Genomic DNA, 144,179 nt, shown 5'->3' with positions numbered 1-144,179 from the left:
AAATAAAGAAATCCATTTATTTGATAAAAAAAATTAAACGTGTCACGGCTGGCCTTCGAACCCCCACCCATAACCGTGTTCCTTCTTTCAAACTACATGGGTACGGTACCATAAACAGTTAACCTATAAATAATCCGGTAGTAGCTTGCTATTTAAACAAAAAAGTAGCTTATCCATTTCTAGACAAACTTCTGGTTCTTTCAGAAGCTTTCAAATAATGACCCTTTTAAGTGTTCTCGTGTTGTCAGTTAATATTATTAAGTCAATATGTACTCGGATAAGTTGTTGTATAGTCGCTATAGCCCATGATATAAAAATAGGTATTTTTACACAAATACTTATCTAACTAGTTATCCGTTGATAAATGTTTAGATGTTACTGTGAACATACATATCACTGTCAAAGAAGACGTCTTTGAATACTGAAAATCAATAGCGTACATTTCGGAAAATATACCGTTAGGAATGGCCCGCCATGTTCAAATCATTTAATTTTGTCGATTTTCACATTGATCTTTTGTTGTGAGGTCGCTCCTGTCATTGACATAGCAATTCATGTAACGTTATAATAAATCATTGGAAACACCGTTTAAACTAGCTACTATGATGTTCACTGGCTAGAAAAGTTATTCAGGTTGTCTTGGGCGAAAAGAAGTGTAATTCCCACACACAAACACACACATATATATATTACGTGTTGTTATAGCTTAACTCTTTTTTGCAAGTCTCAAACGTGGATATATTGTTGTGGATGTCTTCGTCTTTTCCACAGATATTAGAATCTGCCTGTAATGAGAATATTATGATAAGATGGGGGGAAAATAAAAAGCAAAAAAATTAAAAAAAAAAAAAAAAAAAAAAAGAAAAGATAAATAAATGAATAAATAAAACGTTTTGCGGACTTAAGTTGTCACGAAAAATTTCACCATTTGACGTCAAATCCAAACTCTCTATTTAATCCTTGTTAGGAAGGATGACATGTGTTATCGAAATATAACCTAAAGATATGTTAAAAATCAGCTAAGTAGCTCATAGTTTCAGCCTCTGTCTTTCCTTGGTGGTATATCCATAATGCGATCTTTAGTTGGCAAATGCGAGTCAATAACACTTCCAGACATAAAATGGTATTTATGTCCCAGAAATAGGAAATGGAAGAGTAGGGTATGTTTTTGCTCCTAGTCTTCATGTTATTTTTATGACATGCTTACAATCAAAAAGTGTTTACATATCTCTGTATATATAATGACAGTATTTCCCAATACTGGCGAATCTTATCAAATCCAGATATTTTTTTTTAATCGTTGTTATTAAGCCACCCATCTCAGTCATTAACATTAAAAATCGGATAAATTATATTTAATAAGTTTTTTATTTACATAATGGTGTATTTGAAATGCAGCTGTATCTTAGAAATGATAACTGTTTAAATTATACTTCTATCTGTCATGGAGTCTGATAATAAATAATATAATGTTCGTGGTAAAACACACAATAATAATAATAATAATAATAATAATAATGATAATAAAAAGCAATACAGTAGAAAAGAGTTTTGTACTAAAATTATTTGATATTCACCAGTTTCATAGAAGTATTCAAAAGAATAAGCAAATAAAACTCAAATGAAATAAAAATAACATAAAGAAAATAAAAATATAAATAAATAAATCCATTTATTTGATAAAAAAAATTAAACGTGTCACGGCTGGCCTTCGAACCCCCACCCATAACCGTGTTCCTTCTTTCAAACTACATGGGTACGGTACCATAAACAGTTAACCTATAAATAATCCGGTAGTAGCTTGCTATTTAAACAAAAAAGTAGCTTATCCATTTCTAGACAAACTTCTGGTTCTTTCAGAAGCTTTCAAATAATGACCCTTTTAAGTGTTCTCGTGTTGTCAGTTAATATTATTAAGTCAATATGTACTCGGATAAGTTGTTGTATAGTCGCTATAGCCCATGATATAAAAATAGGTATTTTTACACAAATACTTATCTAACTAGTTATCCGTTGATAAATGTTTAGATGTTACTGTGAACATACATATCACTGTCAAAGAAGACGTCTTTGAATACTGAAAATCAATAGCGTACATTTCGGAAAATATACCGTTAGGAATGGCCCGCCATGTTCAAATCATTTAATTTTATCGATTTTCACATTGATCTTTTGTTGTGAGGTCGCTCCTGTCATTGACATAGCAATTCATGTAACGTTATAATAAATCATTGGAAACACCGTTTAAACTAGCTACTATGATGTTCACTGGCTAGAAAAGTTATTCAGGTTGTCTTGGGCGAAAAGAAGTGTAATTCCCACACACAAACACACACATATATATATTACGTGTTGTTATAGCTTAACTCTTTTTTGCAAGTCTCAAACGTGGATATATTGTTGTGGATGTCTTCGTCTTTTCCACAGATATTAGAATCTGCCTGTAATGAGAATATTATGATAAGATGGGGGGAAAATAAAAAGCAAAAAAATTAAAAAAAAAAAAAAAAAAAAAGAAAAGATAAATAAATGAATAAATAAAACGTTTTGCGGACTTAAGTTGTCACGAAAAATTTCACCATTTGACGTCAAATCCAAACTCTCTATTTAATCCTTGTTAGGAAGGATGACATGTGTTATCGAAATATAACCTAAAGATATGTTAAAAATCAGCTAAGTAGCTCATAGTTTCAGCCTCTGTCTTTCCTTGGTGGTATATCCATAATGCGATCTTTAGTTGGCAAATGCGAGTCAATAACACTTCCAGACATAAAATGGTATTTATGTCCCAGAAATAGGAAATGGAAGAGTAGGGTATGTTTTAGCTCCTAGTCTTCATGTTATTTTTATGACATGCTTACAATCAAAAAGTGTTTACATATCTCTGTATATATAATGACAGTATTTCCCAATACTGGCGAATCTTATCAAATCCAGATATTTTTTTTTAATCGTTGTTATTAAGCCACCCATCTCAGTCATTAACATTAAAAATCGGATAAATTATATTTAATAAGTTTTTTATTTACATAATGGTGTATTTGAAATGCAGCTGTATCTTAGAAATGATAACTGTTTAAATTATACTTCTATCTGTCATGGAGTCTGATAATAAATAATATAATGTTCGTGGTAAAACACAATAATAATAATAATAATAATAATAATAATAATGATAATAAAAAGCAATACAGTAGAAAAGAGTTTTGTACTAAAATTATTTGATATTCACCAGTTTCATAGAAGTATTCAAAAGAATAAGCAAATAAAACTCAAATGAAATAAAAATAACATAAAGAAAATAAAAATATAAATAAATAAATCCATTTATTTGATAAAAAAAATTAAACGTGTCACGGCTGGCCTTCGAACCCCCACCCATAACCGTGTTCCTTCTTTCAAACTACATGGGTACGGTACCATAAACAGTTAACCTATAAATAATCCGGTAGTAGCTTGCTATTTAAACAAAAAAGTAGCTTATCCATTTCTAGACAAACTTCTGGTTCTTTCAGAAGCTTTCAAATAATGACCCTTTTAAGTGTTCTCGTGTTGTCAGTTAATATTATTAAGTCAATATGTACTCGGATAAGTTGTTGTATAGTCGCTATAGCCCATGATATAAAAATAGGTATTTTTACACAAATACTTATCTAACTAGTTATCCGTTGATAAATGTTTAGATGTTACTGTGAACATACATATCACTGTCAAAGAAGACGTCTTTGAATACTGAAAATCAATAGCGTACATTTCGGAAAATATACCGTTAGGAATGGCCCGCCATGTTCAAATCATTTAATTTTATCGATTTTCACATTGATCTTTTGTTGTGAGGTCGCTCCTGTCATTGACATAGCAATTCATGTAACGTTATAATAAATCATTGGAAACACCGTTTAAACTAGCTACTATGATGTTCACTGGCTAGAAAAGTTATTCAGGTTGTCTTGGGCGAAAAGAAGTGTAATTCCCACACACAAACACACACATATATATATTACGTGTTGTTATAGCTTAACTCTTTTTTGCAAGTCTCAAACGTGGATATATTGTTGTGGATGTCTTCGTCTTTTCCACAGATATTAGAATCTGCCTGTAATGAGAATATTATGATAAGATGGGGGGAAAATAAAAAGCAAAAAAATTAAAAAAAAAAAAAAAAGAAAAGAAAAGATAAATAAATGAATAAATAAAACGTTTTGCGGACTTAAGTTGTCACGAAAAATTTCACCATTTGACGTCAAATCCAAACTCTCTATTTAATCCTTGTTAGGAAGGATGACATGTGTTATCGAAATATAACCTAAAGATATGTTAAAAATCAGCTAAGTAGCTCATAGTTTCAGCCTCTGTCTTTCCTTGGTGGTATATCCATAATGCGATCTTTAGTTGGCAAATGCGAGTCAATAACACTTCCAGACATAAAATGGTATTTATGTCCCAGAAATAGGAAATGGAAGAGTAGGGTATGTTTTAGCTCCTAGTCTTCATGTTATTTTTATGACATGCTTACAATCAAAAAGTGTTTACATATCTCTGTATATATAATGACAGTATTTCCCAATACTGGCGAATCTTATCAAATCCAGATATTTTTTTTTAATCGTTGTTATTAAGCCACCCATCTCAGTCATTAACATTAAAAATCGGATAAATTATATTTAATAAGTTTTTTATTTACATAATGGTGTATTTGAAATGCAGCTGTATCTTAGAAATGATAACTGTTTAAATTATACTTCTATCTGTCATGGAGTCTGATAATAAATAATATAATGTTCGTGGTAAAACACAATAATAATAATAATAATAATAATAATAATAATAATGATAATAAAAAGCAATACAGTAGAAAAGAGTTTTGTACTAAAATTATTTGATATTCACCAGTTTCATAGAAGTATTCAAAAGAATAAGCAAATAAAACTCAAATGAAATAAAAATAACATAAAGAAAATAAAAATATAAATAAATAAATCCATTTATTTGATAAAAAAAATTAAACGTGTCACGGCTGGCCTTCGAACCCCCACCCATAACCGTGTTCCTTCTTTCAAACTACATGGGTACGGTACCATAAACAGTTAACCTATAAATAATCCGGTAGTAGCTTGCTATTTAAACAAAAAAGTAGCTTATCCATTTCTAGACAAACTTCTGGTTCTTTCAGAAGCTTTCAAATAATGACCCTTTTAAGTGTTCTCGTGTTGTCAGTTAATATTATTAAGTCAATATGTACTCGGATAAGTTGTTGTATAGTCGCTATAGCCCATGATATAAAAATAGGTATTTTTACACAAATACTTATCTAACTAGTTATCCGTTGATAAATGTTTAGATGTTACTGTGAACATACATATCACTGTCAAAGAAGACGTCTTTGAATACTGAAAATCAATAGCGTACATTTCGGAAAATATACCGTTAGGAATGGCCCGCCATGTTCAAATCATTTAATTTTATCGATTTTCACATTGATCTTTTGTTGTGAGGTCGCTCCTGTCATTGACATAGCAATTCATGTAACGTTATAATAAATCATTGGAAACACCGTTTAAACTAGCTACTATGATGTTCACTGGCTAGAAAAGTTATTCAGGTTGTCTTGGGCGAAAAGAAGTGTAATTCCCACACACAAACACACACATATATATATTACGTGTTGTTATAGCTTAACTCTTTTTTGCAAGTCTCAAACGTGGATATATTGTTGTGGATGTCTTCGTCTTTTCCACAGATATTAGAATCTGCCTGTAATGAGAATATTATGATAAGATGGGGGGAAAATAAAAAGCAAAAAAATTAAAAAAAAAAAAAAAAAGAAAAAAAGATAAATAAATGAATAAATAAAACGTTTTGCGGACTTAAGTTGTCACGAAAAATTTCACCATTTGACGTCAAATCCAAACTCTCTATTTAATCCTTGTTAGGAAGGATGACATGTGTTATCGAAATATAACCTAAAGATATGTTAAAAATCAGCTAAGTAGCTCATAGTTTCAGCCTCTGTCTTTCCTTGGTGGTATATCCATAATGCGATCTTTAGTTGGCAAATGCGAGTCAATAACACTTCCAGACATAAAATGGTATTTATGTCCCAGAAATAGGAAATGGAAGAGTAGGGTATGTTTTAGCTCCTAGTCTTCATGTTATTTTTATGACATGCTTACAATCAAAAAGTGTTTACATATCTCTGTATATATAATGACAGTATTTCCCAATACTGGCGAATCTTATCAAATCCAGATATTTTTTTTTAATCGTTGTTATTAAGCCACCCATCTCAGTCATTAACATTAAAAATCGGATAAATTATGTAAATACTTTTTTTTCAAAAAGCTGATATTTAATAAGTTTTTTATTTACATAATGGTGTATTTGAAATGCAGCTGTATCTTAGAAATGATAACTGTTTAAATTATACTTCTATCTGTCATGGAGTCTGATAATAAATAATATAATGTTCGTGGTAAAACACAATAATAATAATAATAATAATAATGATAATAATAATAATGATAATAAAAAGCAATACAGTAGAAAAGAGTTTTGTACTAAAATTATTTGATATTCACCAGTTTCATAGAAGTATTCAAAAGAATAAGCAAATGAAACTCAAATGAAATAAAAATAACATAAAGAAAATAAAAATATAAATAAATAAATCCATTTATTTGATAAAAAAAATTAAACGTGCCACGGTTGGCCTTCGAACCCCCACCCATCACCGTGTTCCTTCTTTCAAACTACATGGGTACGGTACCATAAACAGTTAACCTATAAATAATCCGGTAGTAGCTTGCTATTTAAACAAAAAAGTAGCTTATCCATTTCTAGACAAACTTCTGGTTCTTTCAGAAGCTTTCAAATAATGACCCTTTTAAGTGTTCTCGTGTTGTCAGTTAATATTATTAAGTCAATATGTACTCGGATAAGTTGTTGTATAGTCGCTATAGCCCATGATATAAAAATAGGTATTTTTACACAAATACTTATCTAACTAGTTATCCGTTGATAAATGTTTAGATGTTACTGTGAACATACATATCACTGTCAAAGAAGACGTCTTTGAATACTGAAAATCAATAGCGTACATTTCGGAAAATATACCGTTAGGAATGGCCCGCCATGTTCAAATCATTTAATTTTGTCGATTTTCACATTGATCTTTTGTTGTGAGGTCGCTCCTGTCATTGACATAGCAATTCATGTAACGTTATAATAAATCATTGGAAACACCGTTTAAACTAGCTACTATGATGTTCACTGGCTAGAAAAGTTATTCAGGTTGTCTTGGGCGAAAAGAAGTGTAATTCCCACACACAAACACACACATATATATATTACGTGTTGTTATAGCTTAACTCTTTTTTGCAAGTCTCAAACGTGGATATATTGTTGTGGATGTCTTCGTCTTTTCCACAGATATTAGAATCTGCCTGTAATGAGAATATTATGATAAGATGGGGGGAAAATAAAAAACAAAAAAATTAAAAAAAAAAAAAAAAAGATAAATAAATGAATAAATAAAACGTTTTGCGGACTTAAGTTGTCACGAAAAATTTCACCATTTGACGTCAAATCCAAACTCTCTATTTAATCCTTGTTAGGAAGGATGACATGTGCTATCGAAATATAACCTAAAGATATGTTAGAAATCTGCTAAGTAGCTCATAGTTTCAGCCTCTGTCTTTCCATGGTAGTATGTTCATAATGCGATCTTCAGTTGGCATATGTCCATAACATTTCCAGTCTGATAAACGTAGAGACTAGTATGAGTCTCTGTTTACATCTGAAATGATGTTTATGTCCCAGAAAAAAATGGGAGTGTAGGGTATGTTTCTGCTCCGAGTCTTCATGTTATTTTCATGACAAGCTTACCATCAAAAAGTGTTAACATATCTCTGTATATATAATGAGAGTATTTCCATATACTGGCGAATCTCATCAAGTCCCGATATGTTGTTTTTCAAGTCTGTTGTTATTAAGCCACTTCAGTCATTAACATCAAAAATCGGATAAATTATGTAAATACTTTTTTTAAAAAGCTGGCATTTAATAAGTTTTTTATTTACATAATGGTGTATTTGAAATGCAGCTGTATCTAAGATATGATAATTGTTTAAAGTATACTGCTATCTGCCATGGGGTCTGATGAATAATAATATAATGTTCGTGGTAAAACACAATAAAAAATAATAATGATAATAAAAAACAATATAGTAAAACAGATTATTTTTATACTAAATTATTTGATATTCAACAGTTTCATATTAATAGTATTCAAGGGAAGAATAAGTAAATCAAACCCAAAAGAAATAAAAATAATATAACGAAAATAAAAAATAAAATAAGTAAATAAACCCATTTATTTGATAAAAAAATTAAACTTGTCCCGGCTGGCCTTCGAACCCCCACCCATAACCGTGTTCCTTCTTTCAAACTACATGGGTACGGTACCATAAACAGTTAACCTATAAATAATCCGGTAGTAGCTTGCTATTTAAACAAAAAAGTAGCTTATCCATTTCTAGACAAACTTCTGGTTCTTTCAGAAGCTTTCAAATAATGACCCTTTTAAGCGTTCTCGTGTTGTCAGTTACTATTATTTAGTCAATATGTACTCGGATAAGTGGGGTTGTATAGTCGCTATAGCCAATGATATAAATAGGTATTTTTATATAAATACTTATCTAACCAGTTATCCGCTAATAAGTATGTACAGTATATATTACTGTGTTTAAAATGTCACAATGTACAAATACTGGAGTCATGTGACAGTAGCGGTTGTAATTTGAAACATCCAGCAATAATTTTGTTCATGTCTGTGATTTTTCATAGACATGAAAATCTGCCTGGAATGAGAATGCTTGTGAGGTGAACAAAACAATTATGTCACGATGTGGTTTTTTTTAATTAGATGTTATTTAGTCACTTCGGTCATTTACGTAGAAAAAATAGATGATTATGTAGATACGTCTTTTAAAAGCTGACAGTTAAGTAGTTTTACATAATGATGCATTTAAAATGCAGCTGTGTCTAATAAATGCTACTTTTATCTGGGACTTGTATATATATTGCTGTCTATTCTTTGTATTCGATTTTATTTCAGCTGTTGGTATTATACAAATGTAAATGTAATTATTCAAGAAATCTGTATAAGTGTGGTAAGGTGATTGTGAGTATTGCTTGAAGGTCAAGAGTGTTTTAATTGTAATGTCGGTATGGATTTTATTATTAACACCTTGCAGGGATAATTGGAATCCCGTGAAAATAAACAATTGAAAAGTATCTGTTGAGTTATCATTACGGCAAAAGAACTTTGTAGACCACGCATGTATTGCACTTTTGTTTGTTTAGTCTTCATGAATGGTTCCAATCGGAGTCATAGTGTTTCTCAAACAAATCGTTATCAGCAAGACCTCTCTCTCTCTCTCTCTCTCTCTCTCTCTCTCTCTCTCTCTCTCTCTCTCTCTCTCTCTCTCTCTCTCTCTCTCTCTCTCTCTCTCTCTCTCTCTCTCTCTCTCTCTCTCTCTCTCTCTCTCTCTCTCTCTCTCTCTCTCTTTATTTCATATCAAGGCATACTATTAGTCTCATAATGTTCGGTTATACAGAACTTACATGAACGTTATTTAAAACTGACAATTTTCAGCTCTTTTAAGTATTGTCTTTGTATTGCATATCCTTAAGATTTAACGTTACTACATCTGTGTTACTGATAACATTAACACAATACATTCAGTGTTGCTAGCATTGCGCCTGTTAAATTTGATATACATTTGACGATTACAAAAGACAATCGGCCTACTTAATGTACACTGAGGCGATGGATATGTCTTTTACTGGTACACATTTGTTTTTAAACAGTCAGGAATTATTTTTGAAATAAAAAAAAACAAACATAACCTAACGTATGTTTGGATCGCTGTCATTCGACGAAGCATGACAAAACAAGGTTGCAGTAAAACAGCATAAACATTTTAATGTATTGTACATTGTTCACAAAAGAAATCAACAATGTTTGCCTTGTGGATCTGTCAGCATTTTAACATTAATCATTATCTTAGATTTTCACAGGGCCTTCATGCAATATCGCATCATCGAAACGTTTCTGTTTACGATTCTTCATCAAGCTTAGGATAACAAGGTGGATTTCAATATTCACGATGTTTTTGACTTTGAGCCGATTTTTTTAAATGATGGATTAGATTAGAATCTGGCGATCATCAAACCTATTAGCAAGCATCAGCGACATCTAACATGCTGTATCAGAGCCAACCCGTCTGTCCACTGTCCATCTATTTCCGTTTGGAAAATGATAGGCTCACTCCTCAATTAATTTCGAATAACTGAAAGTGACACGAAACAGGTGGCTTTTACAGCACGTCACACATGCTCTTTTGCATAGTGTTTTGTTGAAAAATATTCCTCATTAGATTATCATATCGTTACATTAATGTGTTGTTTTTGTTTTAAACGCACCAAAGATCATAACTTAGAAATTCATATTAATGCTTGTTTATTCATGAACTGGTATGGTTTTATTTAATTACCAACAATCCCTTGACCTTTGTGATTCAGTACATCGGGTACCAAATGTTCTCAATAAAAGTACTTAATTGTACATTGTAAGATCCTGATATTTCTTTACGAAAAAGGTTTTGTTATTCTCAGGTCTTTTGTACGTGGGACATATTACTTCTTTAAGATTTAAAAATTCATTAACTATAAAAATTTGGCGAGAACATTTTTTGAACAAGAATAATTATAAATATATATCCATGAATATCCTGATAACTCTATATAAGAAAAAAAATATACAAATTCCTTAGTCTTGTAAGTGAGACAGGTGTCAACTTTGAAATTATCAATTACTCTATTTGGCCACCAATACACAGTTATTGACTTTTTTTGGTTAATACGATGATTTTTTGACCCGAGATAGGCGATAAGGCATGTCTTTTTTCGACAAGTGCTCCCAAAAACGTAACTGCATAATCTTTGGAACGTTTAGCGCTTTTTTAATCTTTGTCGGGTACATCATTTATTTTCAAATATTTCTCAGAAATCGAGACAAATTGGCTTTCTTGACCATGTGCGCGACTCCAGCTGATTATGCTGCCTTCTAATTTGTCAACATTACATCATGTCATGGAAATTTCCTGCCACTATTTGAGACTATGTCATCAATTTCCGATGTGAGCCTCCCGTGCAAAAATTCTCTGGTTTCAGATTAACAGTTGGGAAACTCGGAGACAATCGCAAGAGGGAGTTACTCAGTCATATAACAACTAACAATAATAATTAGATATTTTGAATAACGATCCCGACATCGCTGTTATTCTGATCGGTTGGTCTTGTTTATGAGACAGGTGACAACTTTGAAATGATGAATTCCTTTAATACGGCACCAACTTAAAGTAAACCCCAAGGGGGTTAGATGCACTATTGGTATAAAACTCTTCACCAAAGATGCTTCCGATTCAATCAGGACAAAATTAAATCATTCCAACAGAAAAAGACTCTTTAAAAATTTGCTCTACATCTGCTATTTGACCCCGCCCCTCCTCCCCTTGGGGGCCGAAACCCACTGTTCATACAACAATCATGTTTCACCAGATTAAGACAGAATCCAGGAATTTCTACCTAAAAAAACCCAAGAAAATACCAACATGTTAACGTAATCATAATCTAAACTCAAAGTCAATCAAACTAACAAAAAATATTAGCAAAACAAAAGAGAAGATATATAAACAGAGATTTCCGAAATAAGCACAATTAGAATAAGGTAATGTGTTCAGGAAGCGTATGCGTCTTTCGCTTTATCGACGACACCCGCCATTTGAACCAATCCAAATAAGTAAAGTAATGTCCTCAAATGAGAACAAGGAATACATCAACGGAGCCAATAGGAACACTTAAAAATTTCGAACACAACCTGCTTCCTATCGCACGAATAAAAGAATGAGAGCAGGCCCTTGACTATCGCATCGAGTGTGACATGTGAACACCGTAGATTGAGGATTTAGGAATTTAGCTGTCCAAAACTGGGGAAAAAATCGGTATTGAGAAATTTAACCATCACGTTGTAGGAAAAAATCGATATAGGATGATGTCTGTTGTGTCCCTGACTTACAATTCTGGCAGGTGTATACACTGTACAATAGGCGTGGACTGCTTCAGAATCTAATTATTCTTGCAGGAGGATAGGATTTAAAGAATTTGCTTTGTTACCAGTATTGTGTCCGGTTCCTGCAGCCCCTGAGGGCTGATACCTACCATTTACAGAAAATTTGCTTACCCAGGAATGCTTCTGACCAAATTTTGTGGAAATCCGCTCAGTCGTTCATGACTGGTAGCGATTTGTGGAACATGACGACAGACACCTGCGGTATGGTATAATCTCATCACTCCTTCGGACTACACAAGCTAAAATATATATCCTGCTTGTATGGGTTATGATTAGCATTTCCATCGTTATAAATTTGATTTAGTTTCTAAACAGTTCAAGCTCAATCATAATTTTGACCCAACTTTAACATGCATGAAGATTGAAATCATTGTCCTGTATATATGTCTAATATAACGTTTTATTTGTGATAATTTTTCATGTTAAAAAATGTACTGGGAATAAAACCTAATAAATTGCAATCTTTTGGATAAATAATTTATATTTTGATGTTGCTCATAGTTAAAGTGGATGATTTATGTATAACCCAAGTTGCAAAACAAGATTTAAAGTTCAAAGATATTTTCCTCGAAATAATTGGTTGAAACATATGCTTAACATGGAGGTGCTGGCTGTAGAGACTGGAAATAAGTCATGTGTTAAGTATTTCATGAGTTATTTTTATCATTTTTACAATATTAAGGACCCGTCAACACAAAGATCATTGAGGCCATCAAAAACCTAAAAAGGTAAAAGCATATACGAAAAAATTTATATAGTCATATCATCACAACATATTAATATTGTAAGTCACATTCTATAATATATACCAACATCTGTCAGAAAAGCTAGAATTTTATACGTTAATGTTTTCTTCGAGTAGGCAATGCAGTCATTTTTAAATGTTTAATTCAAGAGTCAGGGTGGAATTTCTGTCGTTCCAAATGACTCAATTTGATCAATATCAATATTTGTATCAATATCAATATTTGTATCTTGCAAAAGGGCGGAAATTCGAATACTAAATGATGCAATGATGTTTGGTTTGATATGAAACAAGGTTTTATATTTCGGATCAAATACAAGTAAAAAAAAACAGGATTTAAAGGATTTGACTTCAGGTGAATGGTGTATTGCAAAGTCAATTTATTTCGCCGGCTATATAGTGTTGGTTCGTTAGCCTCTACATAGAGGCCTGCAGTAGGTTTGGTCTTAAATGATCCGAGAGCGAGTCTGAGACCATGGTGATGAAGTGTCTAACGATTTAAGATATAAAGGTCTAGCAGATCCATACACAATTTAACCGTAGTCTAATTTCAATCAAATACAAGCTCTATCAAGTTTTACCAAAACTTATCTTTCAGCTTCCCAACTAGTTAGTGTGGGACACTACATTTAACGTATTTAGTGTTTTAAGGTATTTGGCTTGAAGATATTTTATATGTGGAAGTAACGACAATTTCCTGTCGAATGTTAAACCTTCGAATTTGGTTTGCACAATAATTGGAATGGGTATACCAAAAAGAGATTTTACAGAAATGCATACAAACTATTTTTGGGTTTGAAATTTTAAATCCATTGTCATCTGCCCAAATTTGGAATCGATTCAAACCATTGTTGTAGTTGTCTTGCGATGGTATTCAAATGCTTAGATCAATAGCATATAGTTACATTATCGACATATGGAGCGCCCTCCACTGAAGGGGATTATTATACTGTCCAAAAGGTGTAACCGAGAGAATGCTGCCTGGTGGTACATCCATTTCCTGCTGATGAACATCAGATCGTTCCATTCCGGACTTGAAATATCTGATAGAAAATTTGAAATAGAAATTGGTAGATTACCGCTTATACCTATATCGCTGAAAACTAAGGACATAAAGGTTGACGACCCAGGGCTTGGCAATTGATCATTGAGGGCCGGAATGACCGCACGTCTTAATCAGATAGAGGTCAAAGTGATGTATTAGGGGAAGGCCATGCAAGATTGCTACAGAATAAAGCGCAAAACACATGACAGTCCCTCAACCACCAGGATCCTTTATCCCAGCGGGACACAACCCATGGCAGACAGGCTGCCCTTTTAGTTGCTTTAACCACATGCAGAAGGACACAGCGGATATATTTTAACTCCTATCCGCAGGGGATCTGTTTCTTGAGGTACCTTAGAAAAAGACCACTACCTTACTCAAAGGACGCCACTTAGTGTAATAATGATTCGAAGGTTACTTGCGATTCATTAAAGGAGACTGAGGATAATCCATATGACAATGAAACGAACCCAACACATCTACCTCTTCTTTGACAGAAGATTTGACGTACGCTTCCTCTTCACATCGGAAATGTTCTTTATATTCATTCCGACATTTATTTTTCTTATCCATAAATATTCACTTTGGTGCCCTCCTTATGCTCTGAGCATCTGATAGAAATCATTCTATATCTTGATCGAAATGTCAGTTTGAACAATTATTTTTTATTCCTCTGCAAAGTAAACTGTGTGGATTAATTTCCTCAGTTGTTATCAAAGATTTGCTTGAAACTGTATATCAAGTTTTCAAACGTGTGAATTCCCTAAAATTAATACTTGAAAGTTGATCAGATTCAGAAAGCCATGCATGGACTGGCTGGACCTTGGGTCAATAGGAATTAGTGAGACCGCCCTTCACTTCGGTCACTGGACTCTGTACTCTCTGTGTGTGAATTTATTTTGCTGGATTTACATAACACTTCGTAAATTATGGTAGACATTTTAATTTCAATTGAAAATAAACATAAAGTGACAAATCGTTTTCATATTTCATTTTGGTGCGATTACAGCGCCACTAGATTTTGACTTGGAATTTTACTGGTTGATTTAAATGGTATCCTAATGAGGAAGCGCTTTTGCCTAACCATTGATATACTAAATGAAAAAGAGATCGTTTTAAATACCATATGCCATACCTGTGAATTTATTTAGCATGATTTACATAACACTTGGAAAAGTTTGGTAGACATTAATACTTTTTCGTCAAATGCATGAATAGATTAAACCTTATTTTGAATGAATAATTCCCGAGCTGATTTGATGCTGCAAAATTTACATAATGCTCCAAAACAGATGAGAGACCGGGGCACCTTGATGTCAACTTGATCATAATTATTCACAAAAAAAATGTCTTAAGTCGCGAGTACAAACAGTGAAAGTGCTTTAAAACATTTCAATATTTCCTGTTTAAAATTACTACAAATATTAAAATATTAGAAGCTTTTTCCACCTTTACCCACTAAAATCATAGAAAAATGAAAATACGTTTCCTACCAAAGCATAATTACATTGAACATAAGTGAGCTAGTCTAAAAATAAAATTATGTCAAATTATGAATTCAGTTCTACATGGCAAGTATGTAATTGTGCATCCAATAACTTTATCCTTGTCTACAGACATTATTACATTTACTCCATACAACAAAGAACTTTAGCCCCTGGACCGTTAAAAAATGTTTGATAAATGGTTTAAAAATTAGTAAAAAGAAGTTTAAAAACAACAGGTGGTATCGATAAAGCTTCCCCTGCGGCACGATCTGCTTTTTCATCGCCTAGTATTCCCATGTGCCCAGGAACCCAGCAAAAAGCAATACGAAAGTTAAAGACAAGTTCATGATATAGTATTAGTGTATATCGAATTCAAATATTTTCGATAGTAGTTCTATTGCGAAGACTTAGAAGTATGGGAAGAGAGTCTGAATAGATAACAGCTCTCATTACTTTTGAATATATTCAAGAGCGAGGTAGATAGTTCGTTCTTCAGCCAAGAATACAAAGGCGTTGTTGGGTAACCGGCGTCCATAGGCTTCATCTTGTGAAACCATGGCCGCGGCAATCGTTTTAACCATCAGTATATGAATGTAGAAATGTTTTATATTTTAACTGCAATTTCTAGAAATATGTTGCTTGATAACGAAGATAACCCCATCTATACATAATGCATGGTCTGGATATGTGGATATATGGTCTAGTTATTCTTCAGTATTTCAATAATTAACGGACCTCTCCCATTTTTATTAGATCCCTAAACAAGGATACATAAAAAGTGCTTCCCTTGCTTGTATGCTTATACCTGACATTTTGTCTTTTTGTTTTGTTGCCCGCGAAAAAAAAAAACGCCAGGCTAAAAAGACGAGAACCCGCCAAGAGGCCGAACCGAAGTACCACGGTTCGGCATCTTCTCGTTATTTCCTCTTTTCGATATGTTACCTTCCGGTATTAAGACCTCTCCTTCCATAAACACACACACATTTTTTTTAATTTATTATGAAAAGTAAGTCTATTATATAGTAAAATGCTATTCTATGGTATTGTGTTGTATGTTGATAATTTCAAGATAATTCTAAGAATCATACTGTGAGCGACCAAACAAATGATACCGTTTTCCTGAATAAACAGACATATTTTACCTGATATACACGCTGCATGGATCGTTCTACTATGCCTTTAAAAAACTGTTTCTAATTAAGATAATTAAGTTGTTCAGTGGAAGTATTATTCGGATCCCGCTTAAAGTTACTATAGTTATAATTTGTGTTCGAATGTACCATATGTAGCTATACAGCGGTTAAGGGTGGATGATTTAAATAGATAGCGATAGATAATACAAAATAAAATAATAAAAATAAAAAAATAACCTGACAGGGAAATGTTTTTATGATACAGAAGGAAACGCTGGTTATGATTAAAATATATGTTATTGGATCATCAAAATAGAGCTATATCAACGCACATGATTTGGAGAAATCATATTTGATATCCTGTTTCACTTCTAAACTTATACTCGACACTTAAAAATAATTCTTGTAAGCTTAAGAATCAAGAATAATTAGGACGTGTCCATTGTAAATAAATCCAAATAGTTTTTGAAATTCAAACATATTTTTATGTTGTATATATTTTTCCAACTTTCAGTACAGTGCATTTGCATGAAATAATTGTATATCTTTCAATCGTCCTGCTTCTTTTGTTTGCGATTCATATTTAATAGGAGTCAGGCATGATGATTGTATTGCAAAAGACTTACCATACAAAGCTGGCATGTAATACATAAGGTCTGTATGGTGGAACACGGTTGTGGTTCCATTCCATTCGTACTCCACCTTTATCCTTCTAGAGAAGGTCCACGGTGGAAAACAGGGAGTACTCGGTATGAAAAATTAGCCATAAAATATCAGGTGTTATTCTTAATAAAGATGTTCACAACTACGAAAACTGAAAGAGGTGTCGAAAGCATTAGACGTAGATAATAGACCATTAGACTCCATGTCTTTAATGCATCCAATACTGGGCTCCGTCTTGCTTTCCAGACAGCCACTAGCATTCAACCCGCTAAAAGTGTTTTAGAACCCATGCACATGTTCATAATACATTTCAATTAAACTTAATTTTTTACTCTTGAATACATACATGTACTCCGTCTCATCCTTATGTATGCCAATAGGTTAAAATGATATAGACCATTATCATAAACAGAAAAAATAAGATTGAGATTGTATATAAATCAAAAAAGTTTCTCCTTGTCCTACGGGAGCAGTTGCATATAATTTTATCGTACAAACTGGTTATGTTCTTGCTGTTACTTACTTGGTTTGAATGGGAGCTACCTTTGATGACGGATCTTGATCCTGTCATATCATCGCCATGTTCCCATCTAAATGCTTTTTGCATATACTCCACCAATAAATTTTCAGTTCCAGAAAGGTGATAAATTAGTTAAAACAGAGTTGTTTCAACAGATGTGACGCATTTTGAAACGTGTAAGTTAATGACCAGTCTTATTCAAGAAATCAATCTTCCCTAACCAAATTATAATTATGATTATTTCTTTTTACAATGTCTTAGTGTTGTGGGTAATACTTTATCAACGTTAGGTTGTTCGTTTCAATGAATATTTTCTCATTCTAGGGCTGATGATAGCGAAACTAACATATATGATAACCACCGTTTATCTCGTTAACATAATGTATGAAGTATGATCCGAAGGCGTTAGAACTGTTGGTTTTACGCCCAACATTTCGCCATAGAACACATAGAGAAACTGTGAGTATGTGTGAAAATCCGAGTTACAGTAGTTAACACATTCTTCCATGTAGGGAATAAATCACGTGCACGTTAGGCTCAGATACTTGCATCATCATGGCAGGAATTCAAAATAAGGACAAGGTCGAATATGCAAAAATGTGAAATTTGCAAACAATTGTTTGAAGCTATTTGGGCACCCGAACAAAGCTCTATAACGGTATTACGAGAAATACCACATTTCGTTCGTATCCAGTATATCTGGAAATGAAAGAAATAGAATATAGGTGATCTGCACTTTATCCGGAGCTAATGTTTATTGCAAATACTATGAAAGTATTTTCGCTTTCTTGAATTTTGTTTGATTTTCATTTTTTTTTTTCTAAACGCAAACCACTACCATTATGACACTACATAAAATTAATAATTGCAAAGCCTTTTAGAGCGAGCGCAGTATGATGACTTATGCCATGTTTTACTGAACCAATTATAAATCATATATTTATAAATGTATGTATATTTGACAATGTAAATGTGTAACATCTCATTCGTCATTTAGGCATACATTCATGACAGGATCTCTGGTTAATGAGGGATTATAATAAACAAATCGATAGATTCCAATTCAAGCCTCAGGATAAATGCTTTACAAAAAAATCAAAAAGTTATGCATGTTATTTGACCAATAAATGTCGCTTTAAAGTCACCTACACTGCCACACATATTTGATATACGTATGTCAGATACGAAAATTTAAATAAGAAATCATCTTTCATTGTATATATGTTGATGGGTGCATAACGTTATAGAGTTAAGTTATGTACTTGTTTAATTTTAAGACTTAAAAGTGTTATTAGTCATTCTTTTTTTACCCCGCTGCTTTTGTTGTATAATGTTGAATATTTATATGCTATTTACAATAATAGCTACAAGTTTCAATTATAACATTTGTGTTTTGTCGTCGGTCACACGATTATTTGTTGACTTTTATGATATAGGTTGCAATCGAAATAATTTAATATCATGGTAAGGACATACCAACAAATCAATTTTATATACATGTACCATATCAGCGTATAGTAATCAACTATATCACAGTACATGTTATTTTGCCCGCATTCCAATTTATTCTTTATTGTGTGTTATTTGTAGTACCCCAATAAACTCATAAAATGTATGTTTTAAAAAATTCAAAAGTCACCTATTGCTTTGATATAACTTTTTTTTTTATTATCTTTTGTCATGGGTGTGAGCCAGGGTGTAAAACTTGTTCAAAAAGCTATTATAAATAATTAAATTAGATCACATCCTCTTCATGAAAAGTCTGCTGCATGTTTTGAACTCAAATATAAAGCTAAGTATTATAAATGTAAAACGATATGGAAGTTTAACCCGGGAAATTTTTCATTTTAATTTTTCATGAAAATTTCAACAAATTCAAGTATTGGAAAACTGTTTGACAAACTTTCATTTGGTGTTCACCTAAAATATTTACATACATTTTGGCCAAATATAAATACTTGAAATATTGAAAACTTCATCAAATTGTGAAATTGTTTCAGAGACAGATTTGTTTTTGTGATTGCATCATCAGGCAACTACGCGCTTTCTTACATTTACCCAGAGCATTCTTTTTGCAGCCAAATTTACGTTTATTTCAATTTCATTTATCATCTCTATTTGCCTTAAACTGAAAATAATATCAAGTCACATTTTGCCTCATTTGATTATAAACATACATTATCAATAATCTGATAATCAGATAGCAGCATAATTTCATTCTACAATTCTAAAATATAGCAAAATGTCCTGATAGATGCTTGCCAAACATCTTAAACGTTTCCAGAATCATGTTATTTATTCCCATGCTATTCCAAAGAGTTAAAGTAGTGGCCGCCGTGTTAGTTTACCGTAGCAAATCCACGAGATTGCAATTATCTGACTAAATTATGACATATGCAAACTTCGAAATCATTGTTCTTGAGTTACAAGAGAACATTTCGTGGATAGCACGACTGCTGCACGCTCTTTACATATATTAGGCAATTACATAACATCTCTTTATTTTATTGATTTTTCACTTTTTTATTGGGAGCTAGTTTTGATGGGATTGCGGGATCTGCTTCTGTTTTGATGATGGTGGTGGTAGTCATGATGACTGTGTTGAAGAAGGCTTTGATGCAGCAGACCGAAGGCCAGAATGACTGTCTCACGCCATGACAGCCTGTCTTCCTGTATGACATGTCTCTGTAGCAGCATCATGGGTCACCCAGGCCGTAATACCAACCTTGGCACGACTGGCATAGGAGGGACCTGACACAGACGTTTCAACAATTTTCCTTGCCTCAGGAAAAGTTATATTGTCGATGTACTTGACGCGAAGGATTTCTTTTCCTTGCGTCAAGCAGATCAATCTCTTGAATATGCTGGATACCTCCCACCACAGTTCGCATAGTGAGTGCGAGTGAGTATGTTCTCCTCGCTCACACTTTCCCTGAAGAGATGGACAGCGTTTAGCGCACTTTAATGTGTTCAGGGATGAATGAGGGAAAAGCTGAACACAGCCATGTCAAAAAACTTGTCACTCCCGAGAGATTCTTGATATGTTCCTGACGGATTACTTCCACAAGGAGTTCGCCATATAGTTATTTTTAAACACACCTTGCACAATCATAGAGATATAGGATTAAGGACTTTTCCATTTTACGGATGAAGTAAAACTAATGAAAACCGAGAAACCCAAAGTTGAAAGGGTTTATTCATACTACATTGCAAGGGAAACAAGGGACTTATTGCTGTCAGAGTAACTACAACTAAACTGATTTCTACTTCATTCATATATTACTCATTTAAAAGAGAAATAATCAGATATTTATCATTAGCTCTAGTTTTGAATTTTATGTCTTATAAGGAACAACAATGAATAAAACTAGCAAAATGAAAAGTCTGAAATATTATCAAGATTATCAACACTGTCACCTTAAATGAACTAATGAAAAGAAATCGTTCTAGATATTTGTTGTTATTGTTTGTTTTTGTTGTTTTTGTTTCAAGGACACTAGGCACGAACAGAGGTAGAACGAATTGTTACACATACACAATCAATTTCCATAAATCCACTAAAGATGAAAGAAAGGACTGCTTGGCAGCCTATGTATTTGGGGTTATGCATATACAAATATATCTGTCCTGAAAGTTAACGTTGATGTTAGTTTCAAAGCCTGTCTATCTGCAAATAATCTCATTATTTCACGCCTTAAAAGATGCTCTATCACTTACTGAGAAATCGAAATGGTACATTTAAATATAAAAGAGTATATATAATATACGAAATTTGCTTGCACTATGATGAACAATATGACGACTGTGAAACTTCCCCGTATTTTTTATCAATCTGTATGTTTTGAAACCCTGTGTTACGAGGTTGTATGTTCGTTGACGACTTCTTGCAAGAAAATCATGATAAAGACTACATGCCCTACAATTAGTTGCGACACGTAAATGCCATAGATCAGGAACACGGGGATGTTGCTATCCAGAAATAGAAAATTCACAAAAGGAAATTGAAATCATCACGTTTAACATAAAGCTTGATTGAAAACTGTCCATGTTGGTTTCGTTGTTGGGAAAGATAAAGATAAACAGCTGATGTAGAGGAGCCTGCCGTATCTTTGATTTCCAGTTCTGGTGGATTTATACGATGGACGTAGTCAATATTTTTTTTTATTATTTCTAGACAATACGTCATCAATATATTTGAAGGTGAAATTAAACAGACTTACAAGGTTCTGCAATCTATTTTGATAAGCTCTTAAATTTATTCAGCCTCATATGGAAACAAATCAAGACAGCCAACAGAGGAGAGCTGTTGGTTCCCATCGGTATGTCAGTAGTCTGTTGAAAGATCTTACCACCCAACCCAACGAAGATGTTTTCAACCAAAAAACTTTTTTTGCGGTTGCGTCCTCCGTATATTCCTTCTTTTATTTAAGTAATAAGTAATAGATGAATACGTGTTTTATTAAGTAAGAGATTATCACGTGTTTGATTTTGTAAGATATGATCACGTGCTTTATTAGGTAAGATATCATGAGAATATTTTATTAAGTAGGAGATTCCCAGTGCCCTCTATTTATAAACAAAACTCCTCAACCACACGCAATAGGCGCTTTGGAACGCGCTACATGTTAAAAGTAGCGTAATATCACTTCAGTAAACAGGAATGTTGTAAGGTAGTCAAAGTTTGTGTTTACAAAGCACACATCTGCCATCCGAGTTTAATACATCTTTATAACTTTTATAATACGCGATTCTTTCCAGTGCCTTGATAGGTACTAATCTACTAAACGGATTTGTATAATGATATTATGACCTAACTTTTAAAAAACATATGTAACTCAGTAAAAACAATAACACATATATGTGATGTTTTATTTCAAAAAACAATTTCTGAGACAATTATTATCGAAAACAACAGGAAAACACCAACATGTCAACATAATCATAATCCAAACTCAAATTCAGTGAAACTACATTTGTAAAGCAAAATATTAACAAAAGCAAGATTTACATGGAGACACAAGAAATAAGGAGGAGAATAAGACCGGGTGCTCCAAATGAGCATGCGTCTCCTGCTTCATCGACTACACCCGCAATACACATCCTCGTTGATCCAAGTAAGTAATGCCAGTACCTCAAATGATAACAACATACTAACTGAAATGATCGCTTTGCAGCTGTTTGTCTATCAATCTAACGTCATTTAACGACCAACACGTAGAACAATATTAGCAAAAAAACGATGTATTTATGGATATGAGCAAACTCATACAATACATTTATATTTGATTACTTTTGTTATGATATAGATAAAGATCAGCTATTATTTACAAGAATTGTGCATTTTTAACGTTTTACAATTTTACTGTTTAATAGCCATCATAAAATATAAACTAGCGGAAAAAAGAAACTCAAGTTCGGTTTTTGTAATATAACATTTAGACACGTGAACGACATTAAGTTAAATCTGACACTGAGCTACCTCCGTGCACTGCAAAAAAAAATGTTCTTCAGTTAAAATTAAGCCGACCGTGACCTTGCTCCGGGGTTCTCCTGCATCATATATAGTGGTAAATCATTACAAATCGAACACTGGAACAGTAGAGTTCAGCTACACAACATTTCTTTTCAATACATGGGCATTCGCAACGTCGTGTAGCCCTGTAATATGGTGTACATGAGACAAAACTCTACCGTTTAGTTGGGCGCCTCAGAGCCACCGGGAGATTGGATGATCGTCCCTGGGGCGGACGCCTGCGCGTTACGTCGCGACATCAAGATAGAGACATACGTCTCTCGTACCTCCGTAACCGATTTCAGACGGCGACCTCATGTCAAGTTGTCGGTACTAATGGTAGGTCAGTGTGGCAGGGAGGGAGTTTTATCTAAGACCAAGACATGCTGGTAAGTCTGCAACTAACGCAGAAGCGACGCCAGGTCAAATGCAGTGGCGTAAAAGCATCTCTCGTGTTTATCCGTAAGAAACTGACGGCAGTTACACATCGGCATCAGGTCTTGAGACCACATGTCCTTCCTCTTAGCCATCAATATAGCCTTACGTTGCAGCAGGACAACGCAAGGTCCCAGATTGCTAGCGCATGTAGTGATTTTCTGGCTCAAAACGTCCCAGATCTGGATTGGCCACCATACTGTCCAGATTTGTCCCCAATCGAGCATTTATGGGCTTGATAGGATGGTTAGGAGGCGCGTCAACGTCCCATATAACATCGTTGAACTCACGCATGTCATTCATTAGCGGAATAATATGCCTCAAAGGACAATAAACACATTGTAAAGGATAGTAAAAACATCGACTGAAGCCAGGGATGGGCACACACGCTGAAATAATCAAGAAACCTAAAACAATAAACTAATCATCAATGAATCATGTAAAATATATGTATATTTCATAAACAAGTACAATTTTAAATTTTCAAATAATTTTCTTACTTGTTATATTCATTCGTAACCGAACATGATATATCTTCTGTATACTGGTTCATATATCTACATTAGGGTACTGATATTATCAATGCCCGATTTTTCATTATGGTCACATGGAGTCAATTATATCGTCCAACAAAACTTCCCATTTCAGGCGCGTTTATCGGATTCTTCACGGCTACATGTAGTCGTGACTTCGAGATGTGAAGGAAATACGAGACACGCATTTCCATCCTCAATATCTTCGCAGTAAGTAGTTGTTTACCTGTATGAATACATGAAAGTCATTATTATTTTTTTGCGATCAAGGACCTAGAGACTTGTTGATGCTATTAATAGACACGAACATCTGTGATACTCATGTCACCGTTGCCGGATCAATCAGCAACATGACGTACAATATCTAATATGATATTGTTTCCTGATGTGCTGTCACAACTTGTATGAAATTAAATCCTTGTAATAACATACCAAAATAACAGCTTGATTTATCTTTACATATTTCTTTTGCAGCACAATAAGCACATTGATGATACGGAGACATTGTTAGCACCGGTAACTCTCGAATCAGGAAGCATCAAGGGTAAACGCGCTATTTGAACCATCATACCTACTTACAAGCACAACAGTTTTATTTAGGAAACTTCTTCAATCCGTACACAACCTTTTGGATAAGATCCGACTTCAATCCTAATTCATCACAACAGCGACTTCTTTTGTCTCCTGATAAAGAGACGATACTCCAAACCACCAATGTCTACCCGGTGACCTTTATGATCTAGAAACACGTACAGGACTAAGTATATAAGTAAGATATTTTCCTATGAAGGCAACAAAGCTCATGTTGCACTAAAAGCGGTGTTTTGTGACATAAACACAAGTAAGAAAGTTGCAAAGACACACAACCTTTCATAAAATTCATAACTGGATTCAATAAAATTCTAGTACTCGTTAGTGATGCTACATTTGTTTTTCCTAAATCGTGAAGCTGAAGAGGCGACTGAGGGAAACCAAAATGTCAATATCACATGTTAAAACAGAATGTCATGTACATGTGTATTCTCTGATCAGTGTTACTAATCGAATGAAACAGGGCATGCAGGTAACGACAAACTGCTAAAACTGATTTTTAAAAAAAGACACAAGCGATCACCACCTTTCAATTCAGATTTTAAACCTGAGAAAGTAGAACAAACTTTGAATCAAACTTTCCCATTTAGTTGTTTCGTCCTTCTAGGATTCGTCAGTGATGTTTCCGGCCTAAATTTTGAAGCCTATAGGGTAACAACTAAGGTACTCATACATTCTGAGCCATATCATCATTTGAATGAACGTTGCTGGTGGCAGAAGAGTCATGCCTGTCACACATATCTCTTGTTTTCTAATTGATATTATAATAAACGTAATTTAGTACGACGGGTAACAGTATTTAATGATAAACACTACGTACACGTGTAAAACAGAAAAATCAGAGAATGTTGAAAATTCAAGGGATGAAGAAAGTAGAAGTAAATCATTGTTTTAATTGTACAAAAGAAATCCATCAGGTTTCGGAATGGATATTGTAGCTTTCAGTACTAGGGCGTACCTCCGTTATTCCCGTTGTTCGTTTTATTTGCTAAAGTTATGAACTGGGGAAATTTTGATCTTTAAAAGTAGAATATCATGATTAAGTTGTTTAATCAAATGGCAAATGAGCCTTATCACTTTTCTCGCAAAAGTACTTTTGAAACGGATAACTGAAAGATAATCGAAGAGGTGAAACTTCAATGAAGATACTGAAGGTACTGACTACCCAAGTATTTAAAATTCTTTGGCACACATAGTATTACTTAAGTCGATCGCTTAAATTAGTTATTCCATTCCCATATTACATATTTTCTGAAAATAACCAATGATACAAAAAGCGCTAATTGATAATAAAATCATACATCAGACATCGGCTACTGAATATATAAAACATGATATCTTCTCTGTCAGTTTGGGCTGCATGAAACGTCACAACATTGAAATGGTTCAGAGACATCCATATCATCTTTATTTTGTGTTTCAGATGAACCATGATTTACATTACAGCAAGAAATATTATGTGTGATTGATAAGTATGAATGTTAGATGTTCTTTGCACTCATCCCACTATGCTCTGATTACTATGTTTATATTTCTTCGTCGATTAATATGTCGTAATCTGTTTTGAGAGGATAAAAAGTGTATCTCTTCGAGATTGCTGCTAGACTGTTAGTCCAAAACCATTTCCGTAACATATATGTCACATTTTGATTCATTCAAAAAGCAGCACGGTTCAGAATATACAGATGTATCTGAAGTCTTTTCCGAATAATTCAATATTGTGAGATTTTTCTAATGTATTATATATTGTAGCCCATCAACAGTGTTATATATTATAGTTTATCATCATGTATTATACATGTATATTCTGGTTTATCATTTCATATTGAGATACTCGCTTTGATTTTACACTCATTTCACGTCATTCACAAATGATTGTCATGAGATTAATGTGAAAATTTGTTTAATTACCAATACACCATACCCACCTAGACAGGGAAACTTGACAGGGATTTTGGTGGGATTATATGGTGCAGTGCTATAAAATTTCAACTGAGGTATGAACTCAGTAAGTTTAAGAGAGATAAGAGAGCGAGTAAATGCCGATGAGCACCCCTGATAACGGGGATTCTACTTCAGGTAAAGCTTCTTCAACTATCTCCATTGACTCCTGAATGAGATGGAGGATTGCCGTGCCAAAAAAGATACCACTCGCGAAGCAGTTTGTCAAACTAACTATGTACTGCAGCCGAGACAGATTTTTCATTTTGTTTCGGAGCCATATCGGCGTTACACCAAAAGTAATTCCAAAAACCACGCATGTAGCCACAATTTTGTTTGTATCTACCATGATAATGATACATCAGGTCACACTACCAGTTAACGTATCCGTACTGTAACGATTGTTGTGATACGGAGAACAGACACAAGTTCTTCAACTGAAAGTCTTCGTCTACCGGGTTTTAGAAGCAGCAATCTGTCAACGATATTTCCTAAATGCCGATATCTCATTGGACAGTTATCTCGAGACTACGGTAAGCAGATCTGCGTGATTATGTTTGCCTGTCGACAACATTTCAGGTCAGAATTTATGTCATTCGAATAATCATTGGTGAACTTTATATATCATCACACACAGTGTCAAACAGATACATCTTCCTCAGTAAGATAACGTTCGTTTAATATATCTTTATTTGGTTAAGTGTTTTATGTCAACAATCTCATTGTACATGACAAGCCTACTCGTCGATAAATCATTTGTCGCGTCAATTCTGCTATTGTGCTATCTAATGCGTTCATCTTGTCTTTGTACTGCAACAATAGTGTGCTTTTATCATACGTGATGCAATATTTAAGATACTATTAGCAAATATTACTGTGATGTGTATTGTACTTCGTTTCTGTAATATACCATGCTGTGATATTTCGTCTATACTTTGTTTCTTATTTATAAAATTACAGACTTTTACTTATAAACATACAACTGTCAGGAAATAAATTCCCTTCTATCTTGTTACGGCTTCTCGCACCTACTACTGATCCGTTCCGCACGGAAAATACAGAAAGAAAGTTATGATCGTAAAACCACGGACTAAAAATAGTATTTATTTAAAATCCGAGGTCAAAATGCTTTTAAAAAACATAGCATGCTATTATTCTCCGGACAATTTAAGGCATAACATAAGATTAAACAGATAGTGAAGATTGGATGTACGAGAGCGATATAATTATATTTGTTTACAAGCGTTTAATATATATAATTAAACGTGTATGTCGTTACCTTAATAAAACAATATTCTCAAGATTATACTGTTACATGGAACCTTTCAAATATTCTGATGGTAACTGTGGAACCAAAGGAGTTCACATGATCAGAAATAACATACCGATTCTGTAATTGATATATTCAGATAAAAATGATACAGTTACAAGGCCATTAACACATCTGGATATGTACAGTTGACGTCTGGAGCTAGCCCCACAGCATAAATCATGAGTGTACCTATAAATTAGAATTGAATTAATATGTATACTCACATACTACACCATTAACATGCACTATTAGGATAGGAAATGTGAAGATATATGAATTATTCATGTATATCATGGTTTACAGGTTAAATAATCTCTTCACAAACATGATTAATTTGTTCAGTGTTTTTCTATTACTATCATAAAGCAAGGATACATTAATCAACAGAAGTTTGGTTTTAATGGCAAAACCAGTTTTATAATTTCTAGTATTAAATACATGTATACATGCATGTTCAAAGATAGAATATATGTTGAACTATTCTGTTTGAATTCCCAGATAATTATTCGTCGTTAGCTCATTATATTCTATTATGCTTTTGGTTGGTTGGATGACAGGTGTTCCATCTCCGCAACTCCTCTCGTGTCTGGGTATCGTCTCACCGACGAATAATGGTAGCATTAAGCTTTGTTATAATGGTACACCATCCACTTTGTATAATGTACAGAAACTTGTGTCTTTCACTAAAAGAATAAAATCAATTGCATAGGAAACCTGCTTGAAGAAATAAATCAGTACGGATGTTACTATACGGTAGATAGAAAATTGACAAAGGAAATGGATTTCTACCATATGAATGTAGAATATGTGATTGTCTGGTTGAGTTTATATAATGTCCCGATTCCTACACTACATATGTAAACATCCTTGTTCAAATATGGTCCCAATGTTCAACCACACGGTATGGTAGTCAGCTGAAAACAACACTTAACAACATTGTATGATGTATGCTGATTGTATGCTGTATAGTGTTAAGCACTAGACAACCACTCCAAGGTGACCTAGTTTAATCTAAGATCAGTGACGATCTACGGTGTCAAACTCTTTTTTAAATCTACAACACAAGCAAACGAGTGAGTTTTTATAGGTTACGCTTGTCGATAAGGGTATGTAAAGTACATTTACATATATGTGGCCTTGACAGCTCCTGTTTCGACGAAATCCATTCTGTTCATCTGCAATTATATCGATATCCTCTGACCACTTAGTGAAGCAATTATAAGTGATATCAGTGTAAATCGTGTATTAAGAAGAGAGTAGAGTCATACCATTATAAATAAGTGGACTCCTATAGGATCTGTTGAGTTTGGTTTGATGATAGGGTAAATGACACCCATCTTCTATCTATCTGCAATACATCCATTCTTAAAACAACGACTTGAGAAGAGCTATAATTTTTCAAAACTACATACGAAGTGCCATCTTTCCCGCGAGATTTGTTCAGTTTTAAAGGTTTCACTGCCTCCCTAACTTTCTCCATTGTTAACGGTAGGTTGAGACAATCCGAGTTTCCACTGAAGTACAGTGTTGTATCTGTAGGGTTGACGTTACATCATTATCGGTCCCCATCGGCTGTCAAGCTTATATCTATATGTTGTTTTACTACTCAGGTGGATCAGAATGACGTCACATGTACTGGTAACTTCATCCGTAGGTGTAGACTTATAAAAATTACCGTAAACCTCCTTCAACGTATCAAGAACGACATGAATAACTTTACACACATTTCCTTTATCGCCAACAATGTGCAAAGGTATCATGGAATTTATCACGAATACCCCGTTTTCCTATTTCCCGCCAAAATTACGAGTGTTTATAGAATCTGGTTTAGGAGCAAGTGGCTCCTGAAGTTGACATTGATAAATACTATAACACTATACATATATGATATAGGCACTGCCTTAAAGCGAGCACAATCATTGTCATCAAGTTCGTCGGGTGGCGCAGTGTTCACACACTAGTCTTTCACTGAGCTGTCAGGGTTTCGACTTACTGAGCGGATGTGGAGTTTCAGACAGATACGAATACACACAGAAAGACAGACAGACTGAGGTTTGATGATATATACATATCTGTGAGTAGGGAGAGGTCATACGGTTTATGATTTCATAATGAGATAATCCCTTTGTATTTTGTCGTATAACAGGTGTGTCGACATCTACACTCATTTCACATTATTCACAAATACTTTTCATTTGCATGAATAGACCGCTCTAACGTCGCTTGATTGTACAGCACACATCCGTGTAACGTTTTCAGCACGAATAAAGACTAATTCATAAGATAAACGTGAATATTTGTTTAATTACCCAATACACTATACCCACCTAGACGGGTAAACTTGACAGGAATTTTGGTGGGATTATATGGTGCAATGCATAAAAATTTCAACTGACGTATAAAAACAGTAAGTTTAAGAGGGATACGAGAGCGAGTAAATATGCTACATGTACATTAGTAACTAGCATTTAAAGCACCAGAGTTATCACTTCTTAATCCTTTCATGCTACAAATAATGTAGAGTTCGCTCACGTAGTCCATTCACTCAAAACATGGCGACAAATGACAAAAATGTGTTGAGCTTTCCAAATGGCCATAATCAGTCTCTGTAGCGATGAATATCAACACACGAAAACAAAGCGGCACTCTTAATGTTACAAAGCATCCCTCTAAATCTTACAAAGCATTCCTCTAAATTTCACAAAGTATCCCTCTAAATCTTACAAAGCATTCTTCTTAATCTTACACAGCATTCCTCAAAATCTTACAAAACATTCCTCTAAATTTTACAAAGCATTCCTCTAATCTTACAAAGCATTCCTCTAATCTTACAAAGCATTCCTCTAATCTTACAAAACATTCCTCTAATCTTACAAAGCATTCCTCTAATCTTACAAAACATTCCTCTAATCTTACAAAACATTCCTCTAATCTTACAAAACATCCCTCTAATCTTACAAAGCATTCCTCTAATCTTACAAAACATTCCTCTAATCTTACAAAACATTCCTCTAATCTTACAAAGCATTCCTCTAATCTTACAAAACATTCCTCTAATCTTACAAAACATTCCTCTAATCTTACAAAACATTCCTCTAATCTTACAAAGCATTCCTCTAATCTTACAAAACATTCCTCTAATCTTACAAAGCATTCCTCTAATCTTACAAAACATTCCTCTAATCTTACAAAGCATTCCTCTAATCTTACAAAACATTCCTCTAATCTTACAAAACATTCCTCTAAATTTTACAAAGCATTCCTCTAATCTTACAAAGCATTCCTCTAATCTTACAAAGCATTCCTCTAATCTTACAAAACATTCCTCTAATCTTACAAAACATTCCTCTAATCTTACAAAACATTCCTCTAATCTTACAAAAACATTCCTCTAAATTTTACAAAACATTCCTCTAATCTTACAAAACATTCCTCTAATCTTACAAAACATTCCTCTAATCTTACAAAACATTCCTCTAATCTTACAAAGCATTCCTCTAATCTTACAAAGCATTCCTCTAAATTTTACAAAACATCTTACAAAACATTCCTCTAAATTTTACAAAACATTCCTCTAATCTTACAAAACATTCCTCTAATCTTACAAAGTATTCCTCTAATCTTACAAAGCATTCCTCTAATCTTACAAAACATTCCTCTAATCTTACAAAACATTCCTCTAAATTTTACAAAGCATTCCTCTAATCTTACAAAGCATTCCTATAATCTTACAAAACATTCCTCTAATCTTACAAAACATTCCTCTAATCTTACAAAACATTCCTCTAAATTTTACAAAACATTCCTCTAATCTTACAAAACATTCCTCTAATCTTACAAAACATTCCTCTAATCTTACAAAACATTCCTCTAATCTTACACAAAGCATTCCTCTAATCTTACAAAACATTCCTCTAATCTTACAAAGTTCCTCTAATCTTACAAAACATTCCTCTAATCTTACAAAACATTCCTCTAATCTTACAAAGCATTCCTCTAATCTTACAAAACATTCCTCTAATCTTACAAAACATTCCTCTAAATTTTACAAAGCATTCCTCTAATCTTACAAAGCATTCCTCTAATCTTACAAAACATTCCTCTAATCTTACAAAACATTCCTCTAAATTTTACAAAGCATTCCTCTAATCTTACAAAGCATTCCTCTAATCTTACAAAACATTCCTCTAATCTTACAAAACATTCCTCTAATCTTACAAAGCATTCCTCTAATCTTACAAAGCATTCCTCTAATCTTACAAAGCATTCCTCTAATCTTACAAAGCATTCCTCTAATCTTACAAAGTATTCCTCTAATCTTACAAAACATTCCTCTAATCTTACAAAGCATTTCTCTAATCTTACAAAACATTCCTCAAAATCTTACAAAACATTCCTCTAATCTTACAAAGCATTCCTCTAATCTTACAAAGCATCCCTCTGAATTTACAGTCTAATGCTTGTTTCTTAGTCAATAACTATTGGCAGAATCGCTTTCGAATAAATTTTCTGTTCAGCAACATTTTAAGAAATTGTTTACCGACTAGGGAAAAATGTCAAACTAATTTTTCTTTTTCAAATTGCAATATATATCAATATGTTATGATTAATAGTTTATATTCCAACATGTATGTACACTTTTTCATGACAAATGACGGTGTTATACATTCTGATGACGTATCCCACCATATTGACACCCAAACACGTGTTAGTCCTTGTCCAGTAGCTTCAGGAGAGCCATAGCAGTGAAGCCTAACATGATAAGAAACACTTTCAACAAACTGTATCCATTCGACAGCTCCTTTTGGAGAATTTCAAAGAATGTCACATATAGGAACGTTCCTGCTGCGAGACTCTGTAATATCCCAGAACTGATATTCCGAGCAGAATCGTCTGTAGAACCAGTACTCGTAACCGCTAGTGTCACGGCTATCCCTAATGGAGACACGGATGAGAGGTAAAATATATAAGCGATAATCCGGATATTCTTTTCAACGATCTCCTTCATCTTTAACCCAACACTAAACACAATGACAGCTTTATGTACCGATATGGCCACTACTAACGTCCAGGTATCGGACACTGTATCTTGCAAGCCTATCGCCATCCCTTCAAATAGCATGTGTATAGACAGAGCAATTCCGAGAATCACGGCTCGGATTCGTTTTGTCGTTTTAGAACGTCCATCTCCGGAAATATCAATGATTGTTGTTTTCTTTATTGTAGGTTCAACACGAACTGCTTGTGATTTGTTATCATCAGAGAACGCTGCCTCCCTAATGTTACGATAACCTAATAGATGGACACCCTCGTCATTTTCTGTACTTTTTGTTGTAGTTTTTAGTGGAGGATTGACATTATCAGACCCTCCAAGTAGGGCGATTGTCGATTCGCATGACTGATATCCGTTATCGTGCGATTTGTAATTGTTTGGGTCGTGGTCGTGCCCATGTTCTAGTAAAATATTGTTATCGTCTTTACTGAAAATTCCTAGAGCATGTTCTATGCCTAAAACAATGAAGAATCCTACGCCGATGAGCACCCCTGATAACGGGAATTCTACTTCAGGTAAAGCTTCTTCAACTATCTCCATTGACTCCTGAATGAGATGGAGGATTGCCGTGCCAAAAAAGATACCACCCGCGAAGCAGTTTGTCAAACTAACTATGTACTGCAGCCTAGACAGATTTTCCATTTTGCTTGACAACACCTTTAGGAGCCATATCGGCGTTACACCAAACAAAAATGTAATTCCAAAAACCACGAATATAGCCACAATTTTGTTTGTATCTACCATGATGATGATACATCAGGTCACACTACCACTTCACGTATCTGTACTGTAACGATTGTTGTGATACGGAGAAGAGAAACAAGTTCTTCAACTGAAAGTCTTCGTCTACCGGGTTTTTAAAAGCAGTAATCTGTCAATGATACTTCATAAATGCCGATATCTCATTGGCCAGTCATTTCGAGACTACGGTATGCAAATCTGCGTGATCATGTTGCCCTGTCGACAACATATCAGGTCAGAGTTTATGTCGTGCGAATAATCATTGGTGAACCTTATATATCATCACACACAGTGCCAAACATACAACTACCTATTTCTCTGTAAGATAACGTTCGTTGATTATACCTTTATATCTTTATTTGGTTAAGTGGTTTATATTCACAGTCTCATTGTACATGACAAAAAAAAATGTTAAATTCAAAATTCATTATCATGCGAATGTAAATTCGCGATCACGACTTAGTCGACCTCAAGTCAATCTTAAGTGTCGTGAAAAGCCTGCAAGAAGAAAATGTCATTGTTTGGTAGAGTTAAATGTCTTAATTTCAATGCGGAGAACTTTGGGTCTTTTTGTTTGTTGTATCGACCCGCACATTTTATTTACGTATACTTTTCCTGTGTAACTGAGAGGTCGGTTGGATGTATTGTACATAGCGTCTATGTGATTCACTCACCTGTTCCATTTACCTGAGTCAAGATTCAGTGGATTAAATTACCAATACACAAGTGCTTAAATCACGCATGGCTATCTTTTACATCAGTCAAGTTCAGGACGAGGACGAGGACGAGTGTCAGGAAAGACAGTACAGAACTTATCAAGATCTCAGGTATTACAATAGTAACATCAGATCTATTTATGTCTATACAATGTACCCTCAGTAAAAGACATAAACAGAACCCACTGATCATGCAGGGACCTACTTGTTGTCCTTAAGTAGTATGCATTTGATAAAAGATATAAAATATTTTTTGAAAGCTCTTGACATCAATAAAAACAGATTCGTGTTTTGATAGGTAAGAATGTATTTCCTGGTCAGAGAATTATAAATTACTGTTGCACTTGAAACGGTGATGGTTTTGTTATGATGAACGTATCTGCAAACACCAGAAATAAACACATGGGAAAGTCACTTCATGTGTAGAGTTATACAATAAATATGTTACATTAAAGAGATATTATCTAACTATATACGGCTAATGTTAAAATATCCATGCAGCTCGAATGGAAACGTTGGACAAGAAATGTGATTGATGAATCAGAAGAATCGTATCCGTCCAGAACTGAAAAGTCACCAGCCAAAAAACCTTAGACAACGATTAAGGTGATCAATGTATTGCACTCGTGGAAGGTAAACTATCTCGAGTTATTTCCTTTCTGAAAATCAAGGATACTCGTCGGTTAGTCATTTGTGGCGTCAATTCTGCCAAGACACGTTTTCACAAGTGATGGTATTAGAAGACCGTGTACATTAAATCGAATAGAAGTAAATAAGGTAGTGTTTGTCATTTGACCATAACAATTTGAGCCTCCGAGTATAGCTGAACGATGTCAATCATTGTATATAACGATAACCGATATTCTTTCCATCACTAAAATTATATATAACGATAACCGTTCCATCACTAAACCTGTACATAACGATAACTAGTAACCGTTCCGTCACTAAACCTGTATATAACGATAACTGGTCACCATTCCATCACTAAACCTGTATATAACGATAACTGATCACCGTTCCGTCACTAAACCTGTATATAACGATAACTGGTCACCATTCCATCACTAAACCTGTATATAACGATAACTGGTCACCATTCCATCACTAAACCTGTATATAACGATAACTGGTAACCACTCCATCACTAAACCTGTATATAACGATAACTGGTCACCATTCCATAACTAAACCTGTATATAACGATAACTGGTCACCATTCCATCAGTAAAACTGTATATAACGATAACCGTTTCATACCGACATTTTTTTAGGTAGCCGTTCTATCAGTGGCATTAGATGTTACGGTATCCAATCAACCACTCATATAGTCTATAAACGAACCTCTCTCTCATTTACCCCGTTACCTCTCTGTACGACCCTGACGATTATCAGTAAAGTTATTTTCATAATCAGAATATTTTTTTTCTTTAAAAGGGTGTAGTCAAAGTGCATTTCAATAATACAATAATATACTGCTATTCTACATCCCACCAGTCAGACACTTAATAACGATAGAGGACTATGTAATGAATTATTATATTACCACTATGACAACAGTAGTTATCTTTGTGTACAACTGGTACATGATCGTCACCATCAGATCTAAAAAAAGGTAGTAAAAAGGTAGTTTAAGGGTAAATCCAAGATAAATGGGCTAGACACAGATGCATACGACATGGGCATGTGTTTACTATGTCAATAACAATGATTAAGTATGTTATTACAAAAGATCAGCATGGCGACCACAGATCCTACCTTACACAAGAGTAAGGAGGGTAGAATGGCATAATACAAACACCAAAACACGAACCTTGTGAAGGCACCATAAAATGCATGAAGAATACACAAAAAACTGAGCAGTCACGTCTATCATGTCATAAAAGCAGCGCGAGATAACATAAAAAGACACCAAAGCTTGGAGACAAACCCTCAAATGGTAGTAAGTGAGTGAAAAAGGATCCCGACTAGATACCATACTAGGAAGAAAAGACCTCAACAAGATATTTAAGGAGGATGAAAAGACATCAACAAGATATTTAACTAGGACGAAAAGACATCAACAAGATATTTAACCAAGACGAAAAGACATCAACAAGATATTTAACGAGGAGGAAAAGACCTCAACAAGATATTTAATTAGGACAAAAAGACATCAACAAGATATTTAACCAAGACGAAAAGACATCAACAAAATATTTTACTAGGACGAAAAGACATCAATAAGATATTTAACTAGGACGAAAAGACATCAACAAGATATTTAACCAAGGAGAAAAGACCTCAACAAGATATAATAGGAAGAAAGGACCTCAACAAGATATTATGCGAGGAAGGAAAGACTTCAACAAGATATAAAAGTAGGTCGAAAAGATCTCAACAAGATATTTAACTAGGAAGGAGTTTATGACAAAGTAACTTCCATAAAAAGGTTTTCCCTTAGATGTGGAGTATTTGTGAAGACAGGAATCCCGTTTGACCTGTATAACCGATCTGTTATATGTTTATAATTGTCATTTGTTGTCACAGTTCATTCTTGCAACAATGAGGCTGGTTTTCCCCCTAAAACGTCATGTCCTTTCTATTCCGAAGAATGTGTTTGTAGACACATTTGATCCCTGTGGCCTTGGACGGTGGTTAGATCATTTACTAGACACTTGACACCTTTCATTCCAGCATGTGACTAGCCTGATATGGCCTCAGATTATTTCTGTTCTGGTGTTCAGAAGCTGTCTGAAGATTTTAACACATTTGACTCCATGACATTAAAGTATACATGAATAGGGGAATTCATATTAATTCACTTAACTGCATAATGCCACATATTGCATCTGACTCAAAAGTCTGACCTTTTCAGAAAACTGGTCAAAACCTTTTTGTATCAGAAGTAAAAAAAGTAGTATGCATTTTTTGCGTGTTGTTAGTAAAAGTTTTTCGCATCATTGCAATGTTACTGAAATTCAGTGATATCTTTGTTTCAAAAGTAAAATTTTTAATTTTTGAAAATGATTAAGTTTGAGATGTTCTTGTATTATTAGTCAATTTGTGAGATGGTTTGTTCCATTAGTCAATGTTTGTGATATTCTTGTGTCATTAGTCAAAGTCTGTGATATTTTTGTGTTATAAGTCAATGTCTTTGATATTCTTGTGTTTTTAGTCATAGTCTGTGATATTCTTGTGTCATTAGTCAAAGTCTGTGATATTCTTATGTCATTAGTCAAAATTAGTGATATTCTTGTGTCATTAGTCAAAGTCTGTGATATTCTTATGTCATTAATCAAAGTCAGTGATATTCTTGTGTTATAAGTCAACGTCTTTGATATTCTTGTGTCACTAGTCAAAGTCTGTGATATTCTTGTGTCATTAGTCAAAGTCTGTGATATTCTTGTGTCATTAGTCAAAGTCTGTGATATTCTTGTGTCATTAGTCAAAGTCAGTAATATTCTTGTGTCATTAATCAAAGTCAGTGATATTCTTGTGTTATAAGTCAAAGTCTGTGATATTCTTGTGTTTTAAGTCAATGTCTGTGATATTCTTGTGTCATTAGTCAAAGTCAGTGATATTCTTGTGTTAGAAGTCAATGTCTTTGATATTCTTGTGTCATTAGTCAAAGTCAGTGATATTCTTGTGTCATTAGTCAAAGTCAGTGATATTCTTGTGTTATAAGTCAAAGTCTGTGATATTCGTGTGTTTTAAGTCAATGTCTGTGATATTCTTGTGTCATTAGTCAAAGTCAGTGATATTCTTGTGTTAGAAGTCAATGTCTTTGATATTCTTGTGTCATTAGTCAAAGTCAGTGATATTCTTGTGTCATTAGTCAAAGTCAGTGATATTCTTGTGTCATTAGTCAAAGTCAGTGATATTCTTGTGTTATAAGTCAAAGTCTGTGATTACATGCTAAGTTTTTGTTTCTTTTCTATGTGATATTTTGTAGTTTTGTAGTTTTGTCCAGTATCACCTCTTTAATGTTTGTGTCTGGTTATTTATTCAGTATAATGATTAATCCCTACACCAGTACAAAACCAAGTTTTGTTATCTAAGTTAGAACCAAGAAAGAAAACCAAAAATTAAATACAAATATTTAATATTATAGATATTACATTTGATAAATAAAATATATACAATATCAAACTGTATCTTCTCCTTATTCAAACTTAAAAACAAGTCTTCTCTTGTAAAAAAACACAGCACTGATGTGACAAAAGGACTGGGACGGAATTAATTGAACATAGAAAACTATATGTGTTCTAAATTTTACCAACATAACTACACCAAATACAGGAGAGGTTACAAGAAGTATATCATTTATAACTATATGCTCTAGAAAGATCGAACTGAAATACAACCAGACAAAATCATGATGTATTAAATATCCTAATGCCTAGTTCCTGTAATATTGGAATATGCAAAAATCGTAAAAAAAATTGAAATCTATGATAAGGTACAGATTATCTACCAAAAGTTAAGATAACCTGGATATCTATGTTCTACATGAGGTCACCTGTGGATCAGCAAGTATTCTACATGAGGTCACCTGTGGATCAGCAAGTGTTCTACATGAGGTCACCTGTGGACATGTGATCTAGATCTCTTAATAGTAAACTGTTCCATTAAATACTTGTCTATAGAACACTATTTAAGTTATTTTGAGATTCCTATTGTTCTATTTAAGAGTAATCATGTGATCTCTCTCTGCTGGCCATTTGATGCGGATTCTGTGCGTGTTCTCTCAGCTTGCTCTCTGATGGGATTCTTTGCATTCTCTCTCAGCTTGCTGTCTGTTGAAGTTTTAGTAAAAGCTCACTGCGTTCCTCAATCTTCTGAACGAACAGTTCTATCAGTGGAAGGGCAAAGTCATCCTAAATATAAAACAATATTACAGTCATTCCTTAACCAGTAAAAATATCTTATTTCAGACGAAACTGTCATCTACAAACAAATCACAGCAACAAACATATTATATCATACTACAAACATAAATCACAGAATACACTACACACATAAATCACAGAATACACTACACACATAAATCACAGAATACACTACACACATAAATCACAGAATACACTACACACATAAATCACAGAATACACTACACACATAAATCACAGAATATACTACACACATAAATCACAGAATACACTACACACATAAATCACAGAATACACTACACACATAAATCACAGAATATACTACACACATAAATCACAGAATATACTACACAAATAAATCACAGAATACACTACACAAATAAATCACAGAACACACTACACACATAAATCACAGAATACACTACACACATAAATCACAGAACACACTACACACATAAATCACAGAATACACTACACAAATAAATCACAGAATACACTACACACATAAATCACAGAATACACTACACAAATAAATCACAGAATACACTACACAAATAAATCACAGAATACACTACACAAATAAATCACAGAACACACTACACACATAAATCACAGAACACACTACACACATAAATCACAGAATACACTACACACATAAATCACAGAATACACTACACACATAAATCACAGAATACACTACACAAATAAATCACAGAATACACTACACAAATAAATCACAGAATATACTACACAAATAAATTACAGAATATATTACACAAATAAATCACAGAATATATTACACAAATAAATCACAGAATATATTACACAAATAAATCACAGAATATATTACACAAATAAATCACAGAATATATTACACAAATAAATCACAGAATATATTACACAAATAAATCACAGAATATATTACACACATAAATTACAGAATATACTACACAAATAAATCACAGAACACACTACACAAATAAATCACAGAACACACTACACACATAAATCACAGAATACACTACACAAATAAATCACAGAATACACTACACACATAAATCACAGAATATACTACACACATAAATCACAGAATACACTACACACATAAATTACAGAATATACTACACAAATAAATCACAGAATATATTACACAAATAAATCACAGAACACACTACACAAATAAATCACAGAATACACTACACAGATAAATCACAGAATATATTACACAAATAAATCACAGAACACACTACACAAATAAATCACAGAATACACTACACAAATAAATCACAGAATACACTACACAGATAAATCACAGAATATATTACACAAATAAATCACAGAACACACTACACAAATAAATCACAGAATATACTACACAAGTAAATCACAGAACACACTACACACATAAATCACAGAATACACTACACACATAAATCACAGAATACACTACACAAATAAATCACAGAATATACTACACAAATAAATCACAGAATACACTACACACATAAATCACAGAATACACTACATACTTAAATCACAGAATACACTACACAAATAAATCACAGAATATATTACACAAATAAATCACAGAACACACTACACAAATAAATCACAGAATACACTACACACATAAATCACAGAATACACTACACAAATAAATCACAGAATACACTACACACATAAATCACAGAATACACTACACAAATAAATCACAGAATACACTACACACATAAATCACAGAATACACTACACAAATAAATCACAGAATATACTACACAAATAAATCACAGAATACACTACACAAATAAATCACAGAATACACTACACAAGTAAATCACAGAACACACTACACAGATAAATCACAGAATACACTACACACATAAATCACAGAATACACTACACAAATAAATCACAGAATATACTACACAAATAAATCACAGAATACACTACACACATAAATCACAGAATACACTACATACATAAATCACAGAATACACTACACAAATAAATCACAGAATATATTACACAAATAAATCACAGAATATACTACACAAATAAATCACAGAATATACTACACAAGTAAATCACAGAACACACTACACAGATAAATCACAGAATACACTACACACATAAATCACAGAATACACTACACAAATAAATCACAGAATATACTACACAAATAAGTCACAGAATACACTACACACATAAATCACAGAATACACTACATACATAAATCACAGAATACACTACACAAATAAATCACAGAATATATTACACAAATAAATCACAGAATATATTACACAAATAAATCACAGAATATACTACACACATAAATCACAGAATACACTACACAAATAAATCACAGAATACACTACACACATAAATCACAGAACACACTACACAAATAAATCACAGAATATACTACACAAATAAATCACAGAATATACTACACAAGTAAATCACAGAACACACTACACAGATAAATCACAGAATACACTACACACATAAATCACAGAATACACTACACAAATAAATCACAGAATATACTACACAAGTAAATCACAGAACACACTACACAGATAAATCACAGAATACACTACACACATAAATCACAGAATACACTACACAAATAAATCACAGAATATACTACACAAATAAATCACAGAATACACTACACACATAAATCACAGAATACACTACATACATAAATCACAGAATACACTACACAAATAAATCACAGAATATATTACACAAATAAATCACAGAATATATTACACAAATAAATCACAGAATACACTACACACATAAATCACAGAACACACTACACAAATAAATCACAGAATATACTACACAAATAAATCACAGAATATACTACACAAGTAAATCACAGAACACACTACACAGATAAATCACAGAATACACTACACACATAAATCACAGAATACACTACACAAATAAATCACAGAATATACTACACAAGTAAATCACAGAACACACTACACAGATAAATCACAGAATACACTACACACATAAATCACAGAATACACTACACAAATAAATCACAGAATATACTACACAAATAAATCACAGAATACACTACACACATAAATCACAGAATACACTACATACATAAATCACAGAATACACTACACAAATAAATCACAGAATATATTACACAAATAAATCACAGAATATATTACACAAATAAATCACAGAATATACTACACACATAAATCACAGAACACACTACACAAATAAATCACAGAATATACTACACAAATAAATCACAGAATATACTACACAAATAAATCACAGAATACACTACACAAATAAATCACAGAATATATTACACAAATAAATCACAGAATATACTACACAAATAAATCACAGAATACACTACACAAATAAATCACAGAAAGACAGAATATATCACAACAAATGCAATGGATCATTAAAATAAATACATAACTGACAGAGATATCATCAATACATCCAGTAAGTTAGGATCAGATATACAATAACATCAGTTTGATTCAGATATGATTCTTCAGCTAGACGAAAAAACATACCAAGATCATTATTTAAATTCTCTCACCTTTCCAGCCATGAGTTTTTCACATTTTTTGGTCCATTTCTTGTCAAGTCTTCTATCTGTACTAATGTCACTTTCCTGTAAAAGAAAGTACTTAGTGTAAATCACCTGTATTCCTGAGTGTAAATCGCATGTACTACTGAGTGTAAATCACCTGTACTCCTGAGTGTAAATCACATGTACTACTGCGTGCAAATCACATGTACTACTGAGTGTAAATCACACATACTCCTGAGTGTAAATCGCATGTACTACTGAGTGTAAAACACCTGTACTCCTGAGTGTAAATCGCATGTACTACTGCGTGCAAATCACATGTACTACTGAGTGTAAATCACATGTACCACTGAGTGTAAATCACACCTACTCCTGAGTGTAAATCACACGTACTACTGAGTGTAAATCACATATACTACTGAGTGTAAACCACACGTACTATTGAGTGTAAACCACATGTACTACTGAGTGTAAACCGCATGTACAACTGAGTGTAAACCACACATACTATTGAGTGTAAACCACTTGTACTACTGAGTGTAACCAAATTTCAAAACAAACTTCTCTATAAAAATAAAAGTAAGTATTTTCCAGTGCAACAATGTATTGCATGTAGATATGAAGACATGTGGTTATGTAAGTCACACAGAAGGAAATTCTAATGCTGAAATCCATGGCTAGGATTAAACACATAAAAGTCTTGAGGTTATGTAAGTCACACTGAAGGAGATTCTAACACAGAAATCCATGGCTAGGATTAAACACAAAAAAGACATGAGGTTATGAAAGTCACACAGAAGGAGATTCTAACACAGAAATCCATGGCTAGGATTAAACGCATAAAAGACATGAGGTTATGTAAGTCACACTGAAGGAGATTCTAACACAGAAATCCATGGCTAGGATTAAACGCATAAAAGACATGAGGTTATGTAAGTCACACTGAAGGAGATTCTAACACAGAAATCCATGGCTAGGATTAAACACAAAAAAGACATGAGGTTATGAAAGTCACACAGAAGGAGATTCTAACACAGAAATCCATGGCTAGGATTAAACGCATAAAAGACATGAGGTTATGTAAGTCACACTGAAGGAGATTCTAACACAGAAATCCATGGCTAGGATTAAACACATATGAAGACATGAGGTTATGTAAGTCACACTGAAGGAGATTCTAACACAGAAATCCATGGCTAGGATTAAACACATATGAAGACATGAGGTTATGTAAGTCACACAGAAAGAGATTCTAACACAGAAATCCATGGCTAGGATTAAACGCATAAAAGATAGGAGGTTATGTAAGTCACACTGAAGGAGATTCTAACACAGAAATCCATGGCTAGGATTAAACACATAAAAGACATGAGGTTATGTACCACCCCCAGAAATCCATGGCTAGGATTTAACTTACTGCTATTGAATCTCCATCAGCACTCATTATGTCATCCAGATCAGACTGACTAAGATTGAGGATGTTTCGGGCCAAACTTTGTGCTTTCTGGAGTGAAGCATTTCCATGACTCTGATTCTGAATCTGTCTCTGAATCTGTTCTTCCTCTTCCTTCCTGACCTGGATATCCTTCAGCTGGGATCGTGTCTGACCTATCCTCCTAACCAAGTCATTTGCCAGTCCCTACAACATTTTGCATACATTTTTTGGAATTGGATATTTGTCTTTAAGTCCATGGAAACTACAGTTCATTTAAAGGACAAATATTGTACAAAGACTCTCATTCACAAACACTTGTGTTTACCAAACATAAATGCAATGAAATGTTTTCTTTATTCAGTATACAGCTCATGATGTTATACAAAATGTATAAATGAAGGAAGTGCAGATGTTTAACTTGCAGGCAACACCTGACAGCTTTATAGAAACTTTGATTGTATGGCAGTGAATAAAATGTGTGCCTGTTATATCAATGACACAGAAAATATACACCAGCTGACCTTCACAAACTGTTGATATATCTGTACTTTTCCATAGGCAACACCGAGTTTATCCTGAGCAGCCTCAATAGCAGCCTCACTCTGATTGGCAAGTCCTCGTAGTTGTTGTTGTGCTGTGGCCTCTAATTCCCTAACAGCATCCTCCAACTCCATCTTCTTGTTCTGACAGTCCATCAGCAATTTTGTCTGTTAACATAAATTATATTCTATACCCAGCTACTCCTTTGTTTGTGTTTGTATGTGTTTGTGCTTGTGTATTTGTAAGTGTGTGTGTTGGTGTGTGTATTTTGTGTGTGAGTGTGTTGGTGTTGGTGTTGGTGTTGGAGGGTGGGGTGGGTGTGTGTGTGTAGGGGTGGGTAGGTGGGGGGTTCAGTGAGCTAGCCACTAGCTCCTACAAGGAAAAGCCCTTCTCAAAAAGTGACCTTGGTTGTTTAAGGGAGATTGATTGCCCAGACAAACAAATACCTTCCTGATGAGTTTGAAATGAAAATGCTTCAAATACCATATTTACATACAAAATATAACACCAATACTATTCTATAAAATAGGGGTACATTAACCTTGTAATTAAGGGGTACATCCTTTTTGCATGACCAATGTATACACAAAGTTTTATGGTCCGAGCTTGATTAAAAACAAAGTTATGCTCAAGACAAGAAATTTAAACAAATAAATTTCCTTATCCTACATTAAATGCATGCAATTTAAAGTTGTTATCTGGACCCAAATTTTTTTACAAAGGGCAATAACTCTGTAATTAAGGAATTTTGATGGACCTGAATTTTCTACACTGCACATTACCTTAGTGTGATCAATGTGTACATCAAGTTTCAATAACCTCTTGTAAATACAAGCAAAGTTATGCTCTGGACACAAAATTTGAACAGAAGGCAATAACTCTGTGGTAGGAGGGGCCTTAGTATACACCTAGTTTCATGATCCTTGCTTAATTGTGGGCAAAGTTACGCTCCAGACATGAAAGGACAGATGGAAAGATGGATGAACATATGGATGGACAAAGCAGCAAATACATGCTCCCCACTCAAATTTTCAGGAGCATGAAATATATTCAGGTTAATTTTTATCAATGATATGTAAACCACGGATATGTTGTCATAAGAAAATATTGATACATTGTGAAACAAGAAGTGAAAAGTTTATAAATTCTTAAATTTTAAAAATATATATAACCTTTTTACCAAAAGATTTCACTCTTCCCATGGATAGAAAATAAAACTTGTTTGGTAGATATTTTAATCCCTAATTTTCTGAACCACCTGACTATTTTATTTGTGTCGAGGTGTCCACTAAGTGATCTAGCTATATACCAGATTTGGTTAAAAATGCACTTTCTGAGCAAAAGATCCAAAATAAAAATTTTAATGTAAAATGTAAATGACAATGCCTTCACCACTGCCCATGAAAAGTAACTCCATTTTTTCTCTTCCACAACTTTTCGTCACAGATGAAACAAGAATGTTATTTTAATGATACAAGAAGTACTTTGATCTCTCACCTTCCTTTCAAGGTCATTGTGTGCCTTAAGGAATCTGTCTTCGTATTCCTTCTTCTCTCGAGTGATGGCGCTCAGCCTCTTTTTTAAAGAATCCGCCTGATTGTAACAAAAGAAATAAGGATTAGATAACGATATTAGATATACAGTAAGGTATTCAGTTGGCAAAAGATACGTCTTCTGATACGTCAAGTAACATCTAATGTAGTTCAGTTGACATTTCAGTAAATCCTGTATCATTGTCTTGTAGTAAACACACTTCTGTATTTGAATCAGAAGCGGTATGTTTGTCCTCTGAGGTCATGTGTTAAACACATCACCCTCCTCGAACCAGAATAATGTGTTTGTCCTCTGAGGTCATTATCAAACACATCACGCTACTTGAAACAGAGTAATGTGTTTGTCCACATGGCTTAATGTAGGATAAATATCGTAATGAATTTCTCTATAGCATTCCTTACATTCCTGAATACCTTTTAATCATCTAACAAAGATAAGTACAAGATTCTCAGTAGCATAATGTTTACAATGTATTTTAGGTAAATCTATATATCTAACGTCATAAGGCATCGACCTCCTCTCTGATGAGTTGTGTTTCCTATATTAACTTTGCAATCTCCAAGAAAATACAAGAACTAGGTCATTGATTGACAGAAGGTAAAAATTATGAGCTGAGACGACTTAACAAGATTATTAATTGGTCTGCATTTATTTCTATTAAAAACATGATCTCCATGTTTGTAGGACATTTCAAGGAATTATTCCGCACACAAATTTGTAACATTGGAAAAATCACATCGAAATGAGTTTGTCAAATGGACTATCATATGCAAATTTTGTATGTCAAGGGACATCATTCATGATCACCCAAACAAAACAGAGTTAAAATCTGAATATAACTGTTCTTCAAAAACATTTTAATTTATTTGCTACCTATCCTACAATAGTTCAGTAAGATAGAATCAGTGTTACATTACCCAGGTAATGATCTACAAACAAACAAACCTGTATCCGTGACCTATCAGCACCTTCCTGTAACAGTTTGATTCGTGTTTCCATTTCTTCCATGCTGTTGGATTCCGTACGAGAGTTGTCCTGTGCGATTCGTAACTTATTTCTTGTATCCTCAATCAGAGATCTTTTCTGGTTGTTGTCTCTCTCTAAGTGGTTGATTCTGTGACAAAGAAGATCTCATTTAAATAAATGCTTAAACACTTGATATGAAACAAAATGATTCTTCCAAATTGTGTTTCTCCTGATCTTTTTTTATTTATTTTTTACTGATTAAATTAGCTTGGTTTCAAAAATTGCAAATACTATTAACAACAAACCCAAATGAAAGAGATAAAAAGAAAAAGTGTTTTACGTCTTTATCAAATGGAAGATGTGTACAAATCTTAAGTCAATATGAATGATTTTGCCAATTCTAAAAATCCGCAAAAACTTCATTTTTTCACAAACAATGAAATCATTTTATATAGTACTTATTTTTTCTGAGAAACATATGTAAATCCAGTTAATACTGGGCATAGCTGCCTTGGGAAAGGTGAAATCAATGTCTTGATTCCATTCCTTTGTCACAACGAGAAGACAGCTTTCTGCTGGTTGTCTTATATATCTTCCCTGACAGCAATTAGGTAGTAAATTATCATATTTTCATGTCACAATTCCTATTGTACCGGTAAGTCACAGACTGTAGTACTATTGAGATGCATTAGGAGTCAAGAGTTTAGTGAGATTGGAAAGCTGTTCATGATCTGTTGTCTACGCATCCTGCGACCATAATCTGATGTGGTGTGTGTGAACTTTGATGTGTATTCTTGTAGCAAGATGGAAACCAAGGATACAACCACGTGTCTGATGTTCTGACATCATCAACATAGCAACGTACTTAGAAGGTTCATCAATACACACATGGATCTCCAGTGCCATTTTTTAATAGCTTTGAGTGAAGTTTATAGGCCATGATCAGGGTTACCTGGTTGAGACACATGTGTCCGAGATTAGGGTTACCTGGTGGAGACAAATATATCCGAATTCAGGGTTTCCTTGTTAAGACACATGTGTCCAAGTTCAGGGTTACCTGATTGAGACACATGTGTTAAAGTTCAGGATTACCCGGTTGAGAAACATGTGTCCAGGTTCAGGGTTACCTGGTTGAAACTCATGTGTCCAAGTTCAGGGTTACCTGGTAGAAATACGGGTCCAAGTTTAGTGTTACTGTTAAGACACATATGTCAAAGTTCAAGGTTACCTAGTTAAAACACATGTTCAAGTTCAGGGCAACCTGGTTGTGACACATATCAGGGATAATTGGTTTACAGATGTCATATCTGTGATTGTTTACCAGTATCTTCCTATGTAGCCATAATTAACATCAATGAAATCATGTGTTTAAGGTTTGTGGTGAGGAACATCTAGAAACAAAGTCACCTTCCCTACCCTGGAGATTCCGGACCTGCTCCTGAAAGTTTGTGAGTTTCTTACCTGTCCTGCAGGTTTCGGATCTGTTCCTGAAGACCTGTGTTTTCTTGTTTCATTTGTCTTAGAGAAGCAGACTGTCGACAAACTTCACTGGATGACATCTTTAAAAATAACCATTTAAATTCTAAAATGTCTGTACCTATATTATTATGAATATAAATGTACATGTACATAGAATAAAAAAAATTAAAATAACACCAAGAGATCCTAAAGGGTTCTTAGCACCCATGGGAACCTATAAATGAAATTAAAGAAAGACCCATCCAGTGCTTCTCTAGAAAGGGCAACAAACTTTTTTGTAATATCCAAGATGGCTACCTGTGAGCCATCTTGTTTTTCTGATCAGTCCCTAAATGAAATGAGGACAACCTGGGGCCAAGTGGATTATTCCTATGAAATTTGAGGGTTAACAATCTTTGAATGTGAAAATCCAAGATGGCCACCTGTCAGCCGTTTTACTTTTCTGATCAGTCCCAAAATGGAATGAGGACAACCTGGGGCCAAGTGGAATATTCCTATGAAATTTGAGGTATATCCATTCTTTACTTTTTATGAAATAGTGTTAACAATCTTTGAAAGTCAAAATCCAAGATGGCCACCTGTCAGCCATTTTGTTCTTTCCATCAATCAAAACATTGGATAATTCACAACAAGGAATAAAGAGGTATACTCATATATTAAACTTAAGAAATATCTTTACAGTTCATCTTATTGTGAAAATGCAAGATTGTTGCTCGTCGGCCATTCTGTCCCAAAATGGGACAATTCACAAATAGGGACCAAGTGGAACCTAAATACAAAATTTGAGAATTGTTCATGTGATACGTCTCAAGAAAAAGCAACAACATCTATTACTGTCAACTTCAAGATGACACTTTATTGCTTGTTTTTATCTTTTTTATCAAATCTGTCCAAAAATGGGACAATACACAACTAGGGACCACGGGGAACCTACATCTGAAATAAAAAATGATCCCTAAAGTACGTCTCTCGTAAAAGCAATAACAAAAATTTTTGAAGGACAGAAAAGTGGATGATTGATCAGGAATAAAGGGCAATTAGAACACAAGATCATCTGCTTTACATAATGGAGAAATACTTAAGTGGTGCTATAAAGTCATTGTGACAGAAGATAAAGATCAAATGAACACAGCAGTTGAAAGAAATATTGAAATATAGGTAAATAATTGTTTTAAATTGATATCAGAATTTCTGGCTAAATCTTGCATCAACAGATATCAAACCTCAAATTTTTCAAAATAATTTTAAAAAAGAAGAGGTTAGACAAACATATAATCCACCTTTAGTCTTTGTTCCAGCACTTTCCAGTCCTGTTCTGTATGTTTGTCTACACTCACTGCTGGAGTGCTGGTTTCCTCTCTCAAGATCTGCTGACTCTCCAGGTGAGCCTTCTCCTTATGCAACTTTTCTATTTCATTACTCATTTTCTGTGAACAATGAAAAGAGGTCAAGTTCACAACCATCATATCTAATTAACAAAAAATTCATTCATTTTACAGCAATTGTGATGCAAGTTGTCGAGATAAAATTATTGAACATAAGGGGTCTTACTCTGGAAGGAAATAGGGAGTTCCCAGGCAAAACCTACCAGATCAGGCAGGTGACCTCTTACCTTCTCACATCTGGTCTAAAAATCAAAACCTGGTACTTTAGTGAAAAGATAGTGTGTTACCATCGTGCCACTCGACCACATAAAAACAATGGAATGCTTCAGCTTCACAAATTTGTATGTCATCTAATAACTGAAGTGGTATTCTGTATAGAGTGTCCTATAACAATGTACCTGGGTACTGAGACATGGGCTGTCAGAACACTTTGTCACAATTTCAGTGAGATCTTCATGGCTAAAAAACTTACAAGTTTGGGTCAAGTTTTCTAAATTTGAGATCTTTATTACTAGGATAAAGAAAAAATTTTGTCAGGACCAACAAAGTACTTCATGTTCAGTGGGGCATTAGAGTTTCCTGAGTTAAGAAAGTTTGACTGTATCTAGATTGTGTGATCTATATTCCTAACTAAACATGTAAGTAAAATGTGTTACATATTAAAACCAACACTGACTTTTTACACAGGCAAAATCAATGCTTCGATATATATCAAACTGCATCGAAATTGCTTTTTTCCATATCATATTGTTATGCATTGTGCAAATATGCTTTGTCTAAATCTCTTGATAAAGCACAAGTACAAGATTAGTCCCTACCCTATCCTATTTCATACCTGTATGTTTTGTTTTGATACTCGAAGTCTCTGATTGGCTAAGTGAAGGTCTGATTCCATCTGTTGACTGGCATCTTTGTGTTCTTGGAAAGCCTTCAGAGTAGCTGCCCTTGAATCACGAAGGTTAGTTACCTGTACAATAAACAATTAATGTTTGGATTTGTTTATAAAAAAAATATAAAAAAAATAAAAAGTAGACTCTTATAAACAAAAGCAGGTTTTCTTGAAAAATCACACAACAGTTAGAAAATGTTCAGATATTTATACCATATGTTAACTACATCTTCAGAAAAATCCTCTCCATGCAAATTAGCTAAAACCCACTCTATCAACAGTCAGAAATAGACTTTATAGTGATAATGTGAAGGCATTAGTAAAGAATTTAAGCTTCCAAATAAAATAAATTACTGCTTCAGAAAGAAAGCAGTCATTTAATTCTGTGAATATTAATTCAAACCTTCACAAGGATAAACATTATCGCTTTTAACATGTCTGTATCATAAATCTTACAAAAATCAAACAATTGACAAATCGCCCCTTCATGCACATCTACCCATTGTAGTAGTGACATTGGGCAAGTTTAGTGAAAATCTGATGATTATTTTAAGAGGAGTTGCATTCACAAGGCTCCACTATGAGCAAGCTACAGATACAAAGTTGAAAATGGCATAAATCTTATGAATCAATGAACCAAAAAATTGCCCCTTCATGCACATCACCCCACTGCAGTAGTGACATTGAGCAAGTTTCATGAAAATCTGATGACTAGTTTAGAAGGAGTTGCGTTCACAAGAAATGGAGGTATGGACAGACGGAAAAGATGACGCCAATATATGGCCGCCTCTGGCAGCGTATAAAAAAAATCACTACAATATTTGACAAATCTATAATTTTTTCTTGACATTTTATCCAATATCTTAAGTCGAATGTCTTCACGTCGGGCGTGTTTATGTCAGATAAAGAACATTATGTGTAGTATTAGTATATCTGGTGTCTTTTTATCTCTTGACTTCAATAAAAATATTCTTACATTCTCATATTTCATAAACTTAATGTTAAACACATGTAAGTTGCTGAAGTCACTTGGGATTAACTTGCTATACCTGTTGTTGTAGATTTAGGACCCTCTGTTTTGTCTGTTTGAGTTGTCGCAGGGTGTGGTTATGGGCCATCTTTTGTTCGTGCAGTTTGGCAGGTGAAGGAGAAGGTGTTATTATATCCTTCGATGAGGCTTGGTTCATCGGTGAAGTGCCAGTCTCACGTAACACAACTAAAACACAAGTCAACATAACCTGCTGTTTATGATATCTGAACTCTCATTCTTCACCAGACAGTGCTTCAAGCTGAAGTAAATATCTTTAAAATCACTGGAAATATTTGGAAATTTTCAAAGTTCATTGAATTGTGCCTAATTTGTGTTCTGAACTAATGAAAAATAAAATTGAAAAGATAAAAATGATTAAAAGATCAAAATACAGAGTTTGAAAAATTATAAGTGATAAAAGCTTTTAAAAACAGAAGATGTTTGAGATATGTTTTTAACCACAGAATGTGAAATACAACAAAAACATCCAAATTATTAATCTAGAGGGGAATTTTTCCTGCAAAACAAAAGGTACAATGGACCTGTTTCACCCAAGTATTCTGCAGCTTATAAAGCAGATGAAATAACAAAACTTTGATCACTTTGCTCTGCAGCAAGTGTGTTACATGTAATCCATCAGACGTAAATGGTTGGTGAAAGTTATTCATTTGAATACCTTTCCAGTCCATAACTGGAATAGTGTGAAAAGTGAAAACTAGAAGAACTATGAAAACAACCTAGGAGCATGATGAGATTTTTAAAGCAAAATCAGCAGTGGCTCATTTAAATGCAACATAAACAAAAAGCAGGCGAAAAGACTTTCCATATTCCCCACTCATGTTCAACCAACAACTATAAAGCAGTCAAAGCTATGCTGTGTTGCAATGTCTTATTTCACAAAATCAGAATACGGTCATGATATTTTTTTCTTAACAACTGGCAGACCTATTCCTTTTGCAAAGAATGCCACTGAGTCAAATTTATAGTCAAAAACTTATATTCTGAGCAAAACTGAAGCGCATCATGACTAAATTTTCCCAGTACAGAGGCAAAGTCAGGACTAAAATCACACACTAACATACTTACATCTTACTGGTATATTAAATAGATACAAAGAAAAAAAAATTATATAAAAATAATTTAAAAAAAAAAAGGAAACGTTTTAATCACTGAATAACAAAAGAAACAGTATACAAAGCCATCAGTATAGATATCTCAGTTAACTAAATACTACTGTACATTACATTTTCATCATTTTTTGTTTTTATTTGTTTATATCTTTTTTTACTGCATATTTGTATTGGCTTTACCTGTACGTGCTACATCAGCTGATGTGGCACTAGCAGAAACAGGTGCATCAGATTGTGATGAACGAGGTCCTTTCTGTAGATTGCGTATAACAGATCGCCGAGTACGTGTTGATTGTCTTTGCAGTAGGGACTGCTTCACTTTAGGGCGAGGCTGGAGAGAAAATAACACAGCAAAGTTGACCAGGGATTTTACTAAAACATGATATTTTTTTACAGTGTAAAAGAACATTAAGGAGTCATGACCTAATTACAGAAGCTAACCTTGACCCCTGCTAAATAATGACCTAGAGAGGAGTCAGTATAGACTTTGTTGTCTAAGAACCCATGTATATGAGTTTTGACCTTGAACATGAGGCCAGTACTGACCTTGACCTTGAGGGGCAATTCTTACAGATACTGACTTTGACCTATGAGAAGCCAGACCTGATCATTACCTGTAGCTGTGTGTATGAGCACTGACCTTGACCTGTGAGGTGTAGGAGCTGTCTGTACAGTCACTAGGTGAGAGTTGTGTGCGTGACCTTGACACGATGGCTTGTCCCAGAGTATCACTTTCAGTTTCCTCCCTGTATTAACATATAACAAAGGTACACTAAAACTTGATAGTATACATGTAAACAACATATAGTAAAACTTGTACTGATTAATGTGTAAAATATCAATAAATGATTCTGTAAGAATTGACAGAGCTGTATATTACACTGTTATTTCCACAAGGGTACTGTATTGAGATTTTATACTTCAATAATCAGGAATGATATAACTGAGTATTAGACTCCAGATATAGACTACACTCCTTAACATGTATAGACCCTCGACTTACACTGGAGACTGAAACAACTGAGTATTAAACTCCAGATATAGACTACACTCCTTAACATGTATAGACCCTCGACTTACACTGGAGACTGGAACAACTGAGTATTAAACTCCAGATATAGACTACACTCTTTAACATGTATAGACCCTCGACTTACACTGGAGACTGGAACAACTGAGTATTAAACTCCAGATATAGACTACACTCCTTAACATGTATAGACCCTCGACTTACACTGGAGACTGGAACAACTGAGTATTAAACTCCAGATATAGACTACACTCTTTAACATGTATAGACCCTCGACTTACACTGGAGACTGGAACAACTGAGTATTAAACTCCAGATATAGACTACACTCTTTAACATGTATAGACCCTCGACTTACACTGGAGACTGGAACAACTGAGTATTAAACTCCAGATATAGAATACACTCCTTAACATGTATAGACCCTCGACTTACACTGGAGACCGTAACATCTGAGTATTAAACTCCAGATATAGAATACACTCCTTAACATGTATAGACCCTCAACTTACACTGGAGACTGTAACATCTGAGTATTAAACTCCAGATATAGACTACACTCCTTAACATGTATAGACCCTCAACTTACACTGGAGACTGTAACATCTGAGTATTAAACTCCAGATATAGAATACACTCCTTAACATGTATAGACCCTCGACTTACACTGGAGACCGTAACATCTGAGTATTAAACTCCAGATATAGAATACACTCCTTAACATGTATAGACCCTCAACTTACACTGGAGACTGTAACATCTGAGTATTAAACTCCAGATATAGACAACAATCCTTAATTATTTACAAACCCGATTTACACTAGAAGCCAGAGTTCTACATTAACTACATCCCTCACATTGTCAGATTGAAAGTGCTTACTCATCCTGAGAACCAGAGACTTCCTCCCATCCTTCGTCCTCAAAGTTCTGAAACACTGACTTCATCTTTTCTATACTCTTGTTGAGAGACTTCTGGTACTGAAAGACACACATTTTGTCAGTGAACTAAAGATAATATTGGTTGTAGAGTCTAGGCTGTAATAAGTACTATCTTATCATTAATACTTTATAATACTTAGACATTTGTTTCCATGACAAGTGTTACTCTGTAGTTTAGGAGTCCATTGCTAACCAAATTATGCTTAGACTCAAGAACTATTAATATGTTAATGTTTGTGAAGAATTACACAAGTTTCAGAAAATTGAAAAGGAAATATACACATTTGTTGTTGAACCGAAGGTTCTAGATTTGAATTACCTGTCGTAATTGTACACACAAGTTTAATTTATATAAGACCTACATGGTAGTCGCTAACATTTTCAGGTCTTTCAGCCATCTTCAGATGATTGTTTTAATGACTTATTAACAACATTATGATGTAGTCAATAGTTACAGTAGGGGAGGTAATAACGTTACTACCTTTAAGGTATCACTTCACTAAATAATACAATTAATAACCATTTAGTAATGGCTTAAAAAGTTCCACAACTATATCCTTTTTGCAAAAGAAATTTCCTTTTTCTTATAAAAGATAATAAAATCTGTAGAACAAGAATGTTGAAGTTACTATTAATTTTTAAGAATTCAGTAAATTTTAACCCCAGGATTTTGAGACACAAATTTGTAAAATAAGATGACAGGGTAACAATGTAAGCCCTTTCCCTCCCATCAATAAAACAAGAGGAAGGGGAGAAGATACTGTATATAGAGATTATCTAATAGTTCCCTGTTGAACATTATTCATATTTCACGTGTTTGACAGGGTCTTACAGCCCAAGTGAAGACATCTGATATATTCTCATATAAGTATACTTTATGTTTTCAATGACAATTTCTCTAAATCAAAGTATATATTATACAGGTTTTCAGAAAGTAAAAAAAATGACAACACCCTTACTTTTGATATAAAATTGAGCATCAAAAATCCCCATTCAAACATGCATTGACACATATAATCTACAATAATTACACCTGAAACCAATAAAGTAAAAAAAAAAAAATCAAGAAACTTCAGAATATAAAACAAACCATAGGATACACATCAGGTTTGGTTTGCATTCCACGTCTGTCAATTTTCACAAGTCATCTTTTTTAATATTGTTTTGAAAAAAATATTTACAGTAAGTATTTCCTAAATTAATCTTGTATTTATTTCTTATTATTTAGATAATCCACCAGCAACATAAATCATGTAGTAATTATAAGATATTAACAGTTAGAGAGAGATAAGACCTTCAATAAATTTCTTAAGATAACTGAAACATTTCCGCATCATTGAAATTATCGACAGATCTATCGTAAGCAAAAAAACATTTCCATCAATGTAAAGATTCACATTTTCTCCTAGAAATAGTATTAATTGTGTTATTTAGTTAATTAAAATTTCTTGCTGAAGTTTTATTGAATAAAACAGTTTTACAGAAAAGGTTGAGGTTTTCAGGTATTTAGATAAAGTCAGTAGATATATAGCTAATAATCATATCTACTTAATATATCTGCCTTATAATAACCAAATTTGTCCATAACCTACCTAGTAACAAAGTTTAATTAAAGATTTACATATAGTAACCAAATAAAATGCTTTTGAAATAAGATACAGACAGTGTAACAAACTAAACTGTTAGTAGATACCCATGTCAAATTTATAGTAATTAATGTAAATATGTATCATATTTAGATTTATTATAAATGTCATCTGTCCTTATCCTCTAGATGTTCATTATTTAATCGACGAGAAATAAAATTTAAAAGTAACGCCCTTAGCCATGCAACAACAAAAGCATCAGAGGTAAAGAAACCACACCATTACAATGATAGAAAACAAAACAGTATGCAAAATCTTTTTAAAATCCAGTCATGCTATTTTAAACACATGAAATAAAAGAATTCATAGAAATCTGAATAACACCACAAAATTCTGGGTATTATGTACCCCAATCTCTAGTCTTAATCAAACATATGGCTGTAACAAAGTATTACAGTTAAAAATGATATGTATTCTGTTTTAATCTATTATACTATGTACCAAAAGCTGAAATCCCTGAAGTCATGTACTTACACTTGAATCACTATGGTCAAATATGGGTTGAAAAGGCTTTTTTCTAACCTCAGAAAATTTGAGTACTTCTAAAAGCATCAACAGGTGCTTGGTTGAAGGTGAAGACTGCTTACAAGGAAAAACATTTCTAATTCTGTTTCCAGGTCAATACACAAATTTGTGAAGCACGTGCCAACACAGAATATGTCAACATTACGATATATCTAGGAAAAAAAATTATTCCAAGATTTTTTTTTATATCTTAATTAGAATTAACATGACAAACAACCTATTTTAAAATAAAATACAAATTTCTAATTGGAGTTTCAGAATAGATTATTGACATCACAAATATCCAGTGTGTTTTCTGCTGAATTTTGGTAACATGTTTCAGAGATTTAGTTTTTAGAGTTAAGATTTCCCACACTGATGATGAAACTTTATGAGAGTGAAATGGTAATGAACTATATGATACCTGGGTCCAACAAACATACTTGTACATATGAGAGAGTGGCCAATATAGAGTCTGATGAATAAGTATGAACACATGAAATCTAGGTGATCATGATGTAGCCCTGCCCACCAATCTTCGTTAATGACGGACACAATTGTTACACACTGACACAGTGCTAAATATACTTACATAGAGATGTAATTTGTAAAGTGACTATAATACAGAGCAGGTGTATCAATACTATTGAGTACAAATCTGGCAAGGTTTTCTTAATGAACAAAACTTTTTTGTTTTAACATCTCTTACATGTGCTTCATAGAAACATGACAAACAAAACAATAGATGTTATGAAAAGAAATGCTTAAGGCATGTTATACTTCTTGTATCTACAATTTTACACCTATCACAGAAAAAGAGCATGTTTTTAATACTTAACTCACACCCTAGGTTATCTCCCCTAACATACAATACAGAGGGTTAATTCCAATACAGAACCAGTGCAGACCCACACCAGAGAGGGTTCCCATACTTTCTAAATATAGACCCATACCAGACATTGTGTACCCTCTCTACCAATATAGACCCTCACCAGAGGTTGTGTACCCTACTGTACCAGAAGAGACCCTCACCAGAGGTTGTGTACCCTACTGTACCAGAAGAGACCCTCACCAGATGTTGTGTACCTTCTCTACCAGTAGAGACCCTCACCAGATGTTGTGTACCCTCTGTACCTGTGTAGACCCTCACCAGATGTTGTGTACCCTCTGTACCAGTGTAGACCCTCACCAGATGTTGTGTACCCTCTGTACCAGTGTAGACCATCACCAGAGGTTGTGTACCCTACTGTACCAGAAGAGACCCTCACCAGATGTTGTGTACTGTGTACCTTCTCTACCAGTATAGACCCTCACCAGATATTGTGTACCCTCTGTACCAGTATAGACCCTCACAAGATGTTGTGTACCCTCTGTACCAGTGTAGACCCTCACCAGATGTTGTGTACCCTCTGTACCAGTGTAGACCCTCACCAGATTTTGTGTACCCTCCGTACCAGTGTAGACCCTCACCAGATGTTATGTACCCTCTGTACCAGTATAAACCCTCACCAGATGTTGTGTTCCCTCTGTACCAGTGTAGACCCTCACCAGATTTTGTGTACCCTTTGTTCCAGTGTAGACCCTCACCAGATATTGTGTACCCTCTGTATCAGTATAGACCCTCATCATATGTTGTGTTTCCTCTGTACCAGTACAGACTCTCACCAGATGTTGTGTTCCCTCTGTACCAGTACAGACCCTCATCAGATGTTGTCTACCCTTTCTACCAGTATAGACCCTCACCAGATGTTGTGTACCCTTTGTACCATTGTAGACCCTCACCAGATATTGTGTACCCTCTGTATCAGTATAGACCCTCATCAGATGTTGTGTTCCCTCTGTACCAGTACAGACTCTCACCAGATGTTGTGTATCCTCTGTACCAGTACAGACCCCTTTCAATAACCATACCATTATACACCCACACCAGAGGCTGTCTATCCTACCTGTCTGGCTACACGACTTCCTGTCCTCCAGTCCTTGTTGCGTATCCTGTGTTTAGATTTAGACCCTGCCACGTCCTTACCCTGCTGTAGTATACTGCATCTAGTTCTCTCTTCATCTAGCTCCTGCTCTAACCTGTTGTGGAGAAGGTAAAAAGAGCTGTAAAAATTGGACTTTTTATTTCCACATCATGTAAGCTCCCTTCTGAAAGTCAGATATGTTTTCTAGAACTAGATAACATTTTCCTGTTTTTTATGAAGCTCACTCTGATTTATCTAGTATCTGTGCTACAATTATTCATTGGTTGGTGGTAGCAATGCTAGGATGTTATAAACAACATCTGGATCTGTACCTTCAACATACTATTGTCATGGAAAAGCTATTCTTATTATAGGAAAATATACACTTTGGTTGAAATTTATTTAAGCATTAAGGAAAAGTAGCATTTGAAGCAAACTATTGACTAACTTCCCCATATGGGGCCCCGCCCCCACGTCCCTAGTACTTAAATAAAATTTCTGAATTTAAGAATCAATTTACTACCTCTTAAGATGTTTCAGACAAAACTTGAATGAAATCCATGACATAATTCCCCTCCACTAATAATGTTTCAGACCAACTTTGGTTGAAATCCATCAGGTGTTAAGCAGGAGTAGTGTTTTAAAGGAAAAGTTTAAGGGACAGGGCAGATGGCACACAACAACAGACGATGCATGATAGCAAGAGTCAGATGATTTAAATATGCCTGTAGGGTACTTTCTTCATTTCATGGCAAACAGGTTTATGTATAATTGTTTAGAAATATCTATGATGACACTGACAATGGAAAACTAAACACACTGACCATTCATAACTCAAACTTTTTAATTTACTTTGAAAAAAACAGTTTCCAATATGAAGATTATTCATATCTTTATAGTATGCTCTGTAAACAAAAAATTAACATCAAAATTGATTTGAAATTCTCAAATTAAAAAGAACAAAAAGTAACAAAAATCAAAAGTCCCTTTTTGTAAATCCAAACCTAGTCTGTATCCTCAACATTTATCTTTACTCTATCCTGAATGCATCTGTGATTGTCTCCCCTGATTACCGTTTGATGCTGTGTTTGTGGTCAGCTGTCTGTATCCGATGCTGAGCTTGGTCTTGCTTTAGTTCAAGAATTTCTGCCTTCTGAGTCCTGACAACAACAGTATCATTATTTCTTAGTAATCTCTAAAACAATATGATGATACTTAATTTGCTCATAATACTCTGGATCAAGAAGTTTCCTACAAACAATAAGCTTTTAGTTGTTAACAATACTTTGGTGTCAAGAAGTTATCTCAAGATTTGGAAAAACAGAATACAAAAATTGAATAAGTAAGTAAAAGGAATGAATTGTAACATTGCTACGGTATCAGTGATATGTACCGTTTTTCCTCCATTAAGTTTCGTTTTTCCTCCCCTAAATCGTCCAGTTCTCTTTGTATCCTGTCCAGTTTAACATCTTTACTTTGTATCTGTGTAACAAAAGAGTAACATTTCCGTAAAAATATCTCCAAGCATTGCTTTAATTACTACTTAAGTTAGAATCCATGTGCACTTTTCAAAATGATGGCTCAGTATTTCTAAATCATAAGGTAGGATATAGGTATAAAAAAAACTCTTTATAAATTATTCTAAAATACTAGTCATAGAAAAGGCCTTTCCAGTAGAAATAATGGAAATTTATCTCAGAGACATCTGTTGGGGGAGGTTTTAAATAAATAATTAACTTTGTTGTACCTCAGACTTGAGTAGACGTATCTCAGTCTCTTGGTCTGATCGTGCTTGTGTCCTCAGATCTGTTTTACGTCGATCATGTTGTCGTCCTTGTAAGGAAACAGAAAAGACATTGCTGTCAGTAATTCATCTCTTTTAAAATTTTTCTTCAGGTCATGGAACTGATCAACTCAAATCAACAACAATCATGACAGTCACAGTGTCATCTCAAATCCTTTATTAGATTGGTAGAGAAAAAAAAGTTAGAAAATTTTCTAAAATACATATGTACCAGCATTTAAAAAAAAAAAACTGATGTCTTTTTCTAAGAATTTTGTCATCAGTTATACCTAATTTTTAAAGAATCACTAATTATTTGCAAACATTTGGTATCAGTGCTTTTTCTGAGTGGCTCAGTCTTGTTAACTTAAAAAGAAAAATTTTCACTGCATCTTTAAAAGTCCCTACCTTCTTTCTCCTGTGTAAGTGCTATTCGAAGTTCATGAATGGTAGCGGCATCCTCACTGGTTTTTACCCTTAAAGAATCTACCTCCTCCTCAATACTGGCTCTACAAATGCCAGAAGATTTTGTCACACATTATAATAAAAATCTCCTTGATCATTGAAAACTGTTTCTAGTATTTTGAGGGCCATATTTTACTTCTTAAAATATGTTTAGAAGTCTTGTCATTATTACAGATTTACTTGTACAGTCTTCAACATGATAATGTATAAATACCCAGTAATCATGTATCTTCAGACTTTCTCCATCATATTACACTATATACATGGTTATTGTGAGAGTTGTCTCCCTTCCTCCATTACCGTCCCTATTATAACCACTGTCCAACGGATATGTAGTCAATCAACTTCAACATCAAATTCCAACTTTCTGTTTGTCAGTGTTAGATAAAAACTGTAGTTTCTTTTCAAAAGTTTCAATTACACAGATTTACTAACTTATAATCAATTGTCATAGATTTTGAAAGTCTCTGTTTAAAATGCTTTATCTTTCTCAAAAAAAAAAAAAAAATTGAGAAGAAAAAACTTTAAAATTTCAGTACCAAGTGGTATTCATGATAATTTTGTTCGCATTATCTGTGTTACAAACAAATCATTAGTTCTTTCAATTTTTTTTTTTTTTTTTTTTGTCATCATGTCTCTTGTCACATATAGCTCCATCTTACATCAAGCGTACAGCAATTTTTAAGGAATCTTTTTGAAATATATCTACAAACAAGACTTTGTCTGGAAAATTATATACACTGTAATATATAAATATTGCCATATATATATATATATAAATGCAGAAATATTAATACAAATGTATCCAGGGTGAAGACGTGTGAAAGTTTTAGTCTGTATGTCTACCAGTAGTTCATACTGTGGTCAAATAAGAACCGTAAATATAAAATCACTATCATGTTTTTATATAATAATTCTTATTTTACCATTAATTACCACTTAACTGTACTGGATTACTTAACAAAAGTTGACTTAAACCATCTTTAGAAACTAATGTAAGTATATGGAGCCAAATTAAAGTCATTGTTCGTTATAATGCCTCATCATTCACATGAGTTAATGAATTAATCCAACACTTCCAACAACAGTTCTTTTCCTAAGGTAGTGTCTCTCATGTACCTGTATTTCCAAATCTTAAGGAATCAATTAAAATTCACATTAATTTTATCTGCAGCACAAAGTCATTGTTCATTTACAATACAATTTTCAAAACCATTTTTAAAATCAATACTAAAATGTTCATTTAACAATCACAGATGTCAGAGGTGATGACTTGCTGACCTTTCTACAAGTAGATTTCTGTTCTCACTCTTGTAGTGGGCTAGTTCATTCCACACACCATCACTGTTCTCAGTCCGCAGATCTCTTGGGTCCGCACGTCTACCTTTCTTTTTCTTTCTTCTGTTAATTATGTAACAGGAAAACAATTTGGGTTAATTCTCCTTACTAAAACAATAAGCTGTATTCTTCTTTCCTATATCCTGTAATACGACAAATTCTCCCTACCTCAGCAGTAAGCTGTAATCTTCTTTCCTATATCCTGTAATACGACAAATTCTCCCTACTATAACAGTAAGCTGTATTCTTTTTTACTATATCCTGTAATACAACAAATTCTCCCTACCTCAGCATTAAGCTGTAATCTTCTTTCCTATATCATATAATACAGCAAATTCTCCCTACTATAACAATAAGCTGTTTTCCTATTTACTACATCCTGTGATACAATAAATTCTCCCTGCTTCAGCAATAAGCTGTATTCTTCTTTACAATATCCTGTAATACAATAAATTCTCCCTACTATAACAATAAGCTGTATTCCTTTTTACAACTGTATATTCTATAATACTGCAATAACATAATCTTCCTGTTTATGTTGATGATATGTACATGTTCCTTTTATCCTATGTACAATGACATATTCAATGATGTGTAATATGTGGGAAACAGATTATTCTGTTTTTGTCAGTTTGGTCCTCCATACATATAACCTCTCTTACCTTTACAAGGATAAAAGCTATTTATTTTACTAAAACTGATTTTCTTCTTATCCAAACAAGCAATGTGATTCCAAGAATTATAGGACGTAGTTCCCCCTAAAAAGATCCTATATTCATCATTTTTGATATTTGAATTTGTAGGCGAGTTCAGTGATGTGTTGAAACTTGCCTGACATCAGTTCATCATAACATCCTAAATATTTACTTTCAACACTATATCTGTTTTATGGTGGTTTTTTGTAGGAAGAGACATACCAGGTAATTTTCAACAACATATGGCTCCCTTTGATCCTGAATCGTGCAGCTTTTCTTGCACTTGAGGATCTAAAGCAAAATGTTTTGGACTACTTTAAGAAATTGTTGATAAAGATACAGACCCAAAATGTTCATCTTCCATTGATTTCAGCTGCTCCTTGACAATTTTGTAGTTGGCATTAGCTTCCTTAAGTCGAGCCTGACGCTTGGCATGGGCTTTCTTCATCTCCTCCACTTCTCGATTCTGGAAAGGCAACACAAGACTAACTATCATGGTGGTAACAACTCAGTGACATTCTATTACTTAACTAGGAATATCCAAGTGGTGACAGTGATAATCATGTACACATGAACACAACCTTCATTTAGTAATGATTGAGCTGCTGGCAAATCTGTGAAAACCTAAACCTAGGCCAGCTGGTCATTACTTACTCGGTGAGGGCCTATCAGCTGGTCATTACTTACTTGGTGAGGGCCTATCAGCTGTTAGTTACACACTGGGTGAGGGCCTATCAGCTGTTAGTTACTCACTTGGTGAGGGCCTATCAGCTGTTACTTACTCACTTGGTGAGGGCCTATCAGCTGTTAGTTACTCACTGGGTGAGGGCCTATCAGCTGTTAGTTACTCACTTGGTGAGGGCCTATCAGCTGTTAGTTACTTACTTGGTGAGGGCCTTTCAGCTGTTAGTTACTCACTTGGTGAGGGCCTATCAGCTGTTACTTACTCACTTGGTGAGGGCCTTTCAGCTGTTAGTTACTCACTTGGTGAGGGCCTTTCAGCTGTTAGTTACTCACTTGGTGAGGGCCTTTCAGCTGTTAGTTACTCACTTGGTGAGGGCCTTTCAGCTGTTAGTTACTCACTTGGTGAGGGCCAATCAGCTGTTACTTACTCACAGGATGAGGGCCTATCAGCTGTTAGTTACTCACTAGTTGAGGGCCTATCAGCTATTAGTTACTCACTGGGTGAGAGTCTACTAGATTTTAGTTACTCATTTTGTGAGGGCCAATCAACTGTTCGTTACTTTCAAGAGTAACATTGAGTTAATGTTTCCCCATGTATGGAATACATAGCTCTACATTCACTTTATCTTTACATTACAGTAGTCCAGCAATATCTTCTCAACTCTTCTAATAAGTTCAACAGCGATCTTTAAACTTTTTAGAAATACCTACACTGTTAATATGAAGTCATTAAAAACATGTTTGTAATGTTTCCTACAGACAAACCTTTAATTTGAGTAAATTCTTGGTATCTTCTAATGATCGCTCAGCTTTAATCAGCCTCAGTTTGACATCCTTGTCTTGGACTTGTGTCCGTGGTGACACAGACCTTGACCGCTTGTTACCAGCTTTAGGAGCAGTTGGTCGAGAAGGCCTGAGTTTGTCGGTATCGCGAGCAGGTGTGGAATGTGTCCTGTCTCGACGATTCAGCCCTGATACATCAAACTCTATATCTGAATTCCCCTGTTCACTTTCAAGTTTATCAATTTGTCTGCAAAAAACATTTCATTTTCTATAATCAAAATACCAATAAAATTGAGTAAGAAATGCAGATATAAAAATTACTATCAACAATATAAACTAAAACATGCCATTAATAATCCCGCTCTCATACTTATAGGATGATTTTGTAGAATTTGTCATTCGTGACCTTTGACCCTTTTATTGATAAGGTGTAGAACTTGATATTATGATATCATAGGGTAAAATGCAGGTGTTTTCTTATAAAAACTAAAAACAGTACAGGGAAAGAACCTAAGAGAAATTATAGATACTACTTGACAGTATCATTACCAGCAGAATAATATTTAAGCACTATGACACACTACCTGTCTTTGGCAGCCAACTCTTCTTGTAGCAGATTTATCTCCCTTTGCATACTTTTCACTCTAAATTCTAAATCCATCATAGTGTCCATTTCATCAGTCTGTAACCAATAGAAATATTTCCTTCTTTAATAAAAAGACAAACCTTTCTTTCCTTTTTGTAGACAGTCTAAATGTATTTCTTCAATTCCAACAATATAATATTAAAAGCTTTTAAAGAAAATCAGAGTTTTAGCAATATTAGTAATATTTTGCTCTAAGAATTATTTTGTTTGTACAATAATACAGCACACATATGTTTTAGTTCTAACTTCTGACATTACAGTGAGATCTCTACAGACCTTACATTGCCTACTGTACTGTTACAAACAAGTGAGTACTATATAATCTTACTCTTTTATTTAATTTTTTTTTTCCATTTTTGTTGATTTTGTAGGAACTCTTAATCCACCAATTCATCAGTGCATGAAATTAAGTTTTCATACAAGTGGTTTTTGTGAGTATCAATTCCTTGTAAAATAATGATTATATGCCAGTGAAAAGTTATTTTTTTGGAAAAAAACCCATGAAATTTGAAACGAAAATATATCATTATACAGTATATTGGATATCTAAAATTATTTACATGTTTTACAGCTTACAGATTTAACAGGCTTTGATCATTTACTTATATTCATCATTACAGGGTTTGACACAAGCTTCTGAAATTTTCATGATATAAATTTCGAATTTCCATCTTCTGGTATTCTATCAATTAAGGGTGGAAGCCCACTTATCATCAAATAGCAATGACCAGTACAGGAATGTCTCTGTAATGGAAGCCCACAGCTGACCACAAAGTCCAGACCACCAATGGTATCTGTCAACTTTAGGGGCCGATCATGACTTTTCACCCCAGGTGCTGTTATATCAGTTGCCTGTACTTAAGGAAAATTCCAGATAAAGGCTTGGGGGACACTAAACTGTCTGACAATCAGACACAACTATTAAGGACCATTACAGGTAAATAAAGAGTACATCTGGTTAATACGGGCTACATCATTAACTTGAACGCGATAATGTATGTAGTTTTACCATTTCTTATTAGCTCTGATCTCTAGCTTTCTTATTTCCCCATGTAAATTAGACTATGTCCTTCTATAGAGCCAGCCCAGCTTGACGGCAGAGATTCTTTCTGTGGCTCATCCTGGTTACACCAATTTTATTTTTTCTCTTGTTGTAATCCATGCACCTATTATTAACAGTCCTTATTTGAAATGCAACTTTTTCATGCAAAATTAAGATTCCTTATCAAAATTTTGCATGACGATCCCAGTAATGATAAGGGCACTAAAAATAAAGCCATGCAAGGGAGGTGTCATCTACACTATACTGTTGGGCTTGAGGGATATAGAAAGTTTCTGGTTTCCAAAGGCCAGGAGTATTTCCCAAGGCAGAGATATTTGTTATACACAAGTTAAACAGATTATATGCCCTTAATTACTGTGTGGGTGGAAATGGAACCAAAGCGTAACCAAGTACTCTGAATTGAAGAGAGAAAATGTAGATGCATTCGGTGTGTTTTGGTTCCACATGTATGCTTAAGTTCCAAACACCGGACAAATCAAAATTGTGGCAAACAGAGATAATCTCAATTTAACTTTTTATTTTTATTAAGCATAATATGTAATAGAGATATCACAAATCCAGATTCCATCTATATACCTTATCGTCGGCAAGAAAGCTGCCATTAAGGGCAGATGAGCCTTTGTTCCTTTTCCTGTGGCGTCGATCAACTTTACTTTGCAGATTTGCTATGATGTCATCTTTCTCCATTATTTCCTGAAAAATCCAACACAATTACATATCAGAAACGATAGAAACAGTAGAGGGATCTGGGATACACAGATGTATGTAAATCATTAACAAAAAGTCCATAGGGCCTGTATCGCTCACCTTGCTTTGCTTGGCTGAAATTGCTTCATCAAAACTAAAGGAAAAGGAATTCTAAATATCCAAGCACACAACATATACATTGATTTTCCTATTGGACCCCAACCCTACGTCATTAGGGGGTCAGCCAAACCATTCATACTTCAGACCAAATTTGGATAAAATAAAATCATTACTACAGGAAGATAAAGATTTTAAGAAATTTGCTTTATCTACCCTATTGGGCCCAGCCCCTCCTGCTCCTCCAAGCAGCAATGCTTCAGACCAATTTTTGGCAAAATTAAATCATTCCTACAGGAGAAGTAGGAATTTATAGAATTTCCCGTTTTGAGCCCCACCCCTCTAGCCCCCACAGAGCTTGAACTTACCAATGATAAAAATATATTGTTACACTTCCCCCGAGGATATTTCTGACAAAAATTGGACAAAATCTTAGTCGTTCATGACTACATAGTAGAAGCGATTTGTAGAGAAAGTTGACGACAGACAGCGCTGTAAGCCAATGACAGACTAAAACATAATCATTTAACTCATCAGGCATACCTGGTACAATACTGTATTTCAGTTATAGAAAAAAACTTTCATATCTCAAAAATGTAGAAACAGTCAGATTAACAACCACTTCAGTGGTAATCTTGATAATGATAGGATAAGTACATGTGTCCCCATTGCTCCTACAGTATATATGTCTATAATGATAGGACCAGTACATGTGTCCCTCATGGTTCCTACAGTATATATGTCTATAATGATAGGACCAGTACATGTGTCCCCTATGGTTCCTACAGTATATGTCTATAATGAAAGGACCAGTATATGTGTCCCCCATGGTTCCTACAGTATATGTCTATAATGATAGGACCAGTACATGTGTCCCCCATGGTTCCTACAGTACATGTCTATAATGATAGGACCAGTACATGTGTCCCCCCCTACAGTATATATGTCTATAATGATAGGACCAGTACATGTGTCCCCCAGTATATGGTTCCCACAGTATATCATAATGATAGGACCAAGTATGTGTCCCCTATGGTTCCTATGTGTCCCCCATGGTTCCTAGTATATATGTCTATAATGATAGGACCAGTGTGTCCCCCATCTGGAATTCTAAATATCCAAGCACACAACATATACATTGATTTTCCTATTGGACCCCAACCCTACGTCATTAGGGGGTCAGCTATAATGATAGGACCTACAGTATATATACATGTCTATAATGATAGGACCAGTACATGTGTCCCCTCCTACAGTATATATGTCTATAATGATAGGACCAGTATATGTGTCCCCCCCTACAGTATATATGTCTATAATGATAGGACCAGTACATGTGTCCCCCATGGTTCCTACAGTATATGTCTATAATGATAGGACCAGTACATGTGTCCCCCCATGGTTCCTACAGTACATGTCTATAATGATAGGACCAGTACATGTGTCCCCCCCATAGTTCCCACAGTATATCTGTCTATAATGATAGGACCAGTACATGTGTCCCCTATGGTTCCTACAGTAGTTAATGTGTCCCCCATGGTTCCTACAGTATATATGTCTATAATGATAGGACCAGTACATGTGTCCCCCATGGTTCCTACAGTATATATGTCTATAATGATAGGACCAGTACATGTGTCCCCCATCGTTCCTACAGTATATGTCTATAATAATAGGACCAGTACATGTGTCCCCCATGGTTCCCACAGTATATCTGTCTATAATGATAGGACCAGTACATGTGTCCCCTATGGTTCCTACAGTAGTTAATGTGTCCCCCATGGTTCCTACAGTATATATGTCTATAATGATAGGACCAGTACATGTGTCCCCCATCGTTCCTACAGTATATGTCTATAATAATAGGACCAGTACATGTGTCCCCCATGGTTCCCACAGTATATCTGTCTATAATGATAGGACCAGTACATGTGTCCCCTATGGTTCCTACAGTAGTTAATGTGTCCCCCATGGTTCCTACAGTATATCTATCTATAATGATAGGACCAGTACATGTGTCCCCCATGATTGACCCTACTATAAATGACAGGTATATATATATGAAATGACATTAATTTGATGGTAGTGCTTTGTCACATGTAGCGTAACATTCTGTGATTACATAATTACATACATCTAGATTGTGTATGTTGTACTTATCTCTGTCTTACTCTCCTAACCACCCACATTACTCATCTGATCATTTGATCTCCTGTCATCTTTATTTAGTACTTATATCCTTACAGCACACATCATGTAAATAACAAGACATGAAGCTGTTTTAATGACACATGTCCCCTTGGTACTGATGACACATGGTACTTTGATAAAACTGATTTAATGACACGTGTCATTTTGGCATGGATGACACATGATACTTAAAACTATTCTAATGACAGATGTTACCTTTGTTATATAAAAGCCAAGTATTAATGACATTTTAAATGCAGTTATATTTTTCTGACTACATTTTGATGAATCTTTTCTTTCTGTTTATAAAAATAATTTTTGAGTTTTCAAACAACTTCATACAGATCAGTGTAAGTATATATATATATATATATATATATATATATATTTATTGATCACTAATGGAAACAAACACTACATATAATGTATAATTTTGGTAAAGAAGTTTGAAATAATTTCTTTCAAAAACCATCGCACATTTCAACATCAATGAAGTGTTTTACAATTATTATAAAATAAATATCATTTAAGAATTATAAAACCATTTTAATTTAGTCATATATATTTTTACCATATACAAATCTTATTGGGATTAGTTGAAGAACTTATAATAGATGGCCTGTTTTCTTAAGGTTTTTGTTGCAAATGTCATCAGCACAGAGTTTTGCAATTAACAAAAAAGTATTTCATATACAAACTTAATAGCTTGCTCATATATGTCAGTTATACAAATGTTTTAGAAAGTTTTAATTCCTATGTTTCTGAAGTACTTTTAACCTGACCATGCTGACAGTAAATGATAAAGAGAAACACAATTATATCTGTGACCTCAATGACCTCAACATACTGTAACCCTTACAGATAACTGGTATAATATCAGACAAATATACATAAGACCACATTTGGAAACAAAACAGGAAATTAGAGAATTGTAAAAACCACAAAGTGACTAGGTTCACAGAGCAGGACCAATAGGTGTGTCGTGGATTGCCCGATAGGACCAGGGTGCAAGACCCAAATCGTAATTGCACTGTTAATTTCCACTCCTGAAGATTACTCGCCAGTTAGGGTACGGGGCTGTCATGAATGTCTCGGATGAGGGTGTGAATTCGGGAGCACCTGGTCCTCCCAATAAACCAAGCCCCACACCTTCGATTATGATGAGGAGAGACAAGGGCTAATGATTCATCGTCCAAAGTGCCAAGGAACAAGAAATTGATGACAAGACGTGAGCTTGGAGGCGAAGAAAATTTGGAACTTATGACAGGCTGGACGTGATGAGTTGGACAGAGCCCTGCACGCACTACGGCGCTAACCGGATCAATACACTCCGAAACACACAACCAAATTTTGTTGATGGCAGGAAATATGAATATAATATGAATAAGTTAATTTGTGGAGCAGATTCCTAGTGGGCCTCAAGGGAGGCCAGGGTAGCTTATTGATGGTCATTTAGCCAATGACAATTTGCCATAGGTGAGAAGCAAACAGACAGGTTGCCATAGGATGTAATTGGAATATCATATTTATGTTGGACTTGGTGTCGTTTATTTGCTCCGTGCTGGCATTACACTAAAATTTGTGTGATACCCTGAAAAGTGCAGCCCCACTCCATGATAGGGAGCGACGTCCACCGGGACTGTCCTCATCTACGGATAAAGCGTTCTTGTCCTGATCTATCATGGCATGTCTTTGTCAAAAGCCAGCCCATGCAATTTAAAAATGACATACATTTTATTTATCTACATCCACAATGCCACCTAAATAAAACGTTGGGCCACTCCAGAGGATTCCCATGTGCTGTCTTACATACAAAATGAAAATTAGTAGCTTTTTGTTTGTGGTGATCAACAACGCTTGCCACTTGACGACAATAAGCTAATGTCATTTTGGTCGAGGGGAAACATTTCGGGTGTAATTTGGTAGACAGCTATTGAAGTGACTATTTTATTAACTTTTACAGTCACCAGGGACATCGGCTCGGCCATATGGCAGAGAAGTATGCCGCGGACAGCCATAGCTGTGAGGACATTTCGCTTGACATTACCCGAGGGACACCCACACTGGAGTAAATATTAGTCTTCTTGTAATAAAAGATGTTGTTTGTCATGCAATCATTAAGTTTATGTAAACAAATATGACATGCTGACAACCCTTCTTCTTTGATAGATCTGTCTGTTCCTAGAAAAAGACATTAACTATACGGCCTTTGACAAAACATTGGCTACATTTTTACTGGTACATATGACAGTAAAAAGACAGCAGTTCCTGTGTACAGTAAGTCTAGTGGGGAATCAAGAGACTACAGTTAAGATAAGAGACTGTTAATTGTCTTGATCTGTTACATCCCCTTTTGTTAAATCCCCAGGAGTGCTTTGCCAGGCCAGCTAAAATAAAAAATAACTAACTGTGTTAGTGATTTGGCTTCTGTGACTGTGCCTCTTGACAATAACATGTGAATTCCAAAGGAGATATAAACTCAACCGCCATAACAAACAGACAGCTTTTATTAAATTTCAATAAGGGGACAGTCTTTGGAATTTCAATTGCACAAAGACTTGCCTGCTGATCTGACTGCCAGTTGAGATCTTCACAAGGTTAGAGACACAACGGGATGTCACGATAACGACACAATGTATATATGTAGCCTTCAATAGATTTTTGAATTAAAAAAGATAAAAAAAAAAACCTATCTCACTATCAATGTCCAAAAAAACTGGTTAAATTACAGAGAAAAAAAACTTTTGTGAGGTCAAAGTTTAACTTAAAACCTGCTCTTAGCATAACACAAAACCAGGAATATTATTACACACCTGATTACCAGCTGAAAGAATTACAATGATTGGAGAAACAATGGTCAAACATCTGCAGTGAATTGTAGGCAGTTATCAAGTTTTAATGACAGAATTGTAGTGTGGTATGTCCACTTGAAACTATTACAGGTAACACAAATTATTTAACAACTAAACACAGAAAATGAATTTTTCATAACTGTGTGGATAAAGGCATTTTTTCCCATTCAATTTCAGGTAAGTTTTCATCTAGGATTTTCACTTCACTGGTAAACCGTTAGTTTATAAAGGTCAAACTTCAAAAGACAGATGACGGTGAAACTCTTGTAGTTTGTAACCCTTTACATTTTTTTCATTAAAACCTCCAGAAGTGACCTGATATTTTAGCTAGGAATTAGCACTTATATAGTATGAAGTGTGTCCATCAGAAATAATTTGATCATCACTTTTAAAGAACTCTTGTTGTTGAAATCATTCTCTGAAATAATTTCATCTTCTCTAACCACAGTACATAACCACAAATGTAATACTAGGACACATACTAGACAAATAAGCTGATTTCAGAAAAGTGTCACGATACATTTAACCTCATTATTTTATTCATCAATTGAGAAAATTTCTGTATTTGAAAAAATCAAGACTAAATTTGCCGATAATCAAATTCCTCTAGCTTTATTAAGTAGATTAATGCCTTTCAATAAATTGAACTTTTATCAGTCAAGATTTTAGAATAAATCCAAGAATTTACATAATGTGGTTGTTTCCATGGTTACTCTACTACAATAAAACAGAGCAGTCCTTTATGTCGTGTGGTATCATACAATGTCTCCAATCTGTATACATGTGACTGATGAAGTAGCATGCCAATACTAACAATTGGAGGAAATTGATGAAGACTAAGAATCATGCATGTTGTAGGACTGTAAAGGGACTCTTTTAAAGACATCTGCACAAGCAGGCAATAGGCGGAAAATAGAGTTGATGTGGTGTGTTCGGGCCTGATCTCATTCTCTCATCTCTCTGGAGAGCCTGTTATTTCGGGACAGAAAGAGTGTCTTGTACATGCCAAACAACGGGTCGGTTGCGGGAACAGGGATCTGGGGCTATGTATCACCGCAGTTCTGATTGACGTGTCTCTCACATTATCAGTAGTAGACACCCTCCCCAAATATGGGCGACCCCTCATGGGACCAGCGCCATGCTGCATGTGTATGGAGAAACATGGAACTCCTCATCGAGCATAAGACTCTATTGTGAAATGTCACGTCTCTCCAATTTAGTGCAATGTACAGAGGGACTATAGTCACTAAGAGATTACGCTAGCACGCTTGACTACAAGATGTATCCACCACGGTAAAGATTACTTAGTGGGGTTATTCCACTCCCTTACCCCTCGCCCTTACACAGAGTTCATATTTAAGTAATAAATGGATTCTGATGACAAACTTAACACAAGATAATTCTTAAATGACGAGACTTTGAATCTTGTTCAGCTGAATGGAGACGCCTACCTTTCGGAGTGAGTGGACTTGATGTCGAAGATCTGATTCCTTCTTTTTTGACTCGTCATACCGATGGGTCAGTTCAGTGTACATCTTCAAAAAAAAAAAAATGGAAGGCAATGATTCAGTATACACACACATGAACAAGTGTCCTAGAAGGTGACTTTAAGTGCATCAATGTTATGTAAAATGACTTATTGTACATAAACAATATGTAAAGCAACTTAATTTACATCAAGGATATGTAAAGTGACTTACTTACATCAAGATGATGTACAGTTACTTTTTAAACGTCAATGATGTAAACAGAGACTTAACTTACATCAACAATATGAAAAGTGACTTAATTTACATCAACAATATATAGAATTACTTAATGTACTTAAACAATATAACTAGCAATTTTATTCACATCAACACCAATAATGTACAGTGACCTAATTAGAATTAACAATGTGTGCAGAGTAGGTCAAGGTCATTCAGTTGACAAAACTTAAAAGGATTTTGTCTTAGTATTGGCCAAATAATATGACCTTTGACCTGAAGTTATGACATCAGATTGAAAATGACCAAATGGAAGCCTCACCATGACATAAGCTGACTAATTCTCTGGACAGATAGGTTAAAAATACCACACTACCACTAATGAAAACAAAAACAGAACCAGCTTAAGAACAACAAATTATTTCCCACCATACCACAAATTTTTTTCTGTCTTTGCCAACACATGTTGTCTAACAACTGTTGGAGGATACCCCAATAACAATATAATTACCACGTCATCGACAGGGTACGCTTACAAGTATATCACCTCCTTAATGTAAGAGGTGATTTAACAGTCTGGAACATCTTTATCTATTAACATCCTTCTATATTGTACTCTCTGAAACCGTAGCTACATTTCATCTAAAATCAGTTTAAATTGTAAATTGGCTTTGAGTTTGAATTATAAATTGGCTTGAAGTTTGGGTATCCCATTGCCACAGTTTTTCTCAATTTAGTCCAGGGCAGGCAACATATTTGTTAGAACTAAAAAGAATCATTAAGATCGAACAGCTCATTTCTGTTAGTAAGATTACATGATCTGTTTACATCACTTAACACAAAGTACTATTTTATAAACTTTCAAGATTCAAACAATTGGACACCAATGATTTTGAGGAAATGATTTGCTAAGACAAACAAATTGATGAAATCCTAACCAACTGCCTTATATTTAACATCCATGAGATCAAATCAAGGACTGGCAGGGCGAAATTTCAAAGAAACTAGAAAATGTCTGTAAGACATGAATGCCCCCGACCCCCCATGTGAAATAATAGTGAAAGGTCCGAAAGAGATGATTTTGTTAATTTGTATGCAACTATGTATAACTTAAGTTTCATACTTAAATTGACAAGTTGATTTAACATACATGAATTTGGAATTTTGTTCCGGCCATAAAAATGGCGGGGGCATAAAAAATTGTAACACAATATCAATTGGAGTAGAAATCATTTCTATATCATTATTAGAATGATTCCAATGTTTAGTAAATTGAATTCCAAAACTAGATATATATATACACAGTAAAACCCCACTTCCTAGAACCTGTATTACCTTAATATCCCTATTTGTCTGACCGATTGCCTGGTTTTGACTGTTTGATTATATATTCCTTGTCATATAACCTTGGATGGCTTGAACCCTTACATCTTGATGACTTTGTATTCCTTGAACTAAAATTTTTCCCAATCCCCTTTTGATGCTTATTGTATTGTACTGGTTCAGATCACTCCAGCATGTAAACACATTTACCCATAAGGACAACAAATAATAATGGGATTCAAAGTGATATGATTACATATCTGTACTGCCATCTGTTACATTACATTTTTGGGAATGTTTCATATAAATTTGTATTTAAGATTGATGAAGAAAACCCAAATGATGTTCAAACATAAGTTTGTTTTTAAAGTAAAACCAAATTACATACCTTTATAGATTTTTTAGCATATCAGGCAAATTAATAAAAAATGAAATCAACATCTTAATGTCATTTGAATTTGTTGAAATAAGACAATGCCAAAGTATTCATCATTCTATCATCATTCTCAGCGATGTATTTTTTGCATGGTCATCATAAATGAACAATGCCCAACACACCAAATTTTACAAATTTCTCCTCCAAGAAATTCAAAATATTGAAATGATAAATTAGACAAATTTTGAGGCAATCATTAATAAGACTGATCACAGAATAGAGCACTGAATAAAGTAATTCAAAGACAGTTGTCAGGAATGACTGCAACATGATAACCTTTAACCCCTATTCCTCACGGTATTGGTCCCAAGGAGTTAGATTTTTCAGGGGTTTATACTGTATCTATTTTACCTGGCAATATTTCTTGCAGAAATAGATATAACTAACACACTGCCTCAGGTAGCCATTTGTCGTTGCAAGACTTTGTTTTCAGTCTTTCACTGTTAAATAAGTTCATTTATGAAAATTAAGCTAATGAGAAGTAAAGGAAATGTTAATAAGATTAGACCCAAAGACTGTCGTGGTGGGTTGTAGTGTATTGTTGATTGTTGTGGTATGTTGTGGTGTGTTGTAGAGTGTTGTAGTGTGTTGTGGTATGTTGTAGAGTGTTGTTGACTGTTGTAGTGTGTTGCAGTATATTTAAGTGTGTTGTGGTGTGTTGTTGTGTGTTGTAGTGTATTGTTGGTTGTTGTGGTGTGTTTTGGTGTCTTGTGGTGTGTTGTGGGGTGTTGGGGTGTGTTGTAGTGTATTGTTGATTGTTGTGGTCTGTTGTAGATTGTTGTGTGTAGATTGTTGTGGTATGTTGTGGTGTGTTGTAGATTGTTGTGGTGTGTTGTGGTGTGTTGTAGTGTATTGTTGATTGTTGTGGTGTGTTGTAGTGTATTGTTGATTATTGTGGTGTGTTGTAGTGTATTGTTGATTGTTGTGGTCTGTTGTGGTATGTTGTGGTGTGTTGTAGATTGTTGTGGTGTGTTGTAGTGTATTGTTGATTGTTGTGTTGTGGTGTGTTGTGGTGTGTTGTAATGTGTTGTAGTGTATTGTTGATTGTTGTGGTGTTATGTGTTGTGGTGTGTTGTGGTGGGGTGATGTGTATTGTTGATTGTTGTGGTGTGTTGTAGTGTATTGTTGATTGTTGTGGTGTGTTGTGTTGTGGTGTGTTGTGGTGTGTTGTGGTGGGGTGATGTGTATTGTTGATTGTTGTGGTGTGTTGTGTTGTGGTGTGTTGTGGTGTGTTGTGTTGTGGTGTGGTGTGTTGTAGTGTATTGTTGCTTGTTGTGGTCTGTTGTGGTATGTTGTGATGTGTTGTAGATTGTTGTGGTGTGTTGTAGTGTATTGTAGATTGTTGTGGTGTGTTGTGGTGTGTTGTAGTGTATTGTAGATTGTTGTGGTGTGTTGTAGATTGTTGTGGTGTGTTGTGGTGTGTTGTGGTGTGTTGTAGTGTATTGTTGATTGTTGTAGTGTGTTGTGGTATGTTGTGATGTGTTGTAGATTGTTGTGGTGTGTTGTAGTGTATTGTAGATTGTTGTAGTGTGTTGTAGTGTATTGTAGATTGTTGTGGTCTGTTGTGGTATGTTGTGATGTGTTGTAGATTGTTGTGGTATGTTGTAGTGTATTGTTGATTGTTGTAGTGTGTTGTAGTGTATTGTTGATTGTTGTAGTGTATTGTAGATTGTTGTGGTGTGTTGTAGTGTATTGTAGTGTATTGTTGATTGTTGTGGTCTGTTGTGGTATGTTGTGATGTGTTGTAGATTGTTGTGGTGTGTTGTAGTGTATTATAGATTGTTGTGGTGTGTTGTAGTGTATTGCAGATTGTTGTGGTATGTTGTAGTGTATTGTAGATTGTTGTGGTATGTTGTAGTGTATTGTTGATTGTTGTAGTGTGTTGTAGTGTATTGTTGATTGTTGTAGTGTGTTGTTGATTGTTGTGGTGTGTTGTAGTGTATTGTAGATTGTTGTGGTATGTTGTAGTGTATTGTAGATTGTTGTAGTGTGTTGTAGTGTATTGTTGATTGTTGTAGTGTGTTGTAGTGTATTGTTGATTGTTGTAGTGTATTGTTGATTGTTGTGGTATGTTGTAGTGTATTGTTGATTGTTGTAGTGTGTTGTAGTGTATTGTTGATTGTTGTAGTGTGTTGTGGTGTGTTGTGGTGTGCTGTAGTATGCTGTGGTGTGTTTTTATATGTTGTGGTGGATTTTTATGTGTTGTATTAGGTTGTGATGGTGGGTTGTGGTGTGTTGTGGTTGGTTGTGGTGTGTTGTGGTTGGTTGTGGTGTGTTGTGCTGGGTTCCTAAATAACTGAATTCTTACTTCGTCACCAAATGGTAACCAAGATTACAAAGGTCTGAATTCCTCATTAATAGTAACTTACAAAAAGATTCTAAATTCAACATTACTTGTAACAAATGTAAACAGAGTTTAAATTCCTCATCAATTATAGTCCACCACATAACCAAAGCATAATACCCTATCCAGGGTAACATACAAAATCATGGTCTGAATTCCTCACCAATGGTAGCCGAGGTAACTAGGGTCTGAATTCCTCACCAATGGTAACCTAAGTATCTAGGATCTGAATTCCTCACCAATGGTAACCTAGGTAACTAGGATCTGAATTCCTCACCAATGGTAACCTAAGTAACTGGGGTCTGAATTTCTCACCAATGGTAACCTAAGTAACTGGGGTCTGAATTCCTCACCAATGGTAAACCTAAGTATCTAGGATCTGAATTCCTCACCAATGGTAACCTAGGTAACTAGGATCTGAATTCCTCACCAATGGTAACCTAGGTAACTAGGGTCTGAATTCCTCACCAATGGTAACCTTAGTAACTTGGGTCTGAATTCCTCACCAATGGTAACCTATACAGATTTAACTAGGGTCTAAATTCCTTATCACAAATATATAATCATGGCAATCTATTACACTCAGAAGGTAGATGTTTAATGCTTATGGCCAAATATATATGAGAATAAATACTCTATTTCAGGGGTTTTCCCTGTTAGAGGTCCCAAAGGCAGGAAATGGTGAAGGAAGCTATAATGATACAGTAGCCCTGCAAGCACTCTGAAAAATCATTTTTACAACATGTGTACACATGTGAATCTGGTTAAGTTACAGCCTAGTAAATCTCTGTGACTAGATAGTAATTAAAGGAGACCACATGACCTTACACACGACTCCAACAAAAACTACACAGGAAGTTGGTAATACCGCAATAGTCATCACACTTCAATTAAACTTGGAGCTTGGAGTGGAGCGACAATCCCTTGAAACAAGTGATAAAATAATAAATCTTCAAAATAAAGTAATGCTTCAAGACTTGGTAACATGTATATCACAGCACTACCAGGTGGGCCGTCTTCACGCACCCAAGCCAGGCGCTATGACGCTGTCACTCCAGATAGAACTCTTTTTCTCTGAGAGATTACACAACACAATGATAACACAGCTCAAGTATCGTAGACAAGATCACTATTAAAATTTCTCCCCAGGCAAAGTTTCCTATCTCAATCTGGCATATTGATACACTTAGTTTTACGTACACAGACTTATACAACATATACTTGACAAATGGTAATCACACGTGTCTCATCTTAGCCAAAAGTGTGGTACAAAAATTTGTGCTCTTTGAAATGCAGAAAATTTGTGGTACTTCAAGAAATATCTAATAAAAAACCAAAGACGATTTCTTGAAGACATTACCATAGTCATGAAGTATTCCATCGTTTAATGACAGAACACAGATTGACACTAATTCACTACAATAAAATCTATGAAAGATTCCCTTCATAACACATTCAAACCAACATCTGGTTAAAAATATAGTTCATGTTTCTAATTAGCTTCATTTCATTTCACCAAACAATTTCTGATAATTTCAGCATCCGGTTCTGAGAAAATGACATTATTATGTTCAGAAAGGATCAAAAGTTAGCAATAAAACTTGATAAAACCAAAGTACTGAACTCCTCAATGACAAAACCAATAAGCAACAAGAGGCCCAAGGGGCCTACTTGCTCACCTGGCAATCTAGCTATTTAGCCATTTAATAAAGAATTTTAAATATGACAAATAATTTCTGATAAAATTAAGTCTATTTGTTCTAGATGAGTTATGTTGGATTTTGGACCAATACGAAAAAAAAAGCTTTGGTCAGGGCACTCTCAGGATCACTTCATGCACGTTTGATATCATGACCACTCCCTGATAATGTTTCAGGCCAAATTTGGTTGAAATTTACTTCGGCATTAAGAAGGAGTAGTGTTTTTGAACAAATTGTTGCCTGACTTCCCCTTTTTGGGAACCCATCCCCAGTCCCTCGGGGTCAAATCAACTTTCTGAATTTAAAAATTATTTGCCAACCATTACTAAAGCTACAGACAAAATTTGTATGAAATCCATTTAAGCAATAAGGAAGAGCAGCATTTTGAAGCAAAGTATTGTTTAACTACCCTTTTGGGGCCCCATCCCCAGATCCTTAGGGGTCGAATCAACTCTCTAAATTATGAAATGATCCCCCACCCCAAAATGATGTTTCAAACTAAATTTGGTTGTAATTCACCTAGGTGTTATGCATGAGCAGTGTTTTAAAGGAAACGAATACAGACAGGGCACGATGACAGATGATGCATGATAGCCATAAATTGCTTCAATCCATACTTGGGCAATATCCAAGTACAGAAGAAGGAATTTTAAGACTTTACATTTCTCCAATACGGCCCCATTTCCCCTGCCCTAGGGAGCCAAGATGCACTATTTATATAGAACTGATTCTCCTTCACCAAAAATACTGCCCAATTTACGCAAAAATCTACTCGTTGCTATAGGAGGAGTAGGGTTTCAAAGAACTTGCTCTCTATTTGTTTTAGGGGCCCTCCATCTCTGGCCCCTGGGAGCTGAAAACCATTTCTTGCTTACCCTTCACCTCAGGATGCTTCTGATCAAATTGGGCAAAATCCAATCATTCCTACAGGAGGAGTAGGATTTTAAAGAATTTACCGTAATTCCTTTATTGGGACCCACCCCTACTTCCCCAGTAGGCCAAATCTAAAATCTACACATGACTATTCTCCTTCACCTAAGTATGCTTCAGACAATTTGGGCAATATCCATTCATTCCTACTTGAGAAATAGGATCTGAAAGAACTTGTAAACTTTCCCCTGTTGGGCCCCACACTTCTGGCCCTTGAGGGCCGAGAACCAATATTTAAGAACCCTTGCCTTGCCTTCCCCCATGGATGCTTCTGACCAAATTTGGTCAAAATCTATTTTGTCATTCATGACCAATAGCAATTTGTATTAAAAAATTGACGGATGCCAGATGCCAAACCATAGCACAAGCTCATTGGCCCTTCAGACCAGGTGAATGACAATAAAATTTAAAATTTTTGTTAGGGGGTACATTTTATGCAAAGGGTATGCACAAAAAGCACTCTGATACTTTTTTAGTAGGAAGGTACTTTTTATGCATGACAATGGGCAAACAGTATATAATGGAGATCTTAGGTATGATACTCACATCCTGGACAGATGTAGCTTCCATACAGTAGGCATCCTCTGCATTCTTCATCACTGTAAACAAGTTACAACATCATGTTGTAAACAAACTGCCTTATTTGTTTGTTCTTTATTGATTTCTCATTTTTATACACACATATGCAAATTGCACTTCATTCCCCATCCCAATTAAAGTTTTATGTTTCTTACATTAACTTACCAGGGAATGCCTTTTTTTCGTTATTCTTTACATTTTAATGCCTTTCTGTATAACTTGTAAAGTACACGACCTAAGTTATTATGGTCAATCTGAACATCATTCATTCACTTTCCTGATTTTCGCTAAAGACTGGTTTGCTTACTTTTTTGAGTGTCCTGCTGTAGAGACTGGAGCTGCCTGATGAGATCTGCCTGTTGACTGGAATGTTCAGTCAGCTGATTATGGCTGCCCCATAGCTCAGATAATTCCTTCCTAAAGGGTCAGATTTATTCATATCGTAAATGCATCTATTTGCTCAGAAAATATTTCAATTTAGCAATGGGTACTGTATATGATGAAATATCATTTCAATTTAACTTAAGCCAGTTTCACACTATTGTCTATAACATAACTGAAGTTAAATGATATAATTTTAGGTAAAATTTAACAACAGACAAAAATAAGTTTTATTTAAGAGTGAAAATAATCTTAGGTGTTTTTCTGTGTAGAGCTGAAAGAAAAATTTTCTGAGTATTCAGCTAATGCTCCAACACAACGGCTCCTGTACAGGTGTACAGATTCCAGGTGAGATAACCAAATGCAATACATGTTTTACCTGATGTTTTCCAACTCTTGGTTTTTGAACTCTGTCTCTTTGTGACTTTGTTTTAGCTGTGAGTCGTATCGTCTCAATAACTTTTTAGAATCCTCCAGCTGTTCAAATGACAGAAGACATTATATTACTGAGAATGGAAACGTCACACCAAATTTCTAAAATCCAAAGTTTCTAAACAAGGATTCATTAAAGAGAAATTATCATGAAATATTTGTTATGTAGAATTTCTGTCGTAAAGATTATGATGCACGACATACAACGTGAACGCACAATGCACGACACTGTACAAAAGGGGATCTGAATAGGTCACACGGAGACTTTGTCTCAGGTGACTTAAAAACGCAGTCAACAACAATGTTGTTAAACAGAATAACAGATCATTAGATCTAATTATTTGTCAACACCCTGATGATGAAATTTCACAACAATGAAACAGACGACACAGGAAACATACCTCTCCAATAATGCCCTCAAATCTAGAGACCTTTTCCAAGACATCTGCTTCCAGCATCTGTTGATGAAAAATGAAAAATAACATTTCTAATGTCATTTCCTCAGTCCAAGGGAAGTGTAGCCTTTTCTGAAATGGAAACTATACAAACCTTGAAAATGTCACCACTAGACTCAGGTCAAGTTTGCAACATGATCTGATCAAGTCACACCAGACACCAGATTCTAACATGGATTACTGAAGATAAGTTAAAGTTAAAGAATTGTAAGCCAAGTCATGGTTATAAGAATTTTAATGCTGTCACTGGAATTATTACATATGATTGAAATGGTCACTTTACAAGGTAAGGTCAAGGTTGTCATCAATATGATAAGGTAAAGGCTGTCATCCCAATGACAAGAGGCCCACAGGCCTTAAAGGTCATCTGACTATAAAGACCTATGTATGAAAGAGGCCAAATAGGCCTAAAATGAATTGCTCAATTACATTACAATTTACATAGAAAACTGGTTGGTTCATAGAGACTTTTTCTGCAAACTTACAATCATATTCTTTATATATGCACTACACAAAAGTCATTACTCTAAACTCTTTAGTCTGTTGGTTATTGAGACAGAGTTGCTTATGCATTTCAAAACATCTGACACCTGTGACCTTGACAGGTCAAGGTGAACAAACTTGGTAGCCCTCCATATCAGCATGCTACAGGACCAATATCAGCTTTTATTACCTTTTGGTATTTGAGAAAATGTTGTTTCAATATTTCAACACATTTTACCCCTGTGACCTTGAAAGTGGGTCAAGGTAATTAATTTTTACAAACTTGATAGCTCTTCATCCCATCATACTTCAGGCTAATATCAGCACCCTGGGTCTTTTGATTTTTGAGAAAAATTATTCTAACATTTTAACATATTTCAGCCCTGTGATCTTGGAAGCGGTTCAAGGTCATCTATATAAACAAACTTTGTACCCATTCATACCATCACGCTATGTACCTAAATTCACCACCCAGGGCCAATTGGTTATTGAGAAGAAGTTGTTTAAAGCTTTTAACATATTTGACCCCTGTGACCTTGAAAGTAGGTCAAGGACACCCTATTGTGCACGATGACAGACGACATGTGATGGCTATAGGTTATCCTGAGCCTTCAGGTCAGATGACCTAATAAGGTGAAGGTTATTGCCTGAGAAATCAGGTAAAGGTCGTCATCCAAGATATGAGGTAAAAGTAGTCATTACAGTTTTAAAGTCCAGGTTGTCATCTGAATTATAAGGTCAAGGTTGTCCTCAAAAAGATAATGTTAACATTACCATCAATATTTTAAGAGAAGGTCAAGGTTGTAACCAGGTATTTGACATCTTTTTATTTCACTCCTGGAGTCAAATACTGTAGAAAAATAACTCTCAAAGTAACAAAGTTTACAAAAGGAGTGGCAATTTTGGTTTATTGGTCTTAGACGGTTTATCATTGTCCCTGATGGAGTGAAGCCTTTTTCGATGGAATCTGTCCCAGATGGATTCAGCCTAGTTAAGGTTAAGATATTAACTTATCATCATCAGTGGTAGACACTAGATGATTGAACGTCCTGACAGATAAAATACCATAGGGGCCCTAATGACAAATGTTTTGACGTACACCAGTGCAGTTCAGTGTAGGGCAACAGTGGACAAACTGACCTTATTCTTTAAGTCATTGTGTTCATTCCTGAAGATGAAAAATCCTGAAGAAAGATCTGTGAGTTCCTGAATCACTTACCAACTGGCACAGTGTGCCTCCAAAGAGATATTATCATGAAGGTATTCACTTACTAACAATTACAGACATAATCTGCTGGTACAACAGTTTTTGGTCAATTACTACAGATTATGTGTATATCTGTCAATCCTCCTAGCCATCTATCTATTTTGTATTTAGCTCTATGTCTGTGATGTTGTGGTGGTAAACTAATACTTTGTCTACATGTTGTGTTTAATTTTGATACTTTGGCTAAATGTTGTGTTTCACTCCAATACTTTGTCCAGATGTTGTTTCACTCCAATACTTTGTCTAGATGTTGTGTTTCACTCCAATACTTTGTCTAGATGTTGTGTTTCACTCCAATACTTTGTCCAGATGTTGTTTCACTCCAATACTTTGTCTAGATGTTGTGTTTCACTCCAATACTTTGTCTAGATGTTGTGTTTCACTCCAATACTTTGTCTAGATGTTGTTTCACTCCAATACTTTGTCTAGATGTTGTGTTTCACTCCAATACTTTGTCTAGACGTTGTGTTTAACTCTGATACTTTGTCTAGATGTTGTGTTTAACTCTGATACTTTGTCTAGATGTTGTGTTTCACTCCAATACTTTGTCTAGATGTTGTGTTTAACTCTGATACTTTGTCTAGATGTTGTGTTTAACTCTGATACTTTGTCTAGATGTTGTGTCTCACTCCAATACTTTGTCTAGATGTTTTGTCTCACTCCAATACTTTGTCTAGATGTTGTGTTTAACTCCAATACTTTGTCTAGATGTTGTGTTTAACTCCAATACTTTGTCTAGATGTTGTGTTTAACCCCAATACTTTGTCTAGATGTTGTGTTTAACTCTGATACTTTGTCTAGATGTTGTGTCTCACTCCAATACTTTGTCTAGATGTTGTGTTTCACTCCAATACTTTGTCTAGATGTTATGTTTAACTCTGATACTTTGTCTAGATATTCTACACAGACTTCACATGTAGTTTCTCTATATCAATAAAACAGGACTGTGGTTATACATGTGTTTTAGAAACATTTTGTGGTTTGAGTGATCTTTCACTGTTGCACTTGACAATGGAGGTCTGTATTATTACCATGAGGTGGTCCTTCTCTTTAGTCAAATACAATAAAGAACAAAGAACAAACAAGAGGCATAAAGGGTCTGATTTGCTAACTGCAAGTTTTCTAGTCTTCTTTATAAATACATCATTTATTTTCATCCTATAAAAATGTACAAGTAAATGCTGACTAGTACTCGGATACTTGAATACCCACAAGTTTAAATAATCAAATATCAAGATCACAAGTTGAGTTATTCATCAACCTGTAGTATGTTTACTTTTGAGGAATTTGTATGAAAATAATTGTCAATTTGAACTATACAATTGTAATTCATTATTATCTGTGTCATCAATGGAACTGCAATTCCTTAACCAAAATACACACAGTGAAAATATTTCAATTTTTATTGGCGTTAAGCTGAGGCTGGTGCAGCCATCTTCCTTTTCACTGCTCATTTTTTTCTTTAGCAAATGATTTTATTATACTTGATTTCTATCACATCATTATGATGTTGAATTGATCTGGTAAATCCTGTGACTGGAAGGGTTAAATCACTGCATTGCCCTTGTATACAGTTAAAGGATAGAGATTGCAGTTTTTCTATGTTGTGACCACAAACTTGGTGAACTGGAAGATTACACCCAATGATCTGTTGTTGGTTGTGATGCTATAGATAAGACTTCCTTCGATATTTTTTGACTGAACGAGTTGACTGTTAATAACCCTTCAACTTGAAACCAGTGGTCATGAACAGTCCCCTGAGTATCAGACTTTTCAACCTCAGGGAACTCTGAAATAAAACACTCTATGCTGTTGTAGTTGTGTCTTTGGTCAACATATTTTACTCCAACTGTTCCATAGATACCATGCAAAGGACCTTCTGCATGGTGTTCACCGAGGTAGCCACCAGCCACTACAAGGAGACAACACCACAAAATGACCCTGGCTATTCACAGGGCCACAAACCCAACAAACAAATCAACAAATCAAACAAAATGACAAAATGTACTAACCTTAGATTTGTTTTCCAAGTTAGCCTTTTGTGCAACATGATCTGCGAGAGTTTTTTTTGTTGAATCAAGATCGGCATTCAGCTTTTCACAACGAATATGTAGTTCTGAAAACAGAAGCATGTTGTCTTTATGATATAAACAATATTTCATTTCCAACATTTACACATACAAATACAATCACAGATTGACAGGGCAACGCCTTTAATAAATCTAGTTTTTTGACAAGTAAGTGCCACATTGATAATTATTTGATAGAGAAATATTCACACAAATAGCTTTTTTATTGGAAAGTGTTGTACACATAGATACGAGGATATATTGTTCACACAAATAATTTTGTAACAAGAAAATGTGCTTAAGTTCAACACCGACATTTGTTTGACAGGAAAATGTGTTCACACAGGTAGCATTTTGAAAAGGAATCACACAATAATTTTCTTGACAGAAAATTACAGTTTTGCTTTTTTCTTTAACAAGGAAATGCTAATAAAAGGAAATTCTATAAACAGGTCATGCTATTAAAAGTAATTCTTAAAAATCAAAGCTAAAACAATGTTTACTCATCAATATTGATAGACTCAGACACAAAATTTGAATTTTTTTATATAAACTTTTTCCAAAAATAAAAAATCTAGAAATAGGGTACACATCTTCAATTCAGTTTCTATCTTCACATAACAAGTACCTGAACACATCACACTTTCACTTCACACAATTACAATTTGACAGAAGAGAGATAAAGCTAGATCGTTCACTAAAATGTGGGCTGTGTTTTTATCCCACCTTACAGGTCCCGTTCCAGCGAGACGGTAGGATGAATGACGCTATAGCTATTTTAGGACTATTTGACAATACTTCATTCAATTAAGAATGATAAATTTCCCGCTCCTGTGAACGTCTGCTGTCACTCGTCTGCAGAAACATTTGTTTCTATCCCGTCCCCTCAACCAATCTGTGTTGAATCATGATGGATAGGTCCCTGCCGTCCTATCACAAGCACCAACTGTTTTTTACCCCTAGAATCTTCCTGGATATGGAGCCAAGAACTGTAAAACTTTCCTCATACCTGTGCTACAGAGCTTAAGGAAATACTCTACTTTGAATTATATTCCAAAGTTTTGTGCTTGAGTTATCTCCCTTAAACAATCTTACAAAGTACCAGTTATAATATTATCTACCCCTAGATTAGTCATACTTAAAGTACAGTATCTGCTCTTACAGCAGCCAAACTTTCTGTACTCACTAATATCAGTCACATTTATTGTACAATATTTAATCATACATCTACTTCTTGCACAATATTTCATTATACTTGTACAATATCTAATCTAACATCAGTCATATCTAATTTACAATGTCTTATCGTACATCAGTCATAATTATTGTACAATATCTAATCTTACATCTGTCATACTTACTGTACAATATGTAATCATACCTCTGTCATACTTTTGTACGATATATAATCATACATCAGTCAGACTTACTGTACAATATGTAATCATACCTCTGTCACACTTTTGTACGATATATAATCATACATCAGTCAGACTTATTGTACAATATGTAATCATACATGTCATACTTTTGTACAATATGTAATCATACATCTGTCATACTTTTGTACAATATGTAATCATACATCTGTCATACTTTTGTACGATATATAATCATACATCAGTCAGACTTATTGTACAATATGTAATCATACATCTGTCATACTTTTGTACAATATGTAATCATACATCTGTCATACTTTTGTACAATATGTAATCATACATCTGTCATACTTTTGTACAATATGTAATCATACATCTGTCATACTTTTGTACAATATGTAATCATACATCTGTCATACTTTTGTACAATATGTAATCGTACATCAGTCAGACTTACTCTACCGACATACATCAGTCATACTTACTATACTGACTTACATCAGGTATATTTATGCTTATTGTACACTTATAAGTCATTCTTATCACATACTCACTGTAATGTTAAATTTCTTTCGGTGAAATTAACCCAAACATTTTAAGTTACAACATTTTCCATTCTTCGCGATTGAGAATATTATTTACAAGTAACTGATTTCATTGGCATATTTCCAAATTGTGTAAGATGATATTGTGAGAAGGACGTCAGCCATCCAGTCATTTGTAATAAACTATTATTCCAGGTGTACTTGATTAAAAAACTTACCACTGTTCTTTTGCTGAAGATTCTCCACTGTACTGTGATGAAGCTCACTTTTTGTCTTCTCTCGATTTTCAAAACTCTTCAGCTGAAAACATTAAAGAAGATGATTATAAGACTACAGACCCGTACAGTATAGTAAAAGTACATTGCTAGTTGTACAGACCCATACAGTATAGTAAAAGTACATTGCTAGTTGTACAGACCCATACAGTATAGTAAAAGTACATTGCTAGTTATACAGACCCATACAGTATAGTAAAAGTACATTGCTAGTTGTACAGACCCATACAGTATAGTAAAAGTACATTGCTAGTTGTACAGACCCATACAGTATAGTAAAAGTACATTGCTAGTTGTACAGACCCATACAGTATAGTAAAAGTACATTGCTAGTTGTACAGACCCATACAGTATAGTAAAAGTAAAGTACATTGCTTGCTAGTTGTACAGTACAGTATAGTAAAAGTACATTGCTAGACCCATACAGTATAGTAAAAGTACATTGCTAGGTTGTATAGTAAAAGTACATTGCTACCCATACAGTATAGTAAAAGTACATTGCTAGTTGTACAGTATAGTAAAAGTACCTAGTTGTACATACAGTATAGTAAAAGTACATTGCTAGTTGTACAGACCCATACAGTATAGTAAAAGTACATTGCTAGTTGTACAGACCCGTACAGTATAGTAAAAGTACATTGCTGGTTGTACAGACCCATACAGTATAGTAAAAGTACATTGCTAGTTGTACAGACCCATACAGTATAGTAAAAGTACATTGCTAGTTGTACAGACCCGTACAGTATAGTAAAAGTACATTGCTAGTTGTACAGACCCATACAGTATAGTAAAAGTACATTGCTGGTTGTACAGACCCATACAGTATAGTAAAAGTACATTGCTGGTTGTACAGACCCGTACAGTCTTTCTGTTCCATCTTGAATAGAAACGCTATGGAGCGCTATGGTAATGGTACAATAATGCTATGGTCTCACTATGGAAGTCCTATGGAAATGCTATGGCATACAATGCAAACGGTATGAAAGTGTGACGGAAATGCCACAGATGACACTTTGAAAATGCTTAATTGTTACTGAATAGATAACTCAGTTTACATAAAAAGTCTTATAAAATAGTGGTATGTACTTTGATTTTGAAGAAAATAATTAGACTTATGTTAAAACTTACTGAATCAGTTCTGTGTTGATCAAAATAGCTTTTCTTAGATAATACATGTAAAACAGAGTAACTTGTATAAATGTCAAAATGTAAATTTATTGTAACATATTAGTCGCAAAAACTATTATGACTAAGTTTGTATTTCGGGTGCTTTGACCATGTTACACCAGAAACAACAATATTAACAGATGTGATACACAGCAGATTCGGTAGTAATATTGAGTCAATGTGATTACGAATTTTAGATAAATGTCATCTTATGGATTTGAAGCTATATAAAATTAAATTGTAATATTGAAATAAATCTTTTGTCTGGAATAATTCATACAAGTTAGACAATATTTTCATTTCATGAAAATTTTTAAAATTTTCGACTCATCATTTTAAAAATTGTTTCGTAATGGAACGGAAATGCTAACGTAGTGTGGTCTGAAATACTACAGTAGTTGTGTACATCTGAAATGATATGGAAACGCTAAAATGCATTTGGATCAGAACATGTGTACAGGTCAAATCAAATCAAATCAAAATCCTAAACATTTTCCAACATAGCAGCATCAATATTTAATGAAAAGATAAATTTTTAACATGAGTAAAAATATAAAAATCAAATTACAACAGAATAGATATACCATGAAATATTGGAATATTTTATATCATATTAAAATACCATTATTGTGCATGGCCTGCATTTGTTTATACCAGGCACTATATATACTAGAAAATATTCTCTTTGACAGCTAGTTCTCTTCCTTTTTGACTTTGTCATGTGTTAAATTTACAGTAAAAATCACATGAATAACATTCAACTTTAACTTAAAACCTTAGCAACCATTTTTTTCATGTAATTGACAAAAGGGGGTAAGTTATACTGTGGCGAAAATTTCCCTGTATAAAGTATACAAATATGAAAACAATTGTATCACAGTCTTCTCAAAACTGAATGAGGTGAAATTCAAGTGGATTGTTACAAAGTTGTATCAGTAGATTATGAAAACACCTGAATGAATCACCAGCATCTGAAAACTTGACCTTTCCCAGAAACTGACCACAACCAAAGTGATGAGTAGCATCCTGTTCCATGTTCATATACAAGTATTTTGATCAAGTTTGTTTCTTATACAAGTATTTTTAACTTTTACCGTTACCTAATTAAATTGTCTGAATAATTAAATGATCCATTACATTGAATCTGTACTGAAAAATGCATTCATAAGGTTCACTTTTATAATGATGCATAATCATATTTAACTACATGCACTATAAATGAAGTTATGATTTATTTCAAAATAATTAAAAAAAAAAGGATAAATATTGTCTAATGAAATTATCTACAAGCTATCCTATATACATTAAACGTGTACTTTTGTTTGTATCTCTATGTTCTGCACTGTAATCTGTGTTCAGTTCAGCATTCGTTATGCTAGATTTCAATATGCACTACATGCAATATGAAGTAATTTTTTTTGTTCGTTAAACTTCATTACGTGCTGATTTCAAAATTTTATTTCAATTTTTTTTTGTTAGTTCATTAATGTGTAATCATTTCCAACTTTTATATATACTTATAAATAAAAAGCCAGTGATTTACAAGATGGTGACATAGACATAGTATATATACAGTGCATTTTGTAGTCTACAGCATTCATCATCATTGTTTCTGAGCTTGTTTATGTACAACAGATACAGCTTAAAATATTTTAAAATCTATACCATTACGTTATAATCCTTAATATCTATATATAATTGTTAAACAATAACTTATTATTGAAACTTAATAAATAAATATAGACATAAAACCAGATACCATGCTACAAAAATCTAATGTTAGTTCCACCTCACCGAAACTGCAGCCTGTTCAACAGGGGAAAAGCACAATGACAATATCAGACACAGGTAAGTAAAAAATAGACGAACAGGGATGTTGATATTTAAAAGTCTAGAGACTAAGCTCTTCTGTGACCTTCATTTATTACAACAAATGAAAATTTAAATAATGTACATTGGCTTATCAGCTATAATCACTGTTAATCATAAATTGCCAGTTTCTTAGTTATCGTTGGTATAATTTTTTTCATTTTATTTAACAATTTTTAAAAAAAAAATTTCTAATAACAAATTAAGATTATATATATACCTGTACAACAGAAATGAAAATGGTTCAAAAACAAAAGGATACACTTATTGCCACCAGGCACGTGTAAATATTCTTTCTTACTGCTGAATCTTGTTTATTGAACGGACTTAGGACACAACAATATCATACACAACACTGACCAACTGACCAATACAGATATTTGAGGTTGTAAGTGACTGATGACCTGTCTGGCCACAACAAACAAACAAGTTGTCCTGTATTCCTTCTACAACCAATAATTATTCCCATGTCAAGATGCGTAAGTGTTTTAGCCACTCTAAAAAAAAAGAGAGTCTAAGACGAAGTGGACTATCGGAGACGCTGCAGCGTTAACCAGCTGTGCTAAACCTATTGGATTGGAGCGTCACATGGTTGATTAGGTTTGTCATAACAGTTTGTCACATTGTTTAATCACCCTTAATTCGAGTGTGCTTCCGCCAATTCCCCACTGTTCCACTCATCCTCATAACTGTCATTGAGACATAGCTTTCAATGGTAATTTGACAACATTACGATGCTGTCCATGCTTACTCACTTTATCTCATTTTCTGCATTGTCATCTCAGCATGGTGTATTGATGTGACAATACTGAGTAATAAGGCATTTTGTCTGTGTGTGGGTATCCCCCACTGTTCTATAACTTGTCTATATATACATAGTCCCAAGCATCCCCCACTGTCCTATACTTTGTCTATATATACATAGTCCCAGGCATCCCCCACTGTTCTATAACTTGTCTATATATACATAGTCCCAGGCATCCCCCACTGTCCTATACCTTGTCTATATATACATAGTCCCAGGCATCCCCCACTGTCCTATACCTTGTCTATATATACATAGTCCCAAGCATCCCACATTGTCCTACACCATGTCTATATATACATAGTCCCTGACATCTCCCACTGTCCTATAACTTGTCTATATATACAAAGTCCCAGGCATCCCCCATTTATTTTCTCTTGTCTATACATAGTCCCAGATGTCCCCCACTGTCCTATACCTTGTCTATATATACATAGTCCCAGGCATCCCTTGCTGTCCTATACCTTGTCTCTATATACATAGTCCCAGGCATCCCCCACTGTCCTATACCTTGTCTATATATACATAGTCCCAGGCATCCCCCACTGTCCTACACCTTGTCTATATATACATAGTCCCAGGCATCCCCCACTGTCCTATACCTTGTCTATATATACATAGTCCCAGGCATCCCCCACTGTCCTATACCTTGTCTATATATACTTAGTTCCAGGCATCCCCCACTGTCCTATACCTTGTCTATATATACATAGTCCCAGGCATCCCCCACTGTCCTATACCTTATCTATATATACATAGTTCCAGGCATCCCCCACTGTCCTATACCTTGTCTATATATACATAGTCCCAGGCATCCCCCACTGTCCTATACCTTGTCTATATATACATAGTCCCAGGCATCCCCCACTGTCCTATACCTTGTCTATATATACATCCTAAGGATAACAATGATTTAGAAGCAAAGAGTTTAGACATTAATTGTTTTAGTTTTAGTGCCAGTGATCTCAATCTTTAAAATATGATCTTGAATTTCCCTAGACATGTATCATTCCTTTGTTAAGCCTAATCTTCCTATACATAAGTCTTTATATTAAAAAAGCTATGGGCCACTACACAAAAATATATAATGACCCAGTTATTAAGGTAACCAAAATTTCCAATATTTCCAAACATTCCCATCCACCTATGGTCCAAAATATTTCTGCATAGTTACATTGAAATCAGTTTCCATGTTCAGGAGAAGTCTGAATTAGATCCTTTTATCACTGGTTTTATCTAGTTACCATGGCAACCAAATGATATCACATATTTTCGAAAATAGTACCACAGTAATTACCATTCTTTAAAATCCTTTTATATCAATATTCATCGGACAATATCTCAACTTCAACCAATCAGAAGCCTCCGTTATGTTTCCATAGTAATGGTTCTGGATACATGTGATGTATCAAATTATAGGCTTTGATAAGTTACACCATTTGACCAAGATTCATTGAAATTGATCTAAGGACTGATGAGCACGGGCTCCAAGTTGAGAAAGAGTTGTCCATAAAAAATGTACAGACAGGCATATGGAGGATGGACAGACAAGCTGATTCAAGTATTACCCCCAACCCCCTCTCCTGATTTTGTTCCCTGGGGAGGGACGAGGGTCTATTAGGATCCATCCAAGATACTTGTGTAACTACTGTACTTCAACAAAGATTGCATGATGACATAATTAAATCATAACTTATCTACAATATATAATGACAAGTAAAATAGACCATAAACAACAGATAGTAATTAACATTAATTGGACACTAATGATGATATATATCTACATGGGCAACACTTGAAGCGTTTGGTATACACACTTTAATTGTCAACATATGTCAGTGAAAAACTCAATTGTGCTATCAGCAGTTACAACTATTCCATTTTAGTATGTTTTTATGACAATCTCACTGAAAGCTGGAAAATCTAACATGCTTTAATCTTTCCAATTTGTCACAAATTTTATTTGAATGGAAATAGAGATAAACAAAGCAAATATCTAACTAAACATGGCACCCCCCAACCCCCCTTTATACATTATTCAATCTCCTCAAATTATTTATATGCAGCATTAATTTCTCACATTAAAGTAATTGTGAAACAGATTTGCTGTAGCAGTGTGTCTCTGAGTAGGGACGTCCAATCAATCTTTATCTACAGCGGTAAAATGTGAACATTTATACAGCAGATTGGTTCGTCCCCGCAACAGGGGCAAACAGACAATTCTGAGCACTACCACCAGAGAAAATATTAAGATGACAAAGATACAAGGCATCATTTATATAGAAGTGTCCCATTTTGTGAGTACGAGACAAAAATTGAATAACGCAAGCAGTTACCGTTCAACCTAGTTTGGAACACTATTAATTTTCTCACATAAAATGGACATTTCATGCAATTTGGCAGTTTGGTTTGTGACAGACTGCATCTTTTACCCAGTGAAGTTTCCCAACCTAGTACAGTATCTATATTATCTAATATCAAATTTATTGTTTAACGTCTGACTGATAAAGCCATATCAAAACTCTGTGACATAATACTGTCGAGCTGATATGAGACAGGGAGACCGTAGATCTTGGACCGTTTACCGAGCGACGTGCACGCCAGGCCCTGTGGCTAATATACACTAGGGCTCATCCACTTCCTGTTGGCATGCACATGCCCCTCCCCCAGGAGCCATAGCCCGGAATAGCATTGACATTGTCATGTGGCAGATAAAAGGACAAAGTCTGATGGAATGTTAGAATAAACTGGCTCCTCCATGAGTCATATAGATCTAATGATGGGGACAAATGGCCTCCTTACACATGATGAAAATGGCCACTTTTTCTCCTTGTGTCACCGTCAATTGGCTGATTTTCTTACAGACGCAGATCCCACAGGACACAATAATAAAGATATCTGATTGGGGCACGGCAATAGAATGTGGCAGATTTAAAATCCAACTCCCAATCAACATGCAAGGGAAAGAACAAATAAACATTTTGCTTCAATAAAATTATGAAGTTGGGTAATAAAAGGCATCTGAATTTGTTCAATTGAATACAAATTTGTAATCGCACCTTCACCATGGGACAAGTTTCCAGTGTCAATTCACAGAAATAATTTAACTTCTTGATTCACGCTCCTCAAGTCCGCGCTTATATCATTATCTGCCTGACGTAAAGATCACCCCAAACTACAATACTCACAGTCTCTTATGTAAACACTATTCTGCATATATTTTTATTCTCACAATACAATCACTAGGGAAGGTCCTGAAACCTAATCAAATAGGGACACAAAAGCACACAGCCTTGCACAAAATTGTGTGCCAAGGTCCCTTCCGCAACATTACCTTGTGTTCTATGCACGCAATGGAATAATGGTGTGCTTTGCCCAGCAAACGTGCTGGGAAATCATAAAAGGGACACATTCTTGGGTGAGGGTTCAACATATTAGCCTGTATACTCCTTTCATGTTTCTGAAGGATATACAGTATCCTGTTGCTTATAAAGTGTATTTTTTTCTTCTCTTGTTTATTACTGGGATGAATCTGCAATACATCATGTTTGATTTTATTTCATTTTTTCATTGTTATTTAATGATTATGAATAATCCTTTACATTCCAATTACAGATCAAGCATGGCTGAAGGTTTCACTGAGGCTATATACCAAGCTTGGAAACTAAATCTCCCTAATACTTAAGCATGGCTGAAGGTTTCACTGAGGCTATACCAAGCTTGGAAACTAAACCTCCCCAATAATTAAGCATGGCTGAAGGTTTCACTGAGGCTATACCAAGCTTGGAAACTAAACCTTCCCAATAATTAAGCATGGCTTAAGGTTTCACTGAGGCTATACCAAGCTTGGAAACTAAACCTTCCCAATAATTAAGCATGGCTGAAGGTTTCACTGAGACTATACCAAGCTTGGAAACTAAACCTTCCCAATAATTAAGCATGGCTTAAGGTTTCACTGAGGCTATACCAAGCTTGGAAACTAAACCTCCCCAATAATTAAGCATGGCTGAAGGTTTCACTGAGGCTATACCAAGCTTGGAAACTAAACCTCCCCAATAATTAAGCATGGCTGAAGGTTTCACTGAGGCTATACCAAGCTTGGAAACTAAACCTTCCCAATAATTAAGCATGGCTGAAGGTTTCACTGAGGCTATACTAAGCTTGGAAACTTAACCACTAGCTCTGAGAAATTTAGAATTATAGAATTTGTATTCAATTTTGTTGACAATCAAACATTTCAATATCTAGTGTCTATTGTATGTGATACTGAATCAACATTTTGATATCTAGTGTCTATTGTCTGTGATACTGTATAAACATTTGGATATCTAGTGTCTATTGTCTGTGGTACTGAATCAACATTTCAATATCTAGTGTCTATTGTCTGTGATACTGAATCAACATTTTAATATCAAGTGTCTATTGTCTGTGATACTGAATCAACATTTTAAAATCAAGTGTCTATTGTCAGTGATACTAAATCAACATTTTGATATCTAGTGTCTGTTGTCTGTGATACTGAATCAACATTTTAATATCAAGTGTCTATTGTCTGTGATACTGAATCAACATTTTAATATCAAGTGTCTATTGTCAGTGATACTAAATCAACATTTTGATATCTAGTGTCTGTTGTCTGTGATACTGAATCAACATTTCAATATCTAGTGTCTATTGTCTGTGATACTGAATCAACATTTCAATATCTAGTGTCTATTGTCTGTGATACTGAATCAACATTTTGATATCTAGTGTCTGTTGTCTGTAATACTGAATCAACATTTCAATATCTAGTGTCTATTGTCTGTGATACTGAATCAACATTTCAATATCTAGTGTCTATTGTCTGTGATACTGAATCAACATTTCAATATCTAGTGTCTATTGTCTGTGATACTGAATCAACATTTCAATATCTAGTGTCTATTGTGTGTGATACTGAAACAACATTTAAATATCTAGTGTCTATTGTGTGTGATACTAAATCAACATATTGATATCTATGGTATATTGTCTGTGATACTGAATCAAATATTATATCTGGTGTCTCCTGTCTGTGATACTGAATCAAAATGTTGGCATATTTTTAAAATATTGACTACAGACCTCTCTATTGTATATTACAGTCAGTAGAATCAGTTCTATACAATGTCACTTAGTATTCACTAATCATTTATGTAATAAGCAACATAGACCAGGTCTCTTACGAAAAACCTCTAAACATGCAAAGTTAGTTACTTTTCTCAAATGCAATATACCTTACAAATGAAATTCCCCTCGAAAAGTGCATATTAAATTACTAAACTGCATGGACTAATAATTGTGACGCCACGCACCGTGATGAATGTAGATGACAAATCTACAGTACATGAGTACATAATTAGTGGATGAGGTTTGAAATATCACTGTACTGTATTAACCGGGTTTACTACATAGCAATGACATTGCTGAGGAGACAGGCAGCTCAAGTTACTCAGCAGGAAGTCAGAATGGTGGGCATGTGTAGGTTTGGTCAAGGCAATACTTCATACTAGTTGTGAAATCCCAGCAGGAATCATGTGGGATCGTGCTGGTATGTCTCATGGTGATGCTTGATAGGACAAGAATGACTGACATATGTGTCCTATTCTGAGTGTATGTCGTTCTGTTTGATCTTGTTGCCCTTGCAAACACCCTTGGAGAATGCAAAATGCGGTGTGCATTAGAGAGACCAAGGGATATTGTAGCTTAGTGCACATTTGTGTACATGACGGGATGTGCGTACCTAGGTGAAATGATGTTTGTGTGTCATTACTTCTTGATTACTGTCTCCCTATTGCCTATTATCAACATTTCTGTCATTTTTCTGCCAAGAACAGAACTAATTGCCTCTGACAATTTTTAGAGAGTTGGGACACACATTGAGACCCGAGATGACAGTGCCCAAAAGATGTTGAGACAAGCTGTGGAACTTTATCACGCATCACAACCGACACACTGACAGTGCCGTGAAAGTTGGTCGGTCACCAAGACAAATATGGTCAGGGTCGTAACGCACCTTCTGTATGGCACTACTATCGGTGGTAGTGCCTGGTTGCACTACACCTGGAGCTAGCCCATGGGTGATGAAACCTGAGTGTGTGACAGTTATCTTGTCATTTTGAGTACCATCTTGATTTGGCTGGCAAGGACATAAGTACATACACCTCCAGTACACTGTCTCTGCCTGGGGCCTGTCTCTAGATCCAGCTAGGATAACACTGGCACCAAGCTTCTAATCACATTTATTTAACAGTCATGTACAGCCATTTCAAAAACCTCTTCCAACTTGTTGTCCCCTGGGCGGAGAATAAATGTGCTTGTGAAACAATGTGACATTAATTGGTATCTCTAAGAGGATAAAGCTATATTTTCTTTACACAACACATTTACAAAGTCCCTCAACAAGCAGTCCGTGATGCTCACATCATAAAGTTTTCCCCAACAAATTCGATTGATAATCACGGTATGTATAAAAAATTCATGCAAAAAAAATATTTCTTCTAATTAAATTTCATCGAAGTTTTCAGGATTTTAATAAAATTTCCCTATACAATAGTGACTAAAGATAACAGTAGATCTTACGTTATCTACACATGCTATCACACATTCTCTATAAATTGTCTCAGGTTGTGTTTTTAAACAGAGCAGAGTCTCTTCTTGTAATATACGCTTTAATTAAAAGGGAAGTATTTATGACTGACCAAATGTAATAGATAAATACTGTACAATCATTGAAAAGGAAAGCTGATTTAAGGTCTGCTCAGCACTTGGTGTTTTTCAGTGACTGTGGGAATGGTTTTGGGACAGACTCAATGTCTATGACCCCTGTGGACCATTCAGCATTAAAACTCCACTTTAATTACAGTATGTCCAGCCAATCTCTGTCCTCATCTAAATTATGAACTCCAGGAGGACTGGTCAAGTATTTAATAAAACAGTTGTCTAAACTGACTTTTAACTGTAAGTGTACAATCAGATCTTTTTTTATCAATTTTATCCTTTTTTTTATTATTAAATGTTGTTTTGTTATATAAAAAGTATAATTATTATTGAAGAAAACACATTGAAAGCAGAGAAATATATCAATGATGGCAACTTAATCAATTATCAAAGTTTAGACTTCTAAAAATTTTTTAGTTAACAGATCAAGTCATGTCATTAATGAAATAGAAATATCTAAGGCATCAACTTGCCCTTCAGCAGCAGCAATATCTCCAATGCACATTAAAGTATCATCGCTTGGTTAATTCACAGAAGATGTCAAATGTTACTTTTGAATATTTTTTTAACCTCCACCAATGATCACCTAAATATGATTAGGTGTAGATCTTGATGTTGTCACACTATTGGGAAAGGTGTTAGAAAAGATGGATGTAATGTACCACAGAGATGATCTTGTGTATTTAAATGTTTGAACCTCCCAAAAAAGTGATGGGAATGTTAGTGAAAGAAAGAAACAGACAAACCCATGTAGTTATAGTCAAAATCATAAGTAAGGGGAATGAAAAGGAGGACGCAGACAAGTGGGGAGGGGGACAAACGAGAGAGGAGGAGGGGACAGGGAGGGAAATAAAAAAAAGTTAAAAAGAGGAGAGAACAAGGAAGGTGACAAATGGAGTTGGATAAAAAGCAAATAAAACGAGTAGGATCAGGACAAGGGGTGGGGGAGGAGGAGACATGGCGTGGGGGAGAAGGAGACAAGGAGGGTTACAAGGGGAGGGGAAGAAGGGACAAGGAGGGTTAAAAGGGGAGGGGGAGGAGGAGACATGGTGTGGGGGAGAAGGAGACAAGGAGGGTTACAAGGGGAGGGGAAGAAGGGACAATGAGGGTTAAAAGGGGAGGGGGAGGAGGAGACATGGTGTGGGGGAGAAGGAGACAAGGAGGGTTACAAGAGGAGGGGAGGAAGGGACAAGGAGGGTTAAAAGGGGAGGGGGAGGAGGAGACAAGGAGAGTTTTAAGAGGAGGGATAATGAGGGTTACATGGGGAGGGGAAAAAAGGAAAAGGGAGGGTTACAAGGGGAGGGAGAGGGAAATAGGAAGGTGACAAAATGGAAAAGGAGGAGGAGGATGTCAAGGGATGGGGAGGAGACATCAAGGGGATTGGCTGGATATGATTAGGGAAAGGGGGAAGTAAAGGAGTGACAAGGGTATGACAAGGAGATCCATCAGAAGACAGGAAGGAAGAAATAAAAGGAAGGTGAAATGAAGTATTCAAGAAAGATGCTAAAAGACAACATTTTATACTAGGAAGTTTTATATAGAAAGTTCGCAGAAAGCTTTGTTAATTGTAAGATGTAGGAACTTGCCACTCCCAAAATGTTTGAAACTGTTACTCAGATACTTAAAAACTTTGTCAGCTTTAAAACTTTGTCAGCTTTACAAAGTACAAATGAAGTCAACATAAGGGAAACAAAATAAGCATTTTCATTCACATTTTAATAGGAGTATATGCATGGTTTTCATAAACTTCACGTGTTTGGAAAACAAGATTTAAGTGTTGTTAAAATAAGACTTTCAGGTGGACAAATAAAATGATAAGTATTTTTTCTTTGAATGACCAGTAATACGGTATCAATCTACTCACATCACAAACATTGTATGGTCCTTGCCATCAACATGGGGAGACAAGAAAACTCCATTACATAGTTAGGCCCAGAAGCAGTGTAAATTAATCGGGGCTGTATCGCTTTGCTAATGTCAAATAAAGACCACATGCTGAAGCTGCTAGCCTAGAGGCTAAGTTAACAAACTCACTTAAGCATTTTAATGGATTTAAATAGGTATTTGTCATTTCTAACAGATGACAGAATTTTTACCCGACATAGAGGTTTTTACAATCAGTTGACATTCCCCACGACTTGCTCAAAATGAGAGTTTACACAAGATTTGGGTCAATTTAATTCTAAAGACCTTGAAAATATGGAAAATAAGGGTAATAGTGCTATAGTTGATATAACAGAGGTACATGTTTGACACCAGCAGTGAAACGGTTAATACGATAAGGAATTCACATTACAATAAGAAATAATCCATTAGTGAAGGCTTGATAGTGATAAACACACATTTCCAATTAAAGTCTCTATATGAATTTTCTGTTTGGATGCTTTGTCCTAGATGTAGCAGCAAATATCATCAAGACCAATAATTCCTGTAAAATTCTATTCACTGAAAAGTGCAGTTTACAAGAAAAAATTTCAAACTAGTATTCATACTTAGAGAAATAACTTGACTACAGCATTGTAATGAGTTTCCATCCTTTGTGAATTAACGAAGTATGAAGGTCAAACTTTTTGTTCTTGTTACGATTTTTTGAAATGTTAGATGACAGAAATTAAATTCAAAAGCACGAAAAATCACTTTTTTCATTGCTCAGGTATCAGAATGTACAACACAAATGTGGTTTTTTATTTCAATCTTAAAATCATCCTGTCTTTGATTGCAAATGATGGTTATAGATGATCTGTTTCAGTCACAAACACATGATGGACAGGTACTGGTAAAAAAGTCATTAATGTCTGGTACTGGTGTACTGGTACGTTTATTTTCTTCATTCTTCCTTCTATCTTTCCTCCGCATATAAACCACACTGGTACATAAGTCACATGCATGATCACCAAGGAAAAACGCTGCGGTTTATAATCCGAAAAATATGGCATGTCATTGTAAAAAGTATTCCCACTACAGAAAAATATAAATGGTGACAAAGTTATGATGAACTGCTTTTTTAATAAAATAGCCACCAGTACCTCTAGCTCTTTATCCAGAGCATAATTTTAACATTTATGTTTTCAAACAAAAACAGAAGTATCACGGGGTCAGTGACAATGCAGGGCTTTTCAACTTTCCTTCTCTCTTCCTCACCCCCCATTCCTTCTCCCTTAGCACACCAATTATCAAGGTAGATTCAGATCTAATGACCAGACAAGTTCTAGTGTTATCATTGCCATTTGTTTTGTCAATCATCTCCAGACTGGTAATAACAATCACATGGTTCAACAAGCTGTATCTCTCACACTAACAACACAAAACTTACAGTCAATCCTTGTCCCTGATCACTGGTTTCAATGTGTGATTACAAACTACTCACTAGAAATAGATTTGAGTAAGGCATAACAAAAGTACAAAAGTGATTAAAGATCATCTAAACCGTAACTAACTGTGAATAAACTGCTACCAAAGGGAGATAAACTGTGCCATAGAGTAGCATGATCAACAAAAAATCAACCAACAACAAGTGTTGTGATATAGGACAGAAAACCAACAACAAGTGTTGTGATATAGGACAGAAAACCAACAACAAGTGTTGTGATATAGGACAGAAAACCAACAAGTGTTGTGATATAGGACAGAAAACCAACAACAAGTGTTGTGAAATAGGACAGAAAACCAACAAGTGTTGTGAAATAGGACAAAAAACCAACAAGTGTTGTGATATAGAACAGAAAACCAACAAGTGTTGTGATATAGGACAGAAAACCAACAACAAGTGTTGTGATATAGGACAGAAAACCAACAACAAGTGTTGTGATATAGGATAGAAAACCAACAACAAGTGTTGTGATATAGGATAGAAAACCAACAACAAGTGTTGTGATATAGGACAGAAAACCAACAACAAGTGTTGTCATCAAGGAGACAAACCAATAACAAGTGTTGTCATCAAGGAGACAAACCAACAAAAAGTGTTGTGATATAGGACAGAAAACCAACAACAAGTGTTGTCATCAAGGAGACAAACCAACAACAAGTGTTGTGATATAGGACAGAAAACCAACAACAAGTGTTGTCATCAAGGAGGCAAACCAACAACATGTGTTGTGATATAGGACAGAAAACCAACAACATGTGTTGTCATCAAGGAGACAAACCAACAATGTTGTAATCAAGTACAAACAAAACAACAACAACGTTGTGATCACGGACAGACAAAACAACAACAACGTTGTGATCCAGGACAGACTTACTACTAGTGTAGAAGGCAAACAATCAAGCTCTCATGAATAACCTTAATAACACTAGCTAGACCATTATTTATCCAGGAATGCACTAGTTAGACTACCAGAAGTATTCCTCTCCAACATGTACTGTGATAAAACTCTCGTGTTTATGGTTCAGTTATATCTGCACGACAATCAGGCAATGCACCTGCATACAACATGATGTACTGAGACAAGTAAACAAGCCAACAGCAGGGATGACAAGACAGTCATGAAAGTAGATTGGGAGGGAAATCATTGATACACCATGACAAGTGATGAGGCATTCAATTGGTGGAATACTCCAGTGTGAAATGGGGCTAGATAGGGATAGCCAAGTTCAATAATTCACCTTCTGCTGCACATTGGTGGGACATATTTCACAGACAAGGAAACTTGAGATAAATTAAATTATCTATCATATTTCACACCCAATCAACCTTTGGAAGGTATATCTGGCAATCGTTTTACTCTTGTCTACATCTCAAGTAAGATATGCCACACAGAATCATCTGTAGTCTGACAGTGTCACTTGTATTCTGACAGAAAAATCTCACACAGTTTTATTGTAGTCAAACAGACAAAATCTCACACAGTATCACAGCAGTTTGACAGACAAAATCTCACACAGTACCACCAGTAGTCTGACAGACAAAATCTCACACAGTATTACCTGTAGTCTGACAGACAAAATCTCACACAGTATCACCTGTAGCCTGACAGACAAAATCTCACACAGTATCACCTGTAGTCTGAAACTTGTTAAGTCATACATGTGTATTGTGTGTGTGTAATTCATTTTGATTACGAATTGTATAAATAACTAAGTTTAACTATAACATATACATGTATGTAAATCAATAATGACACAACGTTCCTATAATCACAATGTGTTTTAAGTCCAATGTTTTTTTTCTTGTCCTATAAGTACATATTCAGACCAGCACTATGTGAAAGATAAGACAGGACAGTGACATTAAGAAAGCCGTACATGCATGTAGTATAATGAAGGATTGCATGAGAACAGAAAAACAGTTATTTGATAACAGACTTCGAGTTCAATAAAATCATATTTGGAGTTAGCTCCATATACAAAGTGATAAAAATGACACAGCTTTCATGACAATTACGACAGCATAAAACAGCCCAACCAACAAACTAAAGCACATTTCGTGTGTGTCCAGTTAGACTTCAATGAAGCACCAATATCAAGCATTGAGTAGCAGGGTCTTAGATAGCGGACACATTATGTCTTAATACTCGTGTTACTGACCAAATATCTCTGACAAATTGGGTTTTTGACAGGTCTAATGATTTGAAGCCTTGAGATTTATTGGACAATGTTCCCTTTTTATGACCTATTGCACAAGGTTTACATTGCCGGATTAATACGCAACAACACGTCGACAAACACAACTGTGGGGGATTTAATTACCCGTCCGTCGCTGCCTGAGGAAATTCAATTTGGGACCACTTTCTTAAGATACCGTTTTTCTTTAAAATTCCCTTAAGTAGCTAGGAGGGGTTTCATTCAACAAGTCTTCCTCCAGTCTCAATGATAGTTTCATGACGAGGCACAGGATCATTCCTTTTTCGAAGTTAATTGTTTGTGGAGTTATGGCCCTTTTGGGGACACATTTGCTAGTTGTCATTTCGCGACTTGTGAGAAAACGTCCCTTTTTATAGAACATTCGTTGTTGTTTATCACAAGTTGGAGCTGAGAGGAAGGTGCTGTTAGACAGTAGACATCATTCCTCTACACTCCAGATCACTTTTAGGTGACAGGTTTTATTTCATTCTATTTCAACTTTTTCTCCTTTAAATTTATCTTTCACACTTGATATCATGTTAGTGTAATGAAATCAACAATGTCTTTTTGTCCTGTTGGCATGTACATGTCATTTCTATAGCTATAATCATGTCAGCAAGTGTTTATACATCTTTGTTTTATTATATATACAATTAAGCAATAGTAAAGCATACATCACTGGCTTCCTTTCGTTTTCAACTATCAGATTCACAATTTATGGTTGTCAATATAAAATTCACACATTTATATCATGTCAAAGTTCAATATTGTGTTGTGATATCAGAAAACTTATCATCATTGCCGACACTATTCAGAGCAAGATAGACCATTAAAAACATCACGATAGGTAACAAGAGAGCTGTGGCCCTTGATGATCTTCTGACAATCGATGGTTGGATGGACAGAGCACAGAAAAGAGTAAAGTTGGATTTTGGACCAATGAGAAATCTCACAATCACTTCATACACATAGATATCATTGCCACCCCTTATAATGTTCCAGACCAAATTGGGTTGAAATCCAATCAAGCAAAAAGACAGAGTAGCATTTTAAAGCAAAATATTGTCAAATCTTCCCCTTTCAGGATCTAATTAACTTTCTGAATCTAAAAAATGATTCCTCAACTCCAATGACATTTTTAGACAAATTTGGTTGAAATCTAACCAGAGATAAAAAAGTAGTTAAATTTTAAAGCAAAACATTTCCTAGCTTCATATTTTGGGGTTGCACTCCTAAGACCCTTAGGGTTAAATAAACTTTATGAATTTAAGAATTAATTGCCCACTCCTTATGATGTTTCAGACAACGTTTGAATGAAATCCAAATAAGCATTAAGTAAGAGTAGCTTTTTGAAGCAAAGCATTGTCAAATTTCTCTTTGGAGGCCCCGCATCTAAGTCCCTAGGTTTCAAATTAATTTTTGACTTTAAGAAATAATTGCCCACACCTTTTCATGGTTCAAACAAAAATTTGGTTGAAATCCATTCAAGTGCTGAGGAAGAGCAGCATTTTGAAGCAAATATTATCCAATTCCATCACTGTTTAATTTCCAATTTTGGGGCCCCAACCCCAGATCCAAAGGGTTCAAATCAGCTTTCTGAATTTAAGAAATGATTCCCAACCTCAAATGACATTTCAAACCAAATTTAATTGAAATCTACCACTGCATTAAGAAGGTGCAGTGTTTTAAAGCAAAATATTGTTTATTTTTCCCTTATGGGAACCCTGTCCCAGGTCCCAATGGGTCGAATCAACTAAAGATGGTTGTTCTTACCTAATGATGTATCAGACCAAATTTGGTTAAAATCTACCAAAGTATGAAGGAGGAGTAGCATTTTGAAGCAAAATATTGTTAAAACTTCCCCTTTTGCAGCCAAATCCCCAGGTCCCTATAACACAGCTTGCCCTCAACAAATGAAAAATCAGACCAAATGTGGTTGAATTACATCATGGCATGAAAGAGGAATTGCTTATCAAAGCAGAAAATTGTCTTACTTCCCCTTTCAAGGCCCTGTCACTAGGTTATATGGGGTCCAATTTACTTTCTGAATAAAACAAATCTTTGTCCTCACCCGCATGAAGAAGGAGTAGCATATTAAAGCAAAATATTATCTAACTTAAACTTCTGGGACCCCGTCCCCAGGTTCCTTGGGAACAAAACAACTTTTTAAATATAAGCAATGATTGCCTTCACCAAATGATACATTAGATGAATTTTGGTTGAAATCCATAAAGGAGAAGTAGCAGTTCACAGGAGAAGTTTACACACAACATATAATGAACAACGACGATGGAGGGGGGGGGGGGGGGGGGGGGAAGCATGACAGCAATAGGTCATCTTGACCCTTTGGGGTCAGATGACCCAATACTGAATCAGAATTTAATTCCAAACATTAGTTTCACTTCAAACATCTTTACAAGAAAACATTCAGTGTGAACTTCAATGTCATTATCCAAACATAAAATCATAATACTTTGTTTGATAGGTCTTCCTTGTTCAAGTATAGACCAAGTCTAGAACAGAGTCATGTATAACACATTTTCCAGGTCAGTAAAATGACAGGGCTATTTATGCAATAATCTTTACTCAAGTAATTTGCTGACCATTTCATACCTGCATTTCTAGGTGTGAATTACGATCCCGAAGACAGTCCATCTCAGTCTGTAACTTGCCGAAATTGTCCTGGTTGTCCATTCGCCTAAAGGATATAATCATATATTTTACCTTCTACCGACAAATTGATACATTAATATAGACTGTACCGACAGATCAATATAAACTGTACCTACAGACAGACATATCATTATAAACTGTACCTACAGACAGACAGATCATTATAAACTGTACCTACAGACAGACAGATCATTATAAAATGTACCTACAGACAGACATATCAATATAAACTGTACCTACAGACAGACATATCAATATAAACTGTACCTACAGACAGACATATCATTATAAACTGTACCTACAGACAGACAGATCATTATAAACTGTACCTACAGACAGACAGATCAACATAAATTGTACCTACAGACAGAGAGATCATTATAAACTGTACCTTAAGACAGACAGATATATATTGCACCTACAGACAGATAGATATAAATTGTACCTTAAGACAGACAGATATATATTGCAGACAGATAGACATAAATTGTACCTTAAGACAGATATATATAAATTGCACCTACAGAGAGATAGATATAAATTGTACCTACATACAGATAGATATAAATTGTACCTTAAGACAGACAGATATATATTGCACCTACAGACAGACAGACATAAATTGTACCTTAAGACAGACAGATATATATTGCACCTACAGACAGATATATATAAATTGCACCTACAGACAGATAGATATAAATTGTACCTTAAGACAGACAGATATATATTGCACCTACAGACAGATAGATATAAATTGTACCTTAAGACAGATATATATTGCACCTACAGACATATAGATACAAATTGTACCTTAAGACAGATAGATATATATTGCACCTACAGACAGATAGACATAAATTGTACCTTAAGACAGATATATATAAACTGCACCTACAGACAAATGGACATAAATTGTACCTTAAGACAGATAGATATACATTGTACCTACAGACAGATAGACATAAATTGTACCTAAAGACACATTGATATTAATTGTACCTATAGACAGAGGTATATGAATTATACCTAAACACAGAAAGATATAAATTGTATCACAAACTCAACCTTACAGACAAATAGACATAATTTTCCGTAGGCTTACAGCAACTCAACAGGAAGAGTAAATGTGGATCTGATAGGATGTTGAATAAGATCTGTTACTAAGGTGACAGAGAACACAGGAAATGTGTCTGTAGATCTGTTACTAAGGTGACAAAGAGAAAACAGGAAGTGTGTGTGTAGATCTGTTACCAAGGTGACAAAGAGAACACAGAAAATGTGTCTGTAGATCTGTTACTAAGGTGACAGAGAAAACAGGAAATGTGTCTGTAGATCTGTTACTAAGGTGACAGAGAAAACAGGAAATGTGTCTGTAGATCTGTTACTAAGGTGACAGAGAAAACAGGAAATGTGTCTGTAGATCTGTTACTAAGGTGACAGAGAACACAGGAGATGTGTCTGTAGATCTGTTACTAAGGTGACAGAGAACTCAGGAAAAGTGTCTGTAGATCTGTTACTAAGATGACAAAGAGAAAACAGGAAGTGTGTGTGTAGATCTGTTACCAAGGTGACAAAGAGAACACAGAAAATGTGTCTGTAGATCTGTTACTAAGGTGACAGAGAAAACAGGAAATGTGTCTGTAGATCTGTTACTAAGGTGACAGAGAACTCAGGAAATGTGTCTGTAGATCTGTTACTAAGATGACAAAGAGAAAACAGGAAGTGTGTGTGTAGATCTGTTACCAAGGTGACAAAGAGAACACAGAAAATGTGTCTGTAGATCTGTTACTCAGGTGACAAAGAGAACACAGAAAATGTGTCTGTAGATCTGTTACTAAGGTGACAAAGAGAACACATAAAATGTGTCTGTAGATCTGTTACTAAGGTGACAGAGTAAACAGGAAGTGTGTGTGTAGATCTGTTACCAAGGTGACAAAGAGAAAATAGGAAGTGTGTCTGTAGATCTGTTACCAAGGTGACAAAGAGAACACATAAAATGTGTCTGTAGATCTGTTACCAAGGTGACAGAGAACTCAGGAAATGTGTCTGTAGATCTGTTACTAAGATGACAAAGAGAAAACAGGAAGTGTGTCTGTAGATCTGTTACTAAGATGACAAAGAGAAAACAGGAAGTGTGTCTGTAGATCTGTTACCAAGGTGACAAAGAGAAAATAGGAAGTGTGTCTGTAGATCTGTTACCAAGGTGACAAAGAAAATACAGGAAGTGCATCTGTAGATTTGTTACTACAGTGACAAAAAGAAAACACAGGAAGTGTGTCTGTGTATCTGTTACTACAGTGACAAAGAAAACACAGGAAGTGTGTCTGTGTATCTGTTACTACAGTGACAAAGAAAACACAGGAAGTGTGTCTGTGTATCTGTTACCAAGGTGACAAAGAGAACACATAAAATGTGTCTGTAGATCTGTTACCAAGGTGACAGAGAACTCAGGAAATGTGTCTGTAGATCTGTTACTAAGATGACAAAGAGAAAACAGGAAGTGTGTCTGTAGATCTGTTACTAAGATGACAAAGAGAAAACAGGAAGTGTGTCTGTAGATCTGTTACCAAGGTGACAAAGAGAAAATAGGAAGTGTGTCTGTAGATCTGTTACCAAGGTGACAAAGAAAATACAGGAAGTGCATCTGTAGATTTGTTACTACAGTGACAAAAAGAAAACACAGGAAGTGTGTCTGTGTATCTGTTACTACAGTGACAAAAAGAAAACACAGGAAGTGTGTCTGTGTATCTGTTACTACAGTGACAAAGAAAACACAGGAAGTGTGTCTGTGTATCTGTTACTACAGTGACAAAGAAAACACAGGAAGTGTGTCTGTGTATCTGTTACTACAGTGACAAAGAAAACACAGGAAGTGTGTCTGTGTATCTGTTACCAAGGTGACAAAGAGAACACATAAAATGTGTCTGTAGATCTGTTACCAAGGTGACAGAGAACTCAGGAAATGTGTCTGTAGATCTGTTACTAAGATGACAAAGAGAAAACAGGAAGTGTGTCTGTAGATCTGTTACTAAGATGACAAAGAGAAAACAGGAAGTGTGTCTGTAGATCTGTTACCAAGGTGACAAAGAGAAAATAGGAAGTGTGTCTGTAGATCTGTTACCAAGGTGACAAAGAAAATACAGGAAGTGCATCTGTAGATTTGTTACTACAGTGACAAAAAGAAAACACAGGAAGTGTGTCTGTGTATCTGTTACTACAGTGACAAAGAAAACACAGGAAGTGTGTCTGTGTATCTGTTACTACAGTGACAAAGAAAACACAGGAAGTGTGTCTGTGTATCTGTTACTACAGTGACAAAGAAAACACAGGAAGTGTGTCTGTGTATCTGTTACTACAGTGACAAAGAAAACACAGGAAGTGTGTCTGTGAATACTACAGAGACACATGCTGACTATTTCCTCTAGATGTAAAGACAGGAAGAGGAAGTGGTGGGACATCACAAGTTGTATATTAATTCAAAATTGGAGGATCACAAGGAGTAGTAATTGACAGGTAACTGAAAACATGTTGGTGCGTACTGTCTTAAAACATCCTAAATCTGGCTCAATGCTTAAACAATTGGATGCAAATTGCACAATTTGCATCACAACAGCACAATTTGTAGTTTAAATTAACAAAACATTAACAAATGTCTGATGAAAGGAGAGAGATTGGACTTTTATTATCTCACTGATAATAGAACCAACAGAGAGGTATGGGGCTTCACCGGAAAAATCCCTGACATATATGATACAGGACTGAAACCAAGGAAGACTTTAATCTAATGTTTGGGATGTGAACAACTTCAAAAACATTTTAGTCTGTCAGAAAAATAATAACACTGAGGTTATTTCTCCTGTCGTTTTCATCTCTCAATAAACAAACATAAATCTAATTAATGACAACTATCCCGTTTTTTTCATCAGTGTAGAGTTATTACTTTTTATTTAACACATGCAACTGCGTCAATTATCCTTGTTTCAATTAAAACAAGCATGTCTTTACAAATCACAGTGAGGATCCGTATACATCACATACCGCACAGCGATTTCACCAAGTTCCTTGGTTCGGGCCGCCACAAGTGTTTGCAATTCCTCAATCCTCTCATCTTTCATCTGTAGTATTTCCAGCACTTTTCTGTCCTTATTCTCTGACTTTTCTTTTTCTCTACAAAGTTAACGAAAAAAAATGTTAAATCTGTTTCAAATGTGTTTAATGACATAGCCAATCCTCGTTATGTCTCTCAGGAGGAAGTATTTCATTATTCAAGCTACGGTTTGTACCCTTAATTTGAATACATAAAGAATGTCAGGTTCACTTAATTAATGTGTCGGTGTGTATTAGCTTGCAAAGAAAACTCAATGAAATTTGAATTATAAAGATAATCCCTGATTTGTTTCAGAATGTCAATTTAGCCCATAAAGATTCACCCCACACCATATGTCTTTGGTTATATAACCATCAGAGATGCTATCAACCTTGGAAAGTCCAATTCATACTAGTAGTATATTTATAACAGTATACTGGCAATCATCATTTATTGTCAAAAACCTACTACTAGGCAGACAACATTCAGACCCAATTTCCTCATTCGAACTACAACAGGACTGACAAATTTCAACCTCAATTTCCTAATCCAAACTACATCAGGACTCATAAATTTCAACCTCAATTTCCTAATCCAAACTACATCAGGACTCACAAATTTCAACCTCAATTTCCTAATCCAAACTACATCAGGACTCACAAATTTCAAACTCAATTTCCTAATCCAAACTACATCAGGACTCACAAATTTCAAACTCAATTTCCTAATCCAAACTACATCAGGACTCACAAATTTCAACCTCAATTTCCTAATCCAAACTACATCAGGACTCACAAATTTCAAATTCAATTTCCTAATCCAAACTACATCAGGACTGACAAATTTCAAACTCAATTTCCTAATCCAAACTACATCAGGACTGACAAATTTCAACCTCAATTTCCTAATCCAAACTACATCAGGACTCACAAATTTCAAATTCAATTTCCTATTCCAAACTACATCAGGACTGACAAATTTCAACCTCAATTTCCTAATCCAAACTACATCAGGACTGACAAATTTCAAATTCAATTTCCTAATCCAAACTACATCAGGACTAACAAATTTCAACTTCAATTTCCTTATCCAAACTACATCAGGACTAACAAATTTCAACTTCAATTTCCTTATCCAAACTACATCAGGACTGACAAATTTCAACTTCAATTTCCTTATCCAAACTACATCAGGACTGACAAATTTCAACCTCAATTTCCTCATTCAAACTACATCAGGAATAACAAATTTCAACTTCAATTTCCTTATTCAAACTACATCAGGACTAACAAATTTCAACTTCAATTTCCTTATCCAAACTACATCAGGACTGACAAATTTCAACCTCAATTTCCTCATTCAAACTACATCAGGAATAACAAATTTCAACTTCAATTTCCTAATCCAAACTACAACAGGACTAACAAATTTCAACTTCAATTTCCTTATCCAAACTACATCAGGACTCACAAATTTCAACCTCAATTTCCTAATCCAAACTACATCAGGACTCACAAATTTCAACCTCAATTTCCTTATCCAAACTACATCAGGACTGACAAATTTCAACCTCAATTTCCTAATCCAAACTACATCAGGACCAACAACTTTCAATTTCAATTTTCTCCTCAAAACAATAACAGGAAGTTACCACACTGGTCAATTGCTTTGACCCTTTTCATAGGATCTGGACAATGGTAAATGGTTTTCCTCTGTTCATAGGAATTTGACAACTGTTTTGTCTTTGTTTAGGCTGAAGACACTGGTCACTTGATGTGTCTAGTTCAGGCTAGGAGACTGCATGATCAACTATCGTGTCTCTGTTCAAGTCTGGATACTGGGTCAACTACTTAGACTCTGTTCAGGCTAGGAGACAGACTGGTCAACTATCTTATCTCTGTTTAAGCTAGGAGACTGGCCAAATATATTTACTCTCTAAAGGCCTGGACACTGGTCAACTATTTTACCTCTGCTCTGGCTAAAAGACTGGTCAACCATCTTATCTCTGTTAGTCAAGGAGACTTGTCAAATGTTTTGTCTCTGTTCAGATAAGGAGACTGGTCAACTGTTTCCAAACACTGGACACTGGTCAATTACTATGTCTCTGTACAGACATACTAGTTTTAACTGTTTTGTCTATGTTCATGCCAAGGAGCAGGTCATCTCTGTATGTCTGTGTATATAAACGTCTGATTTCGGATGAAAACAAGGACATAAAAAGATGTATCATTATAAACTGCGATGGAAACATAAATACATTTGGTATATGAAAAGGCAGTGCAACTGTTCCCAACTGCTTTGACGTCTGGGAATTTCTGACGGGAAATTTGTGTGTGAACCGGACTTGGTTATCAATTAGAAAGTATTAAGGAGGACAAAGTCAGTATGTAGCAGGACAGATCACACACTGTCTAAACAGTGACAATGTTTGTAGACAAATTACTGGTAAGACTTCACAAGTGCCTTCATCCCAGCAGCCTCTAAAACAACTCCAGATAGGTCCAATTATTGTACCATCAATGTATTATACAATGCTAATAGCTGTGTCATCTCCAGTCTTCAAAACATACAATCACATGTACATGGCTAATGTGATAAAGCATATGCCTAATTTCATCAAACTCTTTAACACTGTCATGAAAACCATACCAAGGCTCACATATAAAAAATCATATTAGCCTTATAGACTTAATGGTCCTTGGCCAAGAGAAGTAAAACTTGTTTTTATTTATTGTTTAATAATTAACGCTGATAGATATAGGAAGTCAGAATTGGCCTGGTGTGATAGTGCACATCAAATGGTGCCCTATTCCCTGGCTAGTCATTGTTGGTTGATTACCACACAAACAGGCTGTCTGCTGGCTTCTGCGTCCTATGTAGGTTTGGCCAATTAGTTATGAAAAATGCAAACCTCCCCTGCAAGGCCTCTAGATGATTGAAACAGAATCAACATCATCACAAAGACATTGCTGTGGAGTAAGACAGAGGTCACAAAAAGACAACTGTTGCAGTAACATTAGGTCCATCACGTCATGCTGCAGCACAACTGCATGCCTTCAGCAAGCGAATCACTTCGACTGATATTAAAACTGGACACACAGAGTAACAGGTACCATTGACCTGTATGATTTGCTTTCAACTACATATAAATATGTTGAATTAACCTGATGAATGAATATTTTTATCCATCAACCATACATGATAATTTGTATCTAACAATATCAATTAGACATGTAGAACTATCATTTTGGGTAGTATGTATATCAAATACACAAAACATGTTCATTAACCTCTGATATGTGGAACCCTGGGCCTGTATAATAAGACATGAGGTATCCTGAACCTGTATAATCAGACATCAGGTACCCTAGACCTGTATAATCAGACATCAGGTATCCTGGACCTGTATAATCAGACATGTGGTAGTCTGGACCTGTATAATCAGACATGAGGTATCCTGGACCTGTATAATCGGACATGTGGTACCCTGGACCTGTATAATCAGACATGAGATATCCTGGACCTGTATAATCAGACATGAGGTATCCTGGACCTGTATAATCAGACATGTGGTACCCTGGACCTGTATAATCAGACATGAGGTACCCAGGACCTGTATAATCAGACATGAGGTATCCTGGACCTGTATAATCAGACATGTGGTACCCTGGACCTATATAATCAGACATGAGGTACCCAGGACCTGTATAATTAGACAAGTGGTAGCCTGGACCTGTATAATCAGACATGAGGTATCCTGGACCTGTATAATCAGACATGTGGTACCCAGGACCTGTATAATCAGACATGTGGTACCCAGGACCTGTATAATCAGACATGTGGTACCCAGGACCTGTATAATCAGACACAAGGTACCCGTAACCTTTTTAATTAGACATGTGGTAGTCTGGACCTGTATAATCAGACATGTGGCACCCTGGACCTGTATAATCAGACATGTGGTACCCTGAACCTGTATAATCAGACATGAGGTACCATGGACCTGTATAATTAGATATGTAGTACCCTAAACCTGTATAATTAGACATGAGGTACCCTGGACCTGTATCATTAGATATGTCTTAGCCAGGACTTGTATAATAAGACAGGGAGAAGCCAGAATATGTATTATTTGACAAGTGGTACCATGGTCATGTATAATCAGATATGTGGTACCATGGACTTGTATAACCAGACATGTGGTACCCTGGACCTGTATAATCAGACATATGGTAGTCTGGACCTGTATTATCAGACATGTGGTAGTCTGGACCTGTATAATCAGACATGAGGTATCCTGGACCTGTATAATCAGACATGTGGTACCCTGGACCTGTATAATCAGACATGAGGTATCCTGGACCTGTATAATCAGACATGAGGTATTCTGGACCTGTATAATCAGACATGAGGTACCCAGGACCTGTATAATCAGACATGAGGTATCCTGGACCTGTATAATCAGACATGTGGTACCCTGGACCTGTATAATCAGACATGAGGTACTCAGGACCTGTATAATTAGACAAGTGGTAGCCTGGACCTGTATAATCAGACATGAGGTACCCAGGACCTGTATAATCAGACATGAGGTATCCTGGACCTGTATAATCAGACATGTGGTATCCTGGACCTGTATAATCAGACATGAGGTACTCAGGACCTGTATAATTAGACAAGTGGTAGCCTGGACCTGTATAATCAGACATGAGGTATCCTGGACCTGTATAATCAGACATGTGGTACCAAGGACCTGTATAATCAGACATGTGGTACCCAGGACCTGTATAATCAGACACAAGGTACCCTGAACCTTTTTAATCAGACATGTGGTAGTCTGGACCTGTATAATCAGACATGTGGTACCCTGAACCTGTATAATCAGACATGTGGTACCCAGGACCTGTATAATCAGACATGTGGTACCCAGGACCTGTATAATCAGACATGTGGTACCCAGGACCTGTATAATCAGACATGTGGTACCCAGGACCTGTATAATCAGACACAAGGTACCCTGAACCTTTTTAATCAGACATGTGGTAGTCTGGACCTGTATAATCAGACATGTGGTACCCTGGACCTGTATAATCAGACATGTGGTACCCTGATCCTGTATAATCAGACATGTGGTACCCTGATCCTGTATAATCAGACATGTGGTACCCTGGACCTGTATAATCAGACATGAGGTACCATGGACCTGTATAATTAGACATGAGGTACCCTGGACCTGTATCATTAGATATGTCTTAGCCAGGACTTGTATAATAAGACATGTGGTACCCAGGACCTGTATAATCAGACACAAGGTACCCTGAACCTTTTTAATCAGACATGTGGTAGTCTGGACCTGTATAATCAGACATGTGGTACCATGGACCTGTATAATCAGACATGTGGTACCCTGATCCTGTATAATCAGACATGTGGTACCCTGATCCTGTATAATCAGACATGAGGTACCATGGACCTGTATAATTAGATATGTAGTACCCTGAACCTGTATAATTAGACATGAGGTACCCTGGACCTGTATCATTAGATATGTCTTAGCCAGGACTTGTATAATAAGACAGGGAGAAGCCAGAATATGTATTATTTGACAAGTGGTACCATGGTCATGTATAATCAGACATGTGGTACCATGGACTTGTATAACCAGACATGTGGTACCCTGGACCTGTATAATCAGACATATGGTAGTCTGGACCTGTATTATCAGACATGTGGTAGCCTGGACCTGTATAATCAGACATGTGGAACCCTGGACCTGTATAATCAGACATGAGGTACCAAGGACCTGTATAATTAGAAATGTGGTAGCCTGGACCTGTATTATAAGACATGAAGTACCCAGGACCTGTATAATTAGACAAGTGGTAGGATGGACCTGTATAATCAGACCTGTGGTACCCTGGACCTGTATAATTAGACAAGTGGTACCCTGGACCTGTATAATCAGACATGAGGTACCCAGGACCTGTATAACTAGACATGTGGTACCATGGACCTGTATAATCAGACATGAGGTACCCAGGACCTGTATAATCAGACATGTGGTGTCCTGGACCTGTATAATCAGACATCAGGTACCCTGGGCCTGTGTAATCAGACATGTGGTGTCCTGGACCTGTATAATCAGACATGAGGTACCCTGGGCCTGTATAATCAGACATGTGGTACCCTGGATCTGTATAATCAGATATGCAGTACCCTGGGCCTGTATAATCAGACATGAGGTACCATGGACCTGTATTATCAGACATGTGGTATTCTGAGTTTGTATAAGTAGACATGTAGTATCCTGGGTTTTATAAGTAGATATATTGTATCCAGAGTCTGTATAAGTAGATATATAGTATCCTGAGTCTGTATAAGTAGACATGTAGTATTCTGAGTTTTATAAGTAGATATATTGTATCCTGAGTCTGTATAAGTAGACATATTGTATCCAGAGTCTGTATAAGTAGACATGTGGTATTCTGAGTTTGTATAAGTAGACATGTAGTATCCTGAGTTTTATAAGTAGATATATAGTATCCTGAGTCTGTATAAGTAGACATGTAGTATCCTGAGTTTTATAAGTAGATATATTGTATCCAGAGTCTGTATAAGTAGATATATAGTATCCTGAGTCTGTATAAGTAGACATGTAGTATCCTGAGTCTGTATAAGTAGACATGTAGTATCCTGAGTCTGTATAAGTAGACATGTAGTATCCTGAATTTTATAAGTAGATATATTGTATCCAGAGTCTGTATAAGTAGATATATAGTATCCTGAGTCTGTATAAGTAGACATGTAGTATCCTGAGTCTGTATAAGTAGACATGTAGTATCCTGAGTCTGTATAAGTAGACATGTAGTATCCTGAGTCTGTATAAGTAGACATGTAGTATCCTGAGTCTGTATAAGTAGACATGTAGTATCCTGAGTCTGTATAAGTAGATATATAGTATCCTGAGTCTGTATAAGTAGATATATTGTATCCAGAGTCTGTATAAGTAGATATATAGTATCCAGAGTCTGTATAAGTAGACATGTAGTATTCTGAGTTTTATAAGTAGATATATAGTATCCTGAGTCTGTATAAGTAGATATATAGTATCCTGAGTCTGTATAAGTAGATATATAGTATCCTGAGTCTGTATAAGTAGACATGTAGTATCCTGAGTTTTATAAGTAGATATATTGTATCCTGAGTCTGTATAAGTAGATATATTGTATCCTGAGTCTGTATAAGTAGATATATAGTATCCTGAGTCTGTATAAGTAGATATATTGTATCCAGAGTCTGTATAAGTAGACATGTAGTATCCTGAGTTTTATAAGTAGATATATTGTATCCTGAGTCTGTATAAGTAGATATATTGTATCCAGAGTCTGTATAAGTAGACATGTGGTATTCTGAATTTGTATAATTAATCTGGTGGTACTCTAGGCCTGCATATTTAGCCATGTCACATGGTTAATACATGAAGACAGTATGTTAAAGCATTAACATGCTTTAATAAGTATATCAAATAATTTCATAGGACAGCAATATATTTGTTGTCCAAGACATTGCGTTGAGTTGAAAGACAATATGTATTTTGGTCGTGCTGCACTATTTGTTAGCAAATACCTAGTTTTGGTCACATGGACTTTTAGTCTTTGTTTACATAATCATTTTCATGCTACATCATTATCATTTCTGAAAGGAATCTCATTTCATCAGAGGTCAGGTCACTAAGGTCAAAGGGCTACTGGTTAAAAGTTCAATCACAGAAAGAAGTATATCTAATTAATGTGATCTTCACTAGACCAGTAAGATTCGACCTGAAATTTGAAATTTCCTCAATCTTTAACTGTACATATTTACTGGTGATTTATTTCATTAGGTAATAACACACTACAATTAATTGATTTAAAGTAACTGACTATGTAGGCCCAATTGTATTATCTTTACGTAATTTTCATATGAATGCAACAAAGATTGGCTTGTCGCAACAATAAATGTGATGATTTACTGTGGTTATAGAAACACAACATTAAAATGTCAGCAGTATTTCATTACTAGTGTTTGTTTATCATGGAGAACAATTATCAACTTGTTACAACAATAAGGCTAAAGAACATGTACATACCAGCAAATTGAGGCGCTATATAACTAAAATGATCATTCATTTATATTGTCTTTGTGTGTAACTTTGATAATGAAAACCTCGAAGTATATATAAAATTAGACCTGCTGTATGTTGACATCATCCTTCAACACAGAAAACATTATACCCATCCCTCAACAGAAAACAATATACTCATCCCTCAACAGAAAACAATATACCCACTCCTCAATAGAAAACATTATACCCCTCCCTCAACAGAAAACAATATACCCATCCCTCAACAGAAAACAATATACCCATCCCACAATAGAAAATAATATACCCATCCCACAACAGAAAACAATATACCCCTCCCTCAACAGAAAACAATATACCCATCCCTCAATAGAAAACAATATATCCACTCCTCAACAGAAAACATTATACCCATCCCTCAACAGGAAACAATATACCCATCCCTCAACAGAAAACAATATACCCATCCCTCAACAGAAAACAATATACCCATCCCTCAACAGAAGACAATATACCCATCCCTCAATAGAAAACAATATACCCATCACCCAATAGAAAACAATATACCCACTCATCAACAGAAAACAATATACCCATCCCTCAATAGAAAACAATATACCCATCCCTCAACAGAAAACAATATACCCATCCCTCAATAGAAAACAATATACCCATCCCTCAATAGAAAACAATATACCCATCCCTCAATAGAAAACAATATACCCACTCCTCAATAGAAAACAATATACCCATCCCTCAATAGAAAACAATATACCCATCCCTCAATAGAAAACAATATACCCATCCCTCAATAGAAAACAATATACCCACTCCTCAATAGAAAACAATATATCCATCCCTCAACAGAAAACAATATACCCACTCCTCAATAGAAAACAATATACCCATCCCTCAATAGAAAATAATATACCCACTCCTCAATAGAAAACAATATACCCACTCCTCAATAGAAAACAATATACCCACTCCTCAATAGAAAACATTATACCCATCCCTCAATAGAAAACAATATACCCATCCCTCAACAGAAAACAATATACCCACTCCTCAATAGAAAACAATATACCCATCCCTCCACAGAAAACAATATACCCACTCCTCAATAGAAAACAATATACCCACTCCTCAATAGAAAACAATATACCCACTCCTCAATAGAAAACAATATACCCACTCCTCAATAGAAAACATTACAATATACCCATCCCTCAATAGAAAACAATATACCCATCCCTCAATAGAAAACAATATACCTATCCCTCAATAGAAAATAATATACCCACTCCTCAATAGAAAACAATATACCCACTCCTCAATAGAAAACAATATACCCACTCCTCAATAGAAAACAATATACCCACTCCTCAATAGAAAACATTATACCCATCCCTCAATAGAAAACATTATACCCATCCCTCAACAGAAAACAATATACCCACTCCTCAATAGAAAACAATATACCCACTCCTCAATAGAAAACAATATACCCACTCCTCAATAGAAAACAATATACCCACTCCTCAATAGAAAACATTATACCCATCCCTCAACAGAAAACAATATACCCACTCCTCAATAGAAAACAATATACCCACTCCTCAATAGAAAACATTATACCCATCCCTCAACAGAAAACAATATACCCACTCCTCAATAGAAAACAATATACCCACTCCTCAATAGAAAACAATATACCCATCCCTCAATAGAAAACATTATACCCATCCCTCAACAGGAAACAATATACCCATCCCTCAACAGAAAACAATATACCCACTCCTCAATAGAAAACAATATACCCATCCCTCAACAGAAAACAATATACCCACTCCCCAATAGAAAACAATATACCCATCCCTCAATAGAAAACAATATACCCACTCCCCAATAGAAAACATTATACCCATCCCTCAACAGAAAACAATATACCCACCCTTCAACAGAAAATAAAATCCTAACATTAATATATAGCAATATATAAAAACATGAAAACCGCCTTCTCTTCCTGCATCATATATTTCAGTAATTGCTACATTTTAACCATATGACAAATCAGGATAATGGCCTTTGAACTCTCATTTCATTCTGATTACAATGAATTGTGATTCCTACTTAAACCACCAGTGACAGTGACCTTTGAACTATTATGACACTGACCTTTGAACCACCAGTGACACAGCTTTTGTTACATCTGGATTGGCCACCTGCAACTTTTTCCACAACGACCAAACAAAATCTTTGTCTGCCTGTAAAATAAGGGCCAGTCTATATAATGTCAATAATTGGTACAAAATATAATGTTCTTTAGTAATATTCTTTCAAATTATGTTATATCTAAATAAAAGTTGAATAAACAATAGCATTCATTCTCTTTCAAATAAGTTAGTCTGAGAAAAGATGCTGTACTGTAGAAATCTCTAATTTCTTTTTTTTTTTTTTTTTTTGCTAAAAACAAGAAATACATTTTGTTCTCAATAAGTTTAATTGAAATGAGTTCTACAAAGGGGGACACAAGATATCACGTTATACAGACAAGCAATATTTGATACAGCTCTATAAAACTACACTTACTGATCATTAGTACCTCACTATATCATACATTTGGTGAAAACAGTCAAACTGTCTCATCAGGTCAACTACCAGAAAGCAAAACTATGTGTATTGTTGCTTATTTCACTGTAAACCAGGAAACAACTATAGTCTTTGTTGATGTGCTTAATGTATCCTTGTGCAAGACACTTTACCTTACTGCTCTGGACAGCATGTGATGAGCCTCTTATATGTTGTCCAGTTATGTAGCCACTAAGCACTATATAGAGACAGTTTGACAAAATGACCCTAGATGTCAACAGGGTGATAACCAACATCTATATGGTTAAAACACCATGAGATTTTACACAATAGTATGAAATAGAAAATTACATGTCGTTTAATAGGCAACTTTACTACTCTTGAGTCAGAAGTAAACTTACAGGATAGATGTGGTGCTAACAACGTAACATATCACACATACCTGGCATTGTCTCAGCTCATCACATAACTGTTGATTTAGGTCCTGCAGCTGGACAATCTCCTCCTCTACAAAAGTCAGTTATATTTCAGAGCCTACCAATTACCACACCAAACAGCTTCCAATATCACTTTATAATATAAATCACAATAATATATATATATCAATGTTTCTTTCTGCTCTAAATCATATTAACACATGTCAGTATCTCTTTATACTATAAATTATATAGTGACTTGTGGTATTGATGTCACTTTATAATATAAATTCAAGTCAGCATCACTTTACACTACTTTTGAAATTGCAACAAATGCAGTAACACTATATAATGTTTAATGGGAAAAATCAGTGATTTTTTATCATTAGATATTTTATTTCCAGACTCATGATTTTCTCGTCGGACTCACTCAAGTTTGAGTACTAACAATATCTTTTAGGAATGGGACTCAAATTTTGACAATGGTGCTCAACTGAAAAATCCTTCAAAACTTACTGAAAAATGCCTCTAATAAAGTATATATCCTAAAGTCTGGTATAAGATCAATGAAGTTATAATGACAGTACGGACATGTGAACTGTCGAACTTTTTAGACAACCCTGCCTCTTTATCAAGACACAAATATTACATAAATTACATCACGTTCATAGAACATAAAACAAATACAAAGTTATAAAGTTAAAGACTGGTATAAGGCATACATGCCGATTATGCTTGAAGGAAATCTTATGAACATCATTTTACAATAACAATGCATTAGTTGAATCATTTTAACTTTACTCATGATCACAACTGCTTAAATCTCTTTCACAAAGAAACGCCATATTTTTTACAGAAACCATGACAACACTTCCAATAATGTTACCATGATAACAGGATATGGTAGTTCATTACTTTGAATCAACACTTTTGTAAGTTAACAACATACAACTACAGATAAAATAACTATTTGTCATAGTTGAATACTTTGTCATCAAATGAACTAATATGTAGAACTGACTTACTTTTGTATTGACACTAAAAGTCATTCAAGTTTCAATATTTTCTGACCTGTAGAAACTACAATTTAGTGGGCAGAGTAAAAAAAACTTTCATATATAACCAATCTTTGAAATCATCAAGTTTTAATAGATGTAAAAATGTGGAAAAATTAAATATATATTGGACATATTACTTACCTTTGGACATGGAATTTGTCATCCTTGCTGTTTTAAATAAGTTGTCCTGTCTTCAGAAATAGTAGATGCTACATCCTCCAGTATATCATATCAAACATCATCTAAAAAAACATATAAATCATATCTATAAATGAATGACACATAATTGTACAGATATAAATTTGTAACTTCCAATATTTTGAAGCAGTGAGTGTGTTATGTGGTTATACATGAAATAGACTATAAATAAACCCAATAGGGTTTGATTTCCATTTGCTGCATCGTGAAAGAAAATGAGTTTTTAAATGTATTATAAACAGGCAGCAACATTCAGTCAATGACTTATCATCATAAATGGACAAATGTATACATATGCATTAACCTTTGTATTTTCTCAGAAAAATTACAGATTTCCTAAAAGACAACTCTATTGTGAAGTTAATCGCATGAGTTGAGTGGAAATATTTTTGGGTACCAGACGTTGAAGTTTAACGACCTCAAACTTAGATTTAACTATCAAGATGATATATAACATATTGCATTCAAATAAAATTCAAATATTGCATGCATTTGGAACAAGAAAATCAAATGCAAAAGTATTGTAATAAAAATATAAGATTTATAATGAATATCATATATGATAAAATAGTCAAGTTACATTGCAAAGAAAATATTTATATGTTTCAAGTGTCTTTTGATAAGATGGCAATGTATGTCATGAAACATAATATAATGCATTGCTATATAAAAAAAAAAGATTTTTAATGATTTAAAAATATACTTGTGAACCCATACACAACATACTCTATCTAATAGACTTCATGTAGTCTTAACGACTATAATCATCATCAGCTCCTTGTTTGGTGTTAAGATAGGCATAAAAGACACTGTGGTAAAGTGATGGGGGATGGTAAGGAATGACCGATGTACCCTGGGGCACAATAGTTGACAGATCTGTGTTATTTGTAAGTTACCCACTCAATACAGGTATGTAGATACCTTAGTTATCAAACAACAAGCTTCAGTACCAGTGTTCTTTGATCTCTTTCTTTACAAGTAATTTGTGTTATTATTTTTATTTTCAGTAGATTAACGAACAATGAGCAGTAAGCAGCACAACATATACAGTTGTCAAGAAGTTCTTTTTTCATAATGGTCTTTTTACTGTTAGGTATACATGGCTATTTTGCCTGCATTAGCAGTGAAATCCTGATATATTTTTTTTAACTTTATTTTGACGTGTTGTGTCATTTTATACCTAAAATCTATAAATCATAAAAAAAAGAGTAGATTAACATTTCACCTTCATTGAACCATGAATTATAAGACACAAACACGTTGCTTCAAATGACAAATCAAATTAACAGTACAGTAATCACGATATTTGGTCACTACGAACATAATAATCAACCTCAGGATACCTCATGATATTATACCAAACACAGGTCTAGGAGACCTCTCTATTCGGCTCCTTCTTTCTAATTGTTCCAGGTGGAGCAGCTCTATAGTCATAAATAAATTCCTCCCCTCAAGCATAATAGTGCTTGAAATAATGAAAACAATACAAATCACATGGGTAACTTTAGTTCAGTGTTGACAAAATATATCATTTCATCGATTTGCAAAGCAAATATTATGTTCATATTAATCATATTCAGTGTAGAATTCTGTTCTTTTTGGTATGTTTCGGTCATTCCATACTTCATTTTCCTAATCAAAATATAGTCTGACAGTAGGTTCAAGTGGTAATCTTGAATTGGTTCGTTTTCAATTCCAAATGGGCTAATTTAAAAACTTACACACTTCATAACTGATGATTAATGAATCCGCTGACATCCCCCCCAAACAAAACACATTTTCAATATCCAGATTTACTGCTTAGTCGTTACACCAAAAACTTGACAGGACTTGCACGACAACTTCAGTGCATGGATATTTACTCGTTTTCTTCGTCTAAAATTAAAACCAATCTGGGGCAAACGGCGTAATAAAATTAACAAACTTGCAGTTGAATCAACGACGGTATAATAGACATCAAAATTACCAAAAAAATCTGCTTTACATGCACTTTGAATGAAAACACTTTTCAAGCAAGCACCGGAAGTTGACAGAATCCCGCGTCCTGCTTTATGATAGTTTGTATATGTCGTAAAAAGAGTTTAGTGATATAATTTTGTGCTGTACATGTGGTAATAATTAATAACAAGGTAAAATATGAATGTAACATGTACAGAAGAAACAACACAGACATCTAAAAGAGCAAAATATTAAAATTAAATATCACAAGTAACACGAATGGAAGATGTCGTATTACGGAAAAGTGTACCGTAAGTTTCACGCGCCACATTTCAACACGCGACGAGTGACTGCTAGCGGAAGAAACAGGCAGATTTTGTAAGAGCGAAAAAGAGAAAGTTATATCATGAAATTTGATACTGCTTTGAACATCTCTTTATCTCTTTTAAGGTGTTTAATTAAATCTATGTCACTCACCTGAGCTGCCTCTGTGGCCTGTCTCCGTTAAGTATGATTAAAAATGTACTCCGCAGAGAAGAAAAAACAAAATCCCAGTATTCAATTTTTTTTTTCTTCTGGTGATGAATTTTTGAAAAGTTTGGTTTTAGAAAGTAGATTATAGGCAAAAAATCAATATGTTGCTACATTACTTTTTCCAGTACAGGCATCAGAATATGTGTAACGGGAAATAATTCATTTTTAAATATTCTTTTTTTTTCACCTAAAAACAGACATTCCCAGTTATTTTCTAAAAAAAAATCGTCTTTCATTATAAGGTAAGGATATTAATAGAAATAATATGAAAATGTTCCCAAATTATCTAAATCCATTATTTGAACCTCTTTCACTATTAATATTTTTATTACATAGAGAGATTGTCCACAATCAAGCAGAAGTATGGGCTTTCTGGTTCTAAAAATCATGGAAAATGGTCCAATAGGTCTGAATTCACAAATTTGAAGTCAGTGATTTGTAGTGATAATCCAACAAATTTAGTTGAAATCTTACAAGACTTGATTTTAACTCTGGAAGTCTTGTAAGATTTCAACTCATTGTATACACATTCCTTTATTCCTGTCCATTCCTTAATTAAACCATTAGACTCAACAGAGCAACAATAACCATCAGCGATAAGAAATCCATTGTACAACATTGAATATAGCAAATAATTTAGTATATTAATATTAGTGCAATTACAGTTAGTATGGCTCTTTTAATAATTTACAGTCATGGCAATTCATGGCATAATTATGTACAATAGTAAGAAATGGTGACTAACATTTATGATTAAGTGATCAATAATCATAATCTATCAGAAACAGCAATAAACTTGTCAACTTGAGACAAAATAAATTAGTTTTCAGGTGATAGATCAGGATTTCCAGAAGTGTAACATTGATAGTCTGAATATAGATATCCCAGATCAGATATCTGGAGTAAGAAAACAATAGTATGCTCTCTTACTATTTTCATTATTATGTCTTGGAAATCGTTACATGACATTGATATCTGTGATCTTGATAATTAATGGTAACATTCTGGCTCCCAATTCTAATAATTAGTATGAGGTATAGTCCTGAAGGGAAGATTTCCTGACTGAAATGTTGAACATCTTCATATATGCAAATGTACAAATAATCTTCAGAATTCATGTAATACTCATTGTAATTTGATGTTGACTATAATGGAAAATCTGAAGGAGGTAGAATGAAAAGAACTTGCTTGGTCTAGGCGTGCTGATGCCATATATACCCTGTTGTTCATCATCCACCTATCATCCAACAACTACTCCTAAAATCACTTTTAGTCGTGAGCATATTTGTACCAAAATTGGTTGGAAGCATCTTTGAAAGAAAGGAAACAAATTTATATAAATGGTTGATCTCTGCTTGCAGGACCTTACAGATGGGAACCAATATGGAATATACAGCTAATTCTTTAAAAATTATCCTGCTTTAAGAATGACAGGATTTTGTCCCAATTTGGTTAGATACGTCATTGGGTGAAGGGGACTCTCTCCCCCCTGATCCCAACCCCCATTCCATGGAGTTGGTTCCCAGTAGCAGATATAGCGGTAATGATAGAAAATCCATCTTCTTGGCTGGAAAATGGTCTTTTGACTAAAATTGGTGAGAACATGGGATGGGGTCAAATTTTACTTAAAGCATTCATGGATGAAGTGAACTCAATATTACATAAATTTAGGATGAGTCTCTCCTGCCTGAGGGCAGAGAGGCATTGCCAAATTGAGAAATAAAAGTATATTTTAAAATCCTTTTTCTGTAGGGATCATGGGGTGTTGACCAAAATGCATTCTGAAGCATCACTAGATGGAAGGGATTCCATTTTGTATAAACCAAGGTCTGATTCCCTGATGTCAGAGGAGTGAAGTCCAATAGGGTTAAACCGTAATAAATCCTTTTCCTCCAATATTGATAAAGCAGTTGTGACAAAATGAAACAAGATGAACAGTACAGGTCCTATTGACCTCTTGCTCTGTAAGTTTTCTTGCCCTTGTGTTCATTTTAACAATTGTACCGTAATGATATGAATCATTGGATTGCATCAAGTACATTTTGTATGTTATTCATATAGTACATGTAAATATAAAAGTATTGGCTAAAAAATGAATGTTCTTTCTAAAAAAAAAAGTGGAAATTAAACGACAAATTGTTATGTCCCCTCTGTTTATTCATGGATTCATTTCAGCACATATTATTATATGATATTGACATGAAACGGTTTAAATGAATACTACATCATTCGGCATACAAAGGGTAATTAATCAAGAAATTTCATTAAATGTTTTCATATATATCTAACATACACTTGAATTTTCAGTTGGATGTTCTGATGAAGCTCTATATTAAATGAATAATGACAAATACTTGTCAATAATACCATCATTAACCAAAGCTTATGCTACAAGTATGTGAAACAATTTGTTGAAGTTTGTTTTAAAAGCTCCATGAAATTATGGAAACTCACTACAATGGTGTTTGGTTGTTTACATGGCACCATCTTGAAATATCAACTCTAAACCTTACACATAACCATTATATTGATATGTTGATATTTTGCCAGTACGTACTTGTATTAATAAATTATTTTGTTTAATGAAACCCTAATTTCGTAATTCAATACGGTATGTTTTGTCAAAGGCTTGTTTTATTTTTCTCTTGTCCTTAACAGGAAAACCCCTGGGAGCTTAGAGCAATGGGCCATTTCCAGCAATTTTTCATCAGTTTCAAAGTAAGGTAGGTCATCGAAGTAGACTCAAAAGAAAATGGATGGGTCAGTTTTAGTTTGGAGGAATCAAGATCAACTTATGATACCTGCTTACTTTTTTTTTCAAGGCTGTAGCAGGAAACATTTGAACAGTACTTTTCCAACTCGCATATCCAGCTCTGAATACTTCACTCTGTTTAGGTATTCAAGTACATATGTAACAATGAAAATGAACTATTTTTAGCTCCTAAGTTAAGAGAATGAAATATTGTGTATTTAGTCTTGTTGAAGGCGATAAGAATGCAGGGGAGATAACTCACTGATGACCAAACAGATTATCAGCTTATTGAAGACGTCAAATAAGATTGTAGAACATAGAAACTAGGAAAATGTACAGTGTACTAAAGTCAGGGCCAAAACCCCTCAATTTTAAAGTTATTGGCCCTTTTTAAAACTTTTGTGTCCAGAGCATAACTTTGCTTTCATGTGAGATAGGATAATGAAATTTGGTATATACACTGGTCAAACTAATTGGATGTGCAGTGTACCAAGGTAAGGGCCTGCAACCCCATGATTACAGAAATATTTCCCTTTGTTTAACTTTTGTGTCCAATAAAGTTGTTTTGGGTGAGTATTCATCAGTTTCATTAACACTCTTGTTTGTTAAAGGATTGTGTACATTGTCTCATCATATTTATTTCTATTCATTTGAAATATTAAAAGGTCTTTCATGTCCTTTTCTCTGGAAATAGGAGATAAACTACATATAAAACATTAGAAGACAAAGAAATTTCATGGTAGATAGATATAAACCATAGAAAATACATATTCATGATTCCCTGATAAAAGTACTACTTTTCAGAATGTTGGATGTGGGAGTAAAAATAATCTAATGATAGAAAAGTCTATTCTTAAAAGCTTCATAAATGTTTGGTCCATGAGAATGTCCCATTGATTACTAAAGATTGCTGGTTGACATCAGTAGAATCAGCTGCCAGCCATAAATAGGCATTTATTGTATCACTATCATTATGTATACCTCTATGGCACTATCCCTGGAATAGCACTCTTCAATATTAATGACCTGCACTGCATGCTTTATGATCTGTGTTTGGTCAATTTCAGTTTTACGATGTCATGGTAATTTCTGCTTTGTCAACAGCACTGTGTATTAATCCAGTGTCAGGTATAGATGCCCACACCTTAAGAATGGTACACAATTGGCAGCGATGAACTTCACACCATGATTTATTTGGTGTTTTATGAAACTGTAAAATAGCACTTAAGCAATGTCATAATTTATTGTAATTTTAATTATGATCCTCCTACATAACCAAGACATCATTTTGTAAATCAGGGTAGGACAAAATAAAAGACCACTTCTGCTTCACCAGACAAGCTGATATGTTGGGTAGCAGTGTCATTTTTTGTCTGGTACCCTCTTTGAGGTTTTCTTGTTTCCATAGAGATGGAATTGGACTGATGACTACCCTGGGGACAGATTTTGGCTGATGATTGCCTTGATGGCAATCCTTGTTTTAACATTAAGTATCCTTGGAGACAGATTTTGGCTGATGATTGCCTTGGTGGCAATCCTTGTTTTAACATTAAGTATCCTTGGAGACAGATTTTGGCTGATAATTGCCTTGGTGGGAATCCTTGTTTTAACATTAAGTATCCTTGGAGACAGATTTTGGCTGATAATTGCCTTGGTGGGAATCCTTGTTTTGTTATAAAATATCCTTGGAGACAGATTTTGGCTGATGATTTCATTCGTGGCAATCCTTGTCTTAACATTAAGTATCCTTGGAGACAGATTCTGGCTGATTATTGTCTTGGTGACTCTCCTTGTTTATCATAAAGTATCCTTGGGGACAGATTTTGGTGTTTTCCCAAATGGTAATATCAGAGTTTTTATGAAGACAATTGTGACTGGTAACTATCTTGGATATTTGCCTCAGCAGTAAAGTTCCTTGAGGCTATTTTTTGGTTTTCATCTTGTGTTCCTCTTTGATCAAGTTGGTAACTGTCTTGAGAAATTTGACCTCTATCTATCCCGAGGGTTCCCAGAATGGTGATGAGGACCACATTTTGACTAATGGGTTATTCCTGTTAGTGATTGGGCTGGATTATGAATAGTGATTGTTAGATATTGACTAGTGGCTATGTTGAAGCTTCTTTTCAGCAGGGAAGAGAGCTGAATTATAATCACTGGTTGTAATCTATAAAGAGGTTTCTTCAGGATTCATTTCTATGTCTAGAGATGATTTTGTATATCTTACGTCTTGTTTATGAATAACTACACTAGAACAGATAATCAGAAGAGGTTAAGAAGTAGAGGGTGTTTTACTCACCACTTGTCAGCTTGTTTTTACATGTATATACAAACTGAATTATGAGCAAGCATACCAAATATGTTAGACTGCCTTTTCATCAATGGGAAATACAATTTTACAGATAGTTATATAGTAATATACAATAAGAGATTTAATGGTTTATCATAAGTCCAAATTATTCTGACATTCTATAGACTTTTGACATAGATCTAAAGGACGGTTTATCATAAGTCCAAATCATTCTGACGTTCTACAGACTTTAAACATAGAACTAAAGTCAATAAATGTCTTATTCTCTAGACTTCTGATATAAATATGGAGTTGATGAAGGTCTCGTTCAATTTACTTTTTATATAATATTATAATTATATATATCTGGAGCCAATAACGTCGATGAAGGTCTCTTTCTATTGACTTTTTATATAGATCTTAACTCGAAGATGGTCTTGCTGTGTAGATATTTTTGTATAGATCTGGGATTGTTGAAGGTCTCATTCTATAGACTGTGTACAGGAATCAGAAGTTGATGAAGGTCTCCATCTAATGGGGTTTTTTCCTATAAATCTGGGATTGATGAAGGTCAATTTTTTATACAGATCTGGAGTCAATGAGGGTCTCTTTCTGTAGACTTTGATCTGGATTTCATGAATGTCTTGTTCTATAGATTTATTTTACTGATCTGAAGTATCTATGAGCATTCTGTGAAGTTATATAATGTCAAAGTGATTGAGGATAATTGACCATTAAATACACATTCCTTTTTTATTTATCATTAACAGAGTTTCCCAAATAGAAGGTCTAAAATCACCTTCATTTAAAAAGAGTTCCTGATCTTGATAATTACTGTTGAGTAAAGCTGAAACAGATGTTCAACCTTGGGCAAATAAATTCTTATTTCCCTAACATTCAAATACTGATATGGTATTCAAATATTTTGTACAATTTACCTCCCCTTATCATCTACATGGGGAAAATCTTTAAAGATGGGTCTTGGAATAATTCCATTTAAACTCAGAAAGCATTAAAGCAGAATTTAAGCTATGCTCAGTTTGATCATACAAACATACCTTGTCATCTCTGGGACAAACAGCTTGTCACTTTGAGGTGATGGATGTCTAAATGGTGGAACCACTTAAGTGTAGCACATTTGGTCTCAAGCGTTCAAATGGCTGATAAAATTCACCATTTGAGCCATTTGTATTGTCATTTTACTTCACCAAATAGGTGCATGTCACAGAGTCAATATGTAAATTTATCATGCAAAATATACAAATCCAAAGCATTGTACGTCAAAACTAGACTTTGACGACAAAATGAAGACAGTCAGACAGAACCTCCAATAAACTTTCATTATATGATCCGCCATGAGTCTTGTTTTACAAATTGCTCTTCCGATGTATTTTATGCATTTCCTAATTCTAATTGAAGGTATGTTTTATTGAAATTAATCGTGATATTTCAGACATATTTTTCCGATTCATATGTTAACAGTAATATTTAGTCAGAAAACTGGTATCAAGTTGAGTATATACATAGGCCTAATTGTCGGCATTACCATCCAAATATTCAAATAGCTTTCAAACACATTGAACAAATATTCAAATACAAATTTTGCTATTGATTTCAGATTTACAGTTAAGTATACATGCTACCCATTTCAGTTTATCAACAATTTGTGTCATAATTATCTCCCTTTAAACTTAAATTACAATTGTCTATACGTTTGATTGGTTTAAATCCTGAACTCTTTGTAAATGGTATGTTATAATTCTCAATGTCCCAGGCCTTGGTTATATCAAAATTCAACTTATGATAATTCTAGTAGGCATGCGGTATACATCAACACCTTATCAGGGTAAATTATTGTACTGGTAAATTGTTGGACACTAGGTGAATGGTTGTAGATATGAATGATTGCACAGATAAATTATAGTGCATGTAAATTATCAATTTTAGATGATATTATATGTAAATAGTTGTACATATTGTAGTTGTAAATGATTGTACAGAAAATTATTGTATGGGTATTTGATTAAGTCTGATTTCTGTATTCTGGAAGTCTTATGACTTATAGGATTCAAAAACATACTTGTAGAACAAGGTCAATATGATAATGCTGGATGATACAGATTTTCCTTACATGCACACTGGCATTTTACTCGACTTGCATGCACGTGCACATGACCCTATCATATATCCTCTCACTCATACATGCTGCCAAGTACTTTTACAATCTCTCACACATTCATACAATTATTCTCAGCTTGAAACAATCAACTAAACCAGTTACTGTGTCAATAACCTACATATCATATGTAACACAGGAAAGTGAAATAACAACAATATTGCTACACAGGTAAATTGTTGTGCTGGTAACTGATTGTATAGGTGACTGGTTGTATATGTAAATGCTTGTAAAGGTAACTGAATGTACTGGTAAATGTTTGTACTAGTAAAAGGTTGTACCACTAAATGATTTTTCAGGCAATTGATTGTACAGGTAAGTGATTGTATAGGTACATAGAAAATACACAACCAAAAGTTAACAGATTGAAGGATTTTCTTTCCACAAGTTTAACTAAATTTTCTTCATTTCAAAATCGTGATTGGTTTTATACAAGTCTTTCTTTCCAAAATCATTTCATACAACTTTTCTTTTCAAAGTTGTGCATGATTTCTTTTTTAAATCTATTTGTCATTTTAGAATTTCTCATATGGTCATGTCTCATCATATGCAGATTTTCATCATATTTTTACTCTTTAATCATGTGTCGCTTGGACATGTTTTCATTATAGTTGTAAAAGTTCCACGTCCTTCGCACACATGCAGACTGTTATAAATACTTATTCTTTCCTCTCTGTGTCATACATGAGAACTCTCTCCAAGCAACAGCTATGACAAGTCTTACATTAGGCTTATTTAAAACTCTCTCCCTAAACCATAACCTCACCAACACCTCACCAACTGAATTTTTCAACATTTTAAATGTAATTTCTTAATATCCTCAATTATTTAAATAAATTTTCATTTTCATCATGAATCAACTGAGCACAACTTTACTATCCTATACATCTAAGTGCCGAGACATTGACCCCTACCTTTTTGACCTTCGTTGATACACATGCTGAATAAATAGAAGAGAGGGGATCAAGTATAGATACTTCGGGTATTCTTGTCATTAATGATACAGTTTCGTTTTTTTTGTGATCATTGTCGATAGTTAATTATACTTTCCTATCTAATAGGTTTCTGCACCTCAGAGTTATTTATCACTGTTTTCAGCTTTTACTACATTTTATATTTTAGGGACTGTCAAAATATTAGGTTTTAGGGACAGTTGAAATTTTATGCTTTGGTGACTATTGAAATTGTGTATTTAAGGAACTACTGAAAATTTTAATAGTTTAAAAGATTTTGTAGTATAAGGAGAATTTTGGAGATTTCATTTCATTAGGATGTAGTATATGATATCTATATCTCTGCTATATTTGGATATGAAGTGATTTTTTAACTCCCATATGTGATTTTATTTATCTCCCATCTACGCAGGAGAGTTTAATTACAATTTAAATAATGGACATATTTTGTTACCTTTCTTTTGTTCAGAAATAATTAATCATAAAAAAATTCTTTTTTTCCCTGTAGCAAATGCAGTATTTTCATAATGCTAAAGTTTGTTCATAGGGGAATAAAAACCATTGAAAGTACAGAAGGGACAAAAAAATGGATATCGCATTCAACAGCTTGTTAATGCAAGCAATCAAGTCTATTGTCATTTAATACAACATAATGTAGTCCCACATGTTCTCGTCATCATTTTATTCGCTCAATCAATTAACTCATATTGTCCTTCCAAAAATAATCGGATTCCCCAAATACACATTGATGACAATAAGTGAAGTGGTAGAGGGATGACGATGGACAGCGCTATTGACTTCTCCGTGGGAGTCTGGAATCAGTGTAGATAGAATGTTTGTGACACTGTCAGGGAAAGCGACAAGTCCTGACTCATATATAGTACAGAGGATAATTCCCATTAATTACAGCCGGAAAGAAAGTAAATATTGAACTTTTTCTTTGTGACTGTGATGAAGTGTATTGAGTTTGTAATCAGTCCACAGTGTCTCTTAGTTATGGATTTTTTTATACTGTCCTGATTTTGTTTCGTTAATGGCGTACCAGTGTGTATACATCAATTTGTCACCAGTCTTATGACAGTGCCAGTCCTTGTCAGTGTGGGGACACAGCAGAACCATGCGGGTTGGGAACTGGGCCAGCAGCCAAGTGTTACGCGTCTTGATTGGTCTTAGTGTGTCGTGCATGTTGTAAGAATTAATTACCGACACATTGGACCACAAAGGGAATTTTAATTAGGGGTAAATGATTAGCATAACCGTACGGAATGAAGTGCCATCTGCCTGTGATTGAGACTTGACTAGGTATTGATTGATAACAGTTTGAATTGCTTCAGTGTTTGTGTGCTGGAAGAGGTGACGTTGCTGCCATATTGTCCTGTACAGCATCCCAACTCTACTTAGCTTGTCTTGTCTTATACTGATCAGCCACGTAGCAGGCATGGGACCCAGGACGACAAACAACCACCCCTAACGCTAGTCACCATCCTCCTCATCTCTCTTGCTCATTTCGACTGCTTCGTCATCACACATGAATGATTCGTTCGCAGAGTTCACCGTTCCATGAATGGGGACACGGGCCAGTGGAGATAGAGAGAGTACGGGATACCCCCTGTCATGAACTTGGAGCCAGGCCAGAGGTAAGCCGCTATACATACCGGCACACACGAGGCACTGACGTCTCTGCCAGTGTCAGAACTTACACTGTCAGTATAGTTGTAGTCCTCATCAATGACACCCTTTTTGGATACAAGTTAAAGGTAATAGATCACACACACTGCTGTTTATCAACATTTCACACACTATTAATGCTCACAGTCCTATCTAGAAACATATTTTGCCTTTGTTTTACTTTTTCATGGTACAATAGCACACCAAGTTTATGTACTGCACACAACGACTTCACAGATTGATTCTATTGATTTTTGGTAGTTGCATTTCTGCCACTTGAGCATATCCAAGGCATGACACACTTACCTGGTTAACGGGCTAATGATCAAGATTTTGTGGAGGGGTTTACAGAGTCTGCAAATTATTTATTGATTCTCTGAAAAAGAAAAAACGGTTATAATTGATAAATATTTCAGGAAATTATTGGAAGCAAATTAACTTCAAACTTTTTATTCAAAAATGATTTTTAGATATCATTTATATGTTACTGGAATTTCTAAAATTTTGGTACATTTTTGTTTCATTATCGAAGCACTTAATATAGACATCTTCTAATAAAAATCACATTGTGAAATGGGGTTAAAAGGCAAAAAGGGAGTCAGCCATCAATTGTAAAAGGGGACGAAAGCTAGTAAACCATCAGTTGTTGTGGGGCCAAAAGGGAGTTAGCCATCCGTTGTTATAGGAACCAAAGGGGATTCAACTATCAGTGATTATAGGATCAAAGGGAAGTCAACCTTCAGTGGTTATAGGATCAAAGGGAAGTTAACCATCAGTGGTTATAGGATCAAAGGGAAGTCAACCTTCAGGGGTTGTAAGATCAAAGGGAAGTCAACCTTCAGTGGTTATAGGATCAAAGGGAAGTCAACCTTCAGGGGTTATAGGATCAAAGGTTTGTCAACCATCAGTGGTTATAGGATCAAAGGTGTGTCAACCATCCGTGGTTATAGGATCAAAATGAAGTCAACCATCCCTGGTTATAGGATCAAGGGAAGTTAACCATCAGGGGTTATAGGATCAAAGGGAAGTCAGCCTTCAGTGATTATAGGATCAACGGAAGTTAAGCATCAGGGGTTATAGGATCAAAGGTGTGTCAACCATCAGTGGTTATAGGGTCAAAGGTGTGTCAACCATCCGTGGTTATAGGATCAAGGGAAGTTAACCATTAGTGGTTATAAGATCAAAGTGAAGTCAACCATCCGTGGTTATAGGATCAAGGGAAGTTAACCATCAGGGGTTATAGGATCAAAGGGAAGTCAGCCTTCAGTGATTATAGGATCAACGGAAGTTAACCATCAGGGGTTATAAGATCAAAGGGAAGTCAACCTTCAGGGGTTATAGGATCAAAGGGAAGTCAACCATCAGGGGTTATAGGATCAAAGGGAAGTCAACCTTCAGTGGTTATAGGATCAAAGGAAAGTCAACCTTCAGTGGTTATAGGATCAAAGGGAAGTCATCCATCAGTGGTTATAGGATCAAAGGGAAGTCAACCATCAGTGGTTATAGGATCAAAGGTTTGTCAACCATCAGTGGTTATAGGATCAAAGGTGTGTCAACCTTCAGTGGTTATAGGATCAAAGGGAAGTCAACCATCAGTGGTTATAGGATCAAAGGGAAGTTAACAATTAGTTGTTATAGGATCAAAGATGTGTCAACCTTCAGGGGTTATAGGATCAAAGGGAAGTCAACCTTCAGTGGTTATAGGATGAAGGTGACGTTAACCATCAGTGGTTATAGGATGAAGGTGAAGTCAACCATCAGTGGTTATATGATCAAAGGGAAGTTAACCATCAGGGGTTGTAGGATCAAAGGAAAGTCAACCATCAGTGGTTATATGATCAAAGGGAAGTTAACCATCAGTGGTTATAGGATGAAGATGAAGTTAACCATCAGTGGTTATAGGATGAAGGTGAAGTCAACCATCAGTGGTTATAGGATGAAGGTGAAATCAACCATCAGTTGTTGTAAGCATCAAAGTGATGTCAATCATCAGTTGTTAAAAGGTCATAATAAAGTCAACTATGAGTTGTTATAGGAATCAAACAGATGTCAATCATTAGTTGTTATTGGAATCAGAGGGAAGTTAACTATCAATTGTTAAACATGTCAGAGGAAGCCAATCATCTGTTGTTGTTTGGATCAAAATCATATCATCACTGACATTTCCATTGATGATACATGATTTGTTTTATCACTGATTGATTTTTCATCTTATTGATAATTTGCTGTATGAAACTGAAAAAACTGTTCCTTTTTTATGAATACAAGCTGAAAGCAGTTGTAATGTTCTGATGGCACGGTAGATATCGCACTTTCACCGATCGGATGTGAAATGGTAGTGGGTCACCTACCTTGTCCCTTGGGATTTATCTTGGTATTCCAGTTTCCCTCCTATAAGGCAATAGAAGCACATGATGGTCAGGGTATGTGTCACTTATGTCATTTCTGGAACTTCTAATTGTCCTTCTCATATAAAGTTATAAATTTTATGATATGCACAAATTCTGACGATATTTTTAGAACATCTTTCATATACACTAAAGGGTCAGACGTAGTTTGAGATACACAGTGATCAGATTATATGTTTCTAAAGGGCAGAAATTTAGATACATAAAGACTTGTAAAACAAACCCTATCATACTCCAACCTCTAATTTATCTTTCTAATATGCAGAAATTTAGTTAAATAATGATTTCAGGGACAATTTCAATTATAAGTATTATATGCAGTAACAACATACCTGTATATGGTATGTAAACACATAAAATGATGTTGTATTGTCATGTACTTAATTAGGTCACTACAATGTCTGCTTGACCTTGACCTAAGATGCAAAATTCAGTGATATAATAGTTTATGTTGCATAGCTTGGCTAATGTTTCATGTGTATAGACCTCACACTTCCGGAAACCTTTATCAATCATTGACTTCGGCCTTGACATCTAATATGGAAACGCATTGAAATACCAGTTTGCAGCCGATATCATTCCAAATGTTTTTATACATGCTGATCAAAACTGATATGACTTGGTACTGGTATGCTCTGGTAAAAAAATTTCATTCGAAATTTGAGATAACTATGTATCATACTCACAACATGTACTATTTTGTCATGATTGTTGTCATAGAAACAGGAGTCATTATTTGTATATAAACAAATGTGAGGGCAGTGATATCATTGAAGCCATCATATCCATTATTTGAACATATATGTCAAAATGTTGGTTTTGTGTTCATTCAAGAAAAACCTCAGGTTGAAAAATTGATGTTAGTGAGCATGAAACTGCCCTGCTTTAAAAAAATAAACAAATATGTTTAGGTTATTGTCTTTGTACACCAAGAAGTGTGCCTTTAACAGCCATGTGTATAGCTTATTGACTTTTACACAAGGTAGTCCACCATTGAAATGTTTGTCTTGCTTATTGTTTTTGTACACCAAGAAGTGTTAAATGGGAAAACACATACCGTATCTGGCTTATTGTCTGTACTACAAACGGTGTTCATTAAAAACATACATCTTGCTTATTGTTTCTGTACACCATTCAGTATATCATTAAAAACTGTATGCCTAGCTTATTGCCTTTGTACACTAAGTAACACTGGCATTAAAAGCTGTATGTCTTGTTTATTATGTCTGTACACCAAGTAGTGTGGCAAAAAAGCACACATCTAGGTAGTGTGTACACAGTCATTACAACCATACATTTAGCTTATTGATTGTCAAATTGTAACACTGGCATTAAAAGCTGTAGTGTGTAATTACACCAAGTACATACATTTAGCTTATGTGTTATTACAATACATACATTTAGCTTATTGTCAAATTGTACACCAGGTAGTGTGTAATTACAATACATACATTTAGCTTATTGTCAAATCGTACACCAGGTAGTGTGGCAAATTGTACACCAGGTAGTGTGTAATTACAATACATACATTTAGCTTATTGTCAAATTGTACACCAGGTAGTGTGTAATTACAATACATACATTTAGCTTATTGTCAAATTGTACACCAGGTAGTGTGTAATTACAATACATACATTTAGCTTATTGTCAAATTGTACACCAGGTAGTGTGTAATTACAATACATACATTTAGCTTATTGTCAAATTGTACACCAGGTAGTTTGTAATTAAAAACCATATGTTTAGATTATTGTCTTTGTACAACAAGTAGTGTGTCATTGAAATGCATACATTAAGCTTATTTTCAAATCGTTCATCAGGTAGAGTGTCATTAAAATACATATGTCTAGCTTATTGTCAAATCGTTCATCAGGTAGAGTGTCATTAAAAACCATATCTCTGAACACACCTCATCATATTGAGATTGTCATAGTTAAAGGGTCAAAAAGCACATTTGATCTATTGGAAAATCATCAAGTTATGCTACTTATTTACATGGGAACCAGGACATTTCTAGTTTACTGAACAGAAATATAAACTTAAGTTGGCTTATTACAGTGCATGGGCTTAATGTGATATCATTACTGTAGTTCTTGACAAGTGCTATTGACAATAGCAATAAATTTGCAAAACCTAAATGTGCCTTCAGCACCTCTATACATAGGGAAGAAATGTAAAGCAAAACCATATATTGTCTGCTAAATCTGTGTGGAAGGGGAGGAAATATGTAGCAAAACTAGAGGTTGTCTTCAAAATCTCTGTGCAAGATGAGGAAATAAAAAGCAAAACCAGGTATGTAGATATGCAAAGGTTTGTTAATCGCAACAATAAGCTCCATCAGAAATGTTACTGTGTACAAAATCAAAGAAAAAGGAAATAGCATTTCAATGGGAGTAGGGTATTTGACTAGACTTAGAATGAAAAAAAAGCATGCAACATAACCTTAAACTACAAGTAGCTAACCGTGAGAGAATAGGCACACAGTGAAAGTTGTTTTCTTTAAAACTTCTATAAAATGCCTTATATGCAAATTAATTATTCAGGATTACTTTCTTAGGCTGTTTAAGGTAGTGCACCAATTTTAGTAAGTAACGAGTGTGACAGTAAGGTTTAGGAAAGATGCAGAAAAGCTGAATCCCTAACAGAAAAAGGCAGGTAGAAAGTACTAAATCAAATGTTGTAACTTGTCTAGTGTATTAAACTCTCCCGAGATCTTGATTGTATACAACAACCTGTTAACGCCCCCAAGTGTAAATTCAGTAGCAGCAGCATTGATCAGTGTGACAAAGTGGATTGCTCATTTTACAAAACACACTGGAGACAACTTACCATTCTATAAAAGGTCAGAGGTTAAAGGTCATACATATCTTTCTGTTTTGGCCATAGACAATATCATCTTTACGGTCACTTTGTTTCTATTCTGTTGAGTTGTTGTGACGAGAATGAATTTAAATATGAGTGTATATCTGTTTTTTACACTGAATCTGAATTTAGTAATGCTATCGTATTACTGTTCTAACCCAAATTAAAAATGATGTTAAATATGACAGAGGGAAGCTTCCAGAAATTTCCACAAGAATCAATTGCTGCAACTTAACATTGAACTAATGATAAATCTAGGTATCTCTGTGATCTCTGATCTGAACACCAATGATCTTTCTATGATCTCCAATATGATCATCACAATATCTATATAATCTCTGGTCTGAACGCTAATTATCTTTCTGGGATCTCCAATATGATCGTCAAGATATTTTATAATCTCTTGTCTTAACACAAAGATCTATTTATGATTTCTGAGTTCCCTACTTATTTTCATTCAAATCATAGGTAAGAAAGAAAATCCTCTGCCCAAACATTGGAAATCTCACAGCCACATCCATTATTACCTGAAAAGGCAATAAATTGCAGCAGGAGCACAATATGTTCTCTGCAGTGTTTTTGATCTCTGTTCACCAAAAAAGCATTCAGAACCAGTAGACACCATGTGATGAGGGAACTACTTTTGTTGTTTGTGAAAAATACTAGTTTTATGCAGAGATGACAAACACCCTTTAAGAAGGTTACCTCTATACACTATTGATACGGTTGAGGTTTGGAAAGAGAGGAGATGGGTGATTGATCAAGAAAATTGTAAAGAGCATCACTTAAACATTTATGTCATCAATTCAGATTAAGAATTGCAGGTTAAAATCGCATTGTGATATTCATCAAATCACAGCATTTTCCTTTCCATTCAGTTTTTCAATATCTCTTTGCTTTTTCAATTTGTACACTATTTAGTTAAGTTATTCAAAATATTTTACAATCTCTGTCATGATTGTCATAATCATTTTTCAACGGTTTTAGGCTACATGAGACAAAGTCTCATGATAACCTATTACAATCCTGATCCCCTTATGTCCATTGTGTCTGTTAAAGACCTGATTCTGAAACCAGGGGTCTGAGGGGCAGGACCAAAAAGGTGTGAAATTGTTGAAATTTCAAAAACCTTCTCATGTATGGTAAAACCAAACATTCTTCATTGGAAGGGGTAAAGTTTACTTTATATAAGTTAAATTTTTGAGCTGATGGGCAAGGCAGGAAAGGGGTCAAATTGACTAAAATTTGAAAAGTCTTCTTCTCAATACCCAAATATGGTAGAATATCATGGCCAAGGGTTTCACATTTCCCTCAGGATTGGTGGTAAATTGTACTAATGTTTATATAAAAAAGTGCCGTTTTTAGCATAATGTATTGTTTTTTCCTTTGAAATAATTTAAGCTTTGTTACAATCATTAGTATAGGATGAAAGTTTGATTGTATACACATATAAATCTTTGCTATACCCCAGAGACTGATGGGCAGGACAAAAATTGGTCAGATTCATTCAAATTTGAAAAACCTTTACAATACCTAGATATGATAGATTCTCTTAAATACTCTTCATAGATGGTAGAGAGTATATAAGAAAGATACTTTTTGTAATGTAATTTCTTTTAATTCAAACATAGTTAGAAGCCATGAGACAGCATCCTCTTAGAGCTTAAGATTACAGCTCTAATAAAACTCCAGAAAGTTTCTACAGTCTCGTTTTTATTATTTTTTCTCCATACATGAAAGTCAAGATTATGATGTTTTAACTGATAAAATGAATTTGTGGGAAATTACTGTGTAGTCAGTGTGTACCAAAAATATCAGCCATGGACGAAGGCAATATGATAGCAGAAATTTTTTATCCTTATTATAGATGACTAAATAGATTTAAAATATAGTCTGTGGTCATGGTGATGAAACTTTAAATGTTCGGGACAAAAGTCAGTTTGTCTTGGAAGAGGCCTCAGATGCTCCAGATAGATTGAAACCTGACTCTACAGTCATGTCGCCTCTTCATTTTTGGGGTTTCAAAGTCCTGTCTTGAAGATAATATTGTTCATATAATGCATTTCAAAGTTGTTTGAAAGACTACAGATATCATTGACATTCAACATAATGATTTTATCTAAA

The 144,179-nt window shown here is 34.8% G+C and overlaps 2 protein-coding genes across 3 annotated transcripts; both read right to left on the bottom strand.

Annotated features, from left to right (window-relative positions):
- Positions 1-32,818: 32,818 nt before the first annotated feature.
- On the bottom strand, positions 32,819-33,907 carry LOC132548936 (zinc transporter ZIP3-like). Its single transcript, XM_060212841.1, has one exon. The coding sequence runs from the start codon at positions 33,905-33,907 to the stop codon at positions 32,819-32,821; it is 1,089 nt and encodes a 362-aa protein (XP_060068824.1).
- Positions 33,908-38,687: 4,780 nt separating this feature from the next.
- LOC132548996 (centlein-like) lies at positions 38,688-126,473 on the bottom strand. 2 transcript variants are annotated; one of them, XM_060212906.1, is made up of 36 exons: positions 126,444-126,473; positions 124,421-124,521; positions 123,248-123,312; positions 122,392-122,480; positions 112,043-112,171; positions 107,942-108,026; positions 89,125-89,206; positions 86,923-87,026; positions 83,107-83,163; positions 82,653-82,750; positions 82,200-82,309; positions 81,860-81,912; positions 74,326-74,409; positions 67,605-67,721; positions 65,904-66,001; positions 65,302-65,566; positions 64,197-64,318; positions 63,101-63,220; positions 61,763-61,863; positions 61,319-61,404; positions 60,965-61,053; positions 60,645-60,731; positions 59,554-59,686; positions 55,399-55,496; positions 54,129-54,234; positions 53,669-53,819; positions 52,378-52,544; positions 51,275-51,406; positions 50,335-50,481; positions 49,037-49,134; positions 47,555-47,723; positions 46,553-46,648; positions 45,037-45,222; positions 44,498-44,719; positions 43,087-43,161; positions 38,688-39,479 (listed from the first exon to the last, which is right to left on the bottom strand). In XM_060212906.1, the coding sequence occupies exons 2-36, from the start codon at positions 124,440-124,442 to the stop codon at positions 39,387-39,389; spliced, it is 3,936 nt and encodes a 1,311-aa protein (XP_060068889.1). In that variant the 5' UTR covers positions 124,443-124,521; positions 126,444-126,473; the 3' UTR covers positions 38,688-39,386. The 2 variants fall into 2 exon arrangements, with proteins under 2 accessions (XP_060068889.1, XP_060068888.1); XM_060212905.1 differs by lacking the exon at positions 126,444-126,473 and adding an exon at positions 126,199-126,245.
- Between the last annotated feature and the right edge of the window lie 17,706 nt (positions 126,474-144,179).

This window comes from Ylistrum balloti, unplaced genomic scaffold (genome assembly GCF_031769215.1).
Source record: "Ylistrum balloti isolate Yb309-2 unplaced genomic scaffold, AGI_CSIRO_Ybal_v1 Utg370038, whole genome shotgun sequence".
In the NCBI taxonomy this organism is placed as follows: domain Eukaryota; kingdom Metazoa; phylum Mollusca; class Bivalvia; order Pectinida; family Pectinidae; genus Ylistrum; species Ylistrum balloti.
Note: the sequence above shows the minus strand (reverse complement) of the source record. Positions and strands in the feature narration are given on the sequence as shown.

What these genes read in the sequence shown, in the direction of transcription:
- LOC132548936 (XM_060212841.1), bottom strand. Translation starts at nt 33,907, where the DNA reads ATGGTAGATACAAACAAAATTGTGGCTATATTCGTGGTTTTTGGAATT.
- LOC132548996 (XM_060212906.1), bottom strand. Translation starts at nt 124,442, where the DNA reads ATGACAAATTCCATGTCCAAAG. An exon ending in GTGTCACTGGTGGTTCAAAG is followed by an intron (nt 112,172 to 122,391) that starts GTCAGTGTCATA and finishes TTAACTTTGTAG; the next exon opens with AGAAAAAGAAAAGTCAGAGA. An exon ending in CACAAACACAGCATCAAACG is followed by an intron (nt 59,687 to 60,644) that starts GTAATCAGGGGA and finishes TCTCCACAACAG; the next exon opens with GTTAGAGCAGGAGCTAGATG.